Raw genomic sequence first — 143,997 nt, 5'->3', positions numbered from 1 at the left:
CGGCTGGATAATATCATCCCGCAGCATTTCATCAACTTGTCTCTTGATGGCCTCACGTTCTCGCGTCGAAACCCTGTACGGACTCTGACGGAGTGGTCTGACATTTTCTTCGGTTATGATGCGATGTTTCGTGATTGGGGTCTGCCGAATTTTCGATGACGACGAAAAGCAATCTTCGTATTGCAAGAGCAGGGCCTTGAGCTGTTCTTGCTTATCGTTCGGAAGTCTGGGATTGACGTCAAAAGCTATGGGAGGGGCTTGGTTCCTCTGAGCAGGTTCCGCAGAATCGGCGAGGGCGAAAGCACTGGTGGCTTCGACAATTTCTTCGATGTATGCGACCGTTGTTCCTTTGTTCACATGTTTGTACTCATTGCTGAAATTTGTGAGCATAACCGTTGCTTTGCCTCCCCGCAACTCTGCAATTCCTCTTGCGACGCAAATATTTCGGGTGACCAACAGATGCTGACTGCCTTCAACGACGCCTTCGAAGTCAGGTGATTCAGGAGCGCCGACTGAAATAATGACGCTTGAGCGAGGCGGAATGGTGACTTGTTCTTCCAGCACATTCAAGGCATGGTGTACAGACGGCGCGCGCGGCGGTAGTGCTTCTTCTGTGGATAACGTTATCGACTTTGTTTTTAGGTTGATGACAGCACCATGGAGGCATACGAAGTCCATGCCAAGGATGACATCTCTCGAGCAACGCTGTAGGACTACGAAGTCTGTAGGATAAATACGGTCGTTAATGGTGACTCTCGCTGTGCAGATTCCTGCAGGCGTTACGAGATGACCTCCGGCTGTGCGGATTTCAGGGCCTTTCCAAGCTGTCCTAACTTCCTTTAACATCGCTTGCGAACGACCCACTGATGACGGAGTAGTCGGCTCCAGTATCGACGAGAGCGGTCACACTGTGGCCGTCGATAAGAACGTCGAGGTCGCTAATTCACCGTCTCGCATTACAGTTAGGGCGTGGCGTCGGGTCACGGCTGCATCGGCTTGTTCCGCTGCTTCCATGTTGCGTCGTCAGGCCACCTTCGGTAAGTGAGCTTTCGCCGTCAGGGCTTTGCCTGGTTGGCGTTGTGTTCGGAAAGCTCCGTCGCGGCGTCGTCGTCGTCGGAGGATCTTCGGTAGTTCGTTGCACAGCAACCGCACCTCCACCGGTTGCTGCCCTTAGTTTCCCGGATACGGGCTAGGAGACCGGCCCCGCGTTGGGCCAGAGTACTGTCGGTGGTGCGGTGACGTGCGGCGGCTGGGCGACGGCGAACGCGAAGGGCTTCGTGGTGTCCACCGAGTTCCGGTCAGGTAGTCGGTGATGTCACGTGGTCGTTCTCCTGGCTGTGGGCGCGGTGCATTGACGGCGAAGCCACGCAATCCCATCTGTCGGTACTGGCAACGGCGGTATGTGTGTCCGGCCTCGCCGCAGTGGTAGCAGAGCGGGCGATGGTCAGGGGTGCGCCAGACGTCAGTCTTCCTCGGTGCACTGCGCTGGGCCGCTGGCGAACGGTATGGCGTCGGTGGGGGTGGTGGCGGCGGTGGCGTCTGTCGACGGAAGTGCGATGGGGCGGCGTTTTGGCGTGGACGGGGAGGAGCGTTGTGGCGCAGTGCAGCGGCGTAGCTCATAGCTTCCAGCTTGGGCAGCGGTGCGTGGAGAATTTGAAGCGATTGCCGAACTTTTTCTCGCACAATGTCGGCGATCGAATCCACTTGAGGCTGCGCCGAAGGCAACAGCTTGCGCAGCTCTTCCCGCTCGATCGCTCGGATCGTTTCACGCAGGTTTCCGGAGTTACTGGCTTGAGCAGCAGCGCAGTCTGCAGTCAGGCGACGATTATACTGTCTGGTGCGCATGTCCAGGGTCCTTTCAATAGTGGTCGCTTCGGCTACAAATTCTTGGACGGTTTTCGGTGGGTTTCTCATCAGCCCCGCGAAGAGCTCCTGTTTGACCCCTCGCATGAGGAAACGAACTTTTTTCTCCTTAGGCATGTCTGGGTCAGCGTGACGGAATAGTCGGGTCATTTCTTCTGTGAAAATGGCGACATTTTCATTTGGTTGTTGAACCCGGGTCTCTAATAAAGCAGCAGCCCTCTCTTTTCGAGCGACGCTCGCGAACGTTTGCAGGAATGCGCCGCAGAAAACATCCCACATTCGGAGCGTGGACTCCCGATTTTCGAGCCAGGTCGATCCTTGCGGTGTCTTCTAAATAGAAGAACACACGACGCAGCTTTTCGTCATGGTCCCAGTGGTTGAGGGCGGCCACACGGTCATATGTCTCTAGCCAGGACTCCGGGTCTTCGAACGATGACTCATGGAAAATTGGTGGTTCCCTGGGTTGATGCATGACCATCGTGGGCTGGGACGCTGCGGTTGTCATTGTCGCTGCAGTCGCGGTCATGGCCTTGGTCTTCCGCGGCTTGTCGTGTAGAAGCCCGTACTCCGGTGGTAGCCCTTGCTGTCGGCGGCTTGTTCGCTGCTCCTGGTTGGCGTCGGTGTCTTCTCCGCGACGTGGGCTGGGTTCACGGCTTGACGGGGGCGTCCGGAACATGAACGAAGCAGCACCTTCACCAAATGTCACGGGGTCGTGACGTGGCCGAAGACAGGAGACTTCTTGTTGGAATTTAACTGTTTATTTGGGCGAACCTGTGCCCGGTAAACAGAAAGTCCAATTACAGCAGCAGTCTCGCACAGATAGCAGTCTCAGACTGATAGCGGCGAATGGAGCGTCAGCCTTCGATCAACAACTGACAAGCGGCGAAGCGCGTCGGCATTTATACTCCCGCCGTCGAATGTTCTAGCGCTATCGCTGGCGGCGGCGTGCGTTCCAGAACAATCTGTACCATTCGCACAGTGGGCGTGATCTTATCGAAATGATCTACTACAGTCCGGAACCCTCTAGAAAACTGCAGGCGCGGTTTGCGCTGAGAATCGTGTGGTGTTTTGGGACGATAACAAAAACTTGGGAAGTGGAACGTGGCAATATATACAATTACGCCAACTTCAAGAAACCAGCTTGCAAGATAAATTTATAATGACAATAAAAAGCATTTTTGATATTTCTAAAACGTTCCCCGCTGATTATATAGCACGTCAGCTTTCACAATCAATAAACACGTGTTGCATAATATGGTTTCGCATGCAGTTACGGCACGTCAAATAATGCCCTTGTACAAGGATAGGCAATCTTAGAATGCAGGCCTATACTTCACTTTTTTATTAGGAAAGCAGCACTGTAATGGATGTCGACTACACTGAGGACGCCAATTTTGAAATGATTTGGTCACGGGAGCGGCCATTACCGCAGAAAGAATTAACAAGCAACCAAGCACGCACAGTCCGGTGCGTTCCAGTGTGAAGAGGGCTCGTTTTCGTGTCCTCAGACGGATAGATTGCGACAGAGCCGGGGGTGAATTCCACGAATGTGCGTTGGAGTGTCGCTATTTTACCCGCTCTTTGCTCGCATCACAGCCACGCGCTGTTAACACGGCATATCAGAAATGCAGACGTAGCAGAGATCGTTTCGTTTTTAAAGACTCTTTCTTGGGACCTTCGACGCTAAAACTTTGGTCTGTCTGTCTGTCTGTTTGTCCACCGTTACCGCGAACCGTGTATTCTATACAGCAACAGACGATACCTCGAACGCCCGACCCCATCCGCAGCGCCCACCAATGTTGCTCAAGGATCAGCGTTCATACGTGTGTGATTGTCAATTAAAAAGCAATTATTGCGCATATCTGAGGCACCATAACAACACGTATATAGTCTGCATGTTCGTATTTTACTAGAAAAGGCATACATAAGTAATGCTAAGGACCGTAACGCTTATCACGCTGCGCAGTCTATGCCTTCACGGAAAGGCGAGTGTTTCGAACGCTTTGCTAAGACGACACGGTGGTGGCCCCTGCCCGTCGCCCTGCGTTCTACACCTTATCACCTCTGAGACGGGCGCCCACGCGCTTTGTTTTCCAAAAACAACTTCCAGATGGCGCTAAAGTTTAACGTGTGAGGTGACTTGCGCTCGTTCGCCTCCGCTGCACGTTCGAGGCACTTAAACGCAGCGCCTCCGGAATACCATTCGCCGATTTTCTTGCGCAGAACAGAGACGCGGCTGGAGTGAGACGCTGTGCGAACGTGTTTCGCATGAGCTCCGGCCCGGTGGAGTGTGACCGACTATCGGCGGACGCGCTTTTTTCTGGACTTGCTGTCAGTGGGCTCGTCTGCAGGAGGTTGCCCTGTACCTACGGACACCACTCATTTAGACAAGTTTGTCCCCGTTTTTGGAGTTTCCGAGATTTTCCTGTCAACCCCGCAGTGGCAAGGCTAGGCCTATCTCCAAGGCCAAGCCTGGGCCGCGTCGCCGGGCGTCTGACTTGCGCCCGGTGGCCGTGGGCCTTGTTGGGGTGAAGACGCTCAAGCTGGGTGATCGTGACCTGCCGGTTTCGGCGTTCGTGGCACCGTTGGAGAACTCCGTGCGGGGAGTGATTTACAATGCTTATGATGGATGCCCAGTGGAAGAAGTTCGGGCGGGATTCCTGAAGAAGAATGAAGGCATAGACATTGTGGACGCGAGACCTCTGGAAAAGTGAAAGGCGATTCAGATTACGTTCGGGGGAAAACGCATACCCCGGCAGATTACTTACTGGAACTGTCTGTACGCTGTGATCCCGTGCAGAAATTTAGTCGAGACCTGCTACAACTGCAGACGAGTTGGACATCGAGCGGACGTTTGCTATCGTCTGAAGAGCAACCTATGTCACCGTTGCGGGAAGGACCATCCTGCCCCGCCAGAAGGAGAGCCACCTACGTGCACGCCGGACTGCATCGTGTGCCATGGTGCGCATCACACAGGGAGCCGGAACTGCAAGTTTCGCCTGGCTCGCAAGCCACCGACAGGCCTGCAGCAGGGCACCGAAAGAGAGAGCGAAGCTGGCAACGATAAGCAGTCCTCGAGGGCCACGGAGCAGTCACCGAGGGGTAAAGAAGGCACAAGCAAAAGCAGGGACCGGTCGAGTTCCTTCCCGCCATTGCCAGGGCGCGGGGGCGGCCAAGATGGTGGACGAGCATCCAGTACCAACAGCTGCGCACGCGACACCAACAAAAAGGTGAGCTTGTCAAGCACGGTCTCCCAGAACGAAACCGCTCGAGAGAGGGAGTTATCAGCGCTGGTTCAGCGACAGGGAGACTTGATTAAAATAAAGGAAAACAGAATTGCAGAGATGCAACGCGCACTTAGAAACGACCAACGGCAGGGGACACAGGCACCAGCAGTGCAAGGCCTACAGAAAGCGACGCAAGAGGCGTCTGCTCGCGTACAGGAGAGTGCAGCTATGGAAGTGGAGAATCGGGGGACAGTGAAGAGACCACTGCTGGGGGATGAGGTAGCTAACGCAAAACGATTAGCCGAAACGTCACCAGTAGACATGCCACAGCCTGTTTTTAAGGTTATTAGTCTTAAGTCGGATGTAACAACACTTGCGGATAAAGTAGGCAAACAAAGGAAAATACAGGATAGGTTGGAGGCTCGAGTCGAAAAAATCGAAGCCAGATTAGACACAATATGAGGAGCGTCTCGGCAGGCTCTCCACTGAATTTAGGGATTCCCAAACCCAGGTCATGGGCATGTTTCAGCAGCTTTATACTCTATTGAAGGCAAGACTGCCTCCCGTGGGTGGCGAAGTGCCATTAGTCAACCTGGTGCCTCATAATGGCGCCTCGCCAGCAAATTGAGGTTTGGCAGTGGAACTGCAGGGGCTTTCGTCAAAAGCTGGGTAACTTGCAGTTGCACGTACAAAATCTGGACAGTAAACCAGACATAATTAATAGCCTTACAGGAGGCTAGTGGTTCCGTAAAATTACCTGGATTTAAGGCATTTACAGCGCCAGGAATTGATTCAAGGGGCGTATCACGCGTCTTCAGGGCCAAACCTCATAAGCGCGAAAATGCACGCGACAGCGACGAGCGACGCTATGAGCGACGAAACAGGCCGTTCGCGCGACGTGTCGCGTGTTCGTTTTCGCGCGATCGCTCGGTTCTCCAGATTTGGAAACCGTCGCTCATCGCCCGGAAGTGCTGGGCTCAAGCAGGCAACAGTGAAAAACCGGAAAAGACAGACTACATAGGTGCACGTGACCCTGCCCGAGTCACGTATGCACAACAAGAAATAACGCAATGTTTATTACGCATGTGCATATAAAAAAATGCTGCAAGGCAATAATAAACACTTTCCGTTTTATTACACAACAATATATCTTATTTTCAAATCGTATACCGCTCGCTACGCGGTTTTCTTGGTGCGAGTAGACGGCCTCATGCCAGCAACAGTGGAATTCGCTCGCCGAAGCCGTCGCGTGAATGAGGTTTGCTTGCGCTAGCGACTGATCGCGCGAAGACGATCTACGTCGCGTCGCTCGTCGCTGTCGCGTGCATTTTCGCGCTTATGAGGTTTGGCCTTCACAGCCATGCTAGTCCATCGCAACATCATTGCCATTCAGCATTCCGTAGATAGCAGCAGGGAAGACTATGTCCTGCTAGAGATTTTGCCTAAACGAAAGTATGAGAAGAGTCTATTTTTACTTAACGTGTATAGTTCTCCAAAATATAAAGGATTGGGCTTGCCACAACTCCTGATTCAAACTCAATGGTTAGCAGCTCGCGCTCCGCTTATAGTGGTAGGAGATTTCAACGCGCCTCACCCAGAGTGGGGTTATATTCGAGCCAGCCCAAAGGGCAATCGGCTTGGGTAAGTTGCCCGGGATCTGCGATGGACGCTGTTAAACAATCCACAAGATCATACGAAGATAGGCAACAGCATAAGCATGGATACCTCCCCAGACCTTACGTTTTTTTAGAGGCATCAGTAATGCAAAGTGGATTAACACGGGACAAGCCCTAGGAAGTGATCACTATATCATTTCCACGACGTTTAGCGCTGCGAAGCATAAAGACAAAGTGAGGGGACATAGAATTACAGATTGGGACAGATTTAGGAAAAACAGAGCAGACACTGGGAACGGGAAAATTAATGACCTGAATGCATGGGTACAGGCGCTCAAGGAGGATGTAAATAATACCACGGTAGAAGTGCCAGTCGAGCAGGAGGAGTTTACCGCTGACTCGAGACTATTACACATGTGGGAAGCGCACGCGAGTCTCTTGAGAAGGTAAAATAAGCAAAAACATAATGGCGTTCTTCGCAGAAGGACTGCCAAGTTAGAACGTAAAATCGAAAATTATACAACTGAGTTGCAAGCCAAGCAGTGGGGCCAGATTTGTGATCGCATGAATGGACAGTTTGGATGCAAAAAGACATGGCAGCTGTTAAGGCATCTTTTGGATCCGGCAGCAACAAAATCGGCGCAACAGGGACAAATGACTCGGTTAATGCATCAATATGAAGGCACAATTGGAGAGTTTATACAGGAACTCCGGAATCAGTACATAACTGATGGAGTAGACGGTTGCTTACCACACTACTCGGGGGTGGAAAACTCAGACCGAGATGAAGAGTTCACAATTGCGGAGGTGGAGTTTGCCATGGGGCAGCTGCGTACTACGTCTGCCACAGGTCCGGATGGAGTTACTAATGGAATGCTGAGAAACCTAGATTTCAAATCGGTCGGGGCGATCACTGACTTGATAAATTAGTATTGGGTGGCCGGGGAGATCCCAGCACAATGGAAGCATGCTAGGATTATATTTATTCCGAAGCTAGGCAAGAAACTCTGCTTGGAAAACCTGCGCCCCATATCGCTGACATCATGCGTGGGCAAATTGATGGAGCACGTGGTTCTCAACAGGCTTCAGAATTATGCAGAGGACAAGGCCATCTTTCCCCCAACTATGATAGGTTTCAGGGCCAATTTGTCCACACAGGATGTCATGATACAGTTAAAACATGATGTAGTCGATCCCGGGCATGGCACGGGCACCAAAGCTGTATTGCGGCTTGACCTGAATAAAGCTTTCGACAATGTTTCGCATGAGGCAATATTGAATAACCTAACAGAAATTGGCCCAGGCGTCAGGACATTTCGCTCCATCAGATCATTCTTGGAGGGCCGAACCGCAGAAATTTCAATAGGAGATATCAAATCAGACTCATTCGCGTTGGGAGGCAAAGGGACGCCGCAGGGTTCAGTTTTGTCACCGTTCCTGTTTAACATCGCCTTAATTAAAATACCGCGGAGGCTGGAGGAGATACCGGGACTCAAACACACATTTTATGCAGATGATATTACTCTATGGGTAACCAGGGGTAGTGACGCGCATCTGGAAGAAACACTACAACAGGCAGTTAATATTGTCGAAGAGTTGGCAGGGGAGGCGGGGCTTTCATGCTGTCAGCCTGTCACAGAACGAGCGCTCAAAAAGGGCGCGCCGCCAAATTCTCGCGACGAAACGCCGGAGTGACGCCGCGAGGTCAACAAAAAAAAAAGAAAAACATCTAAAGGCTCCCCGGGGGGGGGGCGACCCTCTCCCCTCGGAAGCGTAGGTTCGCCGACGAACCTCCTCACCCCACATCGGCGCCCGAGCAAGCACTCGAAATTTCTAGATGGAAAGGGGCGTGGTGATGCCGGGTTGAGTCATCCGTCGCGGACGGCCCTCGTATCGTCTCACGCTCTCCCCCAGCCTTCGTTGCGCATCGCGCCGACGAAATGATGAGAACTTTCTGGAATCGCGCGCGGAAGGTATTTAATCGAGCAGCTGAGACGAGAGATCAGGAGAAGACGGAAGTTAGCGCCAGAGCGCGTAGGGATTCCGCCGTGTAGTCGGCGAAGGTTCTGTCCGTAGAGACAAAGCAGGAGAAGAAGATGATTTCCACCTGAGGGGTGACGACTCGAGGTACAGGCAAGAGTGTGTGTGTTTACCGCTATCGAGCGAAGACGCGTGGCAACAGCTGCGTGTGTGAAGCCGACGGGTTTCCGGCGAAGAAGTTGAAGCTTGAAGAGTGGCCAATTGAAGACGCGAGGTTTCCTGGAAGAGAAACTTCGGCGAGGTTTCCTGGAAAAGAAACTTCGGGGCCAGTGGAACGACAACAACGCTGGACTTTGAGTGAGTGATTCTCGGAAGAGTATCATCCAGACTTTTGTTCCAAGAACTTTGGACTGAATAGGTTTTTCTATCTCATTAGTCTTTAAGTGTCTTGGTTGTTCAATGCATGCGACTGCATTGTAGTGCATATTGTTGTCGCTTTTGTGATTGTGTCGCAAAGACGCTTTTGTGATTGTGGTGGTGGACAGGCGGGGGCGCTTGGTCGCCTCTGGATCGGTCAAAACCCGCTCCTCGGAAACTGCAGAGGAAGCGGCAATAGCGCTAGCTATAACTAATTCGCAGTCAGATTTGATTTTCAGTGATTCAAAGACAGCCATCCGAAATCGGGCGAGGGGCAGAAATCGGCGACCACCGCACGATTTCTGCATGGGGCCACGGGACGAAAAATTAGAGAAATAGAAATTGTCTGGGTACCAGCACACTCTGGGAACCCTGGGAACGAGGCGGCTCACCTGAATGCTCGAGGTTTCGTCAGCCGGGTAGGTGAGCCGCCAGTTCCGGGGAGGTCCGCGAGAGATGGGCTGGTGTCCTTTCATGACAGAACGAATTGTTAAAAACTAGAGCGGAGGTTTTATCCGCCCCCGCACAAGCGGTTGACTAAGGCGCAGGAATCCGCCTGGAGAAAACTGCAGACGCGATCTTTTCCCAACCCTTACGTGTTGAACAAACTGTACCCGGAGGAGATTAAGCCGCAATGCAAATGGTGTCAGGCTGTGGCAACATATGATCACATACTTTGGGAATGTAGCATAGTGCCGCCGCCGGTGTATATTATGCGTGATCCCTCTCTTGAGCACTGGGAGGCCGTGTTGACCAGCTCAGACCCAATCGTCCAGTTAAGGGTCGTGGAGTGGGCCACACAGGTCGCCGCCAACCTTGGGTTGATAGCCATCTAACACGGAATCATCCTCAGTTGCTTTCGGACGAAATAAAGTTTTTCCGTCCATCATCCATTGCGCAGAACATCAAATAAATGTTTTGTTCACTCTCCCCACACGCAAGACTATCGTCTTTAGACGACATTTGCAGATTACATGCAGATACGGGGCCAATTTTTCGTGTGTGTGTGTATGTGTGTAAAGGAAACGCACACACAAAAAAACGCGTCTACAATGCGTATACTTATATATTAAAACAAAAGCGCCCCGAGGTGACTGATGTAACTTGGGCATGGTGGAATTTCAGCGCACGTTCTCGGCGCGTAAACAGAGGCAGTCGGCTACGGTCAGATTCGCCGTCTGTAGCTCAAGTTCCCCGACCGCATCCGGCGTCCACTCAAGAAACGCTTCAAGGCGTCGACGGGGAAGTTGAAATTTGCCGTTGTTCCCTCAGTGGGAAGTACCATGAAAATTCTCGTCGGGAAGCTGTGAGCGCTCGCTTCTCACAAGCGGGTGACACCGCTTTCGCCAAAGAAACTGCGCTGCGTGAATTGATCTCACTGAAAAGCCGTAAAAGTGGCACCCTAGGAAACAAATACAAAGGGAACAAACGAAAAATAGTGGACAACCGCATGCGCCTGCCCATATAAGATGACGATGGCAGATGACTTTTGCTGACCGTGCTAGAGTGATATAAGGTCACTCTAGCCGTGCGCACAGTCCGCTGCTCACACTTCATCTGATTCCGACAGTGCTCGCGGTTATCTCTGCTCCTGTGCGTTTCATGGCGATAAATTATACCCCTTAGCAAAATTATTGTGCAGACTACCATTCGAAGCACAAGAAACTCATTTCAAAGAAACGAAATTTTTGCAGAGTTGCCAACTCATACGTCACAGCTTGATATCCCAGTGCCTCAAGGAACGCCACGCGTACAACAATCATTTCTAATCGTTCACTACCGCGTTTATAAGTGCTAATTTGCAATGGCAAGACGTAATTACTCAATATGATATCATTCCAAATTTCGGAGTCCTACGCACTCACAAACAATCTTCAAACCTACATGTTAATTGTGCCCAGTCTCGCACAAGATGGCTCTCTTCACACCGGAACACGCCGGACTATGCGCACTTGTTCGGTAATCCCGCACTCATGACCGCTTCCGCGACCAAAAAATCTCAGAATTGGCGTCCTCAGTGCAGTAAACATCTATTTCAGTGCTGCGTTTTTTTTAACTGAAATATTGGCCTCGAGATTGGAGTGGCGTGCTCTCGCGTGTGACGACAGTTTGTGGACTCCGCTCTCAGCCGCGCTGCCGCAGCCGCTGCTCCTGTGCGCGGGTCGTCTGGTTCGGGCAAAACTTTGTCGAACGAACAGCCTCGCGAAGGTGAACTAACGCCCTAAACGAATGTTTTTGAGTGCAATTATCAATTTGTTAAATTGTAGCCCAATCTACAGCGCCGGAAAACCTCCCAGATGGCCGATAAGCGTGCCGATGCCGCCAACCGCATTGCTGGTCAGAAAGTGAAACTGTGTATGTCTTCGCTCGTCATCTGCAGTTTCCGCGCTGTGATACTCATTAGTTCGGGTGTTCAGCATCTCTTCTTCGCGCTCAAAATTGAGCTGCGCTTAAAGCAATACTTTATCATGGCTTGCCCAGTAAGCAGTACTTGTGGATTTCTTCCTTAGCTTCGGGTCCTTAAGATAGTTGTGAAAGCTAACGTCACGGGTGGGTGATCACATAGAGGCACATAGCAGTACTCCATCATCGCGTAGCACACGCCGAGACAAGCGGCCGCAGTTTTAAGAAATAAAGCACTGTGCTTTTAAAATGACCGTTAAAAGCGGACATCCACGGCTGTTGGAACAGCGCCAGTAGACACCACTCACAAGATAACCAGTTGAACTGCGTCTCTGCTGAGTTTTACCACGACGGTACCTCGAGAGCGCACGAACACTCGAACTGACGTAATACTACAGTGTCTAGAAATATACTGCCTAGTGTACTGAGCGTGGGCTACACGGAGGAAGGAAAAAGGTAAGGAAAGGGCATGCCAAGCCGGCGCAGGGCGTAAAAAGTGTGGCGGAAATGACATCATGGCGGCCATATTCACTAGGCACAATGGCGGCGTTGCTATGGTTACGTGTTGCGCAGTGGAGCTGGTCCAGCAGTGAGCGGTCGCGGCTGGCGGCGGAATGTGTGCCTCCCCAGGTCTCGTGCTGAGCCGTGGCGAACAATATCTGTGCTCTGCGCCGCGTTATTGGTTACGCAGTGTTCTCCTGGCTGTTACATTACTTTTAGCAACGTTTACAAATCCCTTTGTCCATCACGGTGTTTCAACAGTGCGTAGAACAAGTGCATATCCATGTGTCGTGCGGCGGATGACGCGGATGAAGCAGTTAGTGTTCAGCGAAATTGCGTTGGGCACCATGACGAAGCTGAATGACGACGAACGCCTTGCAGGTCAGTGACGGTTGAGCAGTGCTCCTGCTTGTGACAACGGACGGCGTTGTTGAGCCCAGCAAGACGCCGTCTATCCTATGTTGAGCCCAGCAAGACGCCGTGAGGACCATGTGCACATACGTAGTTTCGTGTTGTGTGTGTACAGTAACAACTTGCATGTGCGTATTAAAACACCTTTTCTGTTCCGCTTGGTACACTCTCCACCAGCATTGCATGTAATCTCAACGTAACAGCAACCACATTCAACTGTCACTAGCACCGTGCTCAGTCACCAAGGTCGCAGAATGCTGACGCCGGTGATTTTCACGCGGAACACGGACACAGTGGCAGGACGCTGCGTCGGCCGCGTGGCGGAATGCAACCGTAGAAGGCGCACGACCGATCGTGTTGTCTGTACAGTTGCTGAATTAATGACGTGAAAGCACTCGCCGTTGTCAGGGCATCTAGTGCGCGTTCTCTCGTAGTTGCTTCGTTGTCGGCGAGTTGTTACTCCCTGTTATTACTCGGACGAAGCGATTTCGCTGAATGTGTCCCGCTGGCTCAGAGTGATGAGCCCAGTTCCATTAGTTTCGGATCGTCACGACACACGCGCTGCGCTGCCCACGTGCTTTCCGAGCCGGAGAGGGAGTCGCGCCTTCTGCTTCGCATTCATATGTAAACAAGAAAGGAGAATTTGCCTAGTCAATATGGCCGACTTCCGGCTTCATTGCGGCTTCACAACGAGTGACGTCAGGGCCTTTCCTTACCTTTCCTTCCTCCGTGGTGGGCTAGGAGATGGCCCCGCAGCTGATGACTGCCGGCGGCGCCCGCATGGTGCGCTGCTGTGCGAGTGGGTGCATTTGCATTCAATCCTTGCGCTCCGAAAGCGCTAAGCTTTCAGGAGGCCGAGCCGCGCGAGGCCAACTATTTTCCTGCTTTTTCGGAGTGTTTTTTACACCATGCTTTATAAGAACTCCTCGATCGCTTTCACAGTTTTGGCGCTTTGCAATACCAAATGAATATCATTTCGTGGCATACATTTCGCCATTCACTAATGCCAGCAAAAAAAAAAAAAGAGGCAGATTCCGCGTAACTTGGGAGTCAATGCTATGCAAAGCATGCTGATTGAAGGCAACTCTGTTGTAATTTTTTATTAAGCGAAACATTACAAAGTGGTGCTAAATATGTCTGAGAAATTGAAGAGTCAATCCTGGAACCAGCATTGGCGTTTCATGAACATTTGGCTCTTCTTGCAAATTATTTCGAAGACCTGGCGTGGCTATGCAATAGAATACTTGGTTTCCATGCAGATTGCTTGGCTTCGATTCCTCTAGTAGGACACCAACGTTTATTATTTGCATTTGTAGGGTCAATGTTGCCAATGCCAGCTTAACGCTTACGCATTAAAAGAGATGTAGCGAGAAAGGTTTGATGGCGTACGTGACGGTATTGTGAAAATATTCATGTAAGGACCAGTGGGTCATATTCATGAAACCATCTTACCCACCCGCGCTAATTTTGGTTTACCCTAAGTTAAGGGGGTAATCGTGAGGGCACCCAGACGTAGGCGATTTGATAGATAGATAGATAGATAGATGGACGGACAGAGGGACAGACGGATGGACAGACAGACGGACTGACCGACGGACGGACAGACAAACATATGGACCGACAGACGGACGGACAGACGGATGGATGGATGGACAGACAGAGGACGGACGAACGGATAGACAGACGGACGGATACATGGACAGACAGATAGACGGACGGACAGACAAACAGACAGATAGATATATAGATAGATAGATAGACAGATAGATATATAGATAGGTAGATAGATAGATAGAAGATAGATAGATAGATAGATAGATAGATAGATAGATAGATAGATAGATAGATAGATAGATAGATAGATAGACAGGTGCTCAAAGTGGTTGCAGTACGCAAAGAAATTAATTTTAAAAATCATTGACAGTATAACCACCAGAGTCATTTTTTAAATGTGCTTCGTTCTTGAAAGCAAGAATTATCACAGAATACCCAAAAACCTTTACCTCTTAGCCTGCATTCCATTAGGATTCAAGTGAAAACAAAGAATGATAAAATGCTAATGAAGAATCTGACACTCGCAGCATATAATAATACGTTGTTAGAAAGGGAGTCTGACGTTGAAATGGGAGAATCGGGGAAAAAATATGTGAAAGAAATTTGAAAGGGCATTTTCAATTTTTAGGATAAATACTGATATTTGAAATTATGCCTATATGGCAATTTTGTTCCCGACACCGTTCACCCTAATCCGAAAAGATAGTTCGATGGAGTAACTCTCAGAATGCTTTTGTCACACGACAGCCTTCGGCTTCAGCCTTCTGTCTGCCCTCTTGATCCTACTTTTTCAGTCAGGAAACCATGCTGGATCCGTTAGTGCGGGGAAAAAGACAACTTTTCCTTGTTTGACCGATAACTTCTTTGACACAGCGGCACAATACACGTCCGTTATTTGCATTGTCGCTTAGCTTTTAACACCTCAGGGTGTTGCAGTGCACAGTAGGCGCCGTCGAACTTCACAGTAAATCAGATGGCAGCTGTCACTCACTGATTTTAAACGTGGCGAGGCTCCGGCAGCAACAGGACAAGAGGAATTTCACGCGCTCGTGCACCCTCTCTGCACGCAGCGCCGCTTGTGGCAAGAGGGCAGAATCCGAAGGCTGTCGTGTGAGAAAAGCATTCTGAGAGTGACTCCACCAAGCTATCTTTTCGGATTAGGGTGAACGGTGTCGGGAATGAAATCGCCGTTTAGGCGAAATTTCAAATCTCAAAATTGAAAATACCCTTTCGAATTTCATTCACATGTCAACATCGGACTCCCTTTCCAACAAATTTTTGAGTATCATATGCGGCGAGTGTCAGATTATTAATTAGCATGTTATCATTCTTTGTTTTCACTCGAATCCTAATGAAATGCAGGCTAAGAGGTAAATGTTTAAAGGTCTTCTGTGATTATTCTTGCTGTCAAGAACAAGCACATTCAAAAAATAACTCTGGTGGTTATGCTGTCAACGGTTTTTAAAATTAATTGCTTTGCGCACTGCAACCACTTTGAGCATCCATCCATCCATCCATCCATCCATCCATCCATCCATCCATCCATCCATCCATCCATCCATCCATCCATCCATCCATCCATCCATCCATCCATCTATCCGTCCGTCCGTCCGTCCGTCCGTCCGTCCGTCCGTCCGTCCGTCCGTCTATCTATCTATCTATCTATCTATCTATCTATCTATCTATCTATCTATCTATCTATCTATCTATCTATCTATCTATCTATCTATCTATCTATCTATCTATCTATCTATCTATCTATCTATCTATCTATCTATCTATCTATCTATCTATCTATCTATCTATCTATCTATCTATCTATCTATCTATCTATCTATCTATCTATCTATCTATCTATCTATCTATCTATCTATCTATCTATCTATCTATCTATCTATCTATCTATCTATCTATCTATCTATCTATCTATCTATCTATCTATCTAATCGCCTACGTCTACTTAGGGTCTTCCAAATACTTTGCAAGAAGAGCCAAATGTTCGTGAAACGCCAATGCTGGCTCCTGTGTTGACTATTAAATTTCTTGCATATATTTGGCGCCACTTCATAATGTTTCACTTAATAAAAAATTACAACAGAGTCACCTTGCTTAGCATTGATTCCCAAATTACGTGGGATCTGCGTCTATTTTTTATTTTTTTGCGGGCAGTAGCGGATGGCGAAATGTATGCCACGAAATGATCTTCATTTGGTATCGCGAAGCGCCAGTACTGTGAAAACAATAGAGTAGTTCTTATACAATAAAGAATTATGCAAAAAAAAACAATTCGAAAATGCAGGAAAATAATAGTTGGCCTCGCGCTGCTCGTCCTCCTGCAGGGTTCGCAGCGCTTGCGGAGCGCAACGATTGAACGCAAGCCCCGCCGCGGTGGTCTAGTGGCTACGGTACTCGGCTGCTGACCCGCAGGTCGCGGGATCGAATCCCGGCTGCGGCGGCTGCATTTCTGATGGAGGCGGAAATGTTGTAGGCCCGTGTGCTCAGATTTGGGTGCACGTTAAAGAACTCCAGGTGGTCGATAGTTCCGGAGCCCTGCACTACGGCGTCTTTCATAATCATATGGTGGTTTTGGGACGTTAAACCCCACATATCAATCAACGATTGAACGCAAATGCACCCACTTGCACAGCAGCACACCACGCGGACGCTGCCGGCAGTCATCAGCTGCGGGGCCATCTTCTAGCCGGCGCTCAGCACACTAGGCAGTATATTTCTAGACACTGTACTGTAGCAAGTGTGCACATGGTTTGCAGCGCGCCGCCATCGGTCGCACACTTTGACGGGTCGTAAGTGCAAGTGAAACCACATTATGAAACATTTTTTATTGATTGTGAAAGCGGATGTGTAAGAAAATAAGTGGAGAAAGTTTAAGAAATATCAAAAGTGTTTTTTTTTCAATTGTTGCCATAACCCCTTCAGGCGCAACGTCCACATTTGTGGACGCCAAGTTCACACCGAGGTGTTTCGAAAATAGGTCTTGAATCTCGCCCGCAAACAAGGCTCCCGCAACCTCTGCATCTTGCTTCAAGGACGCGTGGTGCCATCTCTTGCACCTGGTTCAAAATAACATCGTAAACAAAAGTCAAAATGGACGCCTCCACTTTCTATGGCGGGACGCGTAAGTGGCTCTGAAGTTTTTATCGTTTACTTCGTACCTTTTTAGCTGGCGTGAAATTTTGCATTTGTCAGTAATAACTAAGATATCCCGCATGCCTTTTAACAATATTTTTGGCAATAGGAAATCATTTGTAATGACGGAAAGGTTCAGCTAAATTTCGTGTCCACGAACGTGGACACTGCGCTTCAGTGCCTCCTTTGTTGAAAGGCTGCTATTTCTCTGTGTTTCACTTCCGCCAGCATCAAATTATGTTTACGTTAATAATTTTTGTCACCAGGAGTTCAAGATCATGCATCGAGACGACAAAAAGTCGACGATGAAACAGCAGAAGACGTCCTTAATAAAATAGCCAATGGAGATGTTTCCGATGGAGACTTTTCGGACGACGAAAAGGAGAAAGAGAATGAAGAGAACATAGTAAGTTGGCATTACACTGCCAAACTGTAGTATTTCTTGCACAAATATCTAAAGGTACATTGTTTCTATGTTTAACTGTTGGTTTCAGCCTGCCAATGGCCAGGTGAGCGCATCGATGTCCTCCTCAGCACAGCCTTCAACATCACAAACCCCAGTCACAAATTTGAAAGAGCCTGCGGCATCCAAGAACTTTGAGATCAAGTGGACAAAGAAAGAGTTTGCCCCAAGGGATGTTGAGTGCGACTAGAATCCGGAAACAGCGTCAGCGCCTGAGCAGCCACTGGTGTATTTCAGCAAGTATTTCAATAATGACCTTTTCCAAGATTTTGCTGAATTCACGAACAGGTATGTCCTGCAGAGAGACGGCACCGTGTTAGCCACAACAAAAGAGGAGATCAAAGTGTTTTTTGGGATTCTCATGCTAATGGGTGTTCTGATGTACCCCCGCGTCAGAATGTACTGGCAAGCTGCCACGAGAATTCCCGCAATAGCGGATGCGATGGGTGTGAAGAGGTTCTTCAAAATCAGAGGCGCCCTTCACATAACTGACGCTAATGCAGAATGGGACCCAAACAGCCTCGACAAGTTTTGTAAAGTTAGGCCTTTGTCAGAAGCTGTGAGAGGCCGATGCTTACAGCTTGTTCCCTTGGAAAAAAATAGTATCGATGAGCAGATGGTGCCATTTACGGGGCGTATTGCTGCAAAGCAATCTGTAAACGGAAAACCGAACCCCGAAGGGGTAAACGTTTTCGTGCGCTGCAGCTTTGATGGGCTAGCACATGACTTTGAGCTTTACCAAGGGAAGGGAACAGGGGTGAGTAAAGAGCATTCTCACCTTTGACTTGGTGGTTCTGTCGTAATGCGCCTTGTTGAACACCTCCCGAAGGCACAGAACATCAAGTGCTACATGGATAACTATTTCACTTCAGTGAAACTGCTTCTGGAGTTGAAAGAGATCGGTATTTTGGCTAGTGGCACAATTAGAGAAAACCGCTTGGCAGGTTGCGTTCTGAAAACCGACAAAGAAATGAAGAAGGAAGGACGTGGAAGCTACGATGAAAGGGTTTCCGTGAACGGCGACGTTGCTCTTGTCCGTTGGCAAGACAATGGCGTGGTCAACATGGCCACTACTCACCTAGGAGTCGGAAACGTTGGCGCGGTAAGAAGATGGAGCGAAGCTTTAAAGGCCCACGTCGACATCGAATGTCCTGAGGTAATTCTAGACTACAACAAATACATGGGTGGAGTGGACAAACTAGACTTCATCATGTCCCTCTACCCAATGAGGACACGAACCAGCAAGTGGCCTGTGAGAGTGATATCCCATTTTGCTTCTTTTGCCCTCTGTAACAGTTGGCTAGAGTACATCAGAGATGCCAATGCAGAAGGGTTGCTAAAAAAAGACAATGGATATGATGGCATTTCAAAGAGATGTCGCAAGTTGCCTGCTGAGCGTCAACAAGCCCCAGAAAAAGCGTGGGCGACCAAGCAGTGAGAACCCCCATGTGAAGAAAAGGAAGGCACCCAATGCGTCACCCCTGCCAGTGAGCATTCTTCGCTATGACGGCATCCAGCACTGGCCACAGCAAATGAACATACCCAACGCACGACGCTGCAGGAGGGAGGGATGCTCATCCAAGAGCCGCGTCCGCTGCAGGAAGTGTGACATTTTTCTTTGCCTGACATCGCAGAATGACTGCTTCTACCTCTTTCACACTAAATAGACTTTTTCTGGTAACTTCTCCCAACATTACTTTGAAAGAAGTTATTTTGAATTTAAATGGAAAGCGTGTTTTCTTCTTTGTCGACTTTCACTAATATTACTGCTTTGAGGCGCAATGTCCACAAATTTGGACGCTGAGCAAAAATTGAAACAATAAACATATTTTGCTTTTGTTTCGAGTTTCTTACTTTAAAAGGCTTAAATATTGAAATTATGAACAAAAAATTTTTCACGTTGCCAGATTTAATTCGCGCCTGTTTCCTTTGCATGCTGGTTTCTTGAAGTTCGCGTGATCGTGTCTTTTTATTGGAAACTGTTATCAATATAACCTTTGGCAGTTCCATAAATAAGCATGCTGAGAAAGCGATGCGGAATTTTCACCGTTCTGTCGTCGGCCCTTTTTGAAAGGCCTGTATTGTAGGCAAAGGACGTTTTTTGGGTGAATTTTGAAGATATCTGCGCTATCCAGATAAGCGAAAAATAATTGAACATCAGCACTAATATGCCTATATATACCTAAACGAGATTGAGGTAGGTAGATTTCTTTATTTTTTTGTAATTCAACGCCAAAGCTGAAAAAAAAAACAGCCCAGCAGGTGAGCGTGGCACTCCATTTCTTCGTCATTATAGATTTACAGCGCTTCAAAAAATTTCTTTTTGGCAAAACCAATTGCGGATCTTTTCTTTCCACTCATCAGGCAGCAATATATAAAAGTGTGAGAAAAATTTAAGGGGTCGACTGGGCATGCTTTGTTCGATCTTACGTGGAATCACCCATACCTTGCTTTTTTTTTTTCAAGACCACCACGTCATGTTGCAGTCTTGATGAAGACAAGCGTGCTTGCCGAAATGCTGCTCCAGTGGCTCCCCGCATTTAAGACTTTTCTATGTTATCGAGCTTACCCGTTTCCGTGGGTTTCTGTATGCACGCCGTAGGTCGGAAGAAATCGTGGAACTCATGCAGACTCACTCATGGAATATATTTTACACTTTGGACTCAATCGTGTTCAGACTCGCCAAATTTTGCCTGAGCCCGACCCACTCGGACTCAAATTCACCAAAGTCTTTCTCATTGGAGTCAGATTCGGAGCTCAATTTGAGTTCGAGTTCCAGGGATCGACTCACGTGTCTGTTAGCCTATAATTAGGGTGTTTGACTGTGGTGTCAATACGCTTAAGTCGGTCAGTCATTTATTATTCTTACGCAATAAAATGTTGTTACAGAAAAATATACAGGCTTCCATAGTCGAAGACTGCAGCGGGACCCTGCAGTGGAACACAGATATTTAACGTAATCGATTCTGTTCTGCGTGCCTTTTGATATAGTTGCTTGGAATACGAGTTACGAGTGCTCACATACAAGTATAAAGACATTTTTTTTTTGACCGAGATGACAACATCTCATATGTTTATCAAGAACTTTCCTAGAAGAGTTGGCGGGGGGGGGATGTCAAGGAACCCTTCAACGTAATTCACGCATCTGACGAGTAAATGTCGAAATGTTGTATGAACGATGTTGCTCTTCAATGCGTGAGAATAGGTATGAGTACAAATGTGAATTCACGTATGGCTTATAATAATGCTGAAGATGAGTAGGCGCGACAATAGGTCGATAAAAATGCGGAACTCACTCGGACTCACTTAAGAATTGCATCTTGCTCTTTGGGCTCACTCGGAGTTAGACTCGCCAAACTTTACTTCAGCCGAACTCACTCGGACCCGCCAAAATATTACTCATCCGGACCCTCTTAGACTCAGGCTCATGGTTTCATCCAACGTTTTTAGATACTAAAAACATTGGTTTGATCTAAGGTGTCCGATTGAATCGACTCAAGAATGAGTTCGCCAGCCTATGACGTCACACGCACAACGTTATGATGCAAGTAAAATGAAGATATAAGTACCTTGCGTAGTCGCCTGTAGACATGACGTACTCGTGCAACGCTGCGAACAGCCGCACGTCGCTCCTCCGACCAGGTAGTAGAAGGAACCGCCGTGCACCGGGCGTGAACGGATGCTTCAACACGCGGACGCGCATCCACAACGTCATCTCCCAATTCATGGCTAAGTCGACGAACACAGCAGGCGCACGGACGCCGCCACGTGGTTTGTCGGGCCAGGCCAGTTTGCGAGCCCTGAGAAACTCGAGAAACAAACCCTTGTCCGCCTTGCTGGCGCCACTGTTCTCCACGCACGAGGAGTACATGGCCAGCGGTTTAGCGGCCAGCGACGTCACCTTGGCTCCCTCTTCGAGCAGCTCGGGCAAGCCGTCCAGCCAGGCGATGCTGAGGTCATCCAGCGATGTCTGGGACATCCGGGGAAACCGGTCGTCAGGCTTCCACGAGGAGCAGACGTACGCGTCAAAGTCCTGGCACGGGTCGACGCTGCGGTTAAGCTCGCGCGCGAGCAGCGTCGCGTACTGGCGACAGTCGCTGCTGTCGCACCAGCGTGACACGTCTCCCTGCGGCCTGGTCGACGGCAGCAGAAGCGACAGGATCGTGAAGGCGCACACCACGGCCAGTGCCAGCGTGGTGATCGTGATGAGCCTCTTGGTGTCGTCGGGCCGTATGTGGGCGGGGCCGTGCCGGGCAGAGCCGTCGTGCGCGTGCTGCGTGAACAATTCGACGGCCGCACGACGAAACAAAATATCATGGCTCAAATGAACACCCACGGCAAGAGTAATTTACTTGCGAAGTCCTGTTGCACGCTCCTAAAGTAGCAGAGTAGTAGCGAGAGGGGAATATTTGAGTGGAATGAGCTTTTTTTTAGCACGTATACGCCTTAACCGGCAAACTTGCGCTGCCCGACCGATGCACACGCAGAACTCTTCTATGCGCAGTTTTTTTTGCGGTACATATGATCAAATATATATTGCGAAAGTGACACTATTTGCATTATACCGCGAACATTTATGCTCTTAAATGATTATTTCAACGCGAAAGAGTTATATATTTTCGTTATGGATATGGCGTTGGTAAAATGACACTAACGAATGAGAAAGAACGAAAACTAGAAAAAAAAATTCCGCCGCTGGAAATCGAGCCCGCATCTCTCGGTCAGCGATGATAGACGCACGGTACTCTAAAAACTATGCCACCGAGGTATATAAGCGCAAAGTTCCACAAGATACGTTTTATACCTCTCATACGTTCACTGCCGCATGGGCCGAATTTCCGAGTGCGAGCCCGGCCCGATCCATGCTATCTGCTTCGAAGACCCGCCAGAGCACGAGACTAGAGCTGCGGGCCCGCCCGGTCCGACGTGCGAACAGCCCGAGCCCAGCACAGTCTGGTCCGATAATATGAAGGTTTGTTGCGGAAAAGGGTTACCGGTTTCAATAATGTGGCATCGTATTAAATCTATAAAAGTGAGAAAAGCAAGGGACACATAACAACCACATATTAGAAGTTGTCGTGTACCTATGACAAGCTGTCTATAACGATCCGGGCTTCAGTGAAATGCAGCGTTCCCGCATCACATGTCCCGTCAAACTGAAGTTCCGTTCGCTGCTCGCACAGTCGCAATGGTAGCCGCAACTGCCAACATCTTTTTGTTGACGTATAGCTATAGCTTGGAATATTAAGATCTGCTTGTTACACCAGGAGTTTAGAACCTCAGATACAGGACAGGAGCCTGGTTCTATGGGTCAATGGTAGGCTATTGTCTTTTGAACCGGAGGGCCACATTTGCATTAAGCCGACACAGTGAGGGCCGCACGGCAAATCGGGGGGAGGGAGAGTCTTGCAGACAAGTGGCGAAAATTCAGGGCATTGAGAATCTACAAAATTGAAATGAAAATTATGCTTATTTTGTGGACGCAGGGGCAAGTGTGCAATTTTACTAATATAGGTTGCAAAAGAAAACAACGTTCGAGGTCAAAGCTGCCGTGTCGGCCTTCAGATACGTATATAGTGACAAGGTAGGGGGGCGGGATGTTCTCATATTTAGTGTTAGAAACTGGAATGTGGCCCGCTGGCCGCAGGTTGCCAGTTTTTGCCATGGATAATTCCAACACCCATCTTGTACGCTATCGCTGAATTCTGGAAAACAATTCTGGTGCAATGCTTACATCCAGGGGTTGATTCGGGCTTTGTTCTTAGTTAGGACCTCATGATAATGAACAAAGCAGTCCGGACCAGCCCGGGCCTGAGGTGAGAATACGTCAGCCAACCCGAGCCCGATTTACCGGCTTGATTGGACTCGGGCTTTCGGGCTACCCGAAGCCCTTGTACACCTGTCTCCGTCTCTTGACGGAGCGGAGTGGTGCCCCGGTCTATGAGCAGAAGAGTGAAAGACTCATGAAACTATGTAATGAATTCCATGGGGGGGGGGGGGAGGCTATTTGGGGACGATGTAGGTAGGGTGTCTTGGTGTCAGCGAGCAACGCTGGCTACAGCGTTGAAATGCTTCCCGTGTTGCTCTGCCTCCCGTGTTGCGGAAGCGGTGGGTGGTGAAAACATATAATAACCATTAAATGGTTACAGAGAGGTGATTGGGTTGGGGCCTTATTGGCCTCCTACCCTCACAGCACTAGGTGGAACCCCTATTCCGGGGCTCCATTGGCAAGCAACGCCGCCCGCGCACGTTGAACCAGAGCCTCTTGGGCCTTCAGGTCTTGACAGCCGAGCAGGGCCGCGGTGCGGTAGCGTAGAGCAGAGGCTGTGGTTACGTTATTACTCGGCTTTGACACGCACAATAAGCCGTACCTCTACTTAATCAACGGTGCTTTGAAGAAGTGCATATCGAGTACCAGTTCAATAAGATGCTTTGTTGGGCGCGCTGGTTTACACTGGAATCGATTTGAGCGTAAATGAACAACACACAAGAAGAGAGGACGATATATGAGCGCTCACTGCCAACTGGTAATATTTCGAATAAAACCAGTTGGCAGTGAGCGCTCATAGCAGTCCTCTCTTCTTGTGTGTTGTCCGTTTGCGATCAAATCTATTCGAGTACGAGTGTTTATTATGTGCTAATTGTTGATGCTATCTTTGCGCTGGATTCAATGTACATGTTGTGTCCAGGCATATTATTAACATCTTCAGCTGCCACAGCGCTTAAAACATGATCATGTGCGTTAACCGTCGGGACGTAGATGCGCCCCTAGACGTCAACGTAGGCGCATTCATGCGGAATGATGTTGTAGCTGTTGCCTACTCATAAAAATTGTACAAGCTCTGGAAATGTACAAGCTCTCATTTCTCAGGCTTATGGTCTGAGAAAACTACACTCAGCGAAACTTGCTCCTCTCGTGGCATGTTCTGTGTTCTGTTTACTCTTACTCTAGGTGCAGCCGATTTGAAGCACACCAAGAGAGTATGGTTTGTGATGCTTACCGATTCACATTAAGATAGTCAAAGGGGTTATATACGTGATTGAGCCGCTTTTCACAGTTTTCGTCATCATCATTAGCCTGACTGGGCCCACCGCAAGACGAAGGTGTTTCCCATGTTTCTCAATTGACCCGGAACCTACCCTTGCTATGGCTACGTTATGCCCACAAACTTCCGAATTGTATATACCCACTTAACAATCAGGTTCCCCTGTCACGCTTGCCTTCTTTTGCAATACAATCTCAGTATTAATGCGATAGCAATTATATGAACAGTCGCTGCCACCGTCATGAACCGTATGTGTATACGTGTCTATATATATGAAAACTTAAGAAAGAAAAAAAAAGCCGCCCGCGCTCGGCACCCAGCTCGTCGCAATGCGCCAACGCGCGCTTATCTCCCAACGCGTACTTTGCCCACAGATTGGGGGGGGGGGGGGGTTGGCACTTGTGTGCGCGTGCTTATACTTCGGTGGGCAGAATCATGTACCTTGGCCTTTCACCGGAACGATTGCGATAGTTGTCTGAGCCACAAAGGTCACTTCGCTCGCTGGGCAGGCCCGGTTTGCGAAAAGAGCGCGATTTCATAGTGAAGTAACAAGTGGGGCACTCGTTAGTTCGCACTCATATCAGTACCTGTGATTACGTTTCGTGCGTCGTTTTTGTTTAAATAGCGCTTTAAGCGTTGAGCTGTAAGCGTTGTTAGTTAGCTCTCGTCCTGTGTGTGTTCTTTTCGTGCTTCATTTGTGTGTGAGGAGCACGTTGAACGTTTCGATCTGCTAGCCGTTCTCAGTGTAGAGAGGAAGAAGATTATGTGCCGCAGTGGGTCACGCCTTTAGCGAAAGAAGCCAAGCGCGAGCATTTGCCCCGAGTGCTGTGATTCCTGGGTCCGTTGCTGTCGCCCGCTTTCCGCATCAATAGACCTGCTGTGCAAGTACTACTTGCGCCAATAAACCACGTTTCAGAGTGGTGGAGGTGTGGGGTAACTCAACCTCGAACTCTGCAACAGGAAACTACCTGTCATCCAAGAAATGGCTGAGGAAAACACCCAGCAAGGTACGACCCAGCCTCCGATGGTCATCGTGCCCACTGCGCTACGCGTGCGCGATCCACCTTTTTTTCGACGGTACCGATGAGCAAGACGTAGAAGATTGGCTGTCGACATTTGAAAAGGTAGGCGCAAGCAACAAGTGGGACGACACATCGAAGCTGCAATGTGTACCCTTCTACCTGAACTAGGTAGCGAATCTCTGGTTTAACAACCACGACTCGGAATTTGCCACTTGGGGTGCCTTCAAGCTGCGCATTACCGATGTGTTCGAACGCCCCGAGGTACGCAAGCTTCGCGCTGAACAGCGCCTACGGGAACGCGCACAGCTTCAGGGAGAAGGCTTCACAAGCTACATAGAGGATGTGCTCGACTTGTGCAAGCGCCTTGACCCTTCAATGATCGAAGCAGACAAGATCAAACATATCTTGAAGGGGATAGATGACGACGCCTTCCAGATGCTGCTAGCCAAGGGCCCCCGTACCGTGTCCAAACTCACCACTCTTTGCCAGAGCTTCGAGGAATTGCGCAAACAACGGGTCATGACACGGCGGCCCGCTGCTACCAACGAAACTCTCGTGGCATTGACCCTAGGCGGAGACCACAACACAATCATGTCGAAAATCAAACGATATGGGTGCGAGGAGGTGTCCCGACAACTTTCGTGTCTGTCGTTTCAACCGACAACGGAACCCTCTTCTGAGCGTCTCGCGCCCGCCATCAGACAGGTAATACAGGCGCAGGTCTCTGAGGCACTGCCGTCCGTCTCTCAGACAACACCTGTCACCGCGCCATTGACTTACGCTGCTGTTGCTGCTACTCCCCCACGACCTCCACTTCGGCCGACTCCCCAGCCTCTACGAGTACCAATGACGCCATTTACAGCAACACAACAGCGCTATAACGGAAACCCTTGGCGCACAGTTGACAATCGTCCAATCTGTTATGCATGCGGATATCCAGGTCACGTGGCGCGCTTTTGTTGCCGGCGCTTCGCAACGGGCCCGGCTGCAGCTTTGAGGTACTCTGACGACTCTTTCCCGGCCCCGTACAACGCGCAACGAGAAATGCCCCGTCAATGCGACCGACAATCAGTGCAACGCGACCCATCCCTATCCGAACTAGACCACCACCCTGCTGCCAACTACCGACCATTCGGTCCCCGTCGCTCATCCTCACCACGCCGCTACCGTTGTCCGTCCCCGCTGCGTTGCCGACCGAACCCCGTAGAGACGGAAAACTGACTGCCGCAGCTCCGGAGGCACGAGCTGTGAAATCGTTGCATTGTAGAAGTCCTCGCCCGTCCCCCACAAACGTTCTGGAACTGTTTGTTGAAGGTCTACGAACTCTTGGGCATGTTGACACGGGTGCCGCTGTATCTGTGATGAGTCAAAAACTCTGCCGTTCGATACGAAAAGTAACGCCGCCGCCTTACGACGTATTACTGAATACCGCGAGCACACAACCTATTCGACCAGTCGGAGCATGTACGGCGAGAGTAATCATTCAGGACGTCCTGTACCACATTGAGTTTCTCGTGTTGGCCACTTGTTCCCACGACGTGATACTTGGATGAGATTTTTTGTCACGCCACCGAGCCGTAATTGACTGCGCTCGCGCGCAGGTGAAATTTTCTGTGTTTTCTGATGCGCCATCTACCGACAATGAGCTCACTCACCTTGGCAAGCTTCTTGTTGCTTCTGAAATAGATGTTCCCCCTCTTAGTGCCATCGTTGTCCCCGTCAATTGCACTGAATTGTCCGGCTCTACCGTTGTGTTCTTCCCATCTGACGTTTTCAGTCACCGCCACGGTACGTCTCTGCCATACGCCATTCTGCCACCTCACCAAGATACTTCCGGAATTGTCGTTTGCAATCCTAGCTCATGCCCTCTCACCTTAAGAGCTCACGAAACACTGGGCTATGTTCTTCTTGTTGATGACAACGTTATTGTGCCTATTGAGTCCCACGACCCTGGCCAGCAACTTCAACTGACCGCTGTTACTCCTCCTTTTACGCGGGATGACTACTCCTCGGATATCTTCGATCGTTCCATCGACAGCCAGCTTCCTCTGCATCAAGTGAACCAGCTAATAACCCCTTTGCATGAATTCCGTGATTCATTTGATCTTCCTCAAAAGGCACTGGGTCAAACTAACACCGTCGCTCACACAATCTACACTGGAACGCACCCTCTTTTGCGGCAACGCCCCTACCGCGTATCACCCAAGGAACGAAGTGTAATTGCAGAGCACGTGGACGATATGCCTCAGCGCGGTGTCATCAAGCCATATTCTAGCCCCTGGTCTTCACCTGTTGTGCTAGTGAAGAAAAAAGACGGTTCGATTAGATTTTGTGTCGACTACCGGCGACTGAACAAAATTACACGAAAAGATGTGTACCCTCTTCCTCGCATCGACGACGCTATCGATTGCCTACAAGGTGCCGAATTCTTTTCTTCGCTGGACTTACGTTCAGGTTACTGGCAGGTTCCGATGGCAGAGTGTGACCGTCCCAAAACAGCGTTCATTACGCCGGATAGCCTATACGAATTTACGGTTTGCCATTCGATCTGTGCAATGCACCTCCAACGTTTGAACGAATGATGGACAGCGTTTTACGCGGACTTAAATGGCAGATGTGCTTATGTTACCTTGATGATGTTATTGTATTTTCTCCTGATTTACCTACCCACGTCGACCGTCTGCGCACAATTCTTTAGTGGCTTACTAAGGCAAACCTCCAGCTTAACCTAAAAAAGTGCCGCTTCGGGGCTCGCCAACTTACTATACTTGGTCACGTTGTGTCAAAGGATGGAATTTGCCCCGACCCGGACAAACTTCGAGCCGTAGCCAACTTTCCGAAGCCGACTTCACTCAAAGAACTTAGGAGCTTCATCGGCTTGTGCTCGTATTTTCGCCGTTTCATCCACAACTTTACGTCAATAATAGCCCCACTTACGCAACTGCTGAATGGTCCAGCTAATCTTTCTAACTGGACCCCGGCATGTGACGAAGCCTTCCTTACACTGCGCTGCCTGCTTACGTCGCCACCCATTCTACGCCATTACGATCCAAGTGCCCCCACTGAAGTGCACACAGACGCTAGTGGCGTTGGTCTGGGAGCAGTACTCGCGCAACGAAAGCCCGGTATTCCAGAGTACGTCGTCGCATATGCAAGCCGCGCACTCACGAAAGCGGAAACGAACTACTCCGTAACTGAAAAAGAATGCCTCGCAATCATTTGGGCGTTAAGCAAGTTTCGTCCTTACTTGTACGGACAGAGTTTCGACGTTGTGACAGACCACCACGCACTTTGTTGGTTGGCGTCGCTAAAATATCCTTCAGGTCGCCTTGGACGTTGGGCTCTTCGCCTACAAGAATTCGACATTCATGTCGTCTACCGCTCAGGACAAAAACACTCTGATGCGGACGCCCTCTCACGATCACCAGTGAGATCCAGCGCAGACCTTCATTCGGACGCCAACTTTCCCATCGCTCCCATTTCCTTCTCAAGCATGTCGTCTGAACAGCAGAAAGACCCATGGATAAAATCTCTCCTCAAAATTCTTTCCGACTCCTCAACGTCTGCGTACCCACGCCCTCTTCGCCGCCAAGCCACACATTTCGAGATACGGGATGCGCAACTATACCGCAGAAACTACCATGCGGATGGCCGTAAATGGCTCTTGGTTATACCACGTCACATGTGATCTGATGTCTGTGCGTATTTTCACGCCGACCCACAACATGCTCAAGCTGGTGTGTAAAAACATATCACCGGATCCGTCAGCGTTACTACTGGCGTGGTATGTACACCTTTGTACAAAAATACATTCGGTCCTGTTCATTATGCAAACAAAGAAAGACAGCAGCCCATTGAACCGGATTATTACAGCCTCTACCGTGTCCGGCGCGCCCTTTTGACCGCGTTGGAATCGATCTATATGGTCCCCTTCCGTACACTGCCACTGGAAATCGATGGTTCATTGTCGCGGTCGACCATCTGACGAGGTATGCTGAAACAGCTTCACTACCTACGGCTGGTGCACGTGACGTAGCCAATTTCGTCTTGCGACACTTCGTACTGCGTCATTGGGCACCACGTGAACTGATGAGTGATCGAGGGCGTGTCTTTTTATCCGAAGTTGTACAACAACTCCTTCGGGCATGCCGCACGGTGCACCGCACCTCTACAGCCTACCACCCGCAGACCAACGGTCTAACTGAGCACTTCAACCGAACGCTAGGAGACATGCTCGCCATGTATGTCAATTCCAACCAATCGAACTGGGATGTTGTTCTTCCATTTGTGGCTTATGCGTACAACACCGCGACGCAGTCAACCACAGGCTTCTCGCCTTTCTTACTTTTATATGGGCGTGAGCCATGCTCCATCCTTGACACCATTTTGCCGTATCGTCCCGACGTCTCAGAGTTCAACCCTCTCTCTGAAATTGTGCACCACGCCGAAGAGTGTCGTCAGTTTGCCCGATCATTTACCTCGGACAAGCAAGCACTCGAAAAAGACCGCCACGACCGCGACCAGCAAATCGAGACTTTTGCCGTGGGCTCGCTCGTCTAGCTCCGACTGCCTTTCGACTCCCCAGGTCTGTCCTCTAAGTTTGGCCCGAAGTTTCACGGTCCTTATCGCGTGGTCGAACGTCGATCTCATGTAACATACGGGATCGAGCCGGTCACGCCATCTACAGACAGGCGACGCCTTGGTCGTGAGACTGTCCACGTGAGTCGTCTCAAGCCCTATCACGACCCACTCCTACTCTCGTCACCTTGACTTGCCAGGATGGCTCGTCTTCGTCGCCGGGGTATTGTAGAGAGGAAGAAGATTATGTGCCGCAGTGGGTCACGCCTTTAGCGAGAGGAGCCAAGCGCGAGCGTTTGCCCCGAGTGCTGTGATTCCTGGGTCCGTTGCTGCCGCCCGCTTTCCGCATCAATAGACCTGCTGGGCAAGTACTACTTGCGCCAATAAACCCCGTTTCATTAGCATTAAATTCCAAACTGCTATCGCATTCATTGCTTCGCCCCTGCGGCGAAACTGTGACTTTTAATAACCAGCAGTTAGCTTTGTTTTCCGCTGCAAGCCTGTGTATGTGCCCGTTTTACTTGATTCTTTACAAGCATTTGTTCTTTCACCTACGCGATTCTCGTCTTTTCCCTCAACGCTGTGCGTACCATTTTCCCCTCCATGGCTCGCTGCCTGGTTTCCACTGTTGAGAGTTCCCCTGTTATGTGTGGAACTCATAACGGTGAGACAGGTAGCGATGCGCTACTGATGCACCACAGAACACCGTTCACCCAACAAAACTCAGAATAAACAGCATACGCGATAAAGTTAATCGTAGCTACTGTGTCACGTCACGCTGACTGCGTATCACAGCCTGTCGAGTTCCCACGCATTCTTAGTCCGACTCGGCAAGAAAAGGTCTACTCAGCACGACTGCCTACTTAGACTACTTAGACCGGACCTACTTAGGCCTACTCAGCAAGGTGTGCAAGTAGGAGTAATTCAAGTAGGATCACCAAACTGCGACTCATATTACCACCTGCGGAAATTGCTTCCGCAACGATACATTTGTCGTTGTCTGCCAAAGGCATATCTGGCAGCTCGCCATATCAAGTCGCGTCGTATCAGTGACGTAGCTATAGGATGTGGCACACAAAGCCCGTTGCCTCTCCCCCCAAATTGTTTTCGTCCTGGCATACAAAATGTAAAATTACCATTTTCCCGCTGAGCCCCACTTCAGACCAAGGAGGTGCCCCTCCCCCACTCCAAAAAAACTTTCTGCCTACGCTGCTGTTATGCACGGCCCACGACGACCACCACGACACAGTCTCGCCGCCTACCGTAGCAATTGGGGTGCTTCAAATAGCTTTCCAACATCAAATACCTCTTGTGTCATTTTTTACAGCTGTGACGGAACAATTGTCAGTGAGTAGTTCGACTACCTCGAGACATCTGTCGGCGAATCCTTATTACTCACGAAGCATGGTCGAGTGGAGAAAAAAGAGGGGCACTGGGTTTCGGAAGCTCGCACGCATGAGGGTGAGGACAGAATAAAACGATAAAAGAGAGACAGCTGGCCCATAGAAGACGCGGAATCGGGTAAATGTGGCATTTTCAGCGTCCGAGATCCATAGCTTGGTGACATCTCTGTGTTGACGCAGTCCACGCAGCTGACTATTTAAGGCTATGGCCAAAAGAACGGCGTTTTACGATCGCAGAGAAATGTACTTAACGACATCTATTGCCAGAGTACCGGAAAAGTTCCAGAAACAGTCGAATAGGTCTGCCAGGAACGCCTGGCATGTGGAGGATGCGGACAGCGCGGTGAAATATTAGTGATTAAAGGATCACCAGCGGCATCGTTCGTGCAGCGTGCATTCGTGCAAAACATGGCAGGAGATATAGCTAACCGTGTATCGCACCAGCGTTGGGATGTTTGCAGTCCCCGTTGGAGCGTAGGATGCGTCGGCTTGATCCAGGCCCTGCTCGCACCCGGAGTCGGGCAGGGCTGGCGGCGGGTCTTCCGAGTCGTCCGCCTGAGGTGCATCCGAAAGACGCGACTGCTGCTGGGTGAGGTCGCGTTCGACAAGCGTCCGCACTTCGGTGGATGAGGGTTTGTGCATTGGCACTGTCCTGATTGATTTGCCCTGCTCCAAGGTGGTCACCTGACGCAGCCCACTTTGGGGGATCGGCATGCATCTGATGACGATGATGCTTCTGCTATGCCTCTGCTCCTGAGATGTCAAGGGCATTGACCAAGAGTCGAGCCTGATGATGATGATATCCGCTGCGTGATGGCGCTTACCCACAACGAAAAATGGAAGTTTATGATGAAAAGAAAAATAAATCACCTTGAATATAGCGGTACAGTGGCTTGGTGATCAAGAGAATGCGTGTTTGTTGTTTGAATGTTTTCTTACGAAAAAATGGCAAATACCCACTCCGGAGGGGGTCAGCTAAGACACACACACACACACACACACACACACACACACACACACACACACACACACACACACACACACACACACACACACACACACACACACACACACACACACACGCACGCACGCACACGCACACGCACACGCACACGCACACACACACACCACACACACGGAGGATGCTTCAGCTTCTCCTTTAACAGTAGAACGTTACAGTGTACTATAGGGCTGCGTTCGTATTAAAGTAATCGCTAGCCAGCTTTCGCTTCTCGATGGACAGTTTAAACGGACTGCTAGAAAAAGAACGCCTGTGCGCGTAACATGGGCTGTTTAAAACAATCCTACACTGCCTACCACGAGTACTACGCCATGTAGCCATTAGGACGTACCTTTTCCTTTTGTCAACTGCCAAAGTACCCACTAGCCCATCCGTAAGGCTATATATGCACCCCCGCACAGCTGCACACTGTGTAGATGTTACTTCTGATAATATTGATTAATTGTGCCTGTGCGATTTGTACGGGTGGACCAACAGCTCGTTGCGCATTGCAAGTTTTGACGCCTCGTGCGATTCAACGCTTCTGCCACGCGATACTACACGCCTTAAAGGAGCTCCTCGCACTAAATGCATTTCTCAGTCGGGCTATGTCAGGCGTCAGTCTGGATCCGTCTACCACCCTCTCCCATAGTAATAGCTGCGGGCGCGCGCGCCCCAAGCAGGCCGAGCCTCCACCATGTCACGCTTCGGCGTCGGCAGCTGTCAGCAGCAGCTGCGGGCACGCTCGCTTGTCCTCGCCCAACCGGAGCCCCCATCTCCTTGACTTGAACGTTACTTGCCACCGCCTCAATGCAGTGCTTTAAAACGCGTTTGTAGCATTCGTGCTGCCAGAATTTGTGTAGTGTTTTTTATTTATTTATTTATTTATTTCATCACCCTGAGGGCCCGAGGGCATTGCAGAGGGGAGTGGGTTACATTTTTAACACAACATAATGAAAAAGCGGAAATCGGTTGTTACATGGATCAGTGAAAGAAACCAACAAGAAATAGTGCACATTATAAGAACAAAAACAGGTATTAAAGAACTACAAAGCTTAACAGGTGTAGCACAAAAAAAAAAAGGGTCAAGCAAACGATATAACACTCAACCACAAGCACGTGCCTATAAACAAAAAAATGCATCGTTTCAACAGCATATGTCAAGATACGAAAAAAAAGAAGAACAAAGTGCTACTGAAAATTGGAAATACTATATTCCTAAAAATTATGGCGACAGGTTAGTTATAGCAGCCCTAAACATAGAGTTATTAGTAATCTCGACTACAGATCGGGGAAGGTGATTCCAACTTGCTGACGTACGGGGGATGAATGAATTGTAAAAAATGGTTGGTGTGGCATGTGGGAATGCCAACCTTATGACGATGATCGATGCGAGGGATACATAAGAAGAAGGGGTTATCAATTTATTCTTAAAGACTGAATTGTCGTTATATATCTTGTGAAACAGGCAGAGGCGAGATATTTCCCTGCGTTGTGAGAGCAGAGGTAATGATAAAGTTGTTTGCATGGAAGTGACGCTGGAGGTGCGATTGTAGTTAGAAAGAATGAAACGAGCAGCCCAATTCTGGATGGATTAAAGCTGATGAATGAGTGATTCTTGGCTGGGGTCCAACGCAGATGCAGAATATTTCATTTTGGAACGGACTAATGATTTATACAGAAGTAATTTTACTGGAAAAGAAGAGATAGAGAGAAGTAAACGTTTATGTTGAAACAGTGGCCCGAGCAATGCCCGGTGTCACCCTGAGGTGGGAGGGCTCCGTAGTCCAGGAACCCTCTGGCTTCTACAGCCCTCTTGGCCCCGGCGACGAGTTGTTGTTGGTCTTCCAGGTCTTCGAGGGCGAGCTTCGCCTCCCACGTTTCGTTTAGGTCTTCGTTCGTCCGTCCTGCTTCGTTATCAGTCGTGTGTTGTTGCAGATTACGTCCGGCAATACACTGGCATGCAAGAAGCAAGTGCGCCAGGGTGTCCGGTACGTTGCAAAGCGGGCACATATAGCTATATCTCGTGAGGTAGAGACGGTGCATTAGGGCCCCATGTGTGTATGTGCTGCTTTGATGGCGTCACAGTATTACGCTTTCCTCTTTTGTCAGTTTTGTGTGTGGTGGAGGGTATACTCGTCGCTACAGCCTGTAATGCTGGAGTAACGACGAGTAGGTGTTTTGGACAACTTCCGTCTCTTCAACGACGGGTCGAATGTCTTGTGGGCAGGGGGCAGCCCGGCTGACGTGCTCGCGGGCAGCGGCGTGGGCCGCTTCATTTCCCTGCAGACCCTCGTGTCCTGGCACCCATAATACACAAGTGTATGGGAGTGGAGTGCTTCGCCGTTTCAAAATATTTATGGCATTGGCTGAGATACAGCCCTCAGCAAAATTCCTGCAGGCGGCTTGTGAGTCGGTGAAAATCACCGCGGAAAGGAAGAAAGATAAAAATTACGGCGTATAAAGCCCAGCGTTTGATTAGCGTTATTGGTTACATGTGTTACATGTATCTTCCAAGAAAGATCAGAAGTGATGAGTACGCCAAGATATTTGTAATATGACACAGGTTCTAGGTTAGTATTATTAAGATGATAAGAGGGCAATGTTGTATCGCGACGTCAAATGCGCATGTCCTTGCATTTGTAAGTGTTTAACTCCATGTTCCACGGGTTAGTCCAGTCACGAACACGGTTTATATCTGATAGAAGAAGATCAACGTCAGAGTCACTGTTAGTAACACGGTATATAACACAGCCATCAGCGAACAGGTTTATTGATGAACATAGATTATCAGGTAAGTCGTTTATGTAGATGAGGAAAAGCAAAGGTCCCAGCACAGAGCCTTGAGGCATGCCTGATTCAACTGCAGAAGTGATGAATGAGGTGTTATTCACAGTAACAAATGGGAAACGATCAGTGAGAAAAGAGTGAAGTCATTGAAGAACGTTCGGATCAATGTTAAGTTTGCTGAGTTTTAAAAGAAGCAGTTGATGAGAAACCTTGTCGAACGCTTTTGAGAAGTCTAGGAATATGCAGTCGACAATGAAACCCCTGTCAAGAATGGAATTTAGGCAATGTTGAATGTCAAAAGTTGTGTTTCACATGAAAATGACTAGCGAAATCCATGCTGGTGATCTGTAAAAAAGGAGTTTGACTGTAGAAAAGATGGGAGATGAGAGCAAATAACATGTTCCATAACTTTACATGAAATGCATGTGAGTGAGATTGGTCGATAATTAAATGGAGAATGCCTTTCCCCAGATTTGTGCAAGGGAATCACCTTCCCTACCTTCCAGTCTTCCGGAATGCAACCGGTATGAAGCGATTGCTGAAATATGTTAGTGAGAATAATGGCACTGTACACTTTAGTACTAATTTAAAAGTTTGAATTGATGCCATCTACACCACATGAAGATGAAACTTTTAGATTTTTTATGATTTCTTCTATACCGGCAGCATCAAAGACAATGGGGTCCATTGTTAAGAAATCCGAACTAGAATATGTGGGAGTTACGGAACACAGATTTTGTGAAAAAGCAGAAACAAATACAGAGTTTAGAACATTTGCGGATTCATCAGGTTTGATTATGCGATTGTTTGCATCTTTAAGGGTGATTGAGGAATGGACTCTTTTGTTCACTACATTCCAAAATTGCCTAGGTTTGCTAATTGAAACGGATGGTAATGTAGTATTGAAAAATGAATCCATGGCATGTTTTAGGGCTTGTTTGTATTCCGTAGCTATATGGCCTGATAATCACACCAACGTTCTTGAGTGCCAGTTACCTTTGCAGAGCTGAAAATGCGTTTTTTCTTATTGCGTAGTCGTTTAAGCGATTGACTGAACCATGGTGATTGCACTTTAGATGTGATGACTATGCGTCGCACATATTTTTCTATGAGTGATAGAACCTTTTTTTTGAATAAAGTCCAGTTAGTAGTAACGGAGCGATCATAAAAGTTGTGCATGTACTCACTTAAAAAAGCTGGAAGATCATGATTAATAGCATCAAAATCTGCACGCTTATAGTCCCGGATATATTTTTTGTGGTTCCTACTGTGAGGTACTGTGCAGGTGAAAGAAAAATGAAGCAGCAAGTGGTCGCTTAGCCCCTGTAAGTAGGATATGGAATGGAAAAGATCAGGCGCAGTGGTGAGCACTAAATCTAAGATGTTAGATGGGGTAGACGTAATTCTTGTTGCCTTTGTCATTAGCTGGGACAATTTAAAACCGTTGCACAAATTGAAAAACGTTTCTCCCGCTCTGGAGAAAAGATGACAAGTGGAATGCACGTTTGACCGAACTATGTTCGGGAAATTGAAGTCGCCTAGTAAAAGGAGCGGACTATTGGGATACCGTACTGTTAGCATGGGAATGACATCATGAAGCTTGTCAACAAAAGTGGATGAACAGGATGGTGGTCGATAGCAAGCGCCCAATATCAACTTCTTGGAACACGCTTGTATTTCAACCAAAACAAGTTCCAAAGCACTACTAAAATGAGTCGGGAAAGACGAAATCGTGTCTGAAACCGCGATAAGCACAGCGCCGCCAAACGGAACACCTCTATCACAACGGTAAATGTTGTAGTGTTTTTTGCAATCAAATATTTCACTGTTATCAACCTGCGCAGACAACCAGGTTTCGTAAGGCAGATTATGTCGGCGTTAGAAGCATCGATAACAGAGCAGAGATCGTCACGTTTTGGAATTAGGGAATATTTGTGAAGAGAAACGAAAGTTAATTTGCGAGTGGTAGCTTTGATCCACTTCCCCTCGCGTAGCGCTATTCGGCTTTGTGCGACACAGGTGCATGCGGCGACTCATGCGAGAGATGTGAAGTTTTGACTGATAACTTAAAGGATTCGGAGATTTCACGCACGTAATAATCAGAGGGGTTGTAGATGTAGCACGTTATATTTACGTACAGTTTGTTAAAGCGAAGCTTAAATCTTGAGGATTGGGTCTTGCCAAATTCAGCCAGTTTCTTTTTGGCAAGGCGAGTAGCTGGCGAATAGTCTTCCCTAGCGGCAACATTTACTTCTTTCAGCTTCGAACTACTCAGAAGTATTTCCTGCTTGAGCTTGAAGGAAGAAAATTTGGCAATGATTGGCCGGCACTTATTGGAAGAATAACCGCCAAGCCTGTGTGCTCGTTCGATTAGTATTTCAGAGGGTGCTATTTCTAATCTGGATGAAAGCACATTCATCAGCTTTTCCTCTGACTGGGCCCAGAACTCTGACTGGGCATCAGGTAGCCCATAGAATAAGAGGTTGTCTCGCCACTGCATATCCGCGAGTTCACCTTGCCGAGCACGCAGTTGATCGTATTCGCTGCTAATATGGCTAATCGACTGGCGAAAACGCTGTATCTCTTCCTAGACTTCCTCAATTGCGACCGTTTTGCGCTCTAATTTAGTTAATCGTTTGTCTAAAACAGTAATATTTTCTTGAAAACTCGCCTGTGTTTTTTAAAGCTCATCAACAGATTTGATTAGACCTGTCTGGTCCCTCTCAATTTTTTCGGTACGCGTGTTTACAGCTTGTAACATCTTGAACATATAATTAAACTTCTTAGTCTGTGAATCAGTAAGAGGACTTTGCACTTGGGCTCTAGTTTTAGGTCCGGGATTGAGCTCAACATTACCGGACAACATAAGTAATTGAATTACAACGTCAAAGCACTCATGAAAAACAGAAAACAAAACTCCCGGGCGTGGGAACAGCAACAAACAAACGTTATTCGACTTTTTAGCATACAGAGATGTAACCGAACTAACCTGATAAACAAAGCAGAATGGATTAGTGAACTGCATTGTAGCGCTGTTCACACACCCACTTAAGGCGCCAGGATTCCGCCAGCTCTTCATATAGGCAGCCGTCGACGATGTTGTCGTCGATCCGATTCCTTCGTTTGGTAGAGGGATGACCGTAAACACGTCGCTGTCGCGCTTCATAAGACGCTGACATCATGGCCATCAGGAACAATGACAGGTGCAGTGCTTCGCCGCTCCTTCTCTCGCTGTTCGCTCTCTCTCCTCCCTGCGCCCCACTTTCTCGTCCACTCGCGCCTCACTCTTGACCGTTCGCTGGCTGGGCGCCTCTCAAGAACATCCGGAAATGTGTGACCGAGACGCCGCTGTGAAACGCCAATGTCGAGCCAAAAACGCTGTTTGTTTTAAAGACGATAGTCTTTCTTGGGGACCTTCGACGCAAAAATTTTGGTCTGTCTGTCTGTCTGTCTGTCTGTCTGTCTGTCTGTCTGTCTGTCTGTCTGTCTGTCTGTCTGTCCATCCGTCTGTCTGTCTGTCCATCTGTCTGTCTGTCTGTCTGTCTGTCTGTCTGTCTGTCTGTCTGTCTGTCTGTCTGTCTGTCTGTCTGTCTGTCTGTCTGTCTGTCTGTCTGTCTGTCTGTCTGTCTGTCTGTCTGTCTGTCTGTCTGTCTGTACATTTGTCTGTTTGTCCACGCTTACCGGCATCGCTTACTTGAAACGGCCGACCCCATCCGCAGCGACCACCAATGTTGCTGAAGGTTGAGCGTTCATGCTTGTGCAATTGTCAATTAAAAACAATTATTGCGCATGTCTGGGCGCCATAACAACACACATATATTCTGCATATGCATCTCTTACTAGAAAACGCATGCATAAGTAATTTTAAGGACCGTAGCGCTTATCACGCTGTGCTTACCATGCAGTGCTTGCACGGAACGGGGAGTGTTTCCAATGCTTTGCTAAGACGAGATGGTGGTGGCACCCACCCGTCGCCTCGCGTTCTACACCTTATCACCTCTGAGATGGGCGCGCACGGCCACGCGCTTTGTTTTCCAAAAGAAGCTGCCTGATGGCGCTCATGTCTCACGTGTGACGTGACTTGATGCGCTCGTTCGCCTTTGCTGCACGCTCGAGGCACTCTAACGCAGCGCCTCCGGAATACCATTCACCAATATTATTGCGCAGAACATCAAATAAATGTTTTGTTCACTCTCTCCACACGCAAGACTATCGTCTTTCAAGGACATTTGCAGATAACATGCACATACGGGGCCAATTTTTTGTTTTGTTCACTTCATAGTAGTTTTTAACCGTGGACCAAAACGACAATAAGGGGATTTGGCAGACACCAGGTAGTGGAGCTCTGGCTGAAAAAAAGACAAAAAAGGTGATCTTGCTGTCCGGCTGCTGAGAGTCACTGTGTCAACGTTTATCTGCCTTTAGTTCGCGCTGTACCGTGACACTGGTGGAGGTGCTGGGTGAGAAAGCACTTTGATGAGAAAGCCCCAACGATGCTACACACTGATGCCAGCAATGTTGGTTTGGGAGCTGTGCTTGTGCAGCTGTAAGAAGGTACAGAAAGAGTACTCGCCTATGTAAGCCGAACACTAACACGCGCCGAGACTAATTACTACACGACTGAGAAAGAATGCCTCGCCCTGGTATGGGCGCTCACAAAATTTCGCCCGTATTTATACGGCCGCCCTTTCAATGTCATCAGCGGCCACCATTCACTGTGTTGGTTGAGAAATCTTAAAGATGCTACCGGGCGATTAGCGCGTTGGAGTCTCAGGCTGCAGGAGTACGACATGACGGTCGTACACAAGTCAGGGAGCCGCTACATGGATGCCGACTGTCTATCCCGCTCACCCATTGAATCGGCAACTCTATCCGATGTGGAGGAAACAGCATTTCTCGGTGTGCTTGACTCGACCGCTATTGCATAGCAACAACGTGGCGACCCTGAGTTACTTGCCCTAATTAATTACCTGGAGGGAAGATCTCAGAAGGCACTAACTGTTTTCGTAAGTGCGCTGTCACCATTTTGCTTACGGGGCGGAGTCCTATTCAAAAAGAAACTTCTCTTCGACAGGATCTGCCTGATTGCTCGTCATCCCAGCAGCCCTTCGCTCCGAAATACTTGAAGCATGCCACATTGAGGTGACTTCAGGCCACTTGGGTTACACGAGAACGTTGGCCTGAGTACGTCAGCGCTACTACTGGCACAGACTGGCCATAGCCGTAGAGCACCATGTTTGTACTTGCCTCGACTGCCAGCGCCAGAAGTCACCGCCAACTAAACCAACTGGCCTCCTGCAGCCCGTGCAAGTCCCAAGAACGCCATTCGACTGGATTGGTATGGATATTTTGGGCCCACTTCCTACTTCTACTGCCAGGAACCGCTGTGTTATTGTCGCGACTGATTACCTTACCCGTTATGCTGAAACAAAGGCTATCCAGAGAGGTACAGCAGTGGAGGTGACACAATTTTTCATTGAGAATGTTGTCCTGCGGCATGGTGCACCAAGCGTCGTAATCACAGACAAAGGAAACGCATTTACGGCAGCTCTTTTGGAACAAATCCTCATGCTGAGTGGCACAACCCATCGTAAGACCACCGCCTACCACCCGCAAACGAACGGGCTTACAGAGCGTCTGAACAAAACAATTGAAGACATGCTTTCTATGTACGTAGACGTCGAACACAAAAATTGGGACGAAATCTTGCCATATATCATGTTTGCATACAACATAACAGAACAAGAAACAATCCGGATGACCCCGTTCAGCCTAATTCACGGAAGGGAAGTACGAACCATGTTAAATGCAAAGCTAGCGCACGAATGAGACGACATTGAGGACTCGCTCGCTGTATTCCGTGCCGACCGGTTTTGCCCTCGCGATCTCCGACGTCACCGTAGCTCTGGCCGATTAAGCTCGCCTGAAGTCATCTCCTGACGCCGATCTCCGACGACAGCGTAGCTCTGACCTACTGGACTTTCTCTACGCCATCTCCGGACGCCGACAAGAGCTCTCGCAAGTGGTGCCCCATCCTCGGACTCCTGTGACCATGTTTCCATCTATCCTATCTCTCCTATCCCCTCGATATGTCCTCCCTCGCTGGCTTAGCGAATCTCTCTTTCTCTCCACCTTTATTACTATCCTTTTGATCCCTCCTCACCACCATCCCTTGTGAGCAACTGTTGAGGTGTCGCTCCCTGATTAAGACAGTTACGGGGCTCACATTTTTCTTCTTTTCCTTCTTATAAACATACCCCCCCCCCCCCTCCACAACATTGAACCAGACGCCGAGATGTTTACAGAACGAGCGAAAGAAGCAAGGAAGCTAGCACGCTTGCGAATCCAGCAACAACAAGAGTACGACGCGAGCCGCTACAATTCTCGCCGCAGAACAGTCGTTTACCAGACCGGCGACAGAGTATGGGTTTGGACGCCCATACCGAAACGAGGACTCTCTGAAAAGCTTCTAAGGAGATACTTTGGGCCATATCCAGTTCTGCGACGACTGAGTGATGTTACTTACGAGGTCGTCCCCGACAGTTCCTATAGTACGAGGCTTCGCCAGCACCGTCCTGAACTAGTTCACGTTGTGCGCATGAAGCCTCATGCCAGGTAGTGACTGCGTAAAACACTTCTTAAAAAAAAAAAAAAAACTGCTCTACTGGTTTAGCAACGGAGCGATGCTCTTTAAGAGGGGGGCAAGTGACGCATGTGTACTGGTGGACAAAAACGACGATAAGGGGATTTGGCGGACACCAGGTAGTGAAGCTCTGGCTGAAAAAAAGACGAAGAAGGTGATCTTGCTGTCCGGCTGCTGAGAGTCCCTGTGTCAACGTTTATCTGCCTTTGGTTCGCGCTGTACCACGAATATATATATATATATATATATATATATATATATATATATATATATATATATATATATATAGGAGAAACAAATGTATACTTAAGGGCTCGTCTTTTGCGTTTACACAATATTAATGAGATATGACAGACAATGATGCCAAGGAAAGTATAGGGGAAGTTATTAGGCCAATTGTAATGCAAATGAGAAGAAACAAAAGAGGTGGAAAGATAACTTGCCGTGGGCAGGATCCGAACGCGTTTGATGCTCTACCACTGAGCTACCACGACAGCCATCCCCCCAGCCACTTTATTGGGTATCTATGCCAATTTAAACGTAGGAGTGTCAGTCAGCGCCACTAGTAGCCATGGCGGCGAGTGTGGCACACTCTTTATGAGTCTGTTAGGCGTCACGCAGCACGTGAACTTATTACTAACTGGCAGCTGACCAATAGTCCCTCGTATACAACCTAAAGGCGCCAAGTCTGCCAGTACGAGACCCTCGTTAATGAATAGGAGAAACAAGTGTATACTTAAGGGCTAGTTTTTTGTGTTTACACAATATTAATGAGATATAACAGTCAATAATGCCAAGGAAAGTAAAGGGGAAGTTATTAGGCCAATTGTAATGTAAATGAAAAGAAAGAAAAGTGGGTGGAAAGATAACTTGCCGTGAGCAGGATCCGAACCTGCGACCTTCGAATATCGCGTTCGATGCTCTACCACTGAGCTACCACGACAGCCATCCCCCCCGCCACTTTATTGGGTATCTATGTCAAATTAAACGTAGGAGTGTCAGTCAGCGCCACTAGTAGCCATGGCGGCGAGTGTGGCACACTCTTTATGAGCCTGTTAGGCGTCACGTAGCACGTGAACTTATTACTTACTGGCAGCTGACCAATAGTCCCTCGTATACAACCTAAAGGCACGAAGTCTGCCAGTACAAGCCCCTAGTTAATGAATAGGAGAAACAAGTGTATACTTAAGGGCTCGTTTTTTGTGTTTACACAATATTAATGAGATATAACAGTCAATAATGCCAACGAAAGTAAAGGGGAAGTTATTAGGCCAATTGTAATGTAAATGAGAAGAAAGAAAAGTGGGTGAAAAGTGGGGATGTTAGGAAGTTTTAAGCCTTAAACTACTCGGGGTCCCGTCAACATTTCGTCGTAGAAAGAGGGGTTCCGCGTATTGCGGCAGAGGCTGGTAAGCGGGCGCAATGCGAATTCCTTGCCCGCTTCTGGATTACGCGTGCAGTGGGGGCCTCCCGGCTGTGCACAGGGTTGCTGTTGGGCATGGCACAATTGATTGGGTAGTAAAATAAAACAGAAAACAGACGACAGCTGCACTTAGGAAGCGTATTTACACTTGGAATCGTTTTGAGTTGTCCAGTGCCCTTCGCAGCTGCAGTGCCGTGAACTCAGTTATTATATTCGTTATTGCCGTTATTGTTTTCTAATGCTTTAATTGCTGCAAGTGTTCTAGGATTCTCATTTATTCCTCTATCGAGGGTGTTGAATTGGTGGATAAGGTATGACGTTCGTTGTTCACGTTCTCGATTTGATTTAAATCCCATCTCTAAGAGCGTTACTGATAGTTTGTCGAATGCATGGCCGGGAAGATTGAGATGTTTTGATAGAGGTAGACTTGGGGCTGATTTCGCATGGGCTCTGTCATTATTGAAGCGAATCCTAAATGGTGTTTCTGTTTGTCCGATGTACTGCATACCACACACGTTGCATTCGAGTAGGTATACCACATTAGAGGAATCGCTTGTTAGGTTTCCTCGTATGTTAATCGAAAATTGGATTGCGTGCTGGTTGCTTCGTGTGTTTCTCGCATCATCTTACATTCAAGACATCGTGGCTTTAAGCAAGGTCGGCATGAATTCTTGGGGGGTGATGTGTTAATTTGAAAGTGGACAAGTGTCTTTAAGGTTACGTAGTCGTCGGTAAACGACGCCTGGAGCGGATGGGAATGCGCGTTTCAGACGTTCACTTTGTTCCAGAATGTTGTAATGTCGTTTAAAGATTTTGTTTACATTGGGGAAGTTTGTGCTGTAAGTCAAGCAGAGGTTTGTTCGTTGTGGGTCTTCTCGTGGTGGTCGCTTCATAAGTAAGCCTTCACGCTTTAGTTTTCTCGCTTTTTGAACAGCGTCATTAATTACATGTGGGGGGTATTTTTGTTTCTCGAGCATAAGTTTTAGCCTCTGTGAGCTCGTGTCAAAGTCAGCGTCTCTAGAACAGATTCGCTTAAACCGGTGAGCCTGGCTGTAATGGAATACTGTTTTTACAGTGGCGTGGGTGATCGCTTTGGTAATGGCGGTATTGTTGTCGATCCGTTGGTTTGCGATATAGGGTTGTAGAGAGCTTTTGTTCTTCTATCGTTATGGTAACATCAAGAAAATTTACGGTTACTTGCGAGTATGTGTGTGTGAAGTGTATGTTCGGATGTACAGCATTGTAAGTGTCGATAAAGCTGAGAAGTTTGTCCTCGCTGTGGGTCCAAATAAGAAAGATGTCGTCTATGTATCTTCTGTATAACATTGGATTCAAGGAACTTTGTGCAAGAAATTCAGATTCTAGCTTTCCCATAAATATGTTGGCATAATTAGGTGCCATTTTGGTGGCCATAGCGGTCGCGCTTATTTGTTGAAAATACTCTTGGTTAAACTCGAATGAATTTAATTCGAGGACCATCCTCATCAAAGTGGCGATTGCAGAGAGATCTGGGGTGTTAGATTGTCTAGGGTTTGTGTACATGTTTTGTAATGCAGCTATGCCGTCATCGTGAGGAATATTTGTATACAATGAAGAGACATCAAGAGTAACCAAGTACGAGTTTTTCGGCACACAGATACCCGCAATGTCTCGAAGAAAATATGTGGTGTCTTTTATGTACGACGCGAGGGTGCATGGAATGTGGCTTATTAGTTTGTCCACGTACCCTGATATGGGTTCAGTTATTGTACCGATGCCTGATATGACTGTTCGACCTGGGCTACCGGGTTTATGAATTTTTTGGAGGATGTAGAAGCGACCTGGACGAGGGTATGCTGCTCGCATCAGTTTATGGTCAGTGTTGGTTATCTTTTCTGCATCCAACAGTTTCTTTAGTTCTGTTGATACGGTACGTTTGTATTCGTCTGTCGGATCACCTGGGAGGCGTTCGTAAAATCTTGAGTCGTCTAGTTGGCGGTATGCTTCTTGTAAGTAGTTGGTTGTATTAAGGACTACAATTGCTCCTCCTTTGTCAGCGGGTTTTATTGTTATGTCTGTCCTAGATGCCACATTTTTCATACTTATTTTTTCAGATTTGGTCAAGTTTTCTCGGTTTCCTTTCTGTCTGTGGTATTCGTGTACTATATCTTTCTGTACTGCAGTGATATAAAGGTCCAAGCACTTGCCTCGATTACTGTTCGGTGTTCAATCATTTGATTTACGACGGTGAATTGTTTCGTGGTTAGAAGGCCTGTCCAAGAAATATTCGCGCAACCTTAAGCTTCGAGCGAAGTTGTCGAGGTCTCGGAGCAAGTGGAATTCATCGAAAAATTTTGTGGTCGGGCAGAAGCTTAGTCCCTTAGATAGCAGTTTTTCTTCGTCAGGGGACAAGCTCGTGTCCGATAAGTTTACAACCACAGTGTCACACGGTGTGTTCCTAGATGGGTGCTCGTTTGTACCATTAGTGATTTCCTGGGTGGTGGTGTTGTAATGATAAGGAACTATATCAGGGAACGCGGGCTTGGGCACATGGTCTCTTTTGAATTTATGAATTTTTGTGGTCATGATGGCTTGGTATTTATTCTGCTCAAATTCTGTTAATCGCGTGATTTCTTCGTTCGATAAAGTGTTGTGGCGGAGAATGGTGTTGGTCATAGCGACCAGTTTCTTTACCTGCTTGTCACTATGATTAAGAGCAATTTCTGTTAATTTAAGGGATGCCTCAAGGAGGACGTTTTTCCATGTTATTTGGTCGTGTTCATCTAGATTTATAGCGGCTGGTGTGAGGGAGAGTGTCATACCCTTGGGGGCTATTCTAGCACCAAGGTACACTTGCAATGTTGATTTATGCATTTCATGTCTAATTGGTTTGTCAGCAAGTTTTCGTACTTTAAGGAAAGTGGCACTGCAACTGGGAAGCGATGAGCTGGACTTACATTTCAGAAGTCAATCTTCTTTTGGGTGCGGAAATGGCACTGATGAGGTGCGCAGGTTGTAGTTATGTCCCGCAGGCCTTCGTCTTTGTGGGGAGGATTTCGGCGTTGGGCTCCCGGCGAACGTGTTCGTAGGCAGTTCCGGGGTCCGCAATAGGGGGACGCGGTTTCGTTGTTCGGCAGGCTTCCCTTTGAGGAGTGGTGTAGTGGTGCTGTCGTGTAGTGCTTTTGGTCTCGACATCCGCAATGGAGGGACGCGTGTTGGCTGTTCTGCAGACTTCCCGCCTAGTAGTGGTGCTTTTGATGATGGTGAGGGGGTGCTTGTGGCTCGCGGGAGTCACAGCTTCGCTGATCGTCGGGAACTCATCTGTGATGTTGGGTGGGTGTGGGGCTCCTGGTGTATGTTGATATGCAGACGTCTTCTCGTGGGTGTCTTGTTGTGTTGAATGTATATTCACGGGAGCTGCTGGTGGAGTCGACCACCCCGTGGTAGCTTCGAAATCTCCACGACCGAGTGCTTTCTTGAGGGTTTCGGCAATCAAAGCCACACCCATAAAACTCGGATGAAGCCCATCCGCAGCAAGAAAGCGTCTTGGTGGCAACTGCTCGAATTGGTAGTCAATGTATGACACCTTGCTGGGTCTTCGGCAGTAGGCCTTGACTGTCTCGTTGAATTGACGAGCGTCCCGGTTGAAGCGGTGCACGAATTGTTCGTTCGATCGTTCCAGGTGTAGGTTGACGTAACGGGGCAGCACGCATGAAACAACGAGCCTTTCGAGTTACTGGCGTGTCCGAAGCGTGTTGTTCACTAGGCGGCGAAGAAGGCGGCGTAGCGATATATATATATATATATATATATATATATATATATATATATATATATATATATATATAAATATATATATATATATATATATATATATATATATATATATATATATATAAAAATATATATATATATATATATATATATATATATATATATATATATATATATATATATATATATATATATATATATATATATATATATATATATATATATATATATATTTATATATATATATATATATATAAAGTGTATACCTAAGGGCTCCTTTTTCCGTGTTCTTACACAATAACGATGAGATCTAAAAGACAATAATGCCAAGGAAAGTATACGGGGAGATATTAGACCAAATTGTAATGTAAATACGAAGAAAAGTGGGTGAAAAGATAACTTACCGTGGGCAGGATCCGAACCTGCGACCTTCGAATGACGCGCTTGATGATCTACTACTGATCTATCACTATAGCTATCCCTCCAGCCACATTATAGGGTTTATATGTGAACTAAACGTGGGAGTTTCATTCAGCGCCACCTGTAGCCATGGCGGCGAGTGTGGCACACACTTTTTCAGCCTGTTTTTGGCGTCACGTAGCACGTGAACTTGTTACGAGTGGGCATCTGACCAATAGTCCCTCGTATACAACCTAAAGGCACTAAGTCTGCCAGTACGAGACCCTCGTTAATGAATATGGAAAGAAGCATATACCTAAGGGGTCGTTTTTCCGTGTTCTTAGACAATATTAATGAGATCTAACAGACAATAATGCCAAGGAAAGTATAGGGGAAGATATTAGACCAAACTGTAATGTAAATATGAAGAAAAGTGGTGAAAAGATAACTTGCCGTGGGCAGGATATATATATATATATATATATATATATATATATATATATATATATATATATATATATATATATATATATATATATATATATATATATATATATATATATATATATATATATATATATATTTATTTATATATATATTCAAGTAGGTCCTCCGTGAGCGGCCACAACGTGGTTTATTTCGACGTTTCGGCCTAAAGTCTGGCCGAAACTTGACTTGCAACGCTACGGCCATTCAACCACCATGCCTGCATATATATATATATATATATATATATATATATATATATATATATATATATATATATATATATATATATATATATATATATATATATATATATATATATATATATATATATATATATATATATATATATATATATATATATATAATTGTGTGGCGAAAATCACCAAGCGTCATCAAAAAGTCAACATTAGCAGAACGAGCTCATCACCAGAACCAGCGGACACGAAGCTCCAGGTGAGCATTTCGGTTATCGCCAAGATACGGCCGTTTTCGTGCCAGGAACACGTAGCAAGAAGCCCGGTCCCACGCCCGTTGGCGCGCCACCAGCGTTCCCGCTGATGCTGAGTCGGCATTCCAGCCTTGCGTCTGGTGAGCAGCGACGCACCTTGCTTGCAACTTTGCGGCTGTGACTGGCGTTCTGTGGAGCCAAGTTTCTGAGCGTTTGCTGATCATTCAAACAATCATGGAAGTCACCGTAGAGCGACACAGCATCACAGAGGAAGAACTGGATAAGAGCAAGGAATGGAAAGAGGCCAGGAACAGAAGGTCAAGCCGGCAAGACTCCCAACATCACGAAAGCAACTCGTCGCCGACGCGGCCTGTCAAGCGCAACGATACATCCAGGAAAGGAAGACTAGTCCAAATACTCAAAGCAAGCAGAATGCCACATTCGCCAAGAGGGGATTACAAGATTGTGATCAGACCGACTGGAGGAATCAAAATATCTGAGCACGGTGTGGTTAACCTAACAGCGGCGGTGCAAGATGCGGCGGGCATTCCTCTAGAAAAATGGGAGGAGAATATCATCTGCCTCAAAAACTATCAAAATATTCTGTTCGCCAGTACACCGGATCAGGAGCATACCAACAAATATCAGACTATAAGACGTATCAAAGTTCAAGACAAGTGTTACGATACAAATTCTTATGAGACAGTGCTGGACATGACGGCCAAAGGGAGTCATCAAAGGAATATCCCACTCGAAGAGTGTCCAAGAGACATTACGGCAGCTATTGTTACTACCAAAAATCTAATGGCGATAGCAGCGGAGAGACTCAGTAACACTACCACAGTGATTGTTCTCTTTGACAGACACAAAGTGCCCGCGTTTGTCCGATACAGGGCAGCTCTGCTCCGATGCTCAATGTACCCGAAACAAGTAGATTTCTGTCGCAAATGCAACAGACTTGGACACTGGCGAGACGTGTATCCCAATCCTGACAGCAAGTTTTGTGCCGGTTGTGGAACACCACATCCAGATGAAGATCATCGGTGCGAACCCAAATGCCAGCTATGTGGTGGGGGCCATACCACCGCAGACAGGACATGCAGGACCAACTTCGAAAAACCCTTCATTATCAAGCAAAGGCAATGACAAAGGCTGCAACAAAAGCGACAACAAAAATATGGAGACTCTACATCAAGAGAAGAGAAGGCTGATTTTCACGGAAAACCTGGTCTCCTAGAAGCAAAGGAACGACACTCCAAGCCCAGAAGAAGGTCGAGCGCGAGATCAAGATCTCCATCGACCCGTCGATCTTCATCTCATTTTGACTCCAGAAAACCGGGGACACGACGCCAATCCCGATCCAAGTCTAGGTCCACAACAAGGCCACCCACTACAGGAGACCCGAAATTCAAGGGGACCTGGGCAGACGTGGTCGAGGGCACGCGTCCGCGTGTTGACGAGGAGACTGCCATTACCAATTAGTTAAGGGAACTAAAGCACGAGAACGCACAGCTGAGGATAATGCTAGCACGCATGAGTGATGAAATAAAAAGCCTCAAGGAGAAAAAAAAAACCCAGTAAGCCAGGTAACTCCCGCTCCATATGTGAGCACAAAAGAAATAACTGAAATCCCGGAGAACAGGATGGATGAAGGGGGTGAGTCCCCTCCTCTCAAATGCAAGGCTCAAGCGAAAAGTGTTAAACAAGATGACGCGACGGTAGATGAAACTTTAGCCGATATACAAAAAACCCTTGAGGAGATTAAAAAATAAAATGAAAAACGGGACGAAATGATGAACCAAATGGCTAAGGCAACAGCAACGATTATGAATAGATTTAGACGTTCTAGAATCAAAGCCGTAACCAGGAAATCGACTTTTCTCCGACACAGCAGAAGCGCCACAATTCATATCAAATTTTCAATCACAGAATTATTTAAGATCAGCCTCTCTACAACCTCACACTTCCATTCCATGGTCACAACTGCAATGACGCGGCCTAAGAAAGCTTTTCGAATGTGGCAATGGCAGTGTAGAAGTTACAAAAACAAAAAGTCAGTTTTACAGCAGTACTTGAACGGAAAAGATAAACCGGACGTCATTATTTTGCAGGAAACACACGGTATTACAAAGCTAGCAGGATACAGATCTTTTGGCTATGCCGAAGGGGAGACCAGGCCATTAACCACGCTGGTAAAAAGAAGCATCACGTGCGTGCAACAGGGATAGTGCACATTGACAATATCTTATTGGAGCACCTTCCGCAAAAGGAGACAGGGCGTAGCTTATTTATTCTGAACATTTATAGCAACCCTTCGCAACATAAGCATAAATTTAATAAAACACTTAGCCTGGCTGGAGAAAATCTAGTAGTTATAGCAGGAGACTTTATTGCACCACATGCTGCCTGGGGATACCTGTATACAAGACCAGAAGGAAGGGCCTTAAGGCATGACTCGCAAGAGTTAGGCCTAACACTCGTCACAGATCACCGCAGTCTAACTAGAATTGGCACGTCGCTAAACAGGGACGCAAACCCAGACCTAACCTTCACCAAAATTATTGAAATGGCAGCATGGCACAACAGAAGGAAGGAAGAGATTTGGGCAGAGACCATCGTATATCAGAGTAACACTTCACATATGGCCCAAGTAGCCCCAAAGGAAGAGAAATTAAGTTAATAGACTGGAAATTACTTCGTAGAACGCGAGAGGCGACAGAACAACGACCAATTACAGACATTGAACAATGGACTAAGCAGCTCAGGGAAGACGTCAAAACTGCTACTAAAATCGTGCCACCTAAACCTAACTAAACGAAATGCGATAGCAAACTTCTCCACATGTGGGAAGCTAAGCAGTCACTTCAACATGAACTTAACGGCGAAAATCATAACATGAAGTTGAGAAAGCACACAGCGCTTCAAAGAAATAGAACAATATGCTAAGCAACTCTGTAAACAACAATGGGACGAGATTTGTAATTCTATGGACGGGAAATTAGGCACCGGCAGAACCTGGCACTTCCTTAGGGTCCTACTTAATCCGGAAAATAACAAGAAAAACAACAGCAACTCCATTACTAAGTTAATTCACGGCTATGATGGCACAGAAGAGGAATTTCTAAAGGAATTGGAGAAGAAATATATCACACAGGCAGCTCCTTGTAACCATTCTAGCTACAACGGTGATGCAAACTCAAAACTAGACGAGGAAATTACAGAGGCAGAAATTCGTGCGGCCCTATAAAATTTAAACACCAAATCAGCCCCAGGATTTGACGGTATAAGTAACAAAACATTTGGAAACCTCGATGATGAATCAATCTCCAAACTTACAGGATACATGAATGAGTGCCGGATAAAAAGAGAAGTACCAGCTGAGTGGAAGAAAGCGACAATTACGCTCATTCCAAAGACTGGTAGGAAGCTTGCCATCGACAGCCTCAGACCAATTTCTCTAACATACTGCGTCGGAAAATTACTGGAACATGTAACTTTAAACAGAGTCCACAACTTCTTAGAAGACAACAACATCTGCACAGATACGATGATAGGGTTTCGCAAAAACCTTTCGACACAAGATGCGATGCTTCAACTTAAGCATCAGATAATCGACTATAAAACCCACTCTACAAGGGCCATCTTGGGTTTTGATCTTAAAAGGGCTTTCGAAAATGCTAACCATACAGCCATATTGAAAAACACTGAACTGATAGGACGGGGGCAGCGGATGTATAACTACGTTAAGAGCTTCCTGTCAGACCGAAAGGCAGTCATCTCCGTCGGAGGACTCAAATCAGCCGAGATCGACATCGGCGGCGCTGGCACGCCGCAAGGCTCTGTCCTATCTCCAGTGCTCTTGAATCTCGTCTTGATAGGGTTTCCCGGGAAACTAAATGAAATTGAGTCTCTACAGCATTCAATCTACGCGGATGAAATTAGTATCTAGGTTTGAGATGGGAGCGATGGCTCTATAGAATAACGACTGCAGACCGCAATAAACATAGTAGAGCAACACCTGATAGAAACAGGTATCACCAGCTCCACATAAAAATCAGAGCTTCTTTTGTACCGTCCCACGCTTAGGGGTAGGCCTTCCACGGGTTATGACAGAAACGAGGCTTATGGAGAAATTAAGATACACACTGGGAACGACCAAAATATCTCTATAGTGAACCAATTCAAGGTACTGGGCCTTGTAATTGAAGACAAAGGTACAAACGGAGAAACCATTAAAAAAATTAGAAGCGAAGGTAACAAACGTCTTAAGATTAATAAAACGAATTACTAACAAGCACCAGGGTATGAAGGAAGCAAGTATCATACGGCTGATACAATATTTTGTAATCATTCAGATCGCATACATAGCAGCCTTCCATAATTAATTTGCAGATGAAAAGACCAAAATTAACAACCTAATAAAAAAGGTGTACAAACTAGCGCTAGGAATTGCCATCAGTACGCGCACAGACCTTTTTCATAAACCTATGACTCCACTTCACACTGGAGGAACTCATAGAAGCACAACAAATGTCTCAGGTGGAACGAATAACAAAAACCTCTAGTGGACGGAATAGGCTACGCAAGCTAGGAATGAATTACCACAACCAAAATGAAGAAAAGAGGACGATCACGAGAGAAATTAGTGAGAAACTTCTGGTACCTAATATACCCAAGAACATGCATCCATGTTGCAACAAGGGTAGGCGCACGAATAGAGCAGAAAAATTATCCAGAGCTACTGGTCAGATGACAGAGCCGCCTTAGTAGACGCGACATACCCAAACAGAAATAGCTACGTTGCGGTAGTCGTAGATCACAACCAAAAGCTCGTTACCAGCGTGTCAGTTAATACGCAATTTTCCGAGAGAGCAGAGGAAGTAGCCATTGCACTAGCACTGGTCTCCCCGAATGCTCCGTACATTATTTATTAGAGATTCACAGACGTCCATTTGAAATTACGGGATGGGCCGGATCTCCCCGGCGGCATGGCGCATCATGAGTGCAACCGAAGCAAAATTTTCCACTGTAGAAAAGAATGACAGACAACTGCTCTGGTTCCCAGCGCATACAGCTCCCCACATTCACACAGTCAACCCCAATGAGGTAGCACACTGCGAGGCTCGAGGTCTTACTCGCCGAGCTCAGCAAGGTGTGACCTCTACGGGTGAGGGGAACGTGGAGGGGGAGATGTGGCTCTGAGAAAAAGATCGAGTAACCACATTAAGTTATATAACCAAATACTACCAAATGCAAAGGCGAATTCATCTACCACCTCACAATAAACTCAACAGAGCAATTCCGTTGCTTGGAGGTGATTACAGACAGAAAGCTACCCCAATCCCGTGCAATTAAAGACTTTTTACGCTGCCATATACGAGAGCGACACATGCAAGCTATGCAAGTCTGGTAGAGCCACGCTTCAACACATGCAGTGGGGTTGTCGAATATACCAAGATGAAATGGTGGTGTCTTCGGGAGATCTGCGGGCGCTGTGGTTGGCCCCGCTGCAAAGCTCAGTACTCATGGACCAACTTTGGGCCACCCAGCGAGCCCTGGAGGCAGCGCGGGAGCAACAGCTTCAAGCGGCCATCTAGGCGGCCCCAGGCCCGGGCCTTCCAATCGCCGGATATTCAATAAAGTTATTTCATCATCATTCTTCTAACGCTCTCTAAAAGAGGAGTGTTTCTCAGGGCCCAATAAAGTTCAGTGTCTGTCTGTCTGTCTTCTAACACTGGCTTCTCACGCGCAAAATGCCGTTATGGACGATACGCAATGCATTGGCATATCCTCACGATTCCCTTCGGGGGGGGGGGGGGGGGGGCTTATTTTTTCAATTATTGTTTTTGTACTTCACTGAACGAAATCAGTGAAATGTAGCTACTTCACTGCTTATACAAAGCGCTAAATAACAACTCCGGAAAAGTGTTACGGCTCTCATGATGCCTGACAGCCGGCATCGTCTAGGCGAGCATGCTGCTTTCGTAAAAGGTAGCGGCTCATTCCTTGTCGAATTGAAGCATCAAATGGGTAATAATGGTAAAGATTCTTAGCTTTGCGGCAGAAAATGCGCGAAATCACACTAATTCATTCGTTGTAGGTTAGTATCTAAAGACGGGCCATGGTTGACATGACAAGAATGCGCAAATTTACAATTTTGTTCAGCACACATACCCTACGAATCATAACGAAAGCGGATTCGCCCCTTTGTGGGAAGCAACACAACATTCTTACAGTTGCAGCCGCAAGCAACCTTTCTGATATGATTGCGGGCAAACGTGAGTAACACACAAGCGTGTTTCATTCGAGTTGTAACGCGAGGTGAAATTTCACACGATGCAAAGTTCCTCAATCTGCGGCATGATCCTAATATTAATTGCACAAACTTTCTGCTGTTGTCACGCGGGGCACAATTGATCGCCATCAAGCCACACATGGGTGGAAGTTATAAATGATTGGCTCAGCTTCACAGCCTCTTCAAAGGCGTAAATCGTGATACAAAAATTCGACCCCGACTGGGCTTAATTACGATGGCAAATACACTGCGTGCTTACAAGCCAGATGTGTTATTTGGACCCTTGAATCAGCATGCTGCTAGGTTTCGCGTACCGTGATCTAAACGGCAATTTCATGTTTCAGTGTCCAGATTTTTTTTACAACTTTATTCATAGGCTGTGCAACATTTCACAGCAGTTAGAAAATGAATCATTTTTCGAAGCTGACCGCGTTTTCGTCTGCAGATGAAAACAACATTGAAAAGAACAGGCAGTGGCTGTGGGCCCATAATATTGTGAGATGAAGTTGTGGACGGCAGGGGCCATGGGCAGGGGTGCAGGCAGAATTCTTTTTTTCGGATGGGGCACCACCTTGTCCAGAATTGGGGGCCGGCCGGGCCGCCTGATGTGGTCGGCCGTTATTTTGTGCGCTATATATATATGTCATGAGAAAACATTTCGGGTGTGAGGGGGCGGGGAGTACAAGCTTGACGTGCTACCTCCTGGCTACACCACTGGCGGACGGAAATTCGTGTGGTTGGGTATACACATGGGCATGGACACTCACGGAGGAGGGGGCAAGCGCACACTGCGGTAAAAGTTATTTTGGCTGGCAAGAGAAGTATAAGCTTGTGTGATGTAAGAAAGAAAATTTCGTCGTATGCGCTGTCCGTATACGCAGGAGCAACTCGCCACGAAATAAAAATAGGGTAAAATTAACGACAATTAAGAGAAAAGAACTGGACTTCCCGGCTTTATCAGTAATGTCTGACAATTCAGACAACGGCGCACATTATCAAATGCAATGACAGCAACTTTTTAACATGTACGCACGTACGTCGTAATTTAAATACGCAAGGCCTTTCATAATAGGACTCTGCTCATACATTTTTCGTTGTGTATGAGGCCCCCGCACGAAAAACTTAAACGTTCTGCTTTGTTGTGAACATGCGTGGTCGGTGCTCATTTCAATTCCATGGGATAGAAATAACAACCACAACAATGAAGAATGAAAGAGGTGACAAGGGCACTACCAGCGGTCGTCACTGTGGCACGCACCAGTAACTTTTACTGCGACTTTCCAGATTGTGTAGTCTGCATAAATCCGCACACATGAAGTGAGAGCAAGGCAACTCTGTTCATAAGTAAAGACACCGCGAAGTCGTGGATAAAAAGAACACATCCAATCACCAACTTTCCTTCCCCTGAGCGAGGCAAGATCACGTGATCCAACACTGCACGTCGCAACGGTTGCAGCGTGCGCTCTTCCACTCGTGGGCCTCGCATCCAATATATACATCCATAAAACGTCCTCTGTGGGGCCAGATAACCGGTTGCGAAACCAAAACCCGGACACCACATATGTTAACAAACTGTGACTAAATTAACTGTCACGTGCAGTCATATGCTACGTGGGCGTATAAACTAGATGCCCTTCGCCGTGTTTGGCCCGTGGCTTGTTGGTCGCCGATCAATCGGAACGGCGCGCCTATGGCTCGCTGATTTCCTCAGCGTGGGTTGGCACATGCCATGACACGGCTGTCTGCTGCACCCACAGGACTCCGTTAGCGGTTTCTCGGTAGCTCAGAAGGCACCAGGCTAGTTCCGGCGGCACACCGAGGTCATTCCAGCCACCTGGAACAGCAGTGAGAACAGCGGCCCACGGCAGACCGGAACAGTGGCACGTTGCCTGAACCCTGGGCCAGTCGCCCAGCCTGACTGCAGGCCTTGTCCGTTGGTTGCCCAGCTGTCAGCGACGGCAACTAGAACAGCAGTGTGTTCTCCGTGCGTCGGACGCAACGCATGCAGAACACAGGGCACGGCGCCGAAACACCGGCCCTCAAGAAGGACGCAGCAGCCGGTGGCCAAGAAGAAACTGTTTTTATGTACAGAAGCATGACATTATATACATATTCACAACGCCCTCTAGAGGCCAGCCAACCGGTTCCAAAACCAGAACTGAAACCACGACACCACATCATACCCCCTTGAAATGAAGATGATGTGGGGTCCTCCGCGCAACCAATGCACAATAGTACAATGTACAGAATACACAGAAGATTAAGCAAATGTACAATACAACATATAACAGCGTAAAAAATAACGCAGCAAACACACAAAAATGGAAAGGTAATGTACACCTGAGAAGGAATAACACGACCACATCATCTCCCCCCTCCCCCTTGAATAAAAAGCATGCGGGTAACATGTCCCCATGCCATTTTGCAAGGTTCCACTAGGCGATTGCGCAGATGGAAGACGTAGGTGTACATCGTCCTCGTTTCAGCCAAGCACCTCATTAGTCCACAGCTCTCTCAGCATGGTCAGTGGTCCTCGAACATGGCCGTAAATGAGTTGGAACGGAGAAAATTTGAGGCTTGCCTGTGGGACTTCCCAATACGCGAAGAGCAGTGAAACGAGGTACCTCCATGCTTTTCATACAAGAATGGGGGGAGCATGCCTGTGTACATAAAAACAGTTCCTGCTTGGCTACCAGCTGCTGCGTACTACTTGTCAGCCGGCGCTGCAGCGCCGTGCCCTGTGTTCTCTGTGCGCTGCGTCCGGCGCACGATTGTACATTTTGGCGACGAGGATCTTCGATTCACGAGCATCTGGCGATAAGGTGGGCATCCAGCCTCCTTCATCGTGCTGTCGACTCAGCACCCGTGCAAGCAGTCCCACCGGTGCTGTATTTTTTGCTTCCATTTCTACTTTTCTGCACTTTTCGTGCCAGTTCGGTCACGAGGCCTACTGGCGTGCGCGTTTCTCCTGAACTGCCTTCTCGGCGCTCTATTCGGCAATCATGAACGCGGCTATCCCTCCACCACCGTTTCTTCAGTGCCCCGTTGTACTGCATATTCTATGGAGGTAGTGTCGTCCTGTATTACAGGTCTACATAGACGCCACTGCCAGGGACGCCACACCGGAGCACACAAAGGCGCTGCTTTTAAACGACTTAGGCGTTGAGAGACTCAGCATCTACATGCGTGCCGCCCAAGATGAGCAGCAGCCGGGAGCCGACCAGCCAACTCAGGAGACGACACTGAATGTGTGCGGCGCAGCTATTGCACTGCTTAATGAACTATTTGACTCTCAACCGGACGCGGCGTGTCTGCGCGCACACTTCAAAGCCCTGCATCTGGGACCAGACCGGTCGGCGGTGAGATTTATTCAGGAAGTACGCCGATTAGCTAAGCTTTGTGGATTCGGCGCGGTGGGCAATGTCCTTCCTTTCGACCAAATCGTCTCTGGCATCGCGTCGCCACACCTCCAAAGAGTTTTTTTTAATGATGGGCGAGGACTTCTCCCTACAGAAAGCGCTCGATGTAGCGAGAGAGGAGGAGCGCATCGACCGCGCCTTGCTACAGTTATCTGGAGCGCAAGTCGACGCCGTGTCGTCGCATCCGATTCAAGATGGCGGCTCGCCTCACCGAATTATTCAAAATGCCAGGCCGTATGGTGGCCGTCCTCTCCAACCTACGCCGCAAGATGCCACCAGTGGGACTTCTGCGTGGTTTCGGCTCGGACTGTCACGGTGAATGGACGTGTTTTTTGAGCGCTACCGATCGACTGCGCTGATAAGTTGTTTTGCATGTTTTGAGCTTGTCTTTATAATTATAGGGCAGCAGTTAAAATCCCTATAGCACTTATTTTATTGTACGGCTTTTTCGTGGGTCAATCACCAGGTATTTATTAGTTTGTGCTTGTGTGTGTGTGTTTGATTTTTTGTTTTCTTGTTTTTTTCTTTTGCAACCCCGTGGGGGAGGCGCACGTACATTGAAAACGCCAATTTTTGTAGTAGAGCTTAGATTTTCTCGTTTTCGTAGGGCAGGGCTCGAGTTTTGTAATTATCGAGTGAGACAAGTCATGGGGACTATTGGCGTCGGAAAGACATGGTTAAAAAGACTGTAAAATGTTCAGGATGTGGGGTTGGTTTGAAAGTGGACCCAAGTGTAGAAGCGGAAGGAGAAGAGGCTGACGCGAAGTGTAGGCAATGCTAGGTCGAGGAAAAAGTGTAGAAAATGATAGTTACCCAAAATGACCTGCTGGGGAATGACCGAGCTCGAGACGGCGTTGGCGACAGAGCAAGAGAAAACGAGGGCAATGGGAGAAAGGCTGAAGTCCGCCGAGGGAGCACTAGCCAAGGTGAACAGAAGAGTGGCCTACGGAGAGAACAGTAGGGAACCGGCAACCAGAATGGCGGAAAAGAAAGAGCAAGCAAGTTTGGAAAAAACAGGTTCAGACTGTTCAATTGTCGCAAGGTCCAGCTTCAGCGAAGTACTAGTGGGGCTGGGAGGGGACAAAGCAGCCGGCGTCACAGGTGCAAGTAACCCCCAGGTGCACGACGCTTCAGCTGAAAAGTCTTAGCATGTGATAATCGACGGGTACTCGAATTTAAATCAATGCACAGAAGCCATCAAAGAGAGGGTAAGAGGTGACAAGGGGTTCCAGTAGGGGCGTTCCCAGGACGCAAGCTGGAAGCAGTCATGAGGCAAGCGAGCACCAAACTCAAAACTACAGCTGATAGACGAAACCTCGTGATAATTTCAGGCGGTTTAAATGATGTCCTAAAGTAAGATACAACAGGACTAGCAACTACACTGGCGAAATGTGGCGATGACATGCGCGCCCCTTCTCCTCCGGTACAGGTAGCGATCTGCACGATACCGGATGTACCGGTGCGTGATAGCAACCTGCAAAAAGCGGTTATCAACGCAAACCAAGAAATATGGTGGATGAGTCGAGAGAAAGCTTTGAGGTGGTGGAAATAAACAGAAAGGTGCATAGGTAGGGTGGTTTTCAGCGAGACAGAATTCACTTCGATGGGCGGCTAGGTCATGAGGTGGGTTGGCGACTTGCAGGATGCGCAGTAGCTTTTTTTGGGGGGCAAGCGGTTCCTTCGGGGTGCAGGACAGCTAGTAACGAGGAAAACAACCAGGGAGACTCTTTGACAGGTGGTATGGACAGATACGATTCCAAAGTCGCACCAGTATCTAAAATAAGTAGAGTCCGGGGCAGAAATAGACGTAGCCACGAGCCCCTAGCCAATTCAGCCATAGGATATACTAACATGCATAGTGGTAGGAACAGGCTGAAGTGGGAAGAGATAGAAGAACAGCTAAAGGAGGAGAGGCCGATGGTATACGGTTTTCTAGAAACACATCTCAGGGACATGGAACAACCTCGTAACAATGCGGACTACGCGTGAGAATATTGTAATAGAACAGAAGGCAGCAGAAAGGGTGGTGGTATTGGGGCATTCATTCATAAAATACAGACTGCCAAAGGGTCAAGCAGGAGTGCAAGGAACATTTATGGCTAAAAGCGAAAGTGGCAGGGTAAATGACACTCCTTGGTTTCGTGCACTTGCGGATGGGAGCAAAGGCCAGAGAGGAAAAGCAGACAACGGTAGAGTGTATATCAAATGACATTCAGGAGTTGGGAGGAGAGTGCGAGATAAATATACTAGGAGATATGAATGCACACATAGAAGATATAGATGGATATACCGACCCGAGAGGCAAAATGATCACGGATATGTGTGAAAGGCTTAATTTTATCATTTACAACAGTACAGAGAAGTGTGAAGGGCAAATAACATGGGAGGTAGGAAGGCTGCAGTCGACGATAGATTACGCACTGATGTCACATAGGATGTATGATAAGCTCAGGTGAATGCACATAGATGAAGGTGGCTCCAGAAGTCTGGGTAGTGATCACAAACGTATCAAGCTAAGTTTTGGAAGAGCAGTGATAGTGGGAAGGAGACAAGAAGAGCAACTACCAGAAAAAAAATTTTTATTCAGAAAGGCAAATTGAAATAGCCACTAAACAAATTGAAAAAGTAATCACTGAGCATAATAAAACAGTGTGGACATACACGAATCTAATTAGACTGTTTGAGCTAGAGCTTGCTAAGGCACGTGACAAGTCATCCCGGAAAAGAAGACACAAACCCAAAAGTTGGTGGGATGAGGAAGTTAAGAGAGCCATAGCAAAACGTCAGGAAGCCTCTAGGGAACACAGACATGCTAAGCAGTGGGGTGAATCGCCAGATGATGTTGGAAGAAAATGGGAAATCTTTCTAAGTTGTAGAAGGGATGTATCCCTTCTGATCAATGAGAAGATCAGAAGAAAGGGAGCTCAGTGGCTGGCAGAAGTACATAAAAAAGATAGAAAGACAGCTGCGAAATTTGGGAACCATCTAAACTCCCTAAGAAATGAGGCCAGCCTAGAGCAGATGTTTATAACTACAGCTTAAGGTGCTAGGCTAGAAGGGGACAAAGCTATTGAATATATAAGAACAAGGGTGGCAGAAAAGTTTCAACAATTAAGTGCTTTATGCACCACAATAGACAAGGATGAATCAAGTGGCACGATGGCTCCATTTTCACAACAAGAGTGGGAAAGAGCTGAGAAAAGGGTTCCTAGTAGTACATCAACAGGCCCAGATGGCATTCCAATTATGCTGACAAAGATATTAAGTCCGAAGTCTAAGCAGGCTATGAGAGAGGCAGTGAGCAAAATAATAATCGATAGAGAAGTTCGCGATGGATGGAAACTTAGAAGGATGATCATGATCTATAAAGGAAAGGGGGACAAAGCTGACATAACTACTGTCCTATAAGAGTGACATCAGTGGTCTACAGGCTGGCCATGCAGATTATAAAGGAAAGACTGCAGGCATTGATACAGGATGAGGGGGTGCTGGGGGAACTGCAGAGTGGGTTTCGTAAACACAGGAAGTTGGAAGGCAATCTGTTCTCACTGACGCAGTGCATCGAAATAGCAGAAACGGAACACAGGCCGCTGTGGCTAGCATTTTTGGATACCAAGAGGGCGTACGATAGCGTGGTTCAAGAAGAATTGTGGGGAATACTAGACACACTAGGCGTGGAAGATGTAGTCACTAATCTTTTAATGGATATATATGAAGGTAACAAGGTAATTCTAAAGTGGGAAAAACAGGTATCCAAGCCTGCGGAGGCAAAACGGGGGATAAGGCAGGAGTGTCCCCTGTGACCCTTGGCTCACGGGAATACACCAAATCAGGGAGTACAAGGTGATATGGGATAGTCATCGTTAGAGGGCAGGGAAGCTTGGAGCAAGGTAAAATTTGAGAAGCGATTGAGAGAAATGGGGGAGGAGCGTACATGATGTACCTACAAGGATTAGAGACCAAATTAGAGGGAAGTGGACTGGGCTTCAACCTTTCTTTCATCAAACAAGGAAAACTCATTGAACAGGCACTACCGGCATTGATTTACGCAGATGATGTGCTAACGGCCGACAACAAGGAAGATTTACAGAGATTGATGGACATCTGCGGTAATGAGGGAGATAGGTTAGATTTCAGATTCAATAAGGAAAAAAATCACCAGTCGTAATTTTTAATGACAATGAAGGTAGTGAGCTTAGAATACAGGAGGTCACGCTAGAGATAGCAGATAAATACAAATATCTGGGCATATGGATAAGCAATGGGGCCGAGTACCTAAGGGAACACGAAATATACGTGTCGACTAAAAGTAACAGGAATACAGCGGTAAGGAAAAACAGGGCACTGTGGAATTACAATAGGTATGATGTTGTGAGAGTAATATGGAAAGGGGTCATGGTTCCCGGTCTGACGTTCGGCAATGTGGTCTTGTGCATGAGATCAGAAGTTCAAACAAGATTAGAAATTAAGCAACGTAGAATACGTAGGCTTGCCTTATAGGAGCTCACGGGAATACACCAAATCAGGGAGTACAAGGTGATATGGGATAGTCATCGTTAGAGGGCAGGGAAGCTTGGAGCAAGGTAAAATTCGAGAAGCGATTGAGAGAAATGGGGGAGGAGCGTTGGGCTAGGAAGGTTTTCAGCTACTTGTACATGAAGAATGTCGATACAAAATGGCGGAAGCGAACCATAAATTGACTGGTAAATACTTGGAAAACGGCAGGGGGCCAAACAAAAAAGAATTATCGGTTAAGAAGAAGGTGAAGGAAGCTGAGACCGATATGTGGAGAGTTGGCGTGATTAAGAAGTCCGCACTAGAGATCTATCAAACTTTTAAGCAGTAAATTGCCAAGGAAAGGACCTATAATAATACTCGGGGTATTTCTCTACTGTTTGAGGCCAGGACAGGAGTATTGCGAACCAAGGCATATCGGGCTAAATACGAAGGGGTAGTCACGGTATGCAGTGCGTGTGGAGAGGAAGAAGAAACTGCCAAACTCTTGATAATGTTCTGTAAAGGGCTTCACCCTATAGTTCAGGACGATGGCGCAGAGTTTTTCAAAGCACTGGGGTTTAGGGAGTGTGAGGGCAAAATAGACTTTAAGTGGGTAGAATTAACTAGAAAGAGGTTATCTGATTGGTGGCTAAAGTCAAGGCACGAGTGAAAATTAAACCCTTCACTGCAAAGTACGAATCCTCAACCTCACTATTTAAGGAAAAAAATAAATCTAGTTTTTAGGTCACTAAGTATTACGGCTTGGTGGCGCTAGCCACCACCGAACTAAAGGGGTACAGCCATATCCATCCATCCATCCATCCATCCATCCATCCATCCATCCATCCATCCATCCATCCATCCATCCATCCATCCATCCATCCATCCATCCATCCATCCATCCATCCATCCATCCATCCGTGCACCGCCTTGCCCTCCGCTGTGACTGGACGCCTCCTCTCCAGCTTTGCCACTGGCTCGCACGGGTGCCTGTCACCGCTGCGACTGGACGCGTCATTGGGCGAACTCCACCGCATGCCCTGCCAGGAGCCGGACATGTTCGCGGTGCGGACGTCGTGAACACTTCGTGCGGGTCTACCGCGCTACTACGGAGTCGACCGGTCATCTAGGCACTTCGGTACTGACCCATACAGTTACAGTCCTGCAAGTGGACGAAACGATCACCACTATTGGACTTCTTCACCTACAGATGAATGGATCCACTCTAAACATGTTCATCGACACTGGGGTAGCTTTGTCATTACTCAAAGTCCAAGATTATAAAAGGAACTTCTCGCATATCAAGTTGCTACCTTCGTACCTTGTTCTACAGAAATACTTAAAGCAAGCCATAAATAATCATAGCTATTTCAAGGCAACAATCTCGTGCAACGGCAACTGTGCCACGATTCCCTTCTACGGCACGGAAAAAGGCACCTCACTCCAGGGATTAGATGCCATACGAGCTCTGAAAATAATCATCAGAGGTGAGACCCTCACTTGTTTTCTCGTCGACTCCTCGGCGGTTCCGGCGAATTCGCCACTAGAGTATCACCACCTGCTGTCGCAGGACATCGGCATCGTCCCGAATTACATTCACCGTGTCAAGCGTAGACCTGGAGTACAGCTAGTGGCGGCCAAACTGCGTCATCTTCCCTTCTTGCTAATGCAACAAGTTACCGACAAGATGCAACGACTAGTGTCGACTGGCATAATAGAGGGTCGATGCTTCGGACTGACAGTCTCCCTTGGTCGCCGTCCACAAAAAGGCCAATCCCACGCTCGTTGCCAAAATGTGGTATCGTGCGTCGGACGCGACGCACAAAGAACAGAGGGCACGGCGCTGAAACGCCGTGCCCTCTGTATATATATATATATATATATATATATATATATATATATATATATATATATATATATATATATATATATATATATATATATATATATATATATATATATATATATATATATATATATATATATATATATATATATATATATATATATATATATATATATATATATATATATATATATATATATATATATATATATATATATATATATATATATATATATATATATATATATATATATATATATATATATATTGCGGACATTCAAAGCACGCTTCTTCATCACCTGTACAAAACCATCATCACCTAGTGTGGTCTTCATCTTCATCGTTAGTGGATATTGCTCTTGAGTCGGCTGGTTCTGTGCCTTGGAGGTGACTGTTTTGGTCACATCTTCCAGGCCTAATCAAGGCGTGTAAAGGACTTCGTCGCAAGTGGTGGAGGTTGCTCCTCGATTCCCCGTTCCTGCTCGCCCGCTTTACCTCCTGGAGCTTCGCTCAGGTGTCCATTTGGGCTACAAGTCCACCAGATTGCCGCAAAACGAATCCTCGGGCGCTTCTCCCTTTGCCCCTCCGGCTACGACTGCCGCAGTTACTCACTCTTGCATCGTCAGCGAATCCCCTCTATTCGCTGGACTCCGAAACGAGGACGTAGACAACTGGCTACACCAATATGACATAGTGAGTGCAGCTAACCGTTGGGATGATCCGCACAAGCTCATCCACGTCTCCTTCTATCTTACTGGCGTGGCAAGGACTTGGTTTTTTAACCACCAGATCGACTTTAGCAACTGGAACGCCTTCAAAGAACATCTGTGAAGTGTCTGCGCTACTCCTGCAGTTAGAGCCAGTCTCGTGAAAAGAGCACTTGATGGTCGCAAACAACAATTAGGCGAGTCTTATACCTCGTATATCGAGGATGTTCTCTCTCTCTCTGTCGACGCGTGAACGCCTCCATGACCGAGACAGACAAAGTGCGCCATCTGCTCGAAGGCATAGGGCCTGTTGCCTTCAATGCTTTGGTCGTAAAGAACCCAAATACCCATCTAACCCAAGAACCCAAGTACACATCACACATGTCTGTCGCAAGCGCCAGCGAGACGACCGTCGTGGGTTTGACACTTACGAACGGGATGACTATGCTATAGGAACCACTTTCAAGCACCCTCCTGCTACGCTTCATGGTCACTCCTCCTCGCCATCAGTAACTCCTGAAACGGCTCCTCGCTACCGTGGTGCCAGGCATCGCTCGCCGTCCCCTCTCCGTCGCTCTACATCGCCATTTCGACCAGCCTCTCAGTTCGCTGACCATCGCCCGGAAAAATAAAATACGCAGCTTCTGGGGGAAAAGCTGCCTTAAGCGAAGTAGAAAAAATTACTGCAGAACATCCTCATAATATCATATCTGTTTCAGTGGAAGGCATAGAAGTGGAGGCATTAACAGATACTGGTGCTAGTTTCTCAGTCATTCACAGAGATTTGTGCGCGTCTCCGCAAACTTATTATGCCTTACGATGGACCTACGTTGCTCGCTGCTCAAGGGGACGTTATCCGACCTTCCACCATGTGCGCTGTTCGTGTCTACATTGATGGACTTCTCCGTTATGTGCGATTCGCAGGGCTTAATTCGTGTACTCAACAGTTAATATTAGAGTGGGACTTTCAACGGCGTCCGCTTCCATCTGCTGCCGGAAACGCGTCCTACACATAAGGGATACCGCCTATTCGCTTCACGCAGATGATTTACCACTTCTTTCTTATGCTGCAGAAAACACTGAGCTACCTCCGCACAGTCAGCGAATTGTTACACTTCTGTCTGATGTCATTGACTACGGCGATGTGCTCGTACAATCCTCCGTACACTGTGTCACCAGAGGAATAGCCTTCGCATCAGATCTGATACGTTTCGACGATGGCTCCGCATTCGTTTGCGCAATGAACCCGACGCCCGAAAAAAAAAACCTGGTTCCGAAGGGCCTAACGTTGGCTTGCGTCGTTACACTGGAGCCTTTCTCTGTGGTAACTATTTAAAACGCTTCTCCTGAAGATGACTAAGCACGAAGCTTTGTTTGACGTCAATTCGCTCGTATTGGCACAGACGTGCGTCACTACGCATCGCATCGAGACTGAGGGTATGTCAATCGTTCGACGTCGGTCATATCGCGTATCAGTAGCTGAGTGGAAGGTTATCGAAGAAAACGTTGACGACATGTTGGGAGGGAACATAAAAAATTGGCAGCATATCCACGGAGTGAATAATGGAGAGTGGGGCGAAGCATTCGTCTGTCCATTTGTTCTTGCTTCTGTCCGTCCATGCGTCCGTCTGTGTGACCGTCTATGCGTCCATCCGCCGGTCCGTGCGTGCGTCTGTTCGTGCGTCCGTCCCTGCGTTCGTTCATGCATACGCCTCTGCGTCCGTTCATGCGTCCATCCATGCAACTGTCTGTGTGTCCGTTGGTCCATCTATTCAACACTCAAAGTACCACAATCTCGCATCTTTTCATCATATATTCCCCATATAGAAGCACCGCCACCCAGCGGACATTCCAAGGACTAAACGAGAGGTGGCACACGCACACTTTGTTACGGCTTGCGCTTCAGGTCTACTTCCCACCTTTAACCACCTCGAGTTCATGATATATACTAGTTCGCTGTATTCATGGCACTGCGGCCCAACGCTCACTAAACCTTTCTAAAACCAAGGAGGTTACGCCCAGCGAGTATAACGTAGCAAACCTTTTCTTGTCAGATAGAGCTCAATGTACATTCCAATGGCTGCTAATGGGAAATGAGAGACAGGAGAATTCGGCTTTTACTTTCTTACGGCTTGCGCTTCGTATCTACTTCCAACCTTTAACCACCTTGAGTTTATGGTATATGCTAGTTCATTGTATTCATGGCACTGCGGCTCAACGCTCGCTAAACCTTTCTAAAACTAAGGAGGTTACACCCAGCGAGTATAACGTAGCAACCCTTTCTTGTCAGATAGTGCTCAATGTACATGCCAATGGCTGCTAATGGGTATTGCAGCATTGCGTTAACTAAAAGCCGAATGCTCCTGTCTCTCATTCTTCATTAGCAGCCATTGGCATGTACATTGAGCACTATTTTTCATTGTTGAACAACGCACAGAAGAAATCTCTCACCGGCACCACCTTGGAGGTCAAAATGTTATGCTTGTTACACACTACAACGGTTACGATGGGTGAACAAGTGTCGCTATAAGGAGCTTCGCCCCTAATACGCCCCTCTGCAAGCCCTTGGTCATCACCTGTCGTCTTAGTTAGAAAAAAAAAAGACGGTTCTGTGCGCTTCTGCGTAGATTACCAGGCGCTAAACAAGATCACGCGCAAGGAGGTATACCTTATGCCACGTATGGATGACGCCTTGAATTCCCTACAGGGAGCTCAATACTTCTCGAGTCTCGTTCTGCGTTCGGTATACTGGCAGATACCGATGTATGAGGACGATAAAGAAAATACGGTATTTTCGGCACCAGATGGACCTCACGAGTTCAATGTAATGCTCTTTGGCCTCTGCAACGCACCCGCAACATTCTAACGCATGATTGACACCATTTTGCGTGGCGTGAAGTGGAAAACTTGCCTGTGCTATTTGGACGACATCATTGTTTTCTCGTCAACCTTCTCCCAACACTTACACCGTTTAGATGAAGTCCTCATGTGCCTGGGTGCGGTTGGCCTTCAGCTGAACATGAAAAAAGTGCCGTTTTGCCAGCAATACAAATGTCTTAGGCCACATTGTGAGTAAGGATGGCATTCGTCCTGGTCCCGATAAAATATCAGCCGTTCTTCATTTTCCTCGTCCTGAAAGGACCAAGGACTCACGACGTTCCCTTGGCCTGGCTTCATACTTCCGCCGGTTAATACGAGACTTTGCCTCAATAGCGGCACCTTTGCACAAATTACTCGGTTCCGGCGTTGGATTTGAGTGGTCTCCTGCCTGAGAATCAGCGTTTAGCAATCTGAAAAAACACCCTCACATCCGAACCAGTACTTTGCTATTTCAATGAAACAGCACCCACACTTCTGCGTACTGACGCTAGCGATCACGGAATCAGAGGTATTATATTGCAGCGCACTGAATCATCACATGAAAGGGTTGTTGCGTATGCAAGCCGCGTCCTGACGAACGCCGAGAAGAATTACACCATTACTGAACAGGAGTGTTTAACTATCGTGTGGTTGGTGCAGAAATTGTGACCTTATCTACATGGCCGTCATTTTACCATTGTTACAAATCACCATGTCCTATGTTGTCTTTCTACACTCAAGAATTTGTCAGGGCGTCTTGGTCGATCGATTATACGTCTTCAAGAATACGAATTAAATATTACCAACAAGTGCGGTAAAAAGCACTAGGACGCAGATGCGCTTTCTCGCTGCCAACTTCCTATGGCGCCGTCCACTGCTTCCACTACTAACTTCAGTGATGAACGCTTGGATAGTCCCTCCACATCTGTTTCGTCCGTAGCCGTCATTGACAAGATCTCACCTGACGACCACGGCTCCATCACAACGCATCAACTCGCTAACTCTTACTGTAGACGCGTCATAGATCGCCTTCAGGGGAAATCTCGACCACCTGATGCCCACCTTCAGCGACAGCTGAGGCATTCCAAGCTCGATAACTGCGTTCTTTACCATCACATCTATCACCCGGATGGTCAATGCTGGGTGCCCGTTCTGCCTCGTTCCCTTCGAGCCGATATTCTTAAGGCCTACCACGACGACCTGACTGCTGGTCATTTTGGTTTCCAGAAAACGTACGATCGCATTAAAAGTCATTTCTACTGGCCAGGGATATCCGCCAGCGTAGCAAAGTACTTCGCCTCTTGCAACTTTGTCAGGACCGAAAGCTTCCGACATAGGCTCAATGCGGAGAGCTGCAACCACTTCCATGTCCGTCGGCACCATTTGAAGTCGTTGGCATCGATCTATATGGGCCCCTTCCCACGAATCCGAGTGGCCATTGATGTATAGCGACAGCTGTCGACCACATGACACGACACGTTGGAACGTCCTACGTGAATTCGGCCTCCGCTTCTGACGTGGCTACATTTATGCTTGGAGCCTTGATCTTGCGTCACGATGCTCCTTGCGTCGAGTGACCGTGGAAAAGCAAGCTCTCGTTTTGCAAATTGTGGAAGAATTGCTAAAAGCTTCCGGCACCAGCCACGAGACCACACCCAAACCAACGGGCTCACTGAGCGCTTTCTTCGCACTCTGTCCGACATGATAGCCATGAACATTGAGCCATAACACACCAACTGGGATGCGATTTTGCCGTTCGTGACGTTCGCTTATAATACCGCCGTACAACACACAACTGGTTACTCGCCATTTTACCTCGTCAATGGCCGATCACCATCTTCCTTTCTGGACGGCTCGTACTTGACAGCCCCGGTTACACCATCTGCATCCTCCTGTGTCCCGCATCCATCACTGTCACTAGCTCGCCATTGAGGAGAGAAAACAAGCCCGTAACAATCTGCTTGACACATTTCACACCACTGTGACCTTCCACCTCAGCGACGGGGTGCTACTCCGGACACCAGTTCGCACTCCTGGATTGTGCGACAAATTTCAGTTTCGGTTCCTCGGCCCATGCACAGTATTAAAGCAGACCTCGCCGGTTAATTATCGCATTAAAACTATGATTGCTCCAAGTGGACGGTGCTGTCGAGGTACCGAGATAGTGCATGTCTCGTTAATGAAGTCTTTCGCAAGGCGTTCTACACATCTATAAGTTGCGGCCAAAATGGCTGCTCTCATGCGTGGGGAATTAGTATGGTCATTCAAAGCACGCTTCTTCACCACCTGTACAAAACCATCATCACGTAGTGTTCTTCATCTTCATCGTTAGTGGATATGGCTTTCGAGTCGGTTCTGTGCCTCGGAGGTGACTGTTTTGGCCACATCTTCCAGGCCTAATAAAGGCGTGTAAAGGATGGATGGATATGGCTGTACCCTTTAGATCGGGCGGTGGCTAGCGCCACCAAGCCGTAATACCTAATGAACCAAAAACTATATTTATTTTTTTTCCTTAAAAAGTGAGTTTGAGGATTCGTACTTTGCAGTGAAGAGTTTAATTTTCACTCGTGTCTTGACTTTAGCCACCAATCAGATAACCTCCTTCTGGTTAAGTCTACCCGCTTAAAGTTTATTTTGCCCTCCCGGTCCCTAAACCCCAGTGCTTTGAAAAACTCTGCGCCATCATCCTGAACTATAGGGTGAAGCCCTTTACAGAACATTATCAAGTGTTCGGCAGTTTCTTCTTCCTCTCCACACGCACTGCATACTGTGTCTACCCCTTCGTATTTGGCCCGATATGTCTTGGTTTGCAGTACTCCCGTCCTGGCCTCAAACAGTAGAGAACTACCCCGAGTATTATCATAGATCCTTTCCTTGGCAATTTCCTGCTTAAAAGTTCGATAGATCTCTAGTGCGGACTTCTTAATCATGCCCATTCTCCACATGTCAGTCTCCGTTTCCTTCACTTTCTTCTTAACCGATAGTTCTTTTTGGTTTGGCCACCTGCTGTTTTCTAAGTATTTACCAGTCAGCTTCCTGGTTCGCTTCCTCCATTTTGTATCGACATTCTTCATGTACAAGTAGCTGAAAACCTTCCCAGCCCAACACTATTCCCCCATTTCTCTCAATCGTTTCTCAAATTTTATCTTGCTGCTAGCTTCCCTGCCCTCAAATGATGTCCATCCCATATCACCCTGTACTCCCTAATTTGGTGTATTCCCGTGAGCTCCTAAAGCAAGCCTACCTATCCCACGTTGCTTAATTTCTAATCTTGCTTGAACTTCTGATCTCATGCACAATACCGCATTGCCGAACGTCAGCCCAGGAACCATGACCCCTTTCCATATTCCTCTCACAACATCATACCTATTGTAATTCCACAGTGCCCTATTTTTCATGACTGCTGCATTCCTGTTACTTTTAGTCGTCACGTATATTTCGTGTTCCCTCAGATACTCGGTCCCATTGCTTATCCATACGCCCAGATATTTGTATTTATCTGTTATCTCTAGCGTGACCTCCTGTATTCTAAGCTCACTACCTTCGTTGTCATTGAAAATCATGACTGCTGATTTTTCCTTACTGAATCTAAAATCTAACCTATCTCCCTCATTACCGCAGATGTCCACCAATCTCTGCAAATCTTCCTTGTTGTTGGCCATTAATACTATGTCATCTGCGTACATTAATGCTGGTAGTGCCTGATCAATAAGTTTTCCTTGTTTGACTAAAGAGAGATTGAAGCCCAGTCCACTTCCCTCTAATTTTGCTTCTAATCCTTGTAGGTACATCATGAATAATAAGGGTGACAGGGGGCACCCCTGCCTAAGCCCCCGTTTTACCTCTACAGGCTTGGATACCTGTTTTTCCCACTTTATAACTACCTTGTTACCTTTATAGATACCCTTTAAAAGATTAGTGACTACATGTTCCACGCCTAATGTGTCCAGTATTCCCCACAATTCCTCTTGAACCACGCTATCGTACGCTCGCTTGATATCCAAGATGCTAGCCATAGGGGCCTGTGCTCCTTTTCTGCTATTTCGATGCACTGCGTCAGTGAGAACAGATTGTCTTCCAACCTCCTGTGTTTCCGAAACCCATTCTGCAGTTCCCCCAGCACCCCCTCATCCTCTATCCACGCCTGCAGTCTTTCCTTTATAATTTGCATCGCCAGCCTGTAGACCACTGGTGTCACTGTTATAGGACGGTAGTTGTTTATGTCAGCTTTGTCCCCCTTTCCTTTATAGATCATGCTCATCCTGCTAAGTTTCCATCCATTGGGAACTTCACCATCGATTATTATTTTGCTCACTGCCTCTCTCAAAGCCTGCTTAGACTTCGGACCTAATGTCCTTATCAGCCTAATTGGAATGCCATCTGGGCCTGTTGATGTACTACCAGGAACCCTTTTCTCAGCCCTTTCCCACTCTTGTTGTGAAAATGGAGCCATTGTACCACTTGATTCGTCCTTGTCTATTGTGGTGCATAAAGTACTTCTTTGTTGAAATTTTTCTGTCACCCTTGTTCTTATATAAACAATAGCTTCGTCCCCTTCTAGCCTAGCACCTTGGGCTGTAGTTATAAAACTCTGCTCTAGGCTCGTCTCATTTCTTAGGGAGTTTAGATGGTTTCAAAATTTCGCAGCTGCCTTTCTATCTTTTTTATGTACTTCTGCCAGCCACTGAGCTCCCTTCCTTCTAACCTTTTCATTGATCAGAAGGGATGCATCCCTTCTACAGCTTAGAAAGGTTGCCCATTTTCTTTCAACATCATCTGTCGGTTCACCCCGCTGCTTAGCATGTCTGTGTTCCCTAGAGGCTTCCTGACGTTTTGCTATGGCTCTCTTAACTTCCTCATCCCACCAACTTTTGGGTTTGTGTCTTCTTTTCCGGAGTGATTTGTCACGCGTCTTAGCAAGCTCTAGCTCAAAAGATTCGTGTATGTCCACACTGTCTTGTTATCCTCCGTGATTACTTTCTCAATTTGTTTAGTGGCTATTTCAATTTGCCTTTCTGGATAAAAATTTTCCTGTAGTTGCTCATCTTGTCTCCTTCCCACTTTCACTGCTCTTTCAAAACTTAGCTTGATACGTTTGTGATCGCTACCCAGACTTCTGGAGCCACCTTCATCTATGTGCATTCCCTTGAGCTTATCATACATCCTTTGTGACATCAGTCACAAAGGACGCAGTATATACACAAAGGACGCAGTATATACAACGCCCTCTAGGGACTAGCCAACCGGTTCCAAAACCGGAACCAAAACCACGACACTACAAGCAGCGTAACGCCTGGTCCCAGGGCCGGTCACCCAGCTGGATTCTGGGAATAGAACAGCGCCCCGAGGACGTCAACGAGTTCTCCGCACTAGACGTCCTGGCGAGATCTGCCCCGAAAGCTGCTCTGCGTCGAACAATGATAATTCTGATGATGATTTCCGGAAGAGTGGCACAACCCAGCACAGGGGATCGGCCACGACTAGCGTGGCAGTAGAATTTAGGAAACAAAAATAAAGAAATAATAAAAGGAGAGGAGAGAGATGAGAAAAATGTGGAGGAATAATACAAGAAAAGAATAATCTCTAAAGAAACAAGAATATTTGTGACAATTTTAGTGTCTTTTAAAGCAACGCAAATAAACATATCAACTGACTAATTGATATAATTTAGGTAAATAGAGAAATGAAAAGTAATGTGAAAGAAATATTTGCTTCAAGTTTTGATATCTTTGACGTTATATAAAGAAGAGCTCGATTGTTTCTGCTCCTTTACAAAGGTTACATCGGGGGGAAGGGACAAGTCCAGGCCTGGGTAAGTAAAAATTCAGTGATGGTAGTCTGAACCACAATTTTGGTTACGTAACTTCCAATCGCCTTGTGCTGCACCATAATCTACTCCAGGATACCTAATGTGCTGGAAATTTGTGACGCTTAGTACAGAAGATTGAGTGTGTTCCTCGGGCAGACAATGGTTTCTGAATCATGCGAACGTGTTATTGCGGGATGCTTTTAGAATATTCAGGACAGGTACTGCAATAGATGCTGCCATTAGGGTGGCCGCCTCATCATTTGCTTATAATACAGGGTGGCCTGGTGCCCAAACAAGACGGACGTTCCGCACATGATTAGGCATATACCAGTAAAGTTCTGCGAGACAGCTTGACGAGTGAGATGCTGATAGAGCATCGCACACGAACAAAGAATCTGTTAGCACCACTGCTGAAGAAACGTGTGCCGGAAGTGTACACAATTAAAAAATAATTGTCATTAGTTCTGCTTGGCATGTCGGTGTGATGTGGGGCAAATGAGAAGAAGACGAACTACGAAAGTTCGCAAACCGTAAAGCGGGTTCAAGAAGATATGTGCTAATTATGATATATAAACTTTATGTGCAGCCCATCATAGAATTCGGATGTGTATTACTTTCTGGCAGTGCAGCTTATAAAATGAGACCTCTCATAATGCTGGAAAGAGAAGCGTTGCGTTTGTGTCTGGGTCTCTCAAAGTTTGTTCCAAATAACGTGTTGTATATGGAAGCTCGCCTACCTTCTCTGCTAAGTGGGTTTAAAATTCTTACTGTGCAAGCATTTTTAAGGATATACAGTTCACACCAAAGACTCTCGTTTTACGTTTTCATTCAAGAACTAGCTTCATTTTTCGAAACCCATTGGTCGCGACTACACACCCCGCAAATAATATTTGCACAAGCGACGCTACAGCAACTGAAGTAAAAATTAAACATATTGGTTCAATACACAACCTAAAGTCAATGCTTAGCATACAATTTGATGATATATTTCCTCATAACGCGAAACAATTGGTACATAGGTACTTAAATGACCAGTTAACAGATTATCTAGCTCACCTAGAGATAATCAATTTTATTGCGACTGATGCATATGTGTCTAATGAAAAGGCTGGGGTTGGCATCTTCTCTCCTTCTTTTGACTGGTCCTTTTCGATTCGACTCCCAGATTATACCCCTGTATTCATTGCAGAATTATTGGCTATTGTTCTTGCCCTACGCAAATTGCCCTCAAGCGAATCATCAGCAGTTACCATTACAGATTCATTATCAGTATGTAATGGACTTTCTGCGGCAGCAAATGCAGAGCTGATGAATACTGTTTGGCATTTAGTACCAAAACACGTAAAAAAAACTGCATTTGCTATGGGATACCAGGCCGCCGAGGATTATATTGGAACGAAATGGTGGACTCTTTAGCAGCAGTATCCCTGAGTGGACCCACCATCCAAGTTTTGCCAGATACGGCTTACGTGACAGTGCTAAGGTTCCGAAATGCTTGTTTGCTATTGGGAATAGGTAATTTGGATAAATTGAAAGATGTCGAGCATTTAAGGTACTGCTGGAATAAACAGTGGTGTGTATCTCGCCAGTTAGAGGTCACTTATACCGGATTGCGCTGTACAGTTCCACAACTAAATTATTACCTTAACAAAGCTCGACTCAAGGCGTCGCCGCTGTGCATTTTTTGCAACAAAGTCGAAATAACTGAACATTTCTTTTTATTCTGTCATGATTACTCTTATCAGAAAAAGATTTTTAGTAGCCCCATTACAAAATCTAGAAATACAAGTAAATCTACGAGTACTTTTATTACTTGGTGGTACTTCATTTGGTTACTGCCACAGGGATGTATGCTCCACTGTGTTTGACCACATCAATGCGACTAAAAGTTTACCGTGCTAGCGAGCCCTAACGTTTTCAGATATTTAGTTTATAATTCGTAGCGATGTCTGTCAAGAGCAAGAGATGGTTTGACCGCTTGCTTAGCAACCATTTACGTTTATTGGCAGTGTTATCTCCAAACTAAATTTTGAATTTCATTTTAGTTTCTTTTTTGCGTCTCTCATAATCATATAGTGGTTTTGGGACGTTAAACCCCACATATCAATTAAATTTTGAGATTGGCTTTAATTTCATTTTAGTTTCTTTTAGGTATCCTGCTGCCCGGTCCTTGGCCTATCCCTCTCTAGGGGTGAGTGCCATCCATCTAAGGTCATCAGCATCAGCATCAATAGGCTCGCACTCCGGGCCTTCAAGTCAGTTACAGAAGCATCTGTGGCTACTACTGGATTTATCCGCAAGCTCCTGAGGTGCTCTTCCAACAACAATTTTCCAGCAACCATTTTCAATATCTGGTGGGCAATAGCTTGGCGTTCTTTGGATATATATCATCAAGTTCTATTACTGCTGAGGAATTAAGTACGTTTGGGTAAACTACATCATGAAGTGGTACTTGTAATAGTTCCAAAAGCTTTTCCGCCAAGATTAGTTGAGGCCTATGTAGCATAGACCCCTCACATTGAAAACATCTGCACGGCTCACTAAGAGACATATCTTGAGAGCGACTACATGGGGAAGCATAGATGTTTATATATGTTTTAACTGTTAAACTTCGAAACCTAGTTTGAGAAGATGGCAGGTACATTTCTGGATAAAGTATGTTGTTGGCGACAAGTATTGGAAGGCCGAGACATAAACGTAGCGCCTCACGTACTAAGGTTAAAAGAAGGCGTAATTTACAAACGGCTTCCCCAGAGAACGATACACACTCAAACTCTGATGTTGGACTGACATACAATAGATTATGAACAATGTCTACCTACGCATTCTAAACCGACTGCTGCTGATTCGTCTTAACAATCGAACTGCACGTGAACCTTTAGCAGCTATATACTCAATGTGCGAGCTCTAATTAAGCTTAGGTGTGTGTATTATGCCTAGATACATTAATGAATCTACCCGTGGAACAAAGGCCGGTCCATACGTTAGTAAAATATTCACAAGAAAAGTCAATGGGAAAGCAAGAAAGGTACTTTTGTTAACATTCAGAAACATTTCATACGATTAGGCAATAAGCCAATCTCATCCAAGCACGCCTAAAAAATGTTGTACAGCGAATGTATATCGCTGGAAGAATAAAAAAATGTCATGTGAGCTAGCGAACCAACTCTAATTGCACGATCAGCGTGGTATGTAAGCCATGCCATGCATGGCATGCATATCATTAATTTTATGTTATTATCCAGCATATTTGTTAGCCTTACAATTAACTCATGCAGTGACAATTTTGGTGCCTATCGAGCAAGTGAACTGGTCGCGAACCCTCCATGAGCATGCCATGCAAATTATGCTGCACGTGTATTGCATGCCATAATTTTCACGTACCACTGGTCATTTGTCTTCGTCACACTACCATGTCGCGCAATACCGTGCTCTGTGTATATCAATCAAGCGAAGCGGCCGCGAGTGCACCATGGGCGTGGCATGCAAGTCATGCTTGTTTGACAGGATTGCCACAATTTTTATATAACCACTTGTCCCTATGCTCCTCATATAGTCATGTCAGCCAATGTCCAATTTGGTACACCTCTAGCAAGTGAAACGGGCGTATGTCAACTATGATCGTATGCATCAATGTCATGGCATGCATGACATGCATGCCACTATTTTCGTACTAGCAACTGTTATATATGTTAGTCATGCAGAAATGTCGCTCATACCAATCACGGTACATATCTGATGAAACGGCCACGGGTGCCTCGAACCATGCAATTTAAATCATCTTGTATATGTCAGGCGTGTCGTTATTTGCGCGTTAGGACCTGATAAGAGAGCGTCATGCACTCTTATCATGCCGTATCAAGCTTCGCATATGTCTAGTTAACGAAATGGTCACAATGACACCAGGGTACGTAAATCTGGCCATTCATGACGAGTACATCACGATTTTCGTGATATTTCCTGAATCTTTGTCATGCATCCATGCAACAACACTGGTTTTGCTGTACAGTCCATCAGAAGAGCACAATGTGGTAGGCGGATAGATAGATAGATAGATAGATAGATAGATAGATAGATAGATAGTGACCAATATGGGCACTGCTGATTGATTGATTGATTGATATGTGGGGTTTAACGTCCCAAAATCGCCATATGATTATGAGAGACACCGTAGTGGAGGGTTCCGGAAATTTCGACCACCTGGGGTTCTTTAACGTGCACCCAAATTTGAGCACACGGGCCTACAACATTTCCGCCTTCATCGGAAAGGCAGCCACCGCAGCCGGGATTTGAACCAGGGGGCACTGCTGAAGGAACAACGAAGAGGACGTTTGTTGTTGCGGAGGCTCGTGCTGCTTCTGCTGAAATCGCTGGCTGCTGTCTCGTTGTTCAGCACATTAAATGATTGCCTTACCTGGGCGTCTAAAGGTATTCTCACATTTGATGGAGAGTGATGGTTTCCTCAACCTGAAACTCCATTCCGGACTCTACCTCAACCACCCGCCTCACCAATGCCTGACGACATCACCCGGCAACCTGCAGTCCTAATCCCATCTGTCACCTGTGCCGGAACGCCACGTAAGCGACACCCGGTGATAAGCAAATGAAAAGGAGTGACGAGTGCAAAATAAATTTAAAATCCAACTTTCCACAAAAAATATTTGATGAGAAGTGATTGTTCACTTCTACCCACGCACGTGCGCACGGATGGGTGCAGACAGTAACCTAAGAATGTCTCCCACATAAAATGAGATAATAAAGGGGTGGGGCACTTCGACGAGCCTTCGCGCTCACCTGAAGGAGAACCCTGCGCGCGCCTATGCTTCTACTAAAATGCCGTGAGTACAAACATTTTTTTCCTCTCTACCTCTCTTGCAGGGTTACTGCTCGTGCCCAGCAGGAAACCTCGCGTTTGACTGTACGGTGTGTGCACAGCGCCACCCAACACATTTCGTGATTCTTGTACTTGTAGCTCACATTGAGCAAACAATAAATAGTAAATTATCGCCACTACAACTCGCAGTACCTGTTTGACTTCGGTAGTTCACTACCAAATTCACAATAAACGTAGTTAAAATTGCCAGTGACTAAATGGCAATTTTAGTGGTGGCACCAGCGAACCACCAAGTGAGGCCAACTGAACGCTGGCATGAGATGGATGCGCGGGCCTCCACCAAACGACAGCTATGACGGCTGCCGCATGGCGGCGCCACCATCTGTGAAAGTTGCGAATTGCTTCGCTCGACGTGACTTGGACAGCTATGAATGACAGGCGCTAAGATTCAAATCATGACATGCACGTCATATACGACGTGTATTACATGTCACGCTCATCATGCTCTCGCGGCCGTATCCCTAGCTCGATATACGCCACAGTGGTACTGGGTGACGTGACTATGACGAACATAAGTGAGAAGCGGTAAGATGAAAAGCAAGATATGCGTGTCATGTACGGCTTGTAATACACGGCACGCTCATGATGCGCTCGCGGCCAGTTCGCTAACCTAATATATACACAAAGAATCGGTACTGCGCGGCGTGATTGTATCACAAACGCAAATGACGGGCCCTAATAAGCACATCATGACGTACATGGTATGTACAACATGATTTGCTTCTTGCTGGCTGCTTCACGTTACATCGATTCCCGTGGAGCATGGAGACGGCCGCGTTGTCCCTACGCCAGAGATTTCTTTCTGTCCTTTCGCTTTATTTTTGTTTCTCTAAACTCGTTCTCTCGTGAATGGACTTATTTCAGCACACATGACCAAACTGTCACACTTGTTCTGGCAGCAAAGAAGAAGAGGACGAAGAAAGAAAAGACAGTGAAGAGAGTGCGTGCCCCTTCTTGATGACGACAACGCACCGTACAATCCCAGCATAGAGATGCTGCTGTAAAAGTTATTTCAAGATTTGTTTGCCTCGGATGCCTGTTTCGATATCTAGCTGGTTTATACCAGTGAACATTGCACTATGTTGCGTGAGCGATCTCAACTAAGATTTCATGTCACTTCGTGGGTATGGTCCTTTCACGTCCATCAGGGCGTTTTACATAGATCCTCTTGCTTCGGCTTCAGGAAAGGCGTCGCCTGCAAGTCCAGAGATGTCCAGAAATTCATTATAATGTGACTCGGTGACCATTCTTCTGCGTAAGGTCGAATGCTTGAATTGCTGAAGCTGGTATTGCATTTTTAATTAGGGATGATAGAGAAATGCGAACATGCAGTATTGTGATGAGAAGTGCGTAAAATAATATGACAAAATGAAAAATAGGCGTAGACAGAACAAGCTAGTGTACTACTTACGTCTCTTTGTCTCTGTTTTAACAACAGAGCTATTGAAGCTTGGCAAATCCAGGTGTCGCCTCGATAAGAAACTGCATATAGCTATGACTTCACCTCGCTTTGCGTAGAAACCGCCCGGCGAGCTGTACTTTCCTTGCTCAGCTTGGAAACCACCTATATGTCCACGTAAGAACTAGTCATGGGACAAAAAATCACGTAGCAAGCAGTCCTGTTGCTGAACTCTTGTAACATACCGTAACCACTACTCATATGGCATGTTCCCGGCGTAACCACGCAACAACTACACAAGTGACATGGCCCCATTAAAACCAAGAATCTAGCCGGCGTACATGCTCCTGCCCAAAGCTGTAGCCAACCATGTAACTAGTTTACATGACGTGCTGACATTATATAGTCACGGGACATATTTCTGCCAAAATGATGTAACAACTAGAGGTGTGGCTGCATAGGCATGTGACTAGTCACGTGACCAGCATAAGCATCTCTAGCAAAAGCTTGGGATTACTTTGATAAACTTAGAAGCTAGATCAAAGCATTGCTGCTCTCTTGGTTTCAACTCCTGCCGTTAGTGTAAGCTGCGCACGTCCCTTAACGCGACGCTAGTTTAACGTCAGGCACATTTTCCGACGGGCGAAACTTGACATACGCGCGCTGTGTTCTGGTAAAGTACCTTAAGGGGTAGTAGAACTGAGCGGTGGGTCAGTCGGAACTTATTCATAGTTGGGCAGCGCACAAATTAAAAACACAAAATAAGGATATACGACAAGCGCTACCATGAGGTTAGCAAAGCTTTTTACATTGAAGACAGGTTGGTACATTTCTTCCCCCTTTTTTGTTACAAAAACAAGGCAAATGCACGAATGGAGGTCCTTACCCCCGGATGTCAATATACACATGTCATGAACGAGTGGCAATTTCCATGGGTGGGTACAGCGAATTTGGAAGGAAGTGAGTCCGCTAAGTTCAATGCGCTCGTGCTCGCAATGGATGCCCTATAAATGCAGATGGTACGTAAAATGACCGAGCCCGCGTGCCCCAATGTTTACGTTGGCGGTGCACCACATGCGTGGCTGCTGCGCGCCTGCTGGACCGTGAGTTCAGCGAACTTTTGCCGCCACGATGGGGGAACGAGTGAAAAAAGAAAGAGGCTAATTGAAATGGGTATATTATATATCATGCTCGCCTGGCTGCAATTAAAGCCGCGTTCCAGTTTCTACGCAGTATTGGCCGGGGCTGCAACCATCTTCAAAATCTCCGTTCTGCAGTACGTCGACGTCCATTCCATGGGTTCCGCGTGGCTGCTTGCGACCGCCTTGGGCGCATTAATCACCTGTTGCTGGGCCGTTGCTGTCCCCAGTGGGCTTGCAGTGGAAGGAAAGCCCGAGTTTGCTCCCTACCAGGACATGGGCAAGGTGAGGCTACTACGTCTCCTATCCTTGTAAAGAAGAATAACACATCAATATACAAATATACAACCACGCACTAAAAATTAACTGTGCCCGCTGAAGTAGCGCAGTGGTTTCGGCACTTGGGTGCTGACCCGAAGGTCGCGGGTTCACTCCCTGCCATGGGGGTCGCATTGCGATATAGGCGAAATAAAAAAGGCCTGTGTACTATGTGGCGATGGTGCGTGGTAAGGAGTGCCATGTGGTCGAAATTTCCGGACATCTTCACTACAGTATATCCTATAATCATATCTTGGTTCTGGAACGTAAAACTCGAGATATTTTTACTATATAGAATTACTGCACTGTAGATGTCACACAGGATGAATTTTTTCAAATTCTGACGGTAAAAAAGCAGCGCAGCAGAAACAGGAACACATGCACAAAAAGGGAAGTACGGAGGACAGGTACTGAAGCAAGAATTGTCTAGTTTATTGAAGCCGAGAATGCTAAGTTACGTTTGATATTATAGCGCTCAAGTGCAATCCCTCACAGAGAAACTGTAGAAGACGGGACGGGAGCTCCCCTGTCTTGTGCTTCTCCTCGCGTGAATAATAACTAGATCTAATAATCATGCCAAGTAAAGTGTAAGGAATGTCATTAGAAGTCATTGTAATGTAAACGTTAAGAAAGCAGAGTGGATGCACAGATAAGGCCGTGGGCAGAGACCGTATACCAGTAACGTTCTAATAACGCGTTGGATGCTCTACGAACTGAGGTACCCCGGCGGCTTCAAGAAGGTATTCAAGATCCGTAAATTATTACGTTCTGTGAACTCTACTAATAACTCCCCTCTGGAATTTCTAAAGCCGATGCCATATTCCCCCACTGCATGGTCTCCGGCCTTTTTTTTTTTTGCCTACTTTGGCATCAATGTCGCCCATAAGAATAGGATATTGTGTTGTTGCTTTATTAATGGCTGACTCTACGTCTTCGTAAAATCGTATAGAACCAAAGGATGGTCACGGCTCAATTAGGCGTGTAGTCCTGTACCGCCTTCATCTTGTACCTTTTGTTAAGTTTAATTATGATTATCTACACCCTTTCACTGATGCTATGTTATTCTTCTTTGTTGCTAGCAGTATTCTTGAGTAAAAGAAACGCCACTCCTGGTTCTTTTCTGTCAACTAATTCACGGTAGCATAGGACGTGTCCGTTCTTCAGCACTGTAAAAAGCATCACTTGTCCTCCTCATTTCGCTGAGCCCTATTAAATCCCATGTAACACCATATTATTCCTCGAATAGCACAGCTAGACTAGCCTCACTAGATAGCGTTCTTGACTTGAACGTAGCCAAGTTCAGACTCCAATGGCGTCCTGTCAGGCCCAAAAATTATAAGCACCTTCTGCTGCGTCGCAGGTTCGCAGGTCTGACCGCCACTATGAACAGTTGCTTCGCAGCCGGTGGAGACTGAGGGCCAAGCATTGGTTGTCACTTTCATACGGGAAGTAGTGGACAAATACTGCACCAGGGTGGCCAATACTGCTCTGGTGAGAAAGTGCATTACCGGCAGGTGGTCGCCAATGAGGCCGCACCCGAGACCTCTTAATTTATTTTAACGATTGCTTTACCTCCTTTTCCCTCATTTATTTCCTTTAACTAAGGGGACGAATCACTACTTATGATTATTGAACTGGACATGGAAAGCATAATAGTAGGTCTGAAGACTAATATGCACAAAACTAAAGTAATGTGGAGCAGTCTCGGCAGAAAACAGCACTTTGGGATAGGTGGAGAGACGCTGGAGACGTTGTAAAGGAATATGTCTACTTATGACAGGTAGTAACCGAGGAGGTCAACCACGAGATTAAAGTAACTAGAAGAATAAAAATGCAGTGGAGTACATTCAGCAAGAACTCTAAAATCATGACTGGTATTTCCACTGTCGCTCAAGGGGAAGATATATAACAGCTGCATCTTGCCAGTATTTTCTACGGAGCAGAAACCTGGAGTCTTACAAACAAGGTTCAGCTTAAATTGAGGACGACGCAGCCAGCGATGGAAAAGAAAACAGTAGATGTAACCTTAAGAGACAAGAAGAGAGCAGAGTGAGTAAGGGAACAAACTGATGATAAGAATATCATAGTTGAAATTAGAAGAAATGGACATGGGCGTGGAATGTAGCATGTAGGCAGGATAACCACTGGTCATCAAGGGTAACTGACTGAATTTGCAGACAAGGCAAGTGCACGAAGGGGAGACAGAAAGTTAGGCGGGACGATGAGATTGCAAAGTTTGCAGGTACAACGTGGCAGCAGAAAGCACAAGACCGGGTTGATTGGCGGATGATGAGACAGGCCTTTGGCCTGCATGCAGTATGGCGCAGTCATAGAGCTTCCTAAATATACGCTAGAGGGTACTCTGGTGCTAGTGTCTATGGGAGCTGCAACGCATGGCGCTTCAGCGTGCAGGATAATAATGGGTAGTATATCAATTTGGCTAGTCTTCGTACTTTACGTTCTGTTAGGCTTCGCATGGCTTGAAGCTGCTTTTTCAGGAAACAACAAGCGGAAAAATTTTGGCAGTTGCAATTCACCACCGTCACCTTTTAGGATCTCATTTTCAAATGAGCTCACAAAGTTAAAAAAAATTTGTTATTTCGTTCGAAACAAAATAAAAACACAGTAATAAACGAAGCTACAAGTGCGATTCATTGGCCGTAAGCACGAAGACTATATATAGGCGAAGCCGTGTCATACGCATAATTGCCATGGTCGCTGCTGCAGAATGATTGCTGTACCAGAGTCCCCTCTAGTTAATTCTAAAAAAAACTCTATGGTGGTTATCAGGATGATGATTATGATAATACTGATGATGATGGTGATGATAATGATGTATGAACTTTCAAAGCGGTTGCAGAACATTGCAGTTTGTGAAAAATTCGTCAACTTACTCCTTGCTAGAAAAAAGAACTGAAAAAGAAAAAGTTACATTCGTTAGAGCTGCTTTAATAGAGTCTTTAAAATCCGATGGACCATCGAATGAACCAAACATGCATAGATCGTGCAGGTTATTTCGTGAAAAAAATGAGAGAAGTGTGACATTTCCTATATTCGCCATGTCATGGCGAGCCACCAGTTCAACGAAGCGAAAACCCACGATAGAAAGCAATTGAAAAAACGACCTTCCTTTTTCAACGTGGTTGTATGGTGTGCTGGATACTGCAGGGAAATTTCTAGATAAACTTGAATTACCGGTAAGCCACCCAGTAGTCAAAGGTTATTTGTATCGTTGCAGTTGCACCCGAGTCTTGAACGGGCCGTAGCCGTGATAATTTTCCGAAACTGTGGCGCAATGGCGGAGTAACACGCATTTTATAGCGTAAAAGAGGCCCTCACTCGCTTTGCCCTTCGCTATGCTCCGTTCTTCAGTTCATCTCTCCTCCTGGCGGAGAGGTACTCCTCACTTTGCGCTGAGAAAGAGCGGCGAGCGTGCGTATAGCTGCGAGCGATCGGGTTCTTTTTGTGAATTACATGGGCAGACGACAACGTTTGAGCAGACGGCAAACGCTGAGACAGCTGAATGTTACGCAAAGGCCCGGAGAGGAGAACATCAATTTTTTAGAATTTGTGGGGCACCTGTGGTGCGTAACGCTGACCGTGTTTCGCATTGTTGATCGTGACAGTATCAGAGGTGGTTTGCGGGCCTTTTCAAAAACGTTCACAGGTATGTCTCACTGACGCTCATATACTCACAGTGTCACCAGGAGCGTCTGGCAACTCCGCGGTCTTTTGACGAACATCTATTCACTGCTCGCAGTGCTTGTCTCGGGGCTCCACCTGGTACGTGCTTTACCGAACCGTAAAAGAAGGAGCATTCGGAACAAACGACCGCTGCCTGAGGGACACCCAGCTGAGCGATTCCGTCGATGGGAAGGCTCGCTTCCGGTTCCGCTTCGGTGACAACCACGAACGGTGTGTATGTTCTAGGCTTTGCTTGGTTCTAACAATGTGCGCCCCCAGGATCCTCTTCAATCAATGCCACCGGAAAACTTTCCGATGCGACTGAGATGGTCGCTCTTTGCACCGGGAGAGGTGCGCTCGCACTCCTTATAGAAAGGCGTGACTGAAAGTCAGAGCTGCAGTCTAAAAAAGAAAAGGAAACTGTCGGCGCGTTAATTTGCAGGAAGAAGTGACGGCGTGGAACTGCAACAAGTATCTCGGGCTTTACCGGAGCCTTTTTTTTTTGTAACATTCTTTTGCACAACTGGTTGTAATTCTCAGTGAGCGAAATGCTCTCTATACCCGTAGGCGTAAAGAACACTGCTTTGCTCAGTGAAAAGCATGCGTTGAACCTCAGAGACATCAACGCGTCTGTTCCGTATACAAATCTTCACGCTGGCAATTCACGCTGGTCCTGCAACACCAACCGTGATGCTCAGTGGTCTGGTGTTGCAGGACGTGATCTTCAGCATCGTTGTACCAGCTTTGCTTTAAAGCAGCTGGCCCTGGTGAAAACTACCAGGACTGTCAAGGTTAGGTGCGCTTTCCCTGACAGTAGCTTTAGCGGGTCAACGTGGTCTCGCACAGTTACGGTCTCTCCAAACGTGCGTGCACTACTGATGATGGCATGTCGTAGATGCAGGCAGTACAACGCAGAGAATGACGGAACAACACAACACCACTCGTGTGCAGATGCATGCCATGCACACATGACGTGACGTGCTGACGAAATGCTATGATGTCTGCATCATGTGACCCTCCAACTCGGCATGGGGAATGGCAGCGAAACAACTTGCCCTGTGAAGGCTAGATGGGGCGAGTGACAAGGGTTTGAAGCTCGCCTCTTCGCATCGTGTTTTGGTGCCACTTCGAGATATAGGTTTTTGCTGCCCGTAATGAACCAATTTGAAAAATTGTATTGGTACGACGGTCTCTTTAAGGCAGAAGCCCTCGATCATTCTTCGACGTGACTTGAAATATTAACCAGTGTCCTGTGTCGGCGTCCTGAAGACGAGTTATGGAAAAGTCACCATCACGTTATGACATCACGCACTCATGTCTTTTACGTCATTATGAAGACGTCACAGTGTCGTCACATGATGGCGTCAACACGTGGCATCGTGACGTGTTCAACAGTGAGCCGATCGCGAGGGCGGTGCGAAACCACGGGAGTTGCCTGCCATCCTGAGTGCACTGGAAAGCCACGTTAGGTGCATAAATATTTGTGAAGCTGGCGGAGCAGAAACAATACCTCGACTGAGAACAAGACTGCTTTCACCCTTTAGCCGTGTAAGGTCAGCGCACCAAGAGACTCGCGAGTTTTTTGTGCACAGAGCAACGTACCGTGTCAAAGTAGAATTTGTAAAATTTGCTACTTGATCTGATAAGGAACCTTCTTAAGGGCCAATCAAACGGCTTTGACGTTTTTTTTTTACATCCCCGGAACAAGGTCGGAAATTCGTAAAGTAGACCGCAGCGATCACGTGTTCTAAATTGCGCACTACGAAGAGCCTCTGGCACGATTCGCGCGCTTCTTTCCTACGCCTAACCGATCCTCCTTCCGCGCACAGTGACGCAAAGTGGGTGATCGGCGACTCGACGCAGCAAACAGCTCGTCGATTGGTCTAAACCTGGTCTCAACAAGCAGTAGTGAAGTCAACGTCAGTTCCTGTTCTCACCCACAACTAAAAACTGCCCATTCTTTCCTGGCACTGCGGTGATACAGTTTTGGCCTCACAGTTGTCGCGCGCACGTTCTTCGCTCAACTACAGCTCAACATTGCAGCGGCCGGCACGTGCTTTGCCCTGACGCTTGCAACACGTTGAAAAAACGTTGCTGTTTTGTCAGCTTCAAATCGAGCGACTGGGCTGCGGAGAAGCATGGGCACCAGCTAAACAGTAAACAACCAGGCATGGAAGCAAGCGGAAGTGCGTTGCGACTAGAGAGGCTGGAAAAGCGTTCTAGCCTCTGTACTGCGACTGATCGAGTTCGCGGATGGCGTCAATAGCTGACGCCGTGTCACGTGGCTGAAGTGGGCGGAGTCACGACGACGGGCTACGCCTTCCCCTTCACGTGAGGGAGCACGGTGGCGAGGTGGCGAGTTTACAAAGGCGAGCGGATAGACCCACCCACAATGCACTGCGCCAGGAGCTCTTACAAGGCTCTCGGAAGCTGCGCGCTCATTGGTTCGGGCGTAATGTCGTCAGCAAACCTGGCTGCGCCCAGGACGATGCTGCAGGGGTTCGTGCACGGAGGAAGGAAAAGGTAAGGAGAGGCCCTGACGTCACTCGTTGTGAAGCCGCGATGAAGCCGGAAGTCGGCCATATTGAGTAGGCAAATTCTCCTCTTTTGTTTACATATGAAGGCGAAGCAGAAGGCGTGGCTCCCTCTCCGGCTCGGAAAGCACGTGGGCTGCGCAGCGCGTGTGTCGTGACGATCCGAAACTAATGGAACTGGGCTCATCACTCAGAGCCAGCGGGACACCTTCAGTGAAATCGCTTCGTCCGAGTAATAACAAAGAGTAACGGCTCGCTGACAACGATGCAATTACGAAAGAACGCGCGCTAGATGCACTGACAACGGCGAGTGCTTTCACGTCATTAATTCAGCAACTGTACAGACAACACGATCGGTCGTGCACCTTCTACGGTTGCATTCCGCCACGCGACTGACGCACCGTCCTGCCACTGTGTCCGTGTTCCGCGTGAAACTCACCTGCGTCAGAATTCTGCGACCGTGGTGACTTTGAGCATGGTGCTAGTGACAGTTGAACGTGGTTGGTGTTACGTTGAGATTACATGCAATGCTGGTGGAGAGTGTACCAAGCGGAACAGAAAAGTTGTTTTAATACGCACATGCAAGTTGTTACTGTACACACACAACACGAAACTACATATGTGCACATGGTCCTCACGGCGTCTTGCTGGGCTCAACAGCGTCGTCCGTTGTCACAAGCAGGAGCACTGCTCAACCGTCACTGACCTGCAAGGCGTTCGTCGTCATTCAGCTTCGTCATGGTGCCCAACGCCATTTCGCTGAACACTAACTGCTTCATCCGCGTCATCCGCCGCACGACACATGGATATGCACTTGTTCTACGCACTGTTGAAACCCCGTGATGGACAAAGAAATTTGTAAACGTTGCTAAGAGTAATGTAACAGCCAGACGAACACTGCGTAACCAATAACGTGGCGCAGAGCACAGATATTGTCAGCCACGGCTCAGCACGAGACCTGGGGAGGCACACATTCCGCCGCCAGCCGCGGCCGCTCACTGCTAGACCAGCTTCACTGCGCAACACGTAACCATAACAACGCCGCCATTGTGCCTACTGAATATGGCCGCCATGATGTCATTTCCGCCACATTTTTTACGCCCTGCGCCGGCTGGGCATGCCCTCTCCTTACCTTTTTCCTTCCTCCGTGGGTTCGTGTGTCGGGCGGGGGCACAGCTGATGAAGACGCCACGACGAAAGCGAGAACAAAGTTGACGCTCGCACGCGTACTGGCAAACCGCTTACGATGAATGGGACCACGGCGCTATCCAGTAGTTGGTGCTACCAAGGTGCTACAGAAACGCTATGCGCACGCCTGTGTCGACGCTGCCGCAAGACTCGTTGCTGCGTTTGCAACGATCGCCGAAAGCATCGAAGTCGGCGCAGATATGCACTGAAAAACGGATGATGATGGTTTGAAGAGTTCATGCGTGGACCATATAACAATAATCGTAACTCGATAAGCATTTGTTGCAGCTCAAAGAGCCGGTTTCAAAGCACTTGAGTGCCTACGTCGCACACGTCACGCGATCGCTCAGCTTGCACTCACTCTGGCATATCTTAGGCTACTCGTAGTGAATGCCACGGATACTGATTATGATAGCGATGCCAAATGATAAGCACGAATATGTGTAGCAACTTCTCGATAGACCTGCAAACGAATGTCTTCGTAGTGTCACTCGACACGCCGACCAATTCCAATCAACACACCAAGCAATTCCGTTCACATGAGGAGCGAGAGGCCGCGCTATTATGAGGAGGGAAGGACGTGGGTGACAGCGTATTCCCTCTAGGCCAAATACAATTCGAAATCTACTGTATGTTGTGCACGTAAAGAACCCGCCTCAAGCCAGCTTTTTTTTTTTTTTGCTCACTTCACCGCGATGCATGCATGTAGAGCGGTGAAGCGTTGACAGCATGAACACTGTCGTACTACAGACGCGCGCAAGCAAGTGGTTTGCGAGTAGTAAATTTCAAAAGCGAATTCAATATGAATCCAATAACGGTATAACAAAAAATAACGCTTAAGTTAACTTAATACTCTTCTGATAGTTTTCAGATAGAAAGGAAACCTTTTTAAAAATCATCCTAGAACTCCAAAACAGTTTACTTGAAATAGATATTCACGAGCTGTCACCAAATAATACTACAAGTATGAAAACTGTGATAAGCTTGTATACAGCAGCGACCAGAGCCTTCAAAATACTCTTCAACTATATGTGAAAATGCCTCAGCAACTCCATTGTTCAAGTTAAAACTCTGTTGCCAGCTTTTATGTAAAATTTCAGCATAAAATCTAAACAATTTTTGAACCAAACACTATGCATTCAGCTGAAGATTTATTGAAACAGGCAAAATTATCACAACATATACCCTGGCACAGAGAGCATGTAAAAATCAAGTGTTGAAAGCTGTACCTGTAAGAACAATTCATGTGAACAAGAGACTTACTGGCATGTGTTTTTATTCGTGAAGCTAAATGCAGTCATAGTCCGTAACTTCAATTTGGAAAACAGGAAAGGATTATTGTGATGCAGTTCCACCACAGTAAAAACAGAGTGAAAGTGCAGTTTGCAGTAAATATGCTTTATGTGGTAATGGTTATAGAATCAATAGTTCTGCCAATACTTGGGCTGCATTTATTGTGGTAGTTCAGGGATTACAAAAAGAAAAAAAAAACCTTCAGCTGATCCCATGTTTTGCTGCTTCAGGGTTGTCCCAATTATTTTAAATATTGGTTATTTCATGTATGTACAATAAAATTTGACTAGCAAATGCTATTTGGTCCGTTATTTAAATATTTACACACCCCTAGTAGTGTTGTTGCTACCAATGACCCGCCATCTTTTTGTGTGAATGTGATTGGGCATCTGTAAACATCATGAGTGCTTTTTTGTTTTTTGTGCTGTATCCCATCTCTCATTGAACACATCCTTACACATGCCTCAAGGTATGTAAATGGAAAACAGAAAACGCACCTTGCTACAAGTGATGCCAATTTGTGACAAGCAATGCAAGTAAAAACATAAGTGTATCTGGTGAAAGTTGCTCTTAATCTTGCCGTATATTAGCAAGAAGGATCAGTTTATTGCACATCTTTTTACTCTTAGCTTACACCATTTAACTAAGCATAAGCCTGTTCATAAGAACTTGCTTGTTTATTATTGCATTATTTGTGCAATAATGTTAAAAACACAAGGTCAGACAGCACAAATACCTCTGCTGAGATAGAAATCAATTTAACTAAGCAAACTACAAAAAATGCACATTTTAATATTCAGCACATGCCAGACAGAAAGTGCAGTGAGTGCCAGTACATTGGCAAAATTCTTGCCGAAATCATGAGTGGTAACCTGGATAAATTCTATTTGTTAATATTGCCACGTTCCATTTCCCAAGTTTTTGTTATCGTCCCAAAACACCACACAGCGCAAACCGTGCCTGCAGTTTTCGAGAAGGTTCCGGACTGTAGTAGATCATTTCGATAAGATCACGCCCACTGTGCGAACGGTACAGATTGTTCTAGAACCTACGCCACCGCCAGCGATAACGCTAGAACATTCGACGGCAAGGGTATAAATGCCGACGCGCTTCACCACTATCAGTCCGAGACTGCTATCTGTGCAAGGCTGCTGCTGTAATTGGACTTTCCGTTTACCGGGCACAGGTTCGCCCAAATAAACAGTTAAATCCCAACACGAAGTCTCCTTTCTTCGGCCACGTCATGACCCCGTGACAATATCAATAAAATGTATTTTTTGAGAAGCTGTGAAAGCATCCATATTTTGGCTCAAGTTGAGTCAAATGCTTACATACTCTGAGTGCTTTGTTGCAAAAACAATAATGAAAACAAATGTAAAACCTCACATCAACATTTCAATGTTGTCCTGGAATAAAAAAAATGAAAATGCCATAAGTTAATTGTTTTTGCCAGAGAAGTCTGGATATGAGAAGATTAATAAAGGCTGTCATAAGATGTCTTGAAATTAAAAAAAAAACTACTTGCCACTGCTTACTGCTTGGGGAATGTGAAGTTCACGTATATTGTTATTACAGGTATGTGAATCGCTTTATATGTTTCTCACAGCAATAACACATGCAGTACGACACGCCATATTCAAATGTTTTTTTTTTTTTTGGCCTTTCGTGATAAAAAAATCTTTTTTACTTACGATAAATTTAGCTAATAATTGACAAGTCTGACAACTAAGTACATGCGTATTGCCACGTGTGTTTTATTTCGATAAAGTCGGGTTTCACCCACAAAGACTCTAAGCAACACTCGGTGCAGCAGTTTTTCAGGAGCTCCGTGATAACTTGAGATCACAGTGTTAAGCTTGTGGACAGGACGCGAATAGTCTAGTGCTTACGCAGCCACCAGCAATAACCCCAGAATTTTCAATAGCACTTGTATAAAAGCAGATGCACTGTACTGCTTGTCAGGTTATTGATGGCCGACGCACTGTATACCGCTATTAGGGCAGAATATGTATTGCTTGTAGTTTGGCTTTCCATACTTCAGGCAAAGTTTCGCTAAAATAAAAAGTTTGGTCTCAACCCCGCCGACTACTGCAGCCTTCAACATCATGACCACATGATAATATTAGTTTTTATGTCTCTCCAAGAGGTGTTTAGATCTATAAATCTAGAAATTTGAAATTTCATTTTTTAGAAATATGCAGAATTGGACAGCATCCGCCTTTGGATGCAGAAATATGTACAACTGCAAAATTATGAAGTCTACTACAAACAGCTACCTTTTTTGTTTTATTGTGAATTCATTTGGTGAAGCAGAGCAGTACACAAGTGCCACTATTGATGGAGACTATGTGACAAAACCCATTGATCCTTAAAGCAGCTTGCATCTCAAGCTGTCTAACATGGTGAACGAGTGAAGAGTTCTAAACAAATTCCCGAATGAGGCAATTGTTGCGGATGATTGCGAACGCGCGACAACAAGCAGAAGAACAAAAGAGAAAGAAAAATGGGAGGGCATGAGCGGTAGAAATAAACATGGACGTTCTTGGTGTAGGGCTCTGGTCTTGAATACGCGACAGCAACGACATGCTGGTCACAATGGCCATTTTCTCAGATTAGCAATGGGATGTAAAGAGCTCTTATAATTGCACAGCAGAAGTCCTTGGACACCATTATTATTAAAGAACAAGTGCACAGCTAATGGTTTAACAATTAACACAAATAAAACACACTTCATTAACTCCCATTCGAGTCATAATACTTTTCACCTACTCCGGCTATTACTATCAAGAGCCACAGACATCTTTGTTCCACTAAGTTCACATTCTTGGGGGGACTCCTAGATGCTCATCTAAAGTACTATCATCACATTTCACTTATAAGACACAGGATAGCTCAAGGTATCAGAACATTCATTAAAGAATGACTCTGCTTCAACTTTGCTTAAGGTATAATACGCCATTATCCATGGTGATATTACCAACTGCATCACGTCATAGGCAAACACCTATCCATCTCATATCATCCCACTTCAACGTCTCCAAAACCAAGCCATTCGCATCCTAACATTCAGTATTCTATTCACCAGCGCACCCCAACTTCTTCAGCAACATAGCGTACTAAGAGTGTGTAATTTATTCAAACCTACGTTGAGGATTCTTGTATTTAGGTGTTTTAACGGTTTTATAACAGCCAATGCCTTGCGAAAATTTCAATTGGTAAACGCTAGGCCCACCAGGTTCGCCTCTAACAATAATTTTTTACTACCACATACACGCACTAACTACGGCAAACACACTACCATATTTGCTGCCATACATTTTTGGAATTCAATACCACTATGCACTCAACAATTGTCATTCAACACTTTTAAGTAGATTTGAGATGTCTGGTGTATCATTAATTGAAGTCCCTTTTGTTCAATATTCTACCGCCATCTTTTTCATAGCCATGTCTAATTACTGAAGATTGTTTTATTACCATTTCAGCTTGAATTTACATTACAAGTTTGCCTTGTATTTATTTCTATCATAATAACTTGCCACTTTTTAGTCATCACTTTTCTATAGTTATCAACATGTATATTTTTCACAGGAGCCTTGAGCCTTTAAGCCTTGCGCTATGGGACCTCCTTCTGTATATACTAACCCATATTCGTTTACGTATTTTGCAACAGATAAACATTTTCGACCAACTGACCTACATAGCCATAACACAGCAGACAAATTGACAGGACAGACCGAATGGCTTACCCTATGAAATTTCTCTAGTTTAAAATATCACAAGCAGAAAAGCATTTCAATCCAAGAATTATGAACGTGCTAAAAATTGAAGTCATAGCGCAGTGGAAAGTACACCCAGCCCTCGAAAAGTTTAGGTGGGTTCAACTTTGATTTCACCTCTGATGACAGACAGTACTGTGCTGTAACTGTGCTTGCAGATGACTTAACAGACCAGATTTTGCTTCTTTTAGGTTAAGTGAAGGCGAAAACATCCAGCACTACAAACTGTATTTGCGATTTTTTTAATTCAAAGTAAATATGAAGTCTCCATGGGAGCACGTTTGTTCTGGCAATTCAAGGATTCATTTTACATTTTCGTATGTTAGCAAAGGTCATGCTGCGCAACAGTTTCTTGTCAAGCAGAATGAAAAATTATGTATACAAAGTCCACAAAGGCGGATGCTGTCCTTATTGCAGTGCTTGTCCACACTGAGCCGAGCAGCAGTACGCGGCAGCATCCCAGCTTCGGTCACTGATCCACATTGATTCAGGGGCCAGCCTAGAAGTAGCAGAGGATAAAACAAAATGGTTTTAAATTTTGAGTTCAGCAACCTGCTGTCTAGCCCATTTAGAGTTTTTTTATTGAAATAGAAAATAAACGAAGGAGTTTTTGTCACCATTACTTGGCGACGGCTACCCCTTTCCACTTAATTGGTACAAATAAAAATATGAAAAAAGAACAATAGCATATACACAGTCCTACATGGGGGAGAGCAAAAGTTCTCCTATATGGGCAGAACAAACACGTAGACTACACGCTCACTTTTCACTTTTGTCCGCTCAGTATTCGTAACAAATCTTCGTTTCTTCGAAGAACTGTTGCAGCACCTTCATTGCTTTGCCGTTTGTTTTGGATGGCCATGGACCTAGTATTTTATTCGACCCGAATGGTCACTCAGGATCTAACCTATGCAGTTCTTGTTCTAGTCGCCTTCGGTGTGTGTCGTGTTTCGGACAGTCGAGCAAGAGGTGACAGATATCCTCATCGTCGTGACCGCATGAACATGCTGACGATGTTGCATGCTGAATACGAAGTAGGAAGTGCTTTGTGTAAGCAGTTCCGAGTCGTAGGCGATGAATGAGTGTGTCGATACGTCTTGGGAGGTCACGGTCGAATCGGTATTCAAGATTAGGACCAACAGAATATAGGATCGATTACTTTGTTTTGTCTGTGAACCAGGTAGACAGACATAATTCACGTTTCGTTGTTCTTAAAATTCTATTTACGTCATATTTAGATACCGGAATGAGGCACGTTTGCGTAGAGTTCTTTTTTAGGACAGTTGCATGTGAAGAAGCCTGCACATTTAGGTTTGTCAAGATCACAGAGCAAGTCACAGAGATGGCATAGCATCGAGTGCAAAACCGACAGCTGCACAAGTGGCTAAGTCAAAGACTGAACGCAAGGAATGGGAGCAGAAAGAGGTTTGCATTGTTAGAAAGTTATGTGACATAATCCCGCATTTAGTCTACTAGACTGCTTTTCCATTCAAGCTGAATACACATGAATCACAATAGTGAATAGGAGTGATACTCTAATAGCGAGATGAAAGACTGTCAAGTAGTTTCTAACTTTGTGTGGTTGGTTGCCGCAGCTACACGTTTAACAAAGCGAGAGTGGATTGCACGACAACAAAGAAAGAAGCACCGGCCATCCTAAAGGCACTCAGAAGCTTCCACGAAAGACGGTGGTACAGTGTCTGTATTGGGACTAGCTAATGTGTAAAACCGTAAATGCTGTCAAGCTCTGAGAAGAAACTGAAGCTCTAATACTGACACAAGCAGGATTGATCACAGTGCCATTCATACTAATTAAAAAATATTCAATCTCTATCATAACTGTTGTCATTTGGGTGGTCATGACGGCATCCAGCGGACATACATGAAGCTAACCAGGCAGTAAACTTGATCTGGCATGAAAGAAGAAACAACAAGATAGTCATATCATGAGTGCCAGGCTAATAAAGTAAAGTTTAGGCAGCTGACTCAACATATGGTACAATCACAACACTTTTCTGCACCGTTGAAGGTCACTCGCATGGACTTAGGAGAATTTTGTAAAAAAAAAGTGTAAAGGTTATGGCTTGTGAAAGGTTGGTGGCAGCAAAAGCAGAAAATGACATACCAACAGTCTGATTTCCTTTCTAAACTAAAAGATGTCTTACAAAGGTCAGTATTAGTAAGACATTGAACCAGATTCACAGAGTCATCAACCCAATAAACGGGCAAACCAACAGCGAATTGCGCTCAGGTTTACTGCTCCATGTCATTCAGCAGTTAATGGGCTATTGAAGCCAGCTAATTAAGAAATATTGTAATACTTAAGCATGTGTCCAGACTTACCAGAAGGATGGAAGAGCTGCCTTTAAATGACTAAGCTCATCGTGCACAGCCCTAAAAAGCGTCTCTTGGGTGCACACTTCTTATGCATTTTTACATACTGCAGCCTTAATGAAGCTATTGCAGGAGTGGGGGAAAAATAAGAACAAGAACAAGAATGAAAGTTCATGAACGGACTTTTGATTGCTCCTGCAAAGCAACATATTTAACAGCCAACGTGGCTGTGAGTTGAAATGATCAGCCTGACAGAAGAGAGAACTAAAGAGGGTAAAGCTAAGTACAGAAGGAGAGTGAAAAGGAACTTCGACATAAAAACAGAATACAGCTGTACCAAGAATTGAGGTTTGGGACTTGGTGCTAGCGATGAAAGAATTTCGAAACTCAGCAGCGAGTCACAGAGGGCCATTCTCTTTTTTCAAAATGGAAAGCCATCAGGGACATTTAAAGACTGCCCGGTACGTTGGTCTCAATGGCGCCATCTAATTGGCTTGCATCCACAGCCAACATAATAAAGGGGTACGGCACTGCTTTTTAAAGGCGAGTTTACTCAGTCATGCTAATCTTATGGATACAACGATCACTCTGAGCAAGTGAGAAGTAAATAAAATCATGATAAGATATAGCACTTCTCATATAAAAGTCAGGTTTTCCGTGGTACATCAGGCAATTCTAGGGACTTTATGCTTCAATCTGGCTAGTTGTGATGACAATCGGGTACCAAAACGGCCACTCAGCGTCACAAAATCTATCAAAATGACTGCTTGTGGGTTGGAAATGGAGCCACAGTGCGTAGCAGCCGAGCAAGTTTCACGATTTCTCGCACAAGCACATGACAAGGAGCTCATATTGTGTTATGATGTCAGGACAATGTAGATATGGAAACTAGCTTTTAAAATGATACTGTTATTACTTTTGCGGAGTGCACTCGCCCTTTGCAGTACATTTTCTAGATCCTTGAAGGTTGGGCCTTTCATTTCACGCAAAAAATAAAAAAAATTTTGCAGTTAGTACCCCTTTATCATCCGGGGAGGTGAGAGAACAAGTGCTGCGGAAGTGAAGCAAGCTTAAGCATTTGCAAAAGACAAATGATTTCTTGCATAAGCAACCAGGAGGACTGAGGTATTAAATAAAGAAGTTAGAAATGATGACAAGAAGAGAATGTGTCTCTGTATTATGTGCAGTCTTTTTACATACCACCTGTTAGCAACTTGTACGATAGGCCAAGGTTAGTCTGCATTGAAAAAAAAAATGTGCACTAACTTTTGCAAGATCACCGAAATTTCAGTATGTTTTTTTAAACGATGCATAACAAATGTGTGTCGATAGCATAGCATTGTGCCAGTTTGTTAGTTATACCTTTGAGTATAATTATGGTAATAATGTTAGCAGAACCTGTACAAATCTATCATTACCTGACAACCTGAGGTGTAATGATGTTTTCTTCTTTTTTTCATGGAGCCAAAAATAGCAGCGGTCCAGAAGGCCCAAGAAATTTCTTTAGCAAGGTGCTGCAAACAGATTACAAACTGTTCATAAACTTATCATTCACAGCCCTACAGCTAGTGTAGCACTCCCTGTGACATGACTCTGCACACAATCATAATTCATTTGCCTTACGCGAACATGCATTCTCTGTAAAATGGAATGCCAAGGAGGGCGCATTTTTTATCACTACGCGCAACTTAGCTGCAGCTGGTTATTATCTTCATTCACATGACAATTGTCAATTAATTTACGTGTGAAGAATGCAAGCTCAAACCGCTCACGATTCCGGATTGCAGTTTTGACGTACACTGCACTCTGTCCCGCACTAACTACAGTGATTTGCAACATGTTGCTTACTCTGGGCACACGATCGTAAAGATTCCCACATGCCTTCCCCAAAATACATAGCAGCTCTGCGGTGAAGCCTCAAGTAACGCGTGCGTTGTTATGCCTGCGAGTCGACAGCGAACGTCCGTGCCTCTGAAAAAGGCAATCTGTGTCAAAGCCAGCCCGCCTGACACGAACAACTCAACGGCGTCATCACGCCACGGCGCCTTTCTGGCGTGCACGTGCAGTGAGTCACCTCAGCAAGCGAGCCCGTCGAGTAAACAACCAGCGTCTTCCTGTCTGGCGGCTGACGCAATGCGCGGCGACGTCACTCGTCCTTGGGTGCAGCCACCTGCAGTGAAGCCTCTCCAGATTCGATGAGAAAGAAGGACGCGGCTCAGCGGCGACCTCATTGGAGGATTCTGACCTCGCGACCAGCGGCGCTTCTGGTTGGACATTTGGGTTGGACCCGGGGCATATAAAAGAAGCCCTGCGGCGCGTCGAGAGAGACCCCCTTTTTACAGCGGACCCATTAAAGAGCAGACCTATGTGTTACAGAGGAGAGCTCGGCTCTTCGCGTCTCTGTCGGCCCTAGTGCCGAATTTGCAACGCCTCTATATATATGCTGTACATAAACCTTGTTTAACTCACCATCGTCTCGTCCGCTCGTCTATCAGCTCTGCGCAGAAGCCGTCGCGAGCTGAGAAACCTACGCTACCAAACGGCTAGTGACCTTCCCGGCAGAATTCGAAGCAGTGGCGCCTTCGGGACCGTGTTGGCGTCGCCGTCTTTCGAAACAGTGGTTGCAGCAGTGAGATTTCGAGGCGCCCTTCGTAACGTCGTCGGAGGTGCGCGTCGCAACAGTGGTGGCAGCGGTGGGATTTCGAAGCGCCCTTCGTAACGTCTCTCGGAGGCCGTCCTTCGCAACAGCGTACTTTTTTTGTTTTATAGCTTTCGACAAACACTCAAAGCTGTGGGTTGCAGTTTAATTTTCTTTTTGTTGTGGTTTAGTTTATTCCACTGAAGTCTGTGCGCACTAAATTCACTGTCCAACAGCAGCAATAGTCGTGCTCGCGCTGGGTAGCATGGTAACCGAAGCTGTGCCTGCCCGAACATCGTTCGCGAACTTGAGCTCACCGACGGTCTCGTAAGCAAGCATTTTATGGCTTTGTTAGGAACTGCAAAAAAAGAACTTACCGAGACCAGCATCTCGACGTCTTCATAATCTTTACTGGATACGACGGTGCACTTGGTGTCTCCTGCAGTCGTTGAAAGCGGACCATCACTGCCGGCGGCAGTGAAGTGCAGCTTCGGTAGAGGCACGCTCACAGCGATTCTCAGCACACTTGAAGTTTCAACGCGTCCCTCCGAATGTTCGGAAGGCGTTTTTCTTCGATCAAGATCGCCTCGGGAAACACAGCGCGCGCGAAGTCTTGCCTGGCAGCTGCCTGCAGCATCGTCTTGGGCGCAGCCATGTTTGCTGACGACATCACGCACGAACCAATGAGCGCGCAGCTTCCGAGAGCCTCGTAAGAGCGCCTGGCGCAGTGCATTGTGGGTGAGTCTATCCGCTGTCCTTTGTAAACTCGCGGCGAGGTGGCGCGAAAATGTGATTTGCTTTGTGGGGGAGCACGAGAGCCCAGCCTCCCTTTCCCTTTTTACGTCAGCGCGAAAGCCTAGTTGCGGGAATAGAGGAGACCCACGCCGAGGGAAGCGCTGCGGAGCGTGGCGCTGTCAGTCAATGCGGGGAGAAAACTGGTTACTCGAGTCTTCGCCCCTCCGCTGTCCCATTCAACCTGCCTTGAAAACGCGTTTCTTTGCTCGCGCGTTGCACGCGTTCTGCACGCGTTTTTGAGAGTTTCGCGTCGCGTGCGGTTACGATGTACACGCTTCTGTCCGCGTTTAAGAGGATCGCCGCAACTGAAGATTTTTTTCGTAGGAGCAATTTGCTAAAAGGGCCGCGAAGCAAGTTGTAGCAGACGACGCCGTCCTCGTCAAAGCGAAGTGCGTTTCGCAAGTGAAAGACGACGCTGTTTACGACGTTAGAGGTGAATAAAACTTTCTGTACGTTCATAATTATATACCTGTTTTATTTGGTTTACTCTGTGTACTATGCACTATGTTTGTTCCTGGATGCATGGGTAAGGCCGCTTCTCGTGCTTTAGGTTAAGCGGTTCTTGCGGTATGACAGCTATTAGTTGGGATACCTTAATTTACTAGCACCCACCCAAGTTATCGTGCGGTGTATACATCATCATCATCATCAGCCTGACTAAGTCCACTGCAGGACAAAGGCCTCTCCCATGTTCCGCCAGTTAACCCGGTCCTGTGCTTGCTGCTGCCAATTTATACCCGCAAACTTCTTAATCTCATCTGCCTACCTTATCTTCTCTCTCCCCCTAACCCGCTTCCCTTCTCTGGGAATCCAGTTAGTTACCCTTAACTAACTGGAGCGGTGTATACACAACACTTCAAAAATAAATGGTCTATTTGGGGCTTCTTTCTGACCCACAACAGTAGTTGACATCTATCTCGCGTGTCTTTCCTTGCATTATCACCGTTCTCATCGCGCGTACCTAGAGTTCACGAACAGCGTGCGTACCATCATGATGAGCACCCAACTTTCAGAGAAACTTTTTTGTGTGTGTCTAATCTGCAGGGGAAGAGCGCATTGCTATAAAAGCATTTTATCTTGGTCACGTATCAAAAATGCGCCGTGTTGTTCGGGCTACCCCTGCACACTCAGTAACAACTAGTTCACTGTATCTGCCAACGGACGTGCAACAAAAGCTAATGCATTTTTTTTTCTTTTTTTCATAGTTGTCTAAGCTTTTGGCAACCACACACTTCCGTCGGCGCTGCGTAGATTTAAAAATATATAACAACACATTACCTATACCACATGTGCACACAGCTTCAACTACTACGTCCCCAACAATATCGAATAATAGTAGCAGCATAAAATGTTTCTTCGCTATTTTTTAACAGTGCTCTAAAGACGGGCGTTGAAAATTTACACTTTTAAGATGGGGACGTGCATCTCCCACTAACTCGATAGATTAGAGAAACGGTGACGCAGGCATTAACACCCGTAATTTTGAATGCATTGTGCGCGTGCTAATTTTTATGAAAAAAAATGTTTACATACTTTTTTCGGCGCACTGCTTTAATCCATTTCTGTCGTCTGCTTGTTTCGTACCATTGGTTTGGGAATCGGTAGAATTTCACTGGTGGAGTCGACCTCTTCGTGTTTGCATGGTTATTGTGACAAGCCCCGTGTACATGGACGTGACGGGGGCGGGCTGAGTTGAGTGGCGGGTTCAGCTTACCTCGACGCGCCCGAGTTTATATGAACTCGCACGGACGAGTTGAGGTGAGCGGTGATCGCAGCGACGCTTTGCGTCGAGGCGAGCCGAAAGCCCGTCTTCCGGTACCGGTTTCCGCTCCTCCAAGCCTGCGCTCTCGCCGCTGTGGGCTACGGTTGTTTACGCAGTTGTCGCTCCGCCACCGCGATGGCTATCTCCGCTCCCGTCTTGGTATTTTTTCTCAGTATCTCAGAGCAATTTAAATATCGTGGCAGCGCCCAATAACTAGGTTGTGAAAAAAACTCGTGGGTAGGAAGAACACAGCGTTTCCTTGGCACAACGCGTTCACAGCTACTAGGTTGTCTCAAGATGTTCTTTGAGGGGAAGCAATGCGTTGTTCTTGGGCGATATTTAAACATTTTTTACAGCTCTTACAACTTTTTATGAGATAATGCAGCTGCATAATTTGTTTCTATTACTGGCGGTAAGCGCAGGAAAATGGAGCACGAATCAGCAAGCCGGCTTTGGTGCATTTAGGAGGCTGCCGAGGAACCCTCGGTGCAGTGAAGTGCGCTTACGGTCCACCGTTGACAGCCTTGGGGGCAGCTCAATATAAATAATATTTTCTCGCGTAAAACAAAGATTCGTATTAAACTTACAGAAATAAATATCGTTTCTGCACCCTTTGAAATGATCCAAAGCGTATATTTTTATATGGAGCGCCACACAAACCGATAAGTGCCTGAACATAAGCAATATTGCAAATTTTTCAAAGTTCATGTGCCAGCGCTTCCAAACTACTGTCTTCGCGACTCGTGTTTTTCCCCCACTTACCGTCAACAATGCAAGCAAGCTATGCAGCTGCGTTGTCTCTGGAAAAGTTGAAAAGCTGTAAAAATTTCTGACTTTGGTGAAGAACACTGCACTGCTTCCCCGCAAAGCACATTAACATACACTAGTGGTGAATGCGTTTAAATGCGGTTCTTTTTCTTCCGACTGGAATCGTTTTACCGTACTGCGTATAATATTTCAATATTTCAGAGCAAAACCAACCCTGGGCTACGCTTTTCCTCTGGGGGAAACTACATGTATTGGTAAAGGCACTTAATTTTTGTGATAAAGTCAATTTACACCACTTGGAAAAAAACCCAAAACGAAACTTACAAAGAATAAAATACCCGAAAGTATTTGCCTTTTCATAGTCGAACCTGGCTGTGAAGAGCGCAAAATAAATGCAAGCGGAGTTGGAATGCTGCGCACTAGTAGACGATTCTGTGAATTTACGCAAATGTATTCTGATGGCGAGGTGACCAGAAACTTTATTAAAGCATTCATGTGCACGTATTTGAGATTTCTGGCACACAAGCCGATTTCCTGCTACGGGCAGAGCAAAATATCCGGTCGTGAGAACGATAACCAACAAGCTCTCGTAGGACGTGCCAAGCAAGATTTAAACGTAAAAGTGATCTGCATTTACCGCATAACAGAACGATGTCCTCGTTCTGTTATGCTTGCTATCGAGCAAATCACTCAGTTTTTTCTAGCTGACTAAAGCTAGCAACGTCGTTATTTCACCATCTGTCCACATGGTGCGTGGAGCCCACGAGGATGTCATCGTGCCTAGCGCGCGCGTACCGGCCGACAGAGAAAGAGCAACGTCGGAGTGATGGGGAAGCGGAGACCGCGAAGGCGGGAGAGGTCACGAGCCGCCATTTCAGCGCGACCGGTTATACATGCCCTTTCTGAGCGCGGTGAGTTCGGTGAACCTACCCCCTGTCTCCGGGTCGACAGGACTCGCCGCGACGACTCTCCGCCCCGACGCGTCCGCTTATACATGGGGAGGGCGAGTCCGGAAAACCTGTTTATTTCGACTCAACGCACCCTCGTCGGGTCAATGTAAACGGGCCTACAGTGGACGACGCAGCGATGTCACCCCCTTTTCTGTTGGGGTGACATCGCGGCACGAGGAACGTTTCACGTGCAGCGCGTGCTTCGCAAATGCGTGGAAGCCAAAGGGAGCGGAAGGGTCGGAAGACTCTATTGTTGTGCGCTTTTTCTGGCAGGGGAAAGGCAAGCGCTGGCGTCGCCGGGCAAACTTGAGCGGGTCTCCCCTATACCCGCACGGCTGCGCCGTGCTTCCTAAAGGGCTGCGGAAATTAGGCGTCTTTCCTTTCCTCGAATCGCCACCACCACCCGCACGGCCGGCGCTCGCGATTCCCCCATTTCCCGGTGCGCGGAACAGGTCTCCCCTCCCTCAGCGAGAAAAGATATTATTCTCGTCAGGGAGAGGGAAACCGGGGCAGTGGACACTACTGGCGTGCGGACGGCCGCACGATTTTTCTGACACCGGCCTTGGAAGAAGGAGGTCGAACCCGCAACCCCCCACCCCCTGCGAGCCGAGGATTACAACGACCTAGGAGTAAGCGTCTACCCTTGTTTTCTGTACTACCTTCTCGCGACATTTGCGTGCTATTGCTAACGCCTAGCAATAAAGTGTCGTTTTATTGACCTAGCCTGTTGCCTTATTCGCCCGAACCTGTGTAGCTGCAATGAGACGAGCTACGGATAGGGCACGTTAATCGTGCACGGTACGACTGTGTGCGGCTGGAACATTAGTTAGGCTTCTGCGTCAGCCGTACATAGGACGAACCCCCTACAGTTTTAACCCCTGTAACCTCTTCAATACAGCACGCATTTGCAAAATTCTTGCGAACGCATCTCCACAAAGTAAAAGTGTGCATATTTCTTTACCTAACAATGTCTGAACCTTGGAGTTGTTTACCGGCCCTTCAACAATGGTACTATACACCACAACACAGAGAGTTCACTGTGTGCCACCATGTTTAGGCAGCATGTCCCACCATCTGCCTCAACAGCAGTGAAGGAACACCATAAACTGCCACGCTAGCGGATGCTCCGCTATCCAAACGCGAAACTTCGCAACCCGAGTCCGGCTGTAAGCATGTTTCGCGCTTTCTTCTTCTGGGAATTTCCGCTGTTTTCTTGTGAATCTCCGAGAAGACCTTCCTCCACAGTCCGGAATTGTACAGCACGTGCATCGCAATTTGCGGAAGCAACTTCATCGGGTACGTACCATCGCGGTGAAAAAAAAAAAAACGTTAACAGTGAGAAGTTTGCCTTTTTAAGTCTCGGTCGACTGCGACATGCCTAGAACGTCGCTAGGCCAAACTTGCGCTTTCAGCCGGCGTCGCCGTAGTTTTAGAGTCCCCAATTCGGTTTGCGCTTATATTTCGCATGTATTTCTCATTTGCCGGTCATGCCTGCCACTCGAAACATGCACGCTGTGCGAAGATGCCAGCCTAAGCACGATTTTATAGGGTTATGATGACGCGTATGAAAGCACAGATTCGCTTATAGCGACAGTCAAAGCATGCCGCGTTCAACTGAGTCGAAAGCCACGCTTTCAGCTGCTCACGTCTCTTTGCATCGCGTTAGGATGCCTTACATTTGTACTCAACGTGCGCAATGTGTGCATGCTCGCGTGAGTCGTAATATCTCTCATTATTGGCATGTGGCCGGTGAAAGAGTACGGCAAAGATTTGGTGCTGCATATCACAGGCGTACTGCATGCAAATTACTGCTGCAAAGCGAAATAGCTGGCATCAAGCTTGAACACATGCAGTAAGTGTACTTTCTCGTAAGCGCCTACTTCGCCATGGGCTCATAGTTTTCTCTGTTGATTGCGATTATCCACTGCCGGTGAAGCTCGATGTTTTTGGTGGGTGATGGAAATATGCGCAATCTGAAAATACCCTACCGACACGATTTCCATGTTGTGTTGAGATCTTCACAGGCAGTGCGTGTAAATATTGCTGTGATTGTTACAAGACGACGTTTTTAAGGTGGTAGTGGCGTGAATAGGCTCTTTCTTGCTTTTTAAGGTTCCAGAGACGCCGCGTGCCATATTAACTAGGCGGAACAAATACACGCCTTCACTGCTAACAGAATGGCCCTGTGGGTTCGAAAGTAAGCGCTGAGATCTGCGGTGTCTTGGTGGTAGATAGGTGTGCTCTGGTCTATTGGCCTCAATATCTCAGAGTGGCGCCCTCTCGCGTGTGACGTCAGTTTGTGGACTTCACTCTCAGCCGCGCAGCAGCAGACGCTGCTCCTGTGCGTGGGTCGTCTGCTTCGGGCGAATCTGCTTCGGGCGAACCCAAAGCTAAATTTTGCGTCGCGACGACAACGCCACACTGTGGCTCTGGCAGCAAACTCATAAAAATTGGGAATATGCGCGGCAGAGGGCGCAGGCAATTCCGTGTGTTTCTGTGAGTGGTTCTTAAAAAGAGAAAGGAAGAGAAAAGTGAGCCCCGTTATTGTCTGCTTCAGTGAGTGACACCGCCACAGGGCTCGAAACGGATGGGGGTGAGGAGTGATAAAAATAGTAGAAGTAAAGGTGTAGAAAAGAGGAAGAAGAAGCAACAACAAACTGAGGGGATAGGAGAGACAGGAAAGATGGAAGCACGGTCACTGGAGTCCGAGGACGGGGTACACTTGCGAGATATGTTGTCGGCGTCTTAGATGGCCTAGAGCAGGTCCAGTAAGTCAGAGCTTCACTGTCGTCGAAGGTCGTCGGCGGCAGGAGGTGACGTAGGGCGAGCCCAGTCGGCCAGAGCTACGCTGACGCCGAAGATCGCAAGCGCGTGGAGCGCGCGGGCGCACAACCGGTCGGCACGAAATCCAGCGAGCGACCTCAGTGTGTTTCACAGCAGCGGGAGCACGTGTGGCACGCGTTCTAGAGTCGGCGCGGGGCACTTCACGTGGTGCTGTCAGCTTGCCGTGCTTGAAGAAGACGCCCGCTGTTCGACGTTGCTTTTCCGCGATGGCAGAAACGACCTCACGGTAGCGTCAGCGAGGTCCAAAGTGTTGTTCGGTGCCACGAGAGTGCAGACAGTATCAACACGCGATCCACCTGTAAAATTATCGGTTGCCGGACAAGTCGTATTCTCTAGCTCTGTCTCGCTTTCCTTTTTGTCTCAATTCGCTTGAAATCATTTGTTTCGACTACCTGAATCAGTACATAACACGGCTGTCTATGCAACGACTGCAGTAATGTAGCTCGCTGTCTGCTCATTGCATCGTGAAAGTTCACTTACGGTTATATGTTAACAAATAACCGTAAAGGTGTTTTAATCATACCGCAGTTTGCGTTGCGTTGTTGGTTGCTTTGAAATGAACTGCACACATTGTTAAAGGTTCGCCGACCGAAATTCATGCATCGGAAAGGCTGCATCATCGCGCCTGAATGAACGTCTGTGCATTTCTAGCGAATTTGACATCGCCTTACCGATTTGTTCTATTTTTGTCGCTTCACTAGGGTGGTATTTATTCGAGCCACTGAACCGAACAGGTACTTAAAACATTCGGTGATGTGCCGTTTTCTTTCACGCGCGCCCCGTGTTTGCGTGTTACGCTCCGAACAGTGCTTCCAGTGTACGTTTACATGTGCGCTAATTGCGCGAGCTCGGGCCACACCCGAGATCACATCCTGCCTGAAATTCGGCACCTCTCACGCTGAGCCGCGTTCGTGCAGCAAGCCTCGTGAATATGCACCTGTACAGTCGACATTCTCATAAAATGGAAGTGTAAGCATGACGCGAGAAACGAAGAAAAACGAGGGTAGCAGTTCAACTTGCTTCGTATTAGTTAAAGCTAAGCTAGCTGCCTCGTAGCTCAGTCAGCGGGTGATTCTCCAGTGGTAAGGAGGACATAAGTCTAACCAGATCTACAGTTAACGCATGACAGAAAGAAGCTTAGCACGACTTATCGTACACAGTAATGTCGCGGACTTCGGAAATGCACATCGCGTTAAGTCGGGCGTCGTTGTCGTCTACTCAACAACGTAAGCGTTATTAGGGAGTTTTAGAATACCGTTTGCAAGCGCTGCGGGTGTAGCGGGCGCCATATGAGTTTTAGACTAGCGTTTGCCCTACTGCGATCCGCAACGCACGATCGCAGCGACACCGTAGCCTCGAAACCAGCACTTGCAAGCCACATGCGGGCTGCCATCACCGCACGCAATTTCAGATTTTTCACGTGCGGTCCGCGAACGCCGACTCGCGTTACGACACATGCGCAGTGGCAGCGACCGCATCGCAAGGGCTCGCGGTGCGCTATTCTAAAACTCCCTATTAACAAATATTTGAGATTTGGCTATGTTCGCTTTTTCAAGTGCCTGTGCAGCTGGGGGATATTGTTGAAGTGGTGCGCGGTGCTCCAGAATACCGCGCTAGTGCCCTGCAAGCGCATTCAAGTGAACGGTAGCGTGGTAGAAAGGGAAAACGCGTGACACGCATCCCAAATTTTCATTTTTCTGCCAGAGATGGTGCTGCCGGATGGATAGATGGATGGATGGATGGATGGATGGATGGATGGATGGATGGATGGATGGATGGATGGATATGGCTGTACCCTTTAGATCGGGCGGTGGCTAGCGCCACCAAAGCCGTAATACCTAATGAACCAAAAACTATTTCTTTTTGGATGGATGGATAGATGGATATGGCTGTACCCCTTAGATCGGGCGGTGGCTAGCGCCACCAAGCCGTAATACCTAATGAACCAAAAACTATATTTTTTTCCTTAAAAGGTGAGTTTGAGGATTCGTAATAGCCGTAATGCCTAATGAACCAAAAACTATATTTTTTTTTCCTTAAAAGGTGAGTTTGAGGATTCGTACTTTGCAGTGAAGAGTTTAATTTTTACTCGTGCCTTGACTTTAGCCACCAATCAGATAACCTCCTTCCAGTTAAGTCTACCCGCTTAAAGTTAATTTTGCCCTCCCGGTCCCTACACCCCAGTGCTTTGAAAAACTCTGCGCCATCATCCTGAACTATAGGGTGAAGCCCTTTACAGAACATTATCAAGTGTTCGGCAGTTTCTTCTTCCTCTCCACACGCACTGCATACTGTGTCTACCCCTTCGTATTTGGCCCGATATGTCTTGGTTCGCAGTACTCCCGTCCTGGCCTCAAAGAGTAGAGAACTACCCCAAGTATTATCATAGATCCTTTCCTTGGCAATTTCCTGCTTAAAAGTTCGATAGATCTCTAGTGCGGACTTCTTAATCATGCCCATTCTCCACATGTCAGTCTCCGTTTCCTTCACTTTCTTCTTAACAGATAGTTCTTTTTGGTTTGACCACCTGCTGTTTTCTAAGTATTTACCAGTCAACTTCCTGGTTCGCTTCCTCCATTTTGTATCGACATTCTTCATGTACAAGTAGCTGAAAACCTTCCTAGCCCAACGCTCTTCCCCCTTTTCTCTCAATCGCTTCTCAAATTTTATCTTGCTGCTAGCTTCCCTGCCCTCAAATGATGTCCATCCCATATCACCTTGTACTCTCTGATTTGGTGTATTGCCGTGAGCTCCTAAAGCAAGCCTACCTATTCCACGTTGCTTAATTTCTAATCTTGCTTGAACTTCTGATCGCATGCACAAGACCACATTGCCGAACGTCAGCCCAGGAACCATGACCCCTTTCCATATTCCTCTCACAACATCATACCTATTGTAATTCCACAGTGCCCTATTTTCCATGACTGCTGCATTCCTGTTACCTTTAGTCGTCACGTATATTTCGTGTTCCCTCAGATACTCGGTCCCATCGCTTATCCATACGCCCAGATATTTGTATTTACCTGTTATCTCTAGCGTGACCTCCTGTATTCTAAGCTCACTACCTTCGCTGTCATTGAAAATCATGACTGCTGATTTTTCCTTACTGAATCTAAAATCTAACCTATCTAGCTCCTCATTACTGCAGATGTCCATCAATCTCTGCAAATCTTCCTTGTTGTTGGCCATTAGCACTATATCATCTGCGTACATTAATGCTGGTAGTGCCTGATCAATATGTTTTCCTTGTTTGACTAAAGAGAGGTTGAAGCCCAGTCCACTTCCCTCTAATTTTGCCTCTAATCCTTGTAGGTACATCATGAATAATAAGGGTGACAGGGGGCACCCCTGCCTAAGCCCCCGTTTTACCTCTGCAGGCTTGGATACCTGTTTTTCCCACTTTATAACTACCTTGTTACCTTTATAGATACCCTTTAAAAGATTAGTGACTACATGTTCCACGCCTAGTGTGTCCAGTATTCCCCACTATTCCACTTGAACTACGCTATCGTACGCTCCCTTGATATCCAAAAATGCTAGCCACAGGGGCCTGTGTTCCTTTTCTGCTATTTCGATGCACTGCGTCAGTGAGAACAGATTGTCTTCCAACCTCCTGTGTTTCCGAAACCCCTTCTGCAGTTCCCCCAGCACCCCCTCATCCTCTATCCACGCCTGCAGTCTTTTCTTTATAATCTGCATCGCCAGCCTGTAGACCACTGATGTCACTGTTATAGGACGGTAGTTGTTTATGTCAGCTTTGTCCCTCTTTCTTTTATAGATCATGCTCATCCTGCTAAGTTTCCATCCATCGGGAACTTCACCATCGATTATTATTTTGCTCACTGCCTCTCTCAAAGCCTGCTTAGACTTCGGCCCTAATGTCTTTATCAGCCTAATTGGAATGCCATCTGGGCCTGTTGATGTACTACTAAGAACCCTTTTCTCAGCCCTTTCCCACTCTTGTTGTGAAAATGGAGCCATTGCACCACTTGATTCGTCCTTGTCTATTGTGGTGCATAAAGTACTTCTTTGTTGAAATTTTTCTGTCACCCTTGTTCTTATATATTCAATAGCTTCGTCCCCTTCTAGCCTAGCACCTTGGGCTGTAGTTATAAAACTCTGCTCTAGGCTCGTCTCATTCCTTCGGAAGTTTAGATGGTTCCAAAACTTCGCAGCTGCCTTTCTATCTTTTTTATGTACTTCTGCAAGCCACTGAGCTCCCTTCCTTCTAATCTTTTCATTGATCAGGAGGGATGCATCCCTTCTACAGCTTAGAAAGGTTGCTCATTTTCTTTCAACATCATCGGTCGGTTCACCCCACTGCTTAGCATGTCTGTGTTCCCTAGAGGCTTCCTGACGTTTTGCTAAGGCTCTCTTAACTTCCTCATCCCACCAACGTTTGGGTTTGTGTCTTCTTTTCTGGGGTGACTTGTCACGCGTCTTAGCAAGCTCTAGCTCAAAGAGTCTAATTAGATTCGTGTATGTCCACACTGTCTTATTATCCTCCGTGATTACTTTCTCAATTTGTTTAGGGGCTATTTCAATTTACCTTTCTGAATAAAAATTTTCCTGTAGTTGCTCATCTTGTCTCCTTCCCACTTTCACTGCTCTTCCAAAACTTAGCTTGATACGCTTGTGATCGCTACCCAGACTTCTGGAGCCACCTTCATCTATGTGCATTTCCCTGACCTTATCATACATCCTATGTGACATCAGTGCACAATCTTTTGTCGACTGAAGCCTTCCTACCTCCCATGTTATTTGCCCTTCACACTTCTCGGTACTGTTGCAAATGATCAAATCAAGCCTTTTACACATATCCATGATCATGTTGCCTGTCGGGTCGGTATACCCATCTATATCTTCTATGTGCGCATTCATGTCTCCTAGTATAATTATCTCGCACTCTCTTCCTAACTCCTGAATGTCCTTTGATATACACTCTACCATTGCCAGGTTTTCCTCTCTGGCCTTTGCTCCCGTCCACAAGTACACGGAACAAAGGAGTGTCATTTGACATGCCACTTTCCCTTTTAACCATAAATGTTCCTTGCACTCCTGCTTGACCCTTTGCCAGTCTGTACTTTTATGAATGAATGCCCCAATACCACCCCCCTTTCTGCTGCCTTCTGTTCTATTACAATATTCCCCCGCGTAGTCCGGATTGTTCGGAGGTTGTTCCATGTCCCTGAGATGTGTTTCTACAAAACCGTATACCATCGGCCTCTCTTTTCTTAGCTGTTCTTCTATCTCTTCCCACTTCAGCCTGTTCCTACCATCCTGCATGTTAATATACCCTATGTCTGAATTGGCTCGGCGCTCGTGGCTACGTCTATTTATGCCCCGGACTCTACCTATCTTAGATATTGGTGCCACTTTGGTATCGTATCTGTCCATACCACCTGTCGAAGAGTCTCCCTGGTTGTTTTCCTCGTTACTAGCTATCCTGCACCCCGAAGGGCTCGCTTGCCCCCCCAAAAAAGCTACTGCGCGTCCTGCAAGTCGCCAACCCACCTCATGACCTAGCCGCCCATCGAAGTGAATTCTGTCTCGTTGAAAACCCCCCCACCTATGCCCCCCCACCGGTCCCCCCACCGGTCCACTGGTCCCCCCCCACCAGTCCAGAGTCGCAGCGCCACCACGCGTTGCTTTGGGTCTCTATTCACCTTTTCATAAACGCCTCCCTGTGCGCCGCCATAGCCCTCCTTGGGCTGTGCGAATTGGCGCGTCCCCTCGAAAATGCACTGGCCACGCTGACCCCTAACCTTTGTACTCCCGCGCACAGCCCATCATGGAGGTGTTTTTTTCCTTCCTGTGAAAAGGTGTATAGTAACGACTGAACACCCAACATACAGGTTTGTTGATGCCGCATATTTCAGGCTTGAACGATTGGTCCGAGTCACTGGGTGCGTGAAAAATAGGTTTGTATGTTTTTAATTTTTATTATTTCATTCATTCATTCATATGGCTGTCAGTGTTTCTCTTATTAGAACCTGCCCATTGCTTGGCGAGAAGTTCGCAGTAGACATTTATAACGCAACTGTGCAGGCATTGTCCATAATATGAAATATTTTGATTAAAAGACAACATGGGAAGTTCATTTGTTTTTCGAGGTATACTTTATTCCAGACGTTACGAATAAATACATTCGAACAGTTAGCCGATCATTTTCAGAAAACCTGACCGAGCATGGAGGCTTATCTGGATTTGTCGGACTAGGCGTGCCTTCACATGCGTTGCCACGTAACACATCAGTGTCTGGTCCCGAGTGGGTCACATTCTACCCTGAGCTGTTATCAATTTGCACTGAACGCATCATTCAGTGCCTATTAACCTAGTCAGGCGCCGATTACTCCTTATGTGTGTCCTTCATACTAGTCGGCGACATAACGTCGACATTACGAACCTTAAAGCCTAGCTTGGCTCCATCGTCACCATTCACTTCATGGATCTGCAAAAATTTTAGGGGTGAAGCTCCTTACGGCGTGGGTCGTAAGTCTTTAGAATGTCCGCTGCATGATAGTACTTGTGTATGATGATGAATATGTGTTGAAAAAATACAACATGGAGGCACTTGGAGTGTTCGCTAGATGGACGAACGAACGGGATGGACAAACAGACTGATGGACAGTTGCACGGACGGACGAATAGGTAGACATACATGCAGATGGACACACGGACGTTCACATGGATGGACGGAAGCATGGACGAATGAACGGACGGAAGTACAGACACACTGATGGACGCGTCGCCCCACTCATCATCATTCACTCCGTGGATATGCTGTGATTTTAAGGGCGAAGCTCCTCATAGTCTAACCTTGTGACTAGTCACGCGTAACCGAGAGAAAAGACGAGAAAGAAAGGAAGGCAAAAAAATGGATGATCATTTCTGGTCTCATTTCCTAGATGGCGTTACTCTGTCGGTACCGTCCGAAGTATCGCTACTCTCCGATTGGCTGGTGCGCGCGCTTTGCCAATGAGTGCTTCTCTCAGTCTCCTAGATGGTCACCGTACGTGGCGGATCGTTGGTGAGCCATGGACGGCGGAGAGCGGCGGGCGCTTTGAAGACGCTTGCGTTCAGCTTCCTTGGCGTGGGTGTTACGCGCGCGCCTACGGCATTTTAGAACGCGATCGGCCGCATGCACGGATGGACGGAGACATGAACGGATGAACGAATGAACACTTCACCCCATTCATCAGCATTCATTTCATTGATATGCTGCGTTTTTTCTTCTCTCATGCCACGCACCATTTGTTTTTTTTCTTTTTTCGCCCTTACTATTCCTGCCCCGCCGCGGTGGTCTAATGGCTAAGGTACTTGGCCTTGACCCGCCGGTCGCGGGATTGAATCGCGGCTGCGGCGGCTGCATTTCTGATGGAGGCGGAAATGTTGCAGGCCCGTGTGCTCATATGTGGATGCAGGTTAAAGAACCCCTGGTGGTCAAAATTTCCGGAGCCCTCCACTACGGCGTCTGTCGTAATCATGTGGCTTTGGGACGTTAAATCCCATATATATATATATATATATATATATATATATATATATATATATATATATATATATATATATATATATATATATATATATATATATATATATATATATATATATATATATTGCCGCATTCAACCTGCAGAGGAGAGCTCGCACAGCCAGAGAAGAAGACGAAGCTCTTGCCCGGTCCTCTTTACGAGCGCCTTTCATTTTTAATTAAAGTGAGCTCTTCTACATCGAACTCCTGCTGTGTCTGCGTCGTGACACTGGTGGAGGAGCTGGGTACATGTCCAGGACGCCTTCCAACAGCCCGGGATCTAGTCCACAAAGACTTCCGCTCGTCGAAACACCCGTTCACCGCGCCAGCCGCCGCCTGTTAGGCCTGAGCCCAGAGTTCGGTCCTTGGACGGAAAACATGACTGCCCCGGGAAGCAGTTGCCCCACCATGACGAGCCCAAGCACGACACAGGTGACTGTTTTCACCCCTAAAACTCCTGTGGACTTCCATGGCAACTCATATGAGGACGCAGATGACTGGCTTGAGGAGTTCGAGCGCACAGCCAACGTTAACGGGTGGAACGCCGCACAGAAGTTGGGGTACGTGTATTTCCCTCTTCAAGACGGGGCTCGCACGTGGTTCACGAATCGCGTGTGGTCAACGTGGGACGAGTTCCGGCGGAAGTTCCTGGACACCTTCGCAAACACCGAAAGGCGGGAGCCTGCACAACGACTCCTTGAATCACGGATTCAAAAGCCCAACGAGTCTGTTGCTATGTTTGTTGAGGACATGGCTCATCTCTTTCATCGAGCCGATCCCGACATGTCCGAGAACAGAAAGATCAGCCACCTCATGCGTGGTGTTAAAGAGCAGCTGTTTGCTGGTCTCGTACGGAACCCACCTTCAAACGTCGACGAATTTTCGTAGGAGGCGACCGCCATAGAACGCGCACTACAGCTACGGTACCGCCAGTACGACCGTCAAAACAACAGCGGACAAATCAGCGCAACCGCTGTGACCACGGTGACTCCTGACGAGCGTTCTTTGCGTGACCTGATACGCGAAATTGTGCAAGAAGAGGTGAAGAAGCTCGCCGCCACACCGAATGACTACGCGATTGCGTCGGTCACAGAAGTTGTTCGCCAAGAAATAAGGCAAGCGCTTTCACTTCCCGAGCCGAACACTGAAATAGTTAGGCCAACATATGCAGATATTCTCCGTCGACAGCCTAGATCTAACGTGCCGCCACCTCAACAGTACCACCAGCAACAGCCGCCGACAGTGCCTTGGTACTACAGGGAAACGTCGACGCCGATGCGACCCCCACTCCGCAAAACCGACATATGGCGTACCCCTGACTACAGGCCCCTGTGCTTCCATTGTGGGGAAGCAGGCCACATCGTGCGGTATTGTCCTCATCGCGTTGCCGGGTATCAAGGATTTCCGTCCACTACCCCTCGGCGCTATTTCGACGGAAGACGCAACGTTGAAACGAGCGCGACGATCCCGCGAGACGTTTCTCCTGGGTTCCGGTCACGCTCGCCCTCCCCAGGTCATTTTCCCCGATCTAATAGAGGTAGCACCACGGACATGGCGAGAGGAAGGTCTCCCAGTCCACGCCGGGGAAACTAAAAGCAGCGACCTCAGGGGGGAAGGTTGCGAATTGCCGAAGATTTGAAAATCCCCCATTGCCGCCGCATGAAGTGCCACACATTTCGAATGAACCGTCGAAAGACGAGATTGTCACCGCCGACATTACACTTTCAATTGACGGTCACGACGTGACCGCACTGGTCGACACTGGTGCGGACTTTTCAATAATGAGTGCGAATCTGGCCGACCAACTCAAGAAGGTAAAAATGGAATGGACGGGGCCGCAAATTCGAGGAGCCGGAGGCCAGCTGCTGACACCTACCGGAAAGTGCACCGCACGAATCAAGATCGGGGATTCATCATTCGTGGCAACCTTCATTATTCTTTCTGAGTGTTGTAAACAGGTCATCTTGGGTATGGATTTCCTGCGGGAGTACGGTGCCATTATAAATATACCGGACGGTGTACTGACCTTCTCAGCGGACCATAGCGCAGCGCTGCAGCGCAAGCCCATGCGCGTGATTGACGACGTGACCATGCCACCGTTGTCATGCCGCCTCGTCTCTGTCACGTGTAACACGCAGCATAGTGGAGAAGGTGTCGCGGAACAAATATCGACGCTTTTACTCTCTCGAGGAATCGCTATTGCCAGAAGTCTCGTCAGTGTAGTGTCTGGGCAAGCAGAGGTCCTGTTGACAAACTTCAGCAACGAGCGTCGACACATTGCAGAGGGTACCACAGTTGCATACTTTGAAGAAATTGTAGAATTCCGCGAGTGCTTCGCAGTACAACAGGCAGAGACGCCGGCCGCTTCAACACCACTGCCTGTCGACGTGAGCACAGATTTATCGCCAGCGCAGAGGCAGAGTCTTCTAGATATTCTCGGCCAGTTTGAAGATTGTTTTTCGTCGACCTCGAGAGTAAATCAAACGCCACTGACAAAGCACCGAATTATAACGGAAGAGACGGCAAGACCAATTCGACAAAACCCATACCGCGTGGCACCGAAAGAACGCGAAGCAATCCAAGAACAAGTCCAGAAAATGCTCAATGATGACATCATTCAGCCGTCAAAAAGCCCTTGGGCATCACCGGTAGTGCTAGTTAAGAAGAAAGACGGCAGCTTACGCTTCTGTGTGGACTACCGCAAGCTGAACCGCGTGACCAAGAAAGACGTATACCCACTACCGCGTATTGACGATTCACTTGACAGGCTGAGGCATGCACGCTTCTTCTCGTCGATGGACCTGAAAAGCGGTTATTGGCAAATCGAGGTCGATGAGCGGGACAGAGAAAAGACTGCTTCTGTTACGCCTGACGGGCTTTACGAGTTTAAAGTCTTGCCCTTCGGATTGTGCTCAGCCCCAGCAACATTTCAGAGACTGATGGATACCGTCCTATCAGGCCTTAAGTGGCAGACGTGTCTGGTATACTTCGACGACGTCATTGTGTTCTCACCAACATTCGAGGAACATCTAAGACGGCTGCTATTAGTATTTCGAGCAATACGGTCCGCTGGCTTATCGCTGAAACCTGAGAAATGTCATTTCGGTTTCAAGGAACTCCGATTCCTAGGACATGTGGTGAGCCATGAAGGTGTTCGTCCGGACCCCGACAAGATCGACGCCGTCCGAAAATTTCCGGTGCCAACAGAAAAGAAGGCCGTAAGACGTTTTCTTGGCCTTTGCGCCTACTACCGCAGATTTATCGCCAATTTCTCGCACATAGCGTCACCCTTAACACGCATAACGAGAGACGATGTTCCATTTTTATGGGGCGAAGAGGAACAAGCAGCATTTGACGGTCTACGACAGCGCCTGCAGACACCCCCTGTGCTTGCTCACTTTGACGAGGACGCTCCAACCATGATCCACACTGATGCCAGCAACGTAGGTTTAGGCGCTGTACTCGTCCAGTGGCAAGACTCAGCCGAGAGAGTGATTTCATATGCAAGTAGGACGCTTTCCCGTGCCGAGTTCCATTATTCCACAACGGAAAAGGAATGTCTTGCTGTAGTATGGGCAGTTCTGAAGTTTCGCCCATACCTCTACGGCCGTCCCTTCCACGTAGTCAGCGACCACCACTCTCTTTGCTGGCTGACCAACTTGAAGGACCCATCCGGTCGGCTAGCGCGCTGGAGCTTACGCCTACAAGAATTCGATATGACGGTCGTCTATAAGTCGGGACGACAGCACTCTGATGCTGATTGCTTATCTAGGTCGCCTATAAAGCAAGATGATGTCTCAGAAGATGATGACATGGCATTTTTAGGAGTGGTCGGCACGGTCACCATTTCGTCTAAGCAGAAAGAAGACAGTGAGTTGCTCCCTCTTATTAATTTTCTTAACGGCCAGTCTACAAGCGTTCCCAAGATATTTGCGAGGAGCCTGCCATCATTCTGCTTGCGCAGGGGTGTCCTATACAAGAAGAACTTTGCCCCCAGCGGAAACGCCCACTTACTTGTCGTCCCGACATCCATTCGCGATGAGATCCTGAGCGCTTGCCACGATGAGCCACCCTCCGGCCACCTCGGATACACGCGCACATTGGCCAGAATCCAACAAAAGTACTACTGGCCGAAGCTTCCAGGCACTGTAAAGCATTACGTCCGCACGTGTCTCGATTGTCAACGACGAAAATCGCCACCTTTAAAACCAGCCGGATTGTTGCAACCAGTTCAAGTGCCCACCATGCCTTTTGCACAAATCGGAATGGATCTCCTTGGACCATTTCCGACTTGCGCATAAGAGTGTGCGCATAACATGCGCATAAGAGTGTTTTCACACTCGTTGTTTGGCTTATAGATGGCGCTGACTGTCGCTCCTACTTCTAAATTCATAGATAAACCCAAAAAAGTGGATGGAGGGAGGGCCGCTGTGATAGCTCAGTGGTTAGAGCATCGAACGCGTAATTCGAAGGTCGTAGGTTCGATTCCTGCTCACAGTTGGTAATTTTTTCATCCACTTTTCTCTCTTCTTATTTACATTCCATTGGTTTTAATAACTTCCCCTGTACATTCCTTGGCATTACTGCCTGTTATATCTCATTAATATATATATATATATATATATATATAAATCAATGAACCTATTCCTCAGCTCATGCACCGCGCCGTCCAGTTTTTTCTTTTTTTGCGTGTGCGCGCACGTGCATGCTGTGCTATATCCTACTGTGCAGTGCGTTTGAATGCACGCGGAGACGGAGAGCTGTGCTGCTGCATAAAAAATAAATTCCATGCACAATGCATTTGACATCGTTTCATTGTTCCATTTTCATAAACAAAAAATTCTGTATTTTGGGACAATGTAAGTTCAAAAGAACAGGAGGAAAGAATGGGCAATGTGTCCGTGACTAAACCACACAAACGTTCACTGCTATAGGTTTAGAAAGTAGAAATGAAGAAATCAAACACATTGAAATGAGGAGGCCCTTTGACGCGTATACACTGTAAAAACTACGGAGGGTAGTGCAGGAGTAAGACGGCCGAGTTACTCTTCAGAGTGTTCTTTGACTCTGGCAAAGCATCCGATGAAGTGTAATTCATTTTCAATCTGTATGAAATGAGAGAGTGAAACTGCTTTCTACTTCACCTCTTTTTGAGAGACTGAGAAGCCCATAGACTTTTCAGCCATGAGTGAGTAAAGCGCGGTTATGCCCCTGCTCTTAATTACTTTTAGATGCATCGGCACACCGCGAGCAATGCAGTGAAACGTGCTGCCATTCTCCTTATATTATTATCTCCTTATATTATTATATGATGACATTCTCCTTATATATTATTCATGTTTCGCTATGACCATCGCACACGAGGTATGCTGCCGTAAGCCTAACGTTCGCTATGGCTGCAGTATAGTATTGCGGCTTTAGTCGTAGTACTTGAAGAAGACCGTGAACAAGAATGGCTGAGAATATGTCAAAGGGGATGATAATAAATCTAAATTATAGTTAATGTACACTTCAGAAGCTCGATGTTTCGTACGGAGAAATGACTAACCGCTTATCAAGTCAGTGCAAATGCCGTTCTTATACTCGGTTACGCTTTTTTTCCTTCTGTAAAGAACGCGTCGGATCAACGTTCTGATTTCACGAAGCACAAATCAAACACATTAAACACGGTAGCTACAGTACGGCTGGTTTTGAGAAGCGTGGAGACACTGAAATCTGCACTTTAAAAAAGAAAATGCAGACAGATCACAAACATTACTTAGGACTTGAGGAATTAAACACTGGTGTACCGTCTTTCAGTGTGATGTAGTGGCTACCGGGTCAGGCTCGCCACGTGCAGTGCGTCTGAAAGTCGAAGGTTTCTATCTGTTTTTTTCCTTAGTGCTAGTATTTAGCCATCCTTACGATCGGCGCGCGAGGGAATCCGTCAAAAACAAATGAAAAGCCCAACATCGACCCAAGTTCTGCGATTCTTTTTTGTGAAGTGTACTGTTTCTCTCTTCGGTGGGCTCATGCTACGGGCAACGTTATGTTACTCTGTTGAGGGGGAGTGCCTTGACCAGTTCGCGAGAATCACTGTACTCTGCCTCACCATGAAGTGATTTACTCTGGAAAAGAGAGTGAAATATTCGACAAGAAAGTGCTCCTCAAAGAGAGTACCCAGCACACTCTTAGTTTTTCGCGTGTAGGTACACATACATAAAGAGCACGATTTTCATTAGGTGCAGTAGTGACTAATGTGCAGAGGAGGTTTGATTAAGCAGAGCAAGTCTGCCTAATCGACAATCTTGAGCGAGGCACGAGCTGGAGCTGCCTGGCCTGTTTGCTGCAGCAACGCTGCCCGCAACCGTCCAGCGAGGGGTATTGGGATCGATACCCAACACGACCACCAGAAATATAATGTAAACACTGGGATTAAAAGCGGTAATTGGCCCCGCCGCGGTGGTCTAGTGGCTAAGGTACTCGGCTGCTGACCCGCAGGTCGCGGGTTCGATTCCCGGCTGCGGCGGCTGCATTTCCGATGGAGGCGGAAATGTTGTAGGCCCGTGTACTCAGATTTGGGTGCACGTTAAAGAACCCCAGGTGGTCGAAATTTCCGGAGCCCTCCACTACGGCGTCTCTCATAATCATATGGTGGTTTTGGGACGTTAAACCCCACAAATCAATCAATTAAAAGCGGTAATGTAAACACTGGGATTAAAAGCGGTAATTGCTTCCGAAAAGTAGCATCAAAAATAGAAAGGTCGCGGGCAGCCTTCCTGGATGGATGGACACACGGACGGGCAGATGGACGCTTCGCCCCACTAATTATCATTTACTCCGAGGATATGCTGCGAAAACCCCCAAACGCCATCTAGTTATATTATTCCCAATGACATATACACACAACGCCATATATTGAGCAACTTATGAGCTAGAAGTGGCTACAGACTTATATTACTCATGCAGCGCTTCCAGACAAAAGGCAATCTTCTTTCGACGTTCTTTGCAGCGATGCACGGAGATACGGGGCCAGTTTTTATTGCGATAGCAATTGTAAAAACAACCTCGGATGGATTTTGCCGTTGGCGTCGACGTCAACGTCAGCGACCACCGTCATTCACCGTTATGTACCTATATATAAAAATTCAAAAAAAAGATCTATGATCACTATTGTGCACATTAGTGTTCACTCGTGATCTTCTTGTATATGTATTTGTTTTCCTGATGCTGCTAGCGATTGTTACCAACTGTATGCTTTGAATTTTTTTTGCATCCCCCCCCCCACTGTAATGCCATGTGGCACTGTGGGTATGGCATAAATAAATAAATGAATAAATAATTAAAAAGACTCCTGCACGCGGAATTTAACGTCCGACCTCTTGCTTCTGAGCGCGCGGTGTTAGCCACAAATCACGAAGGATCACCTCCTTCATCGTTGAAACTGCAAGCTATTTATATCTACATCTTACCGTGGTGATGGCTATCTTGCGAAAACTATCGTGTTTTCAGCCTTACTTGTGAAATGGCGTAATGAGCGCGCGTCACCAGATCGTCACGACTAGTGTTGGCAAATGTCGGAAAGCAGAAATAGCTAGATTTCAGCGAAAAACTACTTAGAAATAGCTAGACATTTTCACCAAGGAGCTATCGAAGTAGCTAAATGATTTTTTCAAACATTTTAGACAACTACGCAGAGCATGCATGAACGAAAAAAATTGTTCCTGCTTTGATTCCAATATTGTAGGGCAGGCATTGTTTAGCATAGCGTAAAGGCTCTCGCGCCCCTAAAAGGGGAGCTGGGAAGGCATCTGAGCTCTGTCAACATCACGGTTGCGCAAATATTCGAAAAATTTGAATAATGAATTGAACAGCGAATAAAAAAAACAATACAATAAAAGAAACGAACAACCACAAAAGAGCACCTCCTTCACTAAGGAAGCGGCAAGCAATTTATGTTTGCCCTTTACGGCCGGCGAAGCTGATGACGGAGGAACTATCGTGTTTTAGCAATACCAGCGAGATGACACAAGAACGCGCGTCGCTAGATCGTCACGACGTGGCGACACGCGCTCATGTCTCCCGCGCTTATTTTGCCCCGCGAAGGAGGGGGAAGGGGTGGGGGTAGATGCTCACCCGCGCGTGCGCTTATCTTGCGATGGAGAGAATCGTGCGCCTTGAGCTTTCAGCAGAACAATTCTGTTGTAGTTACCGGGTGCTCAAAGGTCACTGCACTCACTGCGCAGCCTCCGTTTGCGGAAAGAGCACGCTTTTCAAACAAAGCGAATTAACGACTGAGAGACTTAATTGCGTTCATCTGTACCCCTGAGTACGTTTCGTGCGTCATTTGTGCGTGGGCAACGCGGGGCACGTTTCGATCAGCCTACCATTCTTGGCGTGACATTTCGTTTTGTTGCTGTCGCACTGATTGCTTCGCCTTTGCGGTAAAGCTGTGACTTTCTTCTATTTCTTTCTCTTTCTCGCTTCTTCTGTCATCTCTCTGTTTATGACATCGCCTTCCATTCTACATATCTCCCTTTCTTTGAGCTTTCTTTCTTACAATCTCTCTCTTTCTTATTCTGTTTTACCTTCAGTCTATCTCTTTTTTGTGCAAGTTTCTTTGTCTTGCTCTCTCTTTTTATGTCTTTCTACAAATCTTTCTCTCTTATTATGTCTTAATTGCCTTTATATTCTACATCGTTTTTCATATCAATTTCTTGACGCCTCTCTCTCTCTCTTTCTCACTGTCTTTCACTTGTTAATTTTCGTGTGATGCTTGCAGCTACTGATCTTTGGAGCTTGCCCTGTTCATATGGCGCTTACACGCCAGATGATTTTCGTTCCCGTTAGACAGACTACTGTTGTCGTCTACAGCTCCGTCGTTAAAACAGACGCAACGCCATATCCGTGTTTGTAGTTTTCTAAGTCGTTATGAAGTGGCGCTTGCTGATTCAATCATGGATGACCATCCACACTTACAGAAAGCTAGTGAGGAAGGGCTGGTAACCCAAAGGGTTCGAGAGTAGTTTAATGAGACGTACTGAAACGACGAGTCTCATGATGTCCACCCTACAAAGCTCTTCGCGTGTTTCGGTGCTTGACGTTCTTCGTTTTTACTTTTCCAGGAACGCTACGTTTCACTTCAAGACAAGTGACGGTACGAACAGGAACAAGTTCGAGGCGCTTGTGGATGGCGGTGAGTACAGCAGACAGCGTTGTGCTTTAGGGTGAGCGTTGTGCAATCCTCACCAAGAGGTGTGAACGCAAGAAATGGAATGGACCGTTGGTTTATTAAACACGTGCTTTGACCAAGAGGCAATCAGGCCAAAAAAAAAAATATTTGCAGCCAGATTGGGCTTTAAGTGTAAGCGCCAGTCTCGATTAGTGTGGATAGGCAATCGGTGGTGTGTATACAAATACGAGCAGTGACGCTCAGTGCCGAGTGGGTTCAGCCGATTTTCGATAAAGAAAATGTGTTGACTACAGCTTACTGGTAATATATACGCTCCTCGTTGCTGATTCGACTTACGAAGCTCATCCAACGTTACTATTACTAATGAGAGGAGTGCCTCCTGCCTATGAAAAGATCTGCTCGCCCTTGGTGAGTTTCTGCGCACTTTTGCACTAAGTGGCGCTTTTGTTGTTTTCTTTCTATACGTGTTTAACCTGCGTTAGACCTACCGCGTACTGCTGCACTGCGACTTAATTACTTAAGTATTTTCTTCTTGCTCATGTGGTTTACAAACACAAATAAAGCTCGTATAAAACTCATACATCTGTGTGATGAGTACAGTACCACTGTTCGCCCGAATACGTAAACATACATACATACATACATACATACATACATACATACATACATACATACATACATACATACATACATACATACATACATACATACATACATACATACATAAATACAAAAAACTTTATCAGATCCTGAGGAGTTTTCACGTGTATTCTTTGATGCAAATAAAGGAGGAAGAAGGGGCGGCGGGCACGAGCACGAGCCTAGAGCGCTGACTCGCTCAGTTGATCCCTTGACCTTCAACGCAGCCAGACGATTGGGTCGAGGTCCCCTTCTTCGTTTCTCACACCCTTATCTGGGACCCGCGGAAACCGCTGGCCGCGTCCAAGTCGGGGCTGGGACACCGTGACTTTCCGTCCTTTTTTTGGGGGGGGAGGGGGGGGGCTCTGGATAGCCGGAAATTGCGCATGGAGTGATGAGCACCGGAGGGTTTCTTCCCAGTCAGCTTCACTGGATAGAGGGCCATAAGGTAACGCGGGGCATTGCCTAAGCATGTGCGCTAAAGAACGGCAAGTTTCATTTCAGTCCGGACAACTTGAATAAATTTCTGTTGAGATAAGACTGAGAAAATTCCCGTCTGGAGCATTCTAAGTGTGACTGACTGATATCTACCTAACTTCGGGGGAGGAAGAGGATGTGTCCTTTTACTAAGCTGATAGTGAGAGGTGATTTCGTTGAAAGTAAGAAGCGGATCGTTAAACTGGATTTCATCCTGTACCCATAAGGCCTCCATGCCACCGCAGCGTTTGAGATCTCGCGCACAGTCATGGGCAAGCTCGTTGAGGTTAGGTATGGTCCGATGAACGTCTGCTACCCATATGGGCGGGAAACCAAAAGGTGAAGTGAGTGCCAGGGTTTCTTCTTTTTTCCAGAATGGAGGCAGGCTCTCGCGCCAGGTTACCCGATTCAAAGTCTTTAATGGCCACTCGTGTGTCTGTAAATATGTTGGTGTGGAAGGGGTCGGTCATGGTGAGGGCTATGGCGACCTGCTCTACGATGGCGCTAGTAGTTAGCCTAGCCGAGGCCGAGGAGCGTAATTCTCCGTTGCCGTCAGTGACTGCCAGTACGAATGTGCCAGACTGGTCATACTGAGTGGTGTCGACAAAGACAGTCGATTCACGATTCTCACCGACCTTTTGTAATATTGCTCGTGCACGGGCTTTTCGCCACCGTACATTGTAGTGCGGGTGCATCTTTCGAGGGAATAGGCTTACCGAAAAGGTCTCCTGAACATCCCTGAAGAAGGCGACCTCGCGTTCATTAATTATTCTAGGAGCCATGCCAGCTGAGTCTAGGATGCGTTTTCCAGCCCTAGTTGACGAGAGCCTGGCCTACTTGGTGGTGACCTGCGCTTCAATTCCTTCATCAATGTCGTTGTGCACACCGAGTTCGCTTTATCTGTCAGATTAAGTATAGTTACCGGAAATCCCAGTTCTATTTTGATGCTCTTCTGCATGAGTGTATTTAGCTTACTTTTTTCCCGTTTTGGTTCAATTAAGGGCCGAAGCTACATAGTTATGGTGACGCATTAGGAAGGTGTGATGAATCCGGAGTAGGTTGTCTTCACATAGTCCTTTCCTGCGGCTTGATACTCTGGTGACGAGTCTCAGCATGTCTTCGGTTTTGGCCGTGATGTGCGTGAGAGTTTTGGCATTACATCCCCTAGCTTCGATAAGTAATCCCAGAATTCCAATTTAATCTACTCGTGAAATGCGCTGTCCATTTTTTGCAAAAAAAAGGGCGATGGGAATGTGGTCCAGATGTGGAATTTTCTTAACACCTTGCCTGGCCAGCCTATACAGCAATAGTACAGATTTGTTTGGGGACAGTTGAAGGCCTGTGCCTTCTAGGTAGGACTCCGTATCGTCTAGGGCTTATTTAAGTGCGTTTTCAACTACTGCGAGCGATCATCCCAGGCACCAAATTGTAATATCGTCCACTTAAAGTGAGTGGCATATATTGTGCAGGAAGCTCTCTCCGATAATCCTTTCATAACTATGTTAAAAAAACAAGGGCGAGATGACCGCTCCTTGCAGGGTGCCTCTGGCCCCAAGGGTGAATTTAGCTGATTTATGTTGACCGGTCCTGATGATAGCCGCTCTATTCATCAGGAATGATCTTACGAAGGCCTGAAATTTCGCTCACAGACGTAGTCTGGCTGTGGCCTGCAGCAGAAAGCGATGACATACGGTGCCAAACGCTTTGGTCAGGTCAAGGGCTAAGATATCCCTTACATCTTTACTGCCGTTATCGAAAATGTGCTTCTTCAGGAGTAACATCAGATCTTGTGTAGAGAGGCCGTGTCTGAAGCCGATCATGTTGTATGGGAATACATCCTTGTGTTCTATGCAGTTCGAAATCCTATTGAGGATCGCATGCTCAGCTACCTTGCCTACAAAAGAGGTTAGCGATGTTGGCCTTAGATCGTCAATATGTAATGACTTACCCGGTTTAGGATAAGCACGATCGAGGCCGCTTTCCACTCATCCGGGATACTTCCACTCTCCCAACTCTTTTTGACTTCTTTCGTAAGCAGCTCAATGGATTTGTCATCCAGGTTCCTTAGCAGTCTCTTTGAGATGCCATCCAGACCTAAGGCTGACCTGCTATTCAAGTTGTATAGGACGGTCCTAATTTCAGACTCCGTGAAGGGTCATCGAGCTCCTTTACCGTGTCACATTCTATTTCGAGATACTCTACTGAAGTGCCCCCACCTAGTGGAGCTATCTATTCACTACCTCTTCTAGGAGCGTTTCTTCTGTTCCGCCCTCTTGCTTGTGCTTGTGTGTGAGACTGCACAGTGCCTGTCTTTGATTGCCTTTTGTCTGCGCGTCATCAAGCATATGATTGAGGAGGTTCCATTTTCCACCTGTGCGCATGCGCCTATCGACTGCTGCACACACCTCATCTCATTGTAGCCTAGCTAACTCGGTGCAGTACTGTTCTATGTCCCTTTTAAGTTTCGCAACCCTCTTTCGCAACCTCCGGCTAAGCCTGCGCGTTTTCCATCGCCTCAAGATAGAGGCTTTGGCTTCCAAGAGATGTGCAAGGTGTGGGTCCATTACGGGAATGTCGAGCTCGGTTTCAATAGTTTTGGTGCCCTTTTCAGCATCTGCTCTGACTGTCTTAACAAGTTCACAGAAGCTGGCGTATTCACCCATGTCTTCTTTTCTAAGATTTCGGAAAGCATCCCAATCGGCCACTCTGAATTTTCTGGCCTGGGGTGCTCTAACCTTAAGGGTAACGGCAATGATGAAGTGATCACTGCCCAGGTTTTTTTTGCGCGTTCACCCAGGTTGTATGCCGTACATTCTTTTATAAAGGCTAGTTCGGGTGTAGTGTCTCTGGTTACCGATGTACCCAGACTCGTGGAGAAACGGGGATCGGTGATGACTGTTAGCGTTAAATCATCGACTGCCCGCGCTAGATTTCAACCCTTAGCCGTCTGCCTCATGTACCCCCATGCATTGTGTGGGGCATTGAAGTCTCCCGTGATTATAATGGTGACTGTCTAGCGATTGTAGTGGCCTTTATTAGCAGGGAGTGAAAAGAATGCCTCTGATCAGATGGTGGGCTGTAAACATTAAAAATGAACACGCTCTGATGAAGCCACCTGTTAGGGATAACCTCCACCAAAAGCGCCTCCATTCTGCTGCGTTCTGGCTGAATGTCATGTACAACGTAAGCGAGCTTTTTGCTCGCTAGCGTAGCTATACCTCTCTTGTACTCCCCCTTTGCCGCCACCGATTGGTAACCAGTGAGGGTGAGTGTGTCGCATAGCATTTTCTGCAGCGAAATTACCCGTGGCCTTTCCGCCTGAGCCGTAATGTACTGTCGCAGTGAGGTCTTGCACCGCTCTAAGCTAGCAGAATTTCACTGCCAAATTACTACAACCTTCTCATGCCCGCCTTTTTGATATTTTACGTTTTATTGACCCTGCGGGATCCCTCCCGTATCATCGTTAGCTCCAGCTTGTGTACGAGCCTTTGGCTTGGCTTTAATAGTCATCTTATGCTCAAGCGCAACCATCTTATTCTTTATATCTTCTACTTTGCTCTGAAGTGCCCCCACACGTAACGCTACTTGATTAATGCTTGAAGTCTTTAGAAATCCTAAGTAACTCTTCTAGAATTTTGTTCTGCGAGCTTTCCTCTGCACACATATCCGAGTGTTACGACTAACACAGCCACCGACACTGTTGTGTAGTGTCCCGAGGTCACGGGCCGCCAAGGCCACCAGCCGTTTGGTAGTGTGTGTTTCCCAGCTCGCGACTGCTTCTGCGCAGAGCTGATAGACGAGCAGACAAGACGACGGTGAGTTAAGGCAAGGTTTATGCACAGCATAGAAATAGAGGCGTTACATATTCGGCATTGGGGCGACAGCTTAAGGACTCTAAGAGCCGAGATGTCTTCTCTCTGATGCATACTTCGGCTCATTGGCGAAGCGCCGCGTGGTTCTTTATAGGCCCCAGGTGATTCCTTTGTCATCAACGTTCAATAGGAACTGCCACCGGGTCACGTCAGAATCCTTTAATGGGAACCCGCCGCTGGGTTGCGTCATGACCCCCAAATCCGGAGCCGCTGCGCTGAGTTGCACCCAAGGACGAGTGATGTTGCCATGCATCACGTAAGACTCGCCAGACTGAATGGCGCCGCTTGCATCATCGGGCTGCTATCGGGCACGCGGGTTGAGATAGCCTGCCGTGCGTTGCGTAAGACACACTGGCGCGTCGGTGTGTCTTACGCAACGCACGGGTTAAGTGACGTCGTTGAGATGATGGCGTCAGGCGGGCTCGCTCGCGGGCCTTGACACAGATTGCCTTTGCAGAGGCAATGACGTTCGGTGTGGACTCCCAGGGTTAACAGCACCCCCGCCGCCAGACAATGCGCCGGAAAGGCGAGCTGCTTCCACGTGGCTCGCATGTCGTGTGCGCTCGTTCGCCAGGTCCCTCCAGGTTCACCTCCAGGGCCAGGGGAAGGATGTGGCTCCAGGCTCAGTTTCCTGAAAACATGCCATTCTTGAGGGCGGATCCCAGCTCTACTGGCTTCTCGCAAAACTTGTCGGCTAGCTTTGCCCGCCACTTCTGACAATTTTCGGTCTGAGTACTTGTCAGTGCTTCTGCAACCTGACAAGAACGATTCGACAGCAGACAACACACGACACAAGCAAGTACCCTTGGTTACCCGACAGAACACCAGACAAAGTATAGTACAACGTATACCTAGCTACGTGCCTATCAGAATTTCGTTCCCTCTACATCAAGAGGCACATGTTGGGCACAAGGCTCTTAAAATGCGAACTCATATTTTTACGCGTACAACAATGGGATGAAATAAAACAAACATAAAGTTGGCCTCTAGAGATCAGCCCGGACGAGAGAGCTCAGCTAAGGCCGTGATGAGGACAAAATTTTGCCCCGACTCGCCAGCGAGAGACCGAATGGTGGAGAGGGTACTAACTGAAATGCACGGCTCAATGCGTCTGCATTAGCGTTTAGCTTTCCTTTCTTGTAGCGAACGTCTAAGTTGTGCAGTTGGAGTATCATGCTCCGCCTCAGTAACCGGCCACTTTTAGGCGACATGTTACACAACCAGGTTAGAGGACAGTGGTCCATTTTGACCACAAGCCTCGAACCGGACACATAACAGACTAGCTTTTGAACGGCCCACACGAGGCAAGCGCATTCCTTTTCAGAGGTACTGTATGCCTCTTCCCTGCAGCTCAGTTTTCGACACAAATACAAAACTGGTCTTTCGTTACCAGCACTGTCTTCCTGGTACAGTATAGCTCCCATGCCGCGATCACTCGCGTCGCATTGAATGACAAATCCCTTAGAGAAATCGGGTGCCATGAGCACGGTCTTGTCGCTTAGGGCCTGTTTCAGCTGGCGAAACGCATTCTCTTTTTGAGTCCCATACTACTTTAACCAGCTCGGACGTTCAAAGTGCGTCAGTTAGAGGGCTGACAATTGTGCTAGAGTAGTTTTGCACGTAATGCTGATAGTATCCAGCTAAGCCCAAGAATGCCTTTATCTCAGATTTTGTGGTTCGTCGTAGATAGTTTACGACGGTGGCTACCTTAATTTCTGAAGGTCTACGCTGGCCACGCCCTACAACGTCTCCCAGGTTAGACAGCTCGCCGCACCCTAGGTGACATCTAGCAAGCTTCGCTGTAAGACCAGCTTCTTTCAACCTGTTCAGCACGACTCTTAAATGCTCGAAATGTTCTTCCCAGCTGTTTGAGAAGATGACCGCATCGTCAAGATACGGCAGAGCGAACTCAGAGAGGCCATTAAGAGCGCGGTCCATTAAGCCTGAAAAACAGAAGGGCGCATTTTTCAATCCAAAGCTCAGCTTAAGTGGACGATACGTTCCGAATGGAGAAACGAACGCGGCATGGCGGCTAGCGCGTTCCGTAAGGCGGACTTGCCAATACCCTCACACGAGGTCTAACGTGGAAATATAACTGGACTGTGACACATTTTCTACCCTCTGCTCTAGATGAAGTATCGGGTAAGTTTGGTCTCGAGTTATGGCGTTAAGACGCCGATAATCGATGCATGGCCTTTTCCCGGCACTTGAATCAATATTAGAGGGGATGTAGAGTCACTCTCGCCCGGTACTATCCTCCTAGCTCCAGCATTTTATCAATATCATCTTTCATGATCTGCTTTTGCACAGGGGAACATCGATGCGACTTGCTACGGATTAGCTCCTCACATGTTAGCTCAATATCGTGTTCATTTGCCAACGTGCTTCCGTGATGGTCCGAAAACACTTCTTTAAACTCGGAAACAATCCTTCACAGGCCCTCTTTCTAGAATTCACTTAACCTAGGCTCTAGGTTGAACTGCTCCAATCTTACCCCTGATCCTTTTTCTATTACATCACTAGAGGTCATAATTAGTGCTCCCTCTTCCTCTGAAGCATTAAAAAGCAGATTTACGACCGCTTGACGTAGAACACTTGGTTTCATCAAGTTACTGTGGTAAATTTTGTTCAGATGCTTTCCCAGTTTCACTTCACAATTGGTATCAGAAAGCTTCGATATTACTTTGGCAGGCCCTTCCCAATGAACCCCAAGCTTGTTCCTTTTGAACGACCGTAGCAGCATTACCAGACTACTTACTTCAAAGGTGCGTTTCTTTGCCGATTTGTCATAGTTCTCCTTCGACAACACTTGTGCAGCCTTCATGTGGCCTTCCACAAGATCTTTAGTTTTTCCAGGCCTCTGAAGAAAATCTAGAACATACGCAACTACATTAGGGTCCTCATCGAATCGCTCACAAGACTCGCGTCGCATCCGCAATAGTGTTCTCAAACCCCTGCCATAGACAAGCTCTGCAGGGCTAAAACCAGTGCTCTCATGAGGAGCTGATCTCAAAGCGAACATAGCGGGAGGAATAGACGCTTCCGGTCGCATTTGTGCTCGCAGTAAAGAGCTCTCAGTATCCGTTTTAGAACGGAATGCATACGCTCTACCAGATAAAATTGCGGGTGATGGGTTGAGCTGTGCACTACATTTATTCTACATTTATTTAAAAAGGTAGACGTAAGGCAGCTGGTGAAAACACTACCATTGTAGCATTAGAATATAGATAGCAGTGCATCCACTACATGAGGAAAATTGAGCACCTTAAGTGGTATCGCTTCCGGAAATTTTGTGGCTACACAGAGGGCCGTCAGGATGTACCGACAACCTTGCCTTGACTCTGGCAATGGCCCAACGATATCATTTACTAGGTACCGGAAAGGTTCTGTGATGATTGGCACAAGCTTCATGGGTGTCTTCCATTTGTCCGTGGATTTCCTCGCTCTCTGACAAGTGTCGCATGAGCGTACAAAGTCTTCGATATCCTTCCAGCAATTCGGTCAATAAAACTCAAGAAAAATTTTAGCCTTGGTCTTCTTTATGCCAAGATGTCCTGCTTACGCGTTTTCATGCACCAGTTCCAATAGCTGGCGACGATATTTTTGTGACACTAAGAGCTCCTCATACTTGCGACCTTGCACGTTTGTGTAGCTCCGGTACAGGAGCCCTGCCTTCTAAAAGAAAAAAAAAGCATTCTTTTTCTTTGTTCCCAACTTTACGCTTTCCAATAGCGCTTTAATCGAGAGGTCCTCACGCTGCTCTCGAATGAGCGTTTCTCGATCAATCCTCGACAGCTCGATCCGACTTTCCGCTACAGGCGAGAGGGTTGCACCCCTCTCGCTCTCATCCAATGACATCATGTCGTCTCCTCCGCCGACAGAGACGGCTTTCGCGACGGGTGGCTCGAGTGACTCATCCGGAGAATTTCCTGTCCGAGGCACCATCGCCTCGCCGCCAAGGTGACGCAGATCAGCGTCTATAGCAGGTGGCGTTACACTTCACTGAACGAGATCTGGTTCCTGCGAAAGCTCCCCGCTTGCGATCGTCTGAGGGCCATGTACGCCAAGTTGGAAAAGAACAATTTACCCTGCTCCTTGAGAAGCTGATCTGAGTTATTAGTGAAAAGAGAAGGAAAACGATCGGAAAGCGCGGCAGACGCAGCCGCTTCGGTGTGAAGCTGACCGAATGGGCCTTCAGTGACAACAGTAGCGATTGGTAAGCAAGCACTCTGCTCCTCGGTGACTTGCCTGATCCACGCGCAATCTCCTGTAAAGTCATCCGGAGACACCATCGAAGGATGGGCAACGTCCATGGTTGCCGCTGAGTCGCGAAGTGCTCGACACGTTTTCCCATTCACACTAATTTCCTGGAGATAGGGCTCTAACAACCGCATGTTCTCTTCCGATTCTCAGATTGCTGCGAAAGGGAACTTTTCTGTACTGTTTACAGCAATGTGCCCTTCTTTTTTGCAGTTGTAGCAGATTAGCGGCTGCCGTGATTCAAAAGCCCGAGTGGTATCAGTGCGTTGTTTAGGAACCTCACTCGCTTTCTCCGCTTCCGTTTGCCCTTCCCCTACAGCGTCCTTCGTAAGAGACGGGCCCTTTCTGAAATTACGGTGCCGAGTGGGTTTCTGCTGATCAGGTTTCTCTGAAAAGCTCTTTTTCCTTTCATCCTTTTCAACGCGCACTGCCCTGCTATGTAACTTTCGGCGAGTATAATACTTCTCAGCAAACTCTGCTGCCGTGTTAAGCTGCACTTTGCCAAGTTTGTCCTGCAGCCAATGTTTGACATCATCCTCGATGCAATGGTAGAATTGCTCAAATGCAATACGTTCTACGACTTTATCGCGATCCTCATAAACACTTTTGCGCTTCAGAATTCAATAAAAAACGTTTTAAGACGAAACGCGAAGTCAACGTGTGACTCATTGCGCTTTCTTGCGTACCCGAACGTTTACCGGAAAGCCTCGGGTGACAACTTATAACGTCTCAAGTGCACTTCCTTAACCTCGCCATGGCTCTCAAACGCTTCCCTCCGCAAGCACGTTATCACGTCGGACACTTCGCCGGGAAGAAGAGCTAACAGGTGCTGCGCCCAAAGAGACCACTCCAAGGCATTTCGTCACAGACGTGTTCATACTTGACGAGATACTTTGCCATGTCCTCGCCGACTACGAGCGGTGGCAGTTGGTCCCGAATTCTACGACCGCTGACCTGAATTGTCGCAGAACCTACGCTAGGCGCCTGAGAACACTGTAGGATTGCCAATGCTATTCGTTTCAACTCGAGGGGCTCCTGTCTCTCGGCCTCCTCACGGCATTCTCGCATTTCAGCTTCTTCACGTTCGCGACGCCTTTTAGCCTCTTCACGTTTGCGAACTTCTCGCCCATCAGCCTCCTCGCCGTGTGTTTTGATATCCGCCCAGGCCTAATCGACTTCCTCAGCCGTCACTCTTGCATTCGTCATGATCTCAAGGATCGCTTGCTTTCGTTTCGCACGGCCCGGTTTAAGGCCAAGTTTCCCACAAATTTCGATGAGTTCCTTCACTTTAAGGTTCTTCATCGCTTACACTAGCCTCTTGTTGTTTGACCCTGTTAAGAATATACTTGCCGTACCCACTATAAGTCGACTAGCAAGACACGCAAGCAATTTCTAGCTGCAGTGTTTAGACCCTCCGTATTAACTTTGGTTTCAAAGCGCTCTGACTCGGCTTCGAAACCAAAGTTAATGGTGAGACGACTGGGAATTAAGGCAAGGTTTATGTACAGCATAGAAATAGAGGCGTATATATTTGGCACTGGGGCTGACAGCCTATAGGGACTCGAAGAGCCGAGATGGGCTCCTTGGCGAAGCGCCGCGTGGTTCTTTATAAGCTCCAGGTGATCATTTACGTCATCAGCGTCCAATCATAACTGCCGCTGGGTCGCGTCAGAATCCTCCAATGTGTACCCAACACTGGGTTGCGTCATGATCCTTATATCCAGAGCTGCTGCGCTGGGTTGCACCCAAGGACGAGTGATGTTGCCACGCTGTCACAGGTCCCGTTAATTAGGGAGGAAATCGCCGGGCTAATTCCAAGAGCCGAAGTGTCGGCCCCCCAAACCGCACCACGAAAACGTGGACAATTTAGAAGTGGTCCTTTTTGGCGCGCCAGCGGACGCCGGCTGTGGCCCAAAGAACAAGTCAGAGCCGAGAGTTGATAAACAAAACAAAATTATATTCTCAATAATGGCAGATAAAAAAACGATACACAAATATGCACACTCGACAATAGTTGAATACAATATGTCACCGATCAAACAATGTACTACACAGTACAATCAGCCACATTCGAAACAACGGACACAGACAACAATAGGAACTACAATGCAGCCGCATGCATTGAACAACCAAGACACTTAAAGACGAAAGAAATAGAAAACCTATTCAGTCCAAAGTTCTTGGAACAAAAGTCTGGATGATACTCTTCCGAGAATCACTCACTCAAAGTCCAGCGTTGTTGTCGTTCCGCTGCCCGCGAAGTTTCTCTTCCAGGAAACCTCGACTGCCCCCGAAATTTCTCTTCTAGGAAACCTCGCGTCTTCACTTGGCCACTCTCCAAGCTTCAACCTTCTTCGCCGGAAACACGTCGGCTTCACATACGCAGCTGTTGCCACGCGTCTTCGCTCGATAGCGGTAGACACATGCTCTTGCCTGTAGCTCGAGCCTTCACCCCTCAGGTGGAAATCCTCTTCTTCTCCTGCTTTGTCACTACGGACAAAACCTTCGCCGACTACACGGCGGGATACCCTACGCGCTCTGGCGCTAACTTCCGTCTTCTCCTGATCTCTCATCTCGGCTGCTCGATTAAATACCTTCCGCGCGAGATTCCAGAAAGTTCTCATCATTTCGGCGGCGCGATGCACAGCGAAGGCTGGGGAGAGGGTGAGACGGTTCGAAGGCCGTTCCCGACGGATGACGCAACCCGGCATCCCCACACCCTTTTCCATCTAAAAATTTCTAGTGCTTGCTTGGCCGCCGGTGTGGGGTGAGGAGGTTCGTCGGCGAACCTACACTTCCGAGAGGGGAGGGACGCGCGCCCGAAAAGTCTTTGGATGCTTGTTTTCTTTTTCTTTTTCTTCGTTGACCTCGCGGCGTCTCTCCCACGCGTTATCACGAGAATTTGGCGGCGCGCTCTTTTTGAGCGCTCGTTCTGTGACACACGCATTGCATAAGACTCGCCTGACTGGACTGTGAAGCTTGTATCATCGGGCTACTGTTGGGCCCACGGGTTGAGGGAGCTCGCTGTGTGTTGCATAACACAGACAGGTGGCTCCGGGCTTTATCATATAGCCCGGCGCCACCGGTCTGTTGTACGCCATCATCTCAACGACGTCAGTGACGTCATTGAGATGATGGTGTCAGGCGATTGATTGACATGTGGAGTTTAACGTTCTGAAACCACCATATGCATATGAGAGACGCTGTAGTGAAGGGCTCCCGTAATTTTGACCACCTGGGATTTTTAACGTGCACACATATCTGAGCACACGGGCTTACATCATTTCCGCCTCCGTCAGAATTGCGGCCGCCGCATCCGGTATTCGATCCCGTCACTTGCGGATCAACAGCCGAGTACCTTAGCCACTAGACCATCGCGGCGGCATGGCGTCAGGTGGGCTCGCTCGCTGGTTTTGACACAGATTGCTTTTGCAGAGGCAATGACTTTCGGTGTGGACTCCCTGGCGTAACACGAGTCACTCTCATCCTACATTGGAGGGGGGCCCTACGTTTGGGCTTGCTAACGTCAACTTTGGTTTACTGCGTGCTTTTATGCACGACGTTATCTACCGCATTCGTGCCCTCGACCCTGCTGGAAATTGCCTGCGCGGCTTTCTGTTTGCGTAGTTCATTTTTGAGACTAGCAATCTTCTGACGTAGTTGCTCAATTTCACTTTTTTCTTCATGCTCTGTCGATACCGACCGCATTACCTTTTTCGGTTTAGACGTCTTCTTCTTGACCCGATACCTGATAAGCCCGTGTGAGCTCCTCCTGAAATCTCGTACGAGACGCCGAATGCCCACAGGAACGCGAGCGGCTCCTCATTGTGTTCCGCTGCGGCCCATCTGGTGTGCCAGAGCGGCGTCTACCATAGGTGCCAGAGACGCTAGAAGGGACACTAGAGTCTCGGGACTGCATTCCTCGGGCCGGCTTCGTCCTCTCAGAGTGCTGATGGCGTTCACGTCGTCTCTGTCGGACGATGTAGGGGATTTAAAATCTTTCTCTGTGTGCTCTGTCTGCAATGGGATGTGGACCTCCGCATAGCGAACACTTTGGACTACACACATGTTCTTCAGTTGGCGATTTCTGTCGACACGTACGGCACCACTTGCTGTCTAGGTTAGGGCAAACATCAGCACGATGTCCTCAACCTCCACAGCCATAGCAAACCTCCGTATGCCTCCGGTATAGCATGCAGCGAAACACGCTCACGCCACAAGATGCATAATTGGGCACAGTACTACCGCAGCAGTGCTGTTTTGATTATTTTAGCCTCGATAGCTCCTGGGTTGCGGTGGTTGACGATTCTTGCTCGGAGCTGAACCTCGCTGATATTTTCGTCGACACCCCTTATGACGCCTTTCCATGTGTCCACGGGTGGAGCCGGGTACACGGAGATGCGGTACGTGCGTTCGCCCTCCTCTTCAATGTCGGCTGGAGGCAGGGCTGCCCCCATAGCCAGGGCTTGCTAGAATAATATTTGACTGACCTCGGTTACAATCAGGCCGAATGATGCGGTACGTGTTCCTCGGTATCTGAGGGAGCCTTGAGGTGGCGACAACGCGCTGGTGCGAGGCGAAGTGATTTTAAGTGACAAGAAGAGACAAGTGAGCCCCATAACTGTCTCTCAGGGGGAGGACACCTCATCAGTAGCTCACGAGGGATGGGGGTAGAGAAGTGATTAAAATGATAGGATTAAAAGTTAAAGAGATAGAGAGAGAGAAAGGAGAGAGCGAGGCGCAGGCACAGCAAACGACTGAAGTGAGGAGAAGATAAGAAAGATGGAGGCGGTCGCAGGAGTCCGAGGACAGTGCACCACTGGCGAGAGCTCTTGTCGGCGAGAGGAGATGGCGTAGGGCTAATCCAGTCAGCCAGAGCTACGCTGTGGTCGTCGTCGGGGACCGGCGTCAGGGGGTGGCGTAGGACCAACCCAGTCCGTCAGAGCTGCACTGTCGTCGGAGATCGCGAGGGCACAACCGGTCGGCACGGAGTCCAGCGAGCGAGGCTTGTTCCGTGGGGCGGTGCGGCCACCGTCCTTTCGTCCGTCGCTCGTTGGGTTGCATTCGGGGGTAGTAGTCGACGCTCTCACCCCCTTGCTGTTCTTTCGGCCATAAGCCGTCATCCAGCCGGGGCTGCTTGCTTCCTCTTGAGAGATTTCCTTTCCCTCCACGATCTTCATCTCGGGCTAAAGCGCCCGCAAACACAGGGCTAGGCCTAGGCCTACCCGCGCTGCCTCACCGAGGTTAGGCTGACTGTGATAGGGTTAGCTGTGCCGTGGCGTGGTTGAAACTTCACACACACTCGTACAACGTGTAAAAAGTCACCCACCGTGGAAAGTTCGGTGTCGGCAAGGCCTTCACAACGAGCTGCGTCGATTAACACATAACGTACAAGGTTTCGAGGAAAGAAACCAGCCGAAAGAATTGAAAAACCAGAAGCTGGCATAAGCGCGTCCGCTCTAGTCGGCGCCCCCTGGCGGTACTCTGCCCGAATACGCTTGCGCATTTCTCTTATTCTGTTCGCCATGAAATGTAAGGGAGTCAGTAAGTCTAGTGATCAACACTTTGCGTGAAATTATTTCAACATTTCGCGGGAGCGTGTGAAATTTTGCATGACATTTTTTTATTTTGAAATTGAAAATTATATGTAAGGCATGCCATCTGGAATAATTTTGGACGTATGAGTTGCTTAAAAAGGGCTTAAATTTAAGCAGACGAGAGTTTTCCGTCAATTTCGCCCCAAGTAAGTTAAGCATGCAATTCCGTTTTAAGTGAAGTTTACCGAAGTGGCAGAAATTATATACTGCATAATAATGTTCCTCTTAAGTGAGACCACGACCAAATAAGCGGAACTAAAGTTCACCGCAAAATTGAAGAACTACAGTTCTGTACTTACGCACGTAAGTACGAGAAGGCACTTGGTCTAGCTACGTTTTTCCTCTATAGATAGATAGATAGATAGATTAGATAGATAGATAGATAGATAGATAGATAGATTAGATAGATAGATAGATAAATAGATAGATAGATAGATAGATAGATAGATAGATAGATAGATAGATAGATAGATAGATAGATAGATAGATAGATAGATAGATAGATAGATAGATAGATAGATAGATAGATAGATAGATAGATAGATAGATAGATAGATAGATAGATAGATAGATAGATAGATAGATGATCTATAGAAACTGGAACCTACCCACTGCAGACCAGTATTATTTTATGCTGAATTGGAAGCGCTAAGGATAAAGTCATTAAAGGCATTCAAATGCTACGTTACGGTGTTCAAAACCGTTTTCATCGTAAGCAAAAAAAAAAACGAGACTTGGCTTTCGCCTTGATGCTTATGTTCTGCTTTGTGTTCAGCCAAGAACATCGTCAAGTACAATCTGCTGTACGTGGACTGTGACCACTGCAAGATCATGAAGTGCCCAACAAGTGAGTACGCTGATCACCTCCGTCTTGTCTCTCGTGATTCAGTAGTAGTCTCTGAACATGCAGAAGGAATGGAACTTTGCTGTGTATCACCTTGTACGCCGCTTACGTTATTAGGGCTAGAGCCTGATAAGTCTCATCAAACGCGATAAATGCGCTGTCGACTACTTCGTGCGTGAACATAAGTGATGCAAGAAGGCACATCAGGTGACGTAGTCACCATATATTGTTATGAAGAGGCGACAGATCACCAAAAAAATTGTCACGTCAGCAGGACATCACCTGAAGACGTTACCTTATGGCATTCACTTGGTAAAAGGTATGTCTATCACATTCGTAGTGCAAAATTAACGGAGTAGCAGAAAGGCCGAACTGCCTCCGATTCGGCAGGTTTTGCGAAACCATCATAGGTGCAAAAAGCTCTCGGAGGGGCGGGTGCTAAGGCAAATTATTGAGGGACAGTATGTTTTTTTACACTGTTTCCTTGTTCGTTCATTGGCACAATGGCATTGTGGTTTACGTGCTATGAATAACAACTAACTGAAATTCACTCTTTTGGGAAACTTTTACACCGTAAAATTACGTGCGTGTTAACGCAATTTACCATTGCAATGGGCATGATGTTATGAGGATGATAACATGACGTTATCATCAGGGTGTTGTCTTATGGTAATACCCTGGTGATGTTGACGTGACCTACTTGAGTTTGCACGGTGGAGACTCTAGCCGCTTTAAAGGCAGGAGGGTAGTATAGATGTCACACAGTATTTATTTCCATAATACGTGTATCAAGCGTACTACATAGCTTGAGCTTTGTTTAGGGTTCAATATTGCCTAAAATTAATAAAACGAACTGTAGTAGTTTTTAATTCATCTACCGTCATTTTTTATTTTATGAAACACGTAAAACATATATTAGATCACACAGAAAACAAGTCAAAAAAAACTTTTTGTAAAGTATTGCTAAACTTTTACCGGGAATCTAAACGTGCATTGCATAGTTCATAAACATGGCAACAAAGAATAGCCTAATTGCACTTCGCACCTGCGTTGACCTTATGGAACCTCCGTTGCTTCTGAGGATGTTGCTCAATGACAAAATTATATGCTGTTTCAACGCCATCAAAATTCACTCACATGTTAAGAAAATAATTGAAAAGTTGCCTAACTGCTCTTCGCGCCAGCGTCGATACCATGTAACCTCCATGGCATTGTACGCTGTTGCTAAATGACGAAATGATATGCTGTTCGAACGCCAGCAAAATGCTGTCTCATGTTAGGAAAAGATATTGAAGATTAGTGGGTCTAATGTGTAAGAGATGTTCAGAAGAAAGATGCATGAGTGTACTTACTTGACGTTCATACCACCGTGTAGGGCTAAAGACAAAAGAAATAAATAGAAGAGATAAACGAACAAAATGAATTGAATCTGTTGCTATAGTCTCCCTTTTTATCGACGTTAATGTCTTTAGAACAAAACTAAACTATGAGCCGCTAAAAATCCTTCAAAGTAGTCTGCTAGCTTGCTGCGATTTCAGCAATATGACTAAAATATATTTTAACTAATGAAGTATAGTTCACTATAGGTTCTGTCTGAAGGTTTCGTGCTGCTTTTTTTAGCCCTAAACTTGACATTACTTATTGGCCTAATACATTGAAGTTCCTTAGTATGCATAGGGCAGGTATCGTATAACATACACTTATTGTGCTTGCACATTTTATCTGTAGCTCATATAGTTAATCTCGCGGTGATTGCATCGTACCTAGATACGATTGCAGCAGTAGTGTAGCCGAAAATATTTTTTCCTAGAGGGAGTGGCTTGTTCAATCCTACTTTATGTATGTTCAGGAGTCAGTTTTCAAGTGCGTTGCTTCCATCATTAGCTCCTACAACGTGGAGGTCATGATAGGTATTCATGTATATAAAGACAAAGAAAATTGAAAACCTAGGGGGTTTCCACCACCCTCCCCCCATAAGGCTGGACTAGTGATTTGCAGGGTGTACTTGACCAGCTCTGGATGGAAAGAAGTGCAGGGGTACTTAAGCAATTCATGTGATAAGTCAGTGCGACTGCGACAACATTACTTGTCGCAGATCGAGTAACTATACAGGGTACGTCAACGACTTTAGCATTGCCGCAGCTATTTTTCAATGCCTTATGGCAACAATCTAATGATTTAGACGCGACCTACTCGAGTTTGCAAGATGGAGACTCTATGTAGTGCCACTTTTCATATAATGACAGTGGCACTGTTCTCCTCATGCGCCATTTGGTGCGTAGTCTGCCTAGTAGTGCCTATCCAGTTGTCACAATACGAAATTCTCGGTGTGGCAGTATTCGCCGAGGTAGCTTTTTTTGCCTTTTCAGTTTTCTTCTGTTCGAAGAATAACAATTTGGTTTATGTGGGCACAGTGTGCGCGTCCTTGGTTTTTTTTTTTTACTCCAGAAGTCAGGTGCGCGAAATGTATGTCGGATAACTGGTTCTTGGAGAATTTCGCAAGTCGCAGTGCTTTCAATCAAACGAAATACCATTTCTGAGTGAGAGGTAAGGCATGCGAATGGTTTCCGTAGATCTGTGGAGTTAGTTTCGAGGCATGCAAATTGATCAGGTGTGTGGATGCTACTTATTCACTACCTCATGTTAGAAAAGTACGTTAAATGCACGATAACCTTATTTCATCACCGTACTGTAGTGTTTTATTAGCACATTTGCGGTCTATTTTCAAACGTGTACAACTTTCTACCTATCCATGGCAAACCTAAGTTTCTGAAGTACTTTATTTTGAACTGGTTGGACAAAATTTACGGTATTGCCCTAGCAGCCTGTGCTTTCCTTGCTTGTGGGACCTATAGTGCTGGTTTTTTATATAGGCTAAACTTTAGGAAAGATGAGTCATCTTTCTAAAGTATCCCACTATACATTACAGGCTTGAAATGTCTGATGTCTGTGCGAGAGTCTGGCCTCCGCCATGGCGTACCCCAGCACTGCAAGTTCCTCTACGGCACGCTTTGCGGCACATCACCGAAGTACCAAATATCGGATTCCAGCTGCCTCACCGACAACAAAGCGTGAACGAGCTTTCGAAAATGAAGATGAATGAGCTCTCGCTTGCACAATCCACTGGACGCAAGATTGTAGAGAATAAACCGCATGTGCAGAGATTTCGGCGTGCATATACGTTGGCTCGTGCGTAACATGTTTCGCTTACAAGGCATTATTCCTTCTGTCTGGTTTAAAGGGCGTTTTGCCTGCATGGTATGAGCATTGTAATCAGGTGCATTATCCGGTAGGTATCTTGTATGTGAATTCGAAAACCCCTGCAAGGTGCCAAAACAGCCATCACTTAAAGCGAAAGGCTCCACACCCTTCAATACACAAAAGTTGCATTTTGTGATGTTACACCACTTATGGCCGAGTCACAGGCGCGCCTTGGAGTGCCTACAGCTGGTCCAGAGACTAAACTGGTCACGAATAATACTATGTATACTGGCTTCGGTTCTTCGTGCAATTCGGAGCACACAGTGATTTTCGCCGAGAAGCAAGTCAGAGATGTAAGAAAAAGAGGAGCTCGTCATGAGAACAAGACGGGCTGCCTTTTGTGTTGTAGTCTGGGTAAATCTGGGTAGCTACGCAGCTGGAAGAGCCTCATTCACCTCTTTGAGACATGACAAGAAAATAACCATGTTTCTTCTAACGTAATGACTAATATTTAGCCGATCATAAAAATCATTTCAATAGAGCACTGCTCAGATGGCACAACAGAACAGCCAGATTCGCTGAAATATACAGTGGTTGGTGCTGAGGGACCCTTTAGAATGGGGCACACTTAGAACTGATTACCGGGAAAGGCCAGGGTGGAGGGCGGGTACAACCGACCGTTAATTGTTCATAGGTTTCTGTGTGCGCATGCATATGTATAAATATAAAATTGCAAGTTTTCGAGCCACTTTGAATGCACCCTCCATCTGCTGGCTACGGGGTCACTCCTGGAGGTACGCCTGCTGGGACGTCAGGAGATGGAACTTTCAGCGCCTTCATCTTTATCCTTCATAATCATCACCCCTCTTCAGTCGCAGCGCCGCGTCTCTCCAAACACTCGTGCTGGGAGCTCGAGGCGCGTCTTCCTGTCGGCAGCCGTCACCACTACGTGTTGTTGCAAGCGTTTGAAATCGCGAGCTGACTGAGCGGCGTGGTTCGCAGGATCCGCCTGCCACCTTTTACATCAACACAGTATTGTGCCCCGGCAATACTTGGGCATTTCAATCCGGCTTTCTTCGGGAAATGCCCACACTGTGATCATCCGCCTGCGGATACTTTCCACGCGGTGTTGGCATGCCCATCTAACCCGGCGGTCACTTCCCCTTCGCCCCGTACCAACACCTCCCGTACCCGAGAAAGCAGGGAGGCTGCCCCGCTTGGCCTTAGGGGGTCAAAGAGTCCTCGTGGCCAGGGCGCGTGCCGCCGCGGAAGCCACAGAGCTCCCGGACTAGAGACTGCTCCTAGAGTTTTTACAGGGTCAGGCCTTAAGGCCATTCCTATCTCTCTTACTTGTAAATAGTATCAATAATTGTTTTTCACTACCACCACCACCCCCAGTAGCAGCACCCGCCACCGGTGCATGCATTCCCGTTCGTGACTTAGCGCACCTTGGAAAGCTGATGGATCATCGGTACGCAGATGTTGCCGGAAGTTGGCCTCTCGGGAATGTTTTCATGCCCGGACTTCATCAACGTCCCGGCGATGGCTAGCTCTCTCATGTTTCCACTGTCGGTGTTCTTCTATAGTTGTCCGTGGCATACCCATGTGAAAGGTTTCAGAAGAAACTGATTCGCAAGCGATCGGCACCACAACAGCGACGGGATGGATGGCGTCACCCACAACGCAGCCAATGGGGCGTTGTGAACGACGCAGCTGATAACACAACCAACGGAGACCACTCGTGACACCTTTGCCGGATGACTCTTTACGTCCCCCTAGCCACTTCGTTGCTAGGGGTAAGCTGCAGCTTTCGCTGTAAAAAGTTGATTCCTCCGTCAGAGGAATCGGTATAACGCGAATGTAAAGTGTGTCGTTATGCAATTAGCTGAATGTTTGCTTTACATTGATCTAAAGGAGCTTGTACAACTCCGTGGCCATTTGATAAGAATGCACTCACGTCGAAACGTACTGTCACTTCTCCACTCTGATAACGTTCATACCATGCAGTTATTCGCCAAATCGAGGCCGCGGAAAACAGGCTGTATGTCTCAGCCACCCTTGAAGAAATCATTAA

General features: G+C 47.1%; 1 protein-coding gene and 2 non-coding genes across 3 annotated transcripts; 2 read left to right on the top strand and 1 right to left on the bottom strand.

Moving 5' to 3' along the window:
• Nucleotides 1-42,935: 42,935 nt before the first annotated feature.
• On the bottom strand, nucleotides 42,936-43,007 carry TRNAS-CGA (transfer RNA serine (anticodon CGA)). The gene has a single exon. It is a non-coding gene; the product is annotated as a tRNA-Ser (tRNA).
• Nucleotides 43,008-81,465: 38,458 nt separating this feature from the next.
• On the top strand, nucleotides 81,466-141,900 carry LOC142817397 (uncharacterized). Its single transcript, XM_075894419.1, has 5 exons — nucleotides 81,466-81,725; nucleotides 85,519-85,673; nucleotides 122,966-123,036; nucleotides 138,654-138,725; nucleotides 141,652-141,900. Exons 1-5 carry the CDS (start codon nucleotides 81,471-81,473, stop codon nucleotides 141,795-141,797), a joined length of 699 nt encoding a protein of 232 aa, XP_075750534.1. The 5' UTR covers nucleotides 81,466-81,470; the 3' UTR covers nucleotides 141,798-141,900.
• On the top strand, nucleotides 118,289-118,361 carry TRNAT-CGU (transfer RNA threonine (anticodon CGU)). The gene has a single exon. It is a non-coding gene; the product is annotated as a tRNA-Thr (tRNA).
• Nucleotides 141,901-143,997: the final 2,097 nt, after the last annotated feature.

This window comes from Rhipicephalus microplus, chromosome 5 (genome assembly GCF_043290135.1).
Source record: "Rhipicephalus microplus isolate Deutch F79 chromosome 5, USDA_Rmic, whole genome shotgun sequence".
Taxonomy (NCBI): domain Eukaryota; kingdom Metazoa; phylum Arthropoda; class Arachnida; order Ixodida; family Ixodidae; genus Rhipicephalus; species Rhipicephalus microplus.
This window is presented reverse-complemented; position numbering and strand designations above follow the sequence as displayed.

Excerpts from the sequence above, each read along its gene's own strand:
- LOC142817397 (XM_075894419.1), top strand. The coding sequence starts at position 81,471 with ATGGGTATATTATATATCATGCTCGCCTGGCTGCAATTAAAGCCGCGT. Across the intron at positions 123,037-138,653 it reads CGAGGCGCTTGTGGATGGCG|CCAAGAACATCGTCAAGTAC; the intron begins GTGAGTACAGCA and ends CTTTGTGTTCAG. Across the intron at positions 138,726-141,651 it reads GATCATGAAGTGCCCAACAA|GCTTGAAATGTCTGATGTCT; the intron begins GTGAGTACGCTG and ends TATACATTACAG.